The sequence below is a fragment of the Lynx canadensis genome, chromosome D4 (genome assembly GCF_007474595.2).
Source record: "Lynx canadensis isolate LIC74 chromosome D4, mLynCan4.pri.v2, whole genome shotgun sequence".
NCBI classification, from domain to species: domain Eukaryota; kingdom Metazoa; phylum Chordata; class Mammalia; order Carnivora; family Felidae; genus Lynx; species Lynx canadensis.
The window spans coordinates 16849479-16993657 of NC_044315.2; the positions used below are offsets into that span (position 1 = coordinate 16849479).

General features: G+C 42.5%; 2 protein-coding genes, 1 long non-coding RNA gene and 1 other non-coding gene across 5 annotated transcripts in view; 2 read left to right on the forward strand and 2 right to left on the reverse strand.

The window, feature by feature from the left end:
- Positions 1-24307: 24307 nt before the first annotated feature.
- Positions 24308-49511, reverse strand: NMRK1 (nicotinamide riboside kinase 1). 2 transcript variants are annotated; one of them, XM_030294273.2, is made up of 9 exons: positions 49317-49511; positions 46004-46067; positions 40594-40684; positions 40258-40306; positions 34399-34546; positions 34229-34300; positions 33034-33140; positions 30653-30736; positions 24308-25281 (listed from the first exon to the last, which is right to left on the reverse strand). In XM_030294273.2, the coding sequence occupies exons 2-9, from the start codon at positions 46030-46032 to the stop codon at positions 25262-25264; spliced, it is 600 nt and encodes a 199-aa protein (XP_030150133.1). In that variant the 5' UTR covers positions 46033-46067; positions 49317-49511; the 3' UTR covers positions 24308-25261. The 2 variants fall into 2 exon arrangements, with proteins under 2 accessions (XP_030150133.1, XP_030150132.1); XM_030294272.1 differs by having other exon boundaries at positions 33034-33167; positions 49317-49510.
- On the reverse strand, positions 27231-27344 carry LOC115500205. Its single transcript, XR_003964450.1, has one exon. It is a non-coding gene; the product is annotated as a small nucleolar RNA SNORA12 (small nucleolar RNA).
- Positions 49512-49753: 242 nt separating the features above from the next.
- OSTF1 (osteoclast stimulating factor 1) lies at positions 49754-107796 on the forward strand. Its single transcript, XM_030294271.2, has 10 exons — positions 49754-50065; positions 75306-75352; positions 85147-85197; positions 88346-88409; positions 91495-91548; positions 93806-93913; positions 94856-94905; positions 98551-98629; positions 101195-101293; positions 107201-107796. The coding sequence occupies exons 1-10, from the start codon at positions 50032-50034 to the stop codon at positions 107257-107259; spliced, it is 645 nt and encodes a 214-aa protein (XP_030150131.1). The 5' UTR covers positions 49754-50031; the 3' UTR covers positions 107260-107796.
- An 18964-nt stretch (positions 107797-126760) lies between these two features.
- The window catches only part of LOC115499728, a 20359-nt gene continuing 2940 nt past the window's right edge, over positions 126761-144179 (forward strand). The window contains exons 1-2 of the long non-coding RNA XR_003964258.1: positions 126761-127125; positions 136684-136687. This is a non-coding gene — a long non-coding RNA (uncharacterized LOC115499728). The remainder of the gene's footprint in view (positions 127126-136683; positions 136688-144179) is intronic.

The window sequence follows — 144179 nt, forward strand, 5'->3', positions numbered from 1 at the left end:
TTGGACCCAAGCTCAGTCCAGTACCCGCGCTCTGGAAGACCCCCAAAGTGCCCATGAGCCATAATGCCTCAGCGCTGGTGCCAGTAGCCTCCAACGGTGGTCCTTAACAATGCCAGCCTTAACTTCTTTCTCTTCTTCCTCTCTATACATTTTTTGCCTCATTGCTTCTGAGCTCATAGTTAAAACAGGTGCCCCCCCACATTCACACTTAATACTATTCTTAGAAAATAACTTATTTTATTCAATTTTATCTGTCACTCAGCATGTCAGTCTTACAAAAAAGTGCTAAAGGGGAAAGAGTGCTTTTTTCAGAAGAGTTAAATATGCCCAGAGACCACAAATTCAGTAAAAACATATAATGATATTGAAAAGGAAGTGGCTTCATATTTTCAGAATTTAATAATTTAAAAGCAATGCTTTAAAAAGTCCTGTGGTTAGTCTATATTAATGTTACATTTTTATACAAGATTTTTATAAAAGGTTAAAGTATTTATTGAATAGTAATGCAGTAATATATGCTCCAAAATTCAAAAGGAAAATACAAAGAGTTACAAATGTGAAGCTTCTTTACCTTTCTAGCCAGTCTTATCCCCTACCCAGACACAATATATCAATTTCTTGCCCATTCTTCCACTTCTATCCAGTGCATATTTTTCTTAGAAACTGGTATTTGGAAGTTATATATATATTCTCATATTATTAACTGTTAACCAATACTGTTTTCATATATAATTGCACATACAAATATGCAAATTACCTATGTAATAATTTTGATGCACTGATATAGGTCTCAATGACCTAACTGATATCGGCCAGAATGCTATGGATAATGATAATCAGCAACATACTTTTCATCATCCTGGGAAGGATAATAAACATTTTCAAATTAATCTATGTAGAGGTTTGCTTGGTTCTGTCTCATTATTCGGTGAGAATCTTAGGGTCTATGTCATTAAGGCGCTCCACCTTAATCTCACTTGTGATTTCACAGATAAGGAAACTCGATATTAAATAATCCATGGGGCACAGTACCTTACTGGCACTACACCCACCCACCCACCCAACTCTTGCGCCTGCATTTTATCAGTATTTGGTTATGACCCTGACTGTACTTTTAGAATATTATGTAACATTTAACATTTTTCAATTTTTTTTTCACATCACCTCATTTGTTCACAACTCTGTGAAGGAGGTGTTATTATTGTCTTCCTTCAACAAAAGAAGAAAGACTCAGAGAATTTAATTGTCTTGCCAAGGAGTACATAAATAGCAGAACTGACATTCATCTATTCATTCAGTCTTCTCAACAAATGTGTTGATTGCCTCCTATGTTTCCTGCACTGAGCTAAAGGCAGCTAGAAGCTGGGCTTTTTAGTCTCACTTTGCCGGTTGGTAACTGTGTTGGTAACTTGAAAAGTTACTTGAGACCTTGATTACATTATTTCTAAAATGAGCATAGTACCCTTCTTACAGGGTCATCTGAGGAATAAATGAGATAAAGAATGAGAAATGCCTGGTATTTCTGCTCTGTAAATGTTAATTTCCTCTCTTCCTTTCAGATGTATCTAGGATACATTTTTGGCCTTGTTTCAAAGCACTTTTAGGACTTCCTTGACCTAACTTCTTTACAACGAGTACCTCCTATAGAAATCTTCGTAAACCATGGGGCCATTTGGGCAGAAATATTTTCATCAGATCATTCTTTCTTCGGTTATTCTGAAGAACTATTAGTTAAGCAGTTAAAGCTCACACACTCATATGTTCATACATTGCTAATGTGAATGGAAAATAGAAAAGCCACTGTGGGAAAGAGTATAGCACTTTCTTACAAAACTGAACCTGTGCGTACTATACTATCCAGTCATTGCACTCTTGGACATTTATCCCAGAGAAATGAAAAAATGTGTTCACACAAAAACCTAATCTAAAAGCTCATGGTAGAAGCCAAAATTTAGTAACAACCCAAACGAGTGTTAGTAGATGAATGGTTAAACAAAGTGGAGCACATCCATACCATGAGATCCTTACTCAGCAATGAGAAAAGGAATCATCTAGTTATACACTCGGTAACTCAGATGAGGGGTGCCTGGCTGGCTCAGTCAGTGGAGCATGCAACTCTTGATCTTGGGATTGTGAGTTCGAGCCCCACAATGGATGCAGAGATTATTTTAAAAACAAATGACTTAAAAATATAACTTAGGTGAATCTCAAAAGAATTATGGTGAGTGGGAAGAAAATCACAAAGGGTTACACATACTGTATGATTCCATTTATATATTTTGTCTTGAAATGACAAAACTATAGAGCTAGAAAACAGATTCGTGGCTGCCACAGGTCGGAGGTGGTAGGAGTAAAAGGGGTGTCTGTTGTGATCAAAGGGAGTACAAAAGAATCTTGTGATAGAACTGTTCCGTATCTTGACTGTGGTAGAGGTCACACAAATCTATGCTTTGTTAAAATTGCATAGAAATTAATATATATGCCATATATACATAAATGGATACGTACCAAACTGGTGAAATTGAATAAGGTCAATTGGTTGTATCAATGTCAACTTCCAGACTGTGATATTGTGCTATGGTTATGCAAGATAATGCCATTGGGTCGAGAGTATACGAAATCTTTCTGAATTATTTCTTGCAACTGCATACGAATCTACAATAATCTCAAAACAAAAGGTCTTCAGAATCACACATAAACCTGTGACTTCTACTTAATTCTAGATACATTTTTACACATAAGCCCAGAAGAAGCTTCTAAGTAAATTAAATAAGTTTCTCATTTTAAAAACTTGAATTATGGAAATTTTCAAAGTTAAATAAAAGTAGAGGCAATAACATAAGCAATCTACTATATTATTACAATCCTTCACCCAATGTCACCAATTCTCAAAAGTTTGTAACCTTGTTTTACCTAACTTCCTCTTGCTGTTTTACAAGGGTGTTCCCAGACATTATATTGTTTTTCCCCCATGCAAACTTCAGTGTGCATGTCTGAGAGGAACTTTGAAAAGATAACCATCACGTCATTATTGTGTCTATCGACAAAAATTCATAATCAATCTTATTAACTTCTAATACCCAGTTCTTATTCAAATTTCCCTAATCGCCTCAAAGATGTCTTTTTGTAGTTAGTTGTTACAACTCAGAACATCATGACTCTTGTATCTCTTCTACTCCTCAAGACCCTGCTTCTTTCCCTCTTCCTTTCTTGTTATCATAGCATTTTTTTGCTCTGTTTTGTTCTGTTTTTGTTTTGTTTTTGTTTTTTTAGAAAGCTGGATCATTGGACCTGCAGAATATCCCATATTCTGGATTTAGTCTGATTGTTTTCTCATGGCATCATTTCTTGCTTCTTTTACTCAATACTATGTTTCAAAGTTTTATCCACGTTGTGTGTAGAGCTATAGTTTGTTCGTTTTCACACCATAAGGTATTCCTTGGGTGAACACAGCACAATTGATTTTTTATTAGAAGACATCTTACTTTTTTTCACGTACACCCCAGCTCCTTTATCCATTTTTTTCTTCAGAGCACTTAGCACTACCTGACATTGCAGTCCTGTAATGGTTAATTTTATGTGTCAACTTGACTGAGTTGAGAGATGCCCAGATAGCTGTTAAAACACGATTTCTGGGTGTGGCTGTCAGCGTGTCTCCAAAAAGAGATTACCATATGAGTCAGTAGACTGAGTAAAGAGCATTCTCATCAGTGCAGGTGGGCACCATTCAATCCTCTGGGGGCCTGAGTAGAACAAAAAAAGCAGAGGAAGGGTGAATTTGCTTGGGCTGAAACAATCAGCTTCCTCTGCTCTTGGACAGCAGAGCTTTGGGTTCTCAAGCTTTCAGATTCAGACCTGGACTTACACCTTCAGCCCCCTATTCTCAGGCCTCAGACTCAAGTTGCCTATTTTCAATTTTCTTCTCAATAGTGACATAAGGGGCTTTCCTTCATCACTAAGATTCAGTTGGACACCACTCAACCCAAGTCAGATTTCTCAGCTGCAGACAACAGAATCCATTCTAGCTACTTTAAGCAGAAAATAATTTATTGAAATGCTGGCACACAAAATTTTTAGGAAGCCCTGGGAATTGAGCTTGATCTGCTACACGGAAATAATGTGGCTCAATGCCTGTTTTTCCAAAGGAAAGTGTTTTATTGGACACCAATTCCACCCATGCCCACCATTCATCACTTATAATGTTAAGGACCAGATAATAAAACCTGGGCTATAACTACCCTGAAAACACCAAATGCTTCTGTCATAAGATCACGATTTCCCATATGTGGCCATCATTTTATCACGCTCGCTTCTGCCTTCCAAGTGAGAACCTTAGTTACAAAGAAGTGTGAGGAACCTCTTACAAAGAGGTTAGAAAGGAAATTCGCTTCCTAACCTCTAAAGTAGAGGAAGGCATTCAGGAAAGTGGAAGGAGGGGATATTCAGAGAGCTAATCTATGTCACTGCCAGGATGACTATTTGTGTGTCACTAATGAGCACCGTAGTCAACACTGGTTGACTGGGTCCAGGTGACAAGGAACAGAACAGTACAGAGCAACAACACCGGATCTGGCTTAGGAGGTCTAGGCTAGGATGTTGACATTGATACAAGTAGGCATATGACCTTAGGGAAGTCAACTAATCTCCCTGGACTATGTTCTCATCTATAAAATGAAACCGCTGGACAACTGTTCTTAAAAGATCTTTGTAGCTCTAACATTCTATGATTCAAAAATCATTTTAGAGGCAAAATTCTTCGATTTCAAGCCGTCTTCTTAAAAAAATGCTGTTGGTCAGTGAGTTTTATATCTGCAGTTTTCTATGTTTAGTTTTTGGTTTTTTGGTTTTTTTCCCCTGCTCTCAGTTTGCCTATTATTTTTTTAAATACCTTGGTATCCAGGGATGCCCGGGTGGCTCAGTCAATTTAGTGTCCAACGCTTGATTTTGGCTCAGGTCATGATCTTGAGGTTTGTGAGATCGAGCCTTGCTTCAGCATCGAGGCTGACAGCAAGGAGCCTGCTTAGGATTCTCTCTCTCCCTCTTTCTCTGCCTCTCCTCCGCCTGCTCTCTCTCTCTCTCTGAAAAATACATAAATAAACTTTATAAATACATACATACATACACACATATGTATGTACCTTGGTATCCAGGATGAGATTCCTGCATACCATTTCCAAAGCTGATCTCTCACTCAGGTATAGAATGGATAAAAACGATGAATTGAAAGAAGGAAACTCCACGTTTTATTGCTTTGGGTAGAATGGTTAACAAAAGCATCCCTTAGTTTTCTTAGTGTGCCGACGAAGTTACTCCCTCATTATTCTCAAGTTGGTTTCATAATGATTAAATGTTAGAAATCTGCGGGCCTGTTCATCTACAGATTATACTTATACAATGAGAAGACATCTCATTGGAAGTTCACATTTACATATTATGTTGATTTGCCTTTTAATTGGCTGCTTTACCCACTTTGAAGTAAAACTTCTTTGAGGGTGGGAGGCATATTCATTTTGTTCGTGCCCATATCCCCAACATCCAGCCCTGTGTCTCGCACGTACAGATTTTCTAAAACCATTTTGTGAAATAAATAAGTGAATCCATAAGTGCCAGGCACTGTACAAAACACTGTAGATATATAATTGCATATAATTTAATACAATAGTATTGTCATCTTTTTTTTTTTGTTAACAGATAAGAACACTAAGAAGACTTTCAGTGACCCTGTCAAAGTCATACAGCTATTAAATGGGAAAGCCCTGAAGTGGAAGCAAGTCTACAAAACCCAGAAAAAAACTATTAACCACTGAATCTACTGCCTATTGAAGTTGGTCTTGTTTACCCTTAAATAAGATTCATGAAGTCCTTTTACTTTGGGAAAACTTATTAACTTGCAAATAATTGTTATTCACAGAGACTTAACATTCCAGGTGGACAAGAAGGGCTAGAGATTTTGCTAACCAAAACTGAGAGAATAGATTGCCCAAATAATAGGTCTGCAGAGACAAACTACTTCTTAGGCTTTATGTGAAATATCTTGATTTTCTGTCAACACAGACCCCAACTGCTATTGACCTAAGGATCTCACAGAAAAGGGAAAAGGCCACTTGGGACTTCCTTGGCTCACTAACAGAGTTCCTATATGATCATCATCATCGTTCTAGGATTTATGATTTTATTCTTGGAATTCCTCTACTAATTCTGCTCTTTATGAGTCTAGTGTTTGTCTTAGAACTAGCTTGTTTTGCCTTTGTATTCTTTGTTGGCAGTAGCTGGATCTAGATGAAGGAGACCATCATTTGGTCTTAAAATAACAAGCACGCTCTCCCCTATTAAAATAGAGATATGACTCCTAGAAATGGTTTCCGTGTACTTTTTGTGACTCTTTATACTCTTTTTTCTTTTAATTTTTTTTAATGTTTATTTATTTTTGAGAGACAGAGCATGAGTGGGGCAGGGGCAGAGAGACAGGGAGACACAGAGTCTGAAGCAGGCTCCAGGCTCTGAGCTGTCAGCACAGAACCCGATGCGGGGCTCAAACTCACGAACGGTGAGATCATGACCCGAGCCGAAGTCGGCCGCTTAACCAATGGAGCCACCCAGGTGCCCCAATTCTTTACAGTCTTAATCACAGTGGGAGCCAAGAGCCACTTGCAATCTTTGTATGCACATTGTTTTAATGTTCTCAATAGTTATTCTCCATTTGGGATGAAAACTCTATTACTATTACTAATTTTTTAAAATAAAAAATGAAATAAAATGGATTTTTGTGTAAATTATAAGTGGAAGTTGGTTTACAAAATATATCATAGATTATCTACTGCTAGGAATCACTGTTTCTTTACAGGAACACTAAAATAGTCCTTACAAAGTTACCTTCACATCCTATAAGTTCTAAATCTTTTTTTGTTGTTGTCATTGTTGAACATTTCAGATTAAAGAGATAACTTTGAACTGACATTATTCCAAGCCTTCCCATTCTGAAATCCAGGGCAAGTTACCCTATAAGCATACTTTTCCATGATTAGGGTACCAGGCAAGCAAATGTACCCCCTGCAAAAAAAATTGGAAGGAATTATATAACTATTACCTCTTAAAAAAAAAAAAAAAAGCATCCTAGGGGGCAAAAAGCATCTAAGCAGTAATCATAGGAAAAAAATCAGAATTTGTTTGGGCTTCCTTACTTTACAGATTCCTTTTTTGCTGTTGGTTGACATCACCCACAGTGACGAGGATAGGCATACCAACCAGATTTTCAGGGCAAAAGGTCTATATGGTCATCTGAAAGCATTGAAAGAACCATGGATTTGTGCTTTGTCTGGGGATCTCACACAGGGAAAAAAAAGACACTTTCTGCAGAGCTCGTCCATCTTCCACCATTTGTCCTTTAACTTAAAGAAGACATAATATTGGCTATTCTATTTGAATGATCAGAATCACCATTACACCCCGCCATGACTCCTGGCTTTCCCTTTAAAAGTCCTATCAGGGCGTCTGGGTGGCTCAGTTGGTTGAGTGACCAACTTCAGCTCACGTCATGATCTCCAGTTCGTGAATTCAAGCCCTGCATCGGGCTCTGTGCTGACAGCTCAGAGCCTGGAGCCTGCATAGGATTCTGTGTCTTCCTCTCTCTCTGTCCCTCCCCCATTCACACTCTGTCTCTCTCTCTCTGTCTCTCAAAAATAAATAAACATCAGAAAAAAAGTCTCTCAAAAATAAATAAAAGTTAAACATTAAAAAAAAAAAAAGTCTTATCAGTTATTGAGAGATCTCCGCATTGTCGAACCTTGAATGAGCTGTATCCGTGGTCTCATCAACATCTCCTGGGCATTTCTAAGAAATGCAGTATCTCACCTACTGAACCTGAATCTGAATCTGCATTTAAAGGAGGTCCCCAGGTGATTCATAGGCACATTAAAATTTGAAAAGCACTACTTTAGAAGCAACACAGAACACACATCCATGAATCCTTTCACTGATTGAAAGCTCATATGTATCATTCTGAGAGCCTATGTCAAAAAGAACAGAACGGCCAACTGACACAAGCTTCAGTAATAAGGACATTTACTATCTTAAGCAACACGAAGCCCCAAGGTAGGCAGCTTTAGGTTGAGTCATCCATATCACCCACCCAGGCCCCCCCAGCCTTCGGCTCTTCTATTTTCAGTGTGTGAGTGTAGTCCCTCAAAATCGCAGATGGTTGCTACAGTCCAAGCATCACATCCAAATCCAACAAATCTAGCAAAGAAGAAAGTCCACTTCCTCCTATATGTGTTCCTTTTATTCAGTAGGTACACCTTTCCCGGAAGCCTCTCAGCCAACTTCCCCTTTCTGCAACACGGGGCCCACATCTAAAATAATGGAAGGCAGAGTATATACGACTACCTTGACAGTCTTAGATTCATTAATATCCTCTTCATAATCCTGAAACACATACCTGATCCAAAAACCAGGCCTCTTATCTCTTGTCAAGAAGAAAAGTGAAGAAGGGTGGGGTAGATATGAGGTGGGAGGGTGAGCTTGCAGGGACGGTAACTGATAATAACTTTACCTTCATGTGTAAACAGAAAAAAAGAATAAAGTAGGGATGACAGAAATCCTCTTTAAGGAATGAATCCCCTCTGACTTAATATATACCCAGGCTGTAAGCATAACTATGTGCATCTAATTAATGTTTGGCTTCAGTTTACTTTATTGCACTCTATGCTCCATGCCAAATGAAGCCCTGATATGTGTTTTACTGGCTAGTAAACAGGCTTACAAAAAAATTATTTGGGGCAGAGCTTGGTCTAGGTAAAAGATCTGATTTCAGACTTCTCTCCTGTGTATCAGATACAGGAGAGATTTCATACGATTGCTTTTCAAGAAATAATTTTCTTTTTTGGAAGCAAATGGATAATGTTCCTCTTCTGATTCAAATCCCTTACTGGTGTTTTGCTGCTCTTCGATAAAGTCTAAGTTACACAGCATAACGTTACACCCTTCCCAGTGGGCAGTAGGCCACCTTTCCTGTCATGTCCCAGCTGGGACCTCCCATCCCTCACCTTATCACTCCCAAAAGGCACTCCTGCTTTTACAACTTCAGAGTTCTCCTTCCTCTGTGTCTGTGTTTCTCACACTGCTTTGTAAGTAGTTGTTAAAAAATATTTGGTTCCCCAGCAGGTTGTGAGCTCATTTAAGGCCCAGACTGTTCCTATTTGTAGCACCGTGTAGGTAATCCATAAGCACTCCACGAGCACATATAGAGCAAAGGTTGGCCAACTTCTACAGAGAACCAGATAGTAAATATTTTTGACTTTGCAGGCCATGGGGTCTATCACAACTACTCAGCTCTGCTGTTATAGCATGCACACAACCACACAGTACCTAAAGGGATGGGTGTTGCTGTGTTCTAATAAAACTTTATTAAAAGAAAAAAACAGGTGACTAGCTGGATTTAGCAAGTGGAACATAATTTGCTGACCCTGTTATAGATGAATAAATGTTAATAAACATTTGTGTTGCCATAATGACTTTTTCCTTTTTTTCCACACCATTTGAAGGCTCTTGGTGGCCTCAAACATCTCTCTGTCCTTCTTTAGTGCTGTATCTACTAGATGACAGTTTCCAAGCGTCTGGACCTGTTGGCCCTTTCCCTGGTCCCATTATAAAGAGCGGAAATAGGGGAGACAGAGTACAACCAAGAGCCGTAAGTAGGATATTTCTCAGACACCAGGCATCTGAGAGGTGACCCTACATTTTATAGATTTAGCCACCCAGGAACCCCTGGGGTGGGAGGTGGGCAGGATTGAATCAAACTTTTAGTATCAGTTAGCTGAAATTCTGGATTTAAAGTGTAAAACGTGAGGGTGCCTGGGTGGCTCAGTCAGTTAAGCAGCTGACTCTTGGTTTTGGCTCAGGTCATGATCTCACAGTTCATGAGTTCGAGCCCTGTGTCAGGCTCTGCACTGGCAGTGCGGAGACTGCTTGGGATTCTTTTTCTCCCTTTCTCTGCCCCTCCCCCACTCGTGCAGTCTCTGTGTCTCTCAAAATAAATAAATAAAATTTAAAATAAAACGTAAAACATGAAGCTGGAATCATGACAAGTGCCAGAATTTCACTATCTTCCTAAAATCTCTAGGAAAATCGGGTTTTTGGTGGGAGGTAGTGTTTCTTACCCACTCTTGATGTTTCTTTCCACGAAAAGGGAATTTACTCAAGCAATACCATCTTGACATTCTCTACTCCACTCACTCCGCCTGGGGGGAGGTGAGATGTCTTATCTGATTGATACATTTGGGAAGAATATACTGGGCATGCTTGACTCATCTCTCAACCTTATTTTTCCCCCCTTCTTGGAAGTAAATGTGCTTGCGGTGAGCACAATTTCTTGTCTGTTGCTCATACTAAAAAGTCCTTCCCAGCTGGGAAACTTGTCCTGGTTCAATGCTGCCTATGACAACATGAGTACGTCTAATTCCAGATGGAGTTAGAAGACCTCACATTCAGACACATTCTCAAATGTAGGCTTCCTCGGTAACAGAGGGGATATTTTGTCCACCATCTGCTTCTCCTTTGTCTTATTGTTCAGTTTGTTCTGAACCCAGGTGGGAAAGAGGACGGCATGTTAACTGTATGTTCTTATTTTCGCTATTTGTGATACTCTGCCACCAGAGCCTCACTCACTGGGGATAGACTGCCCTCCCCGCACCCCCCGACCCAGACTAGCTAATTCCTGAGATAGCAAATAACTCCCCAGAACCTTTCCTATGTAAACTGACCAATCCAGAACCTACGTCCCCCCAACCACCTCCTTTACCAAACTCTCACACACTACACCAATATTCCCCTGTTCTAATCAATCCAGACTCAGGAACCAGACAATTTGGGACAGCCCCTACACCCTAGAGCCTCCTGAAATTATTCAAACTGGCCCATCCTAAACCTGCTCACTCTGCCTTGCCTGGCCTTTCCTGTGGAAACCATAATAAAGACTTTCCCCTTGTTCCTTCTATCTGCGGAACAGCCCTGTGCTTCCCCACGTGGTCCTGTGGGCTGTGGTGTGCCCTCTCCTCTTGCAGACTGTGAGTAAAGAACTATCTTTTCAATGGCAGTCGTCTCCTGATTTATTGGTTTCACCATACCTGAATAAAAATAACACCTACATTGGGGCACCTGGGTGGCTCAGTTGGTTAAGCATCTGACTTCAGCTCAGGTCATGATCTCATAGCTCGTGGGTTCAAGCCCTGTGTTGGCTCTGTGCTGACAGCTCAGAACCTGGAGCCTGCTTCAGATTCTGTGTCTCCCTCTCTCTCTGCCCCTCCCCCCCATACTCTGCCTCTCTCTCTCAAAAGTAAATAAAACATTAAAAAAATTTTTTTTAAATAAATTCTACATTCTAAACAAGTAGTTGTCATTGGGCCCCTCCAAAGGCCTGAACTGAACAGATAGCCTCAGAAGGTGATGCAAAGTGCGACTTTATACCACTGTCACTGACTCATTTCCCCTTCTTTCCTTCCATACTTGTTTTTAATCAGGAAGGTGGGAACAGAATTATCCAACAGAGCAGGGCTCTGATTAGCAACAATTTGCCCACTTTTTCATTTACTCTTGAGATTCTGACCATTGATTGACTTCTTAAAGAAAAGTAACCTAACCAAGACTTTATGAGTCAATCTGCATCTTACATGTGAAAAACTCTTAAGTGTCATGGACACAAGAGGAATGTAATTAATGGTCCAAGCTTTCAAGAAGCGTATGGTACAGCAGGGAAGCAACACCAGCAAATATTGAACAACTGAGGTGATCTAGTGTTAACGCAGTACAGATGAAGTAAGGGAATTAAGGAAAGGGAATTAAGGAAAGGGAAGAATAGTTCAAAAGTAGTATGAGAGCTACATCTCAAAGGATAAATTTAACTTGAAGAGGTAAAGAGGATGGAATACTCTTTGCAAACTAATTCAAGAAGGTTTAAGCCAAAGGGAAAAAAGGGTTTATTATTTCTTATTACTGAAAAGATCAGGCATAGGTAGATCTAGAAGCTCAAATTATATCCTCAGGAATCTATCATTTGTTGTTTCTTGGCTTTGCCAAGCACTACTCCTTTTTAAAGTTTCCGACAAAAGATATGGGCAGGGGTCTCAATGGACAGCTTGGGTCATCTGTTCTATACCGAATCAACTTCTATGACCAAGGGATTGTAGTTTTCTGATCAGTCGGTGTCACATGTCCACCCCAGAGCTGGTTGTGGTGTCAGCTACATCCAAAACTATGGACTTGATGGGTTTGATGGTTCCCAAAGGAAATTCTGGGTGATGTTCCCAAAAAGGAAGATCACTTCTGGATGGGAATGTATAAAAATCGTTGGTGTGGCAGGGGAATAACAGCATGAGCAAGGTGGAGAGGAAGACAAAGACCAGTCTTACTATAATAACCCATATAAAGAAACAGAGGGAAATAAATTTCAATAATTCAGGTGGTATAAAATTATTAGAAACTTTCAAAGTCTGACAGAGGAGTTTGGATGAATCACTTAGCAACAGAGATTCATTTTAGGTTATGAAGCATAGAGTGATGTGATGAAAGCAGTATTATAGAAGGATTAATCAATCTGGCAAGAGCCAGGGGATAAAATGCTGTCAAGAAGACCAGATGAGATTGTTCGAATAATCCTGAAATGATGTGATAAAGAGTTATGCTAGATGGTCATAGTGAAGGAAAGAGATGCAGGTAAATCCAGATCATAATTTCAAAGGAAAAAAAAAGGTGGGGCTGAACATAGGGGATGAATAAAGAGAAGAGTCAAAAGGGAGGACAATGTTTGTAGCTAGTGTTATAAAAACATCACTAATAGAAATTTATAAGGAGAGAGGATTTCTCCTTCTCCCAGTGTCCCTGCCACACAAGCCTGCTCTCATATCCTGTGATTTCTATCAGCAGGCTAGATAAAAACTGCTAGAGATTCTAAGTTCCGGAAGATCATGGTGCCCCACCTCCATCATCATATGCAATTCCACGTAAAAACAATAAATGATAAAATAAGCACAAGTTCAGGGGTGCCTGGGTGGCTCAGTCAGTTGAGCGTCTGACTTTGGCTCAGGTCATGATCACAAGGTTTGTGAGTTCAAGCCTCCCATACGGGTCTCTGCTGTCAGTGCAGGGTCCGCTTCGGATCCTCTGTCCCCCTCTCTTTCTGCCCCTGTCCTGCTTGCCCTCTCTCTCTCTCAAAAATGAATATCAAAATAATAATAATAATAATAAAAGCACAGGAAATCCAACAGCATGATTTGTCACAGGATGCTGCTGTGATGTTTGTTTACAAGCACAAATATCATTTTACGATTTTTCCTCATTAGAACTTGACTTGCTGAGGCCCCAATTCATGTTTAGTTATATAAGCCAGCACTGTTTCTTAGTGTCCTTACTCTTCACCTCAGGTTGAAAACACACATTCTTAGGGGCGCCTGGCTGGCTCAGTCGGTTAAGCATCCGACTCTCGATTTTGGCTCAGGTTGTGATCTCATGGTTGTGGGATCGAGCCCCACATCAGGCTCTGGGCTGAGTGTGGAGCCTGCTTGGGATTCTCTCTCTCCCGCTCACTCTCTGCTCCTCCCCCTCTTGCATGCGTGCGCACGCTCTGTCTCTCTCTGAAGAGATAAATGAAAATAAACATTAAAAAAAAAAAGAAAACGCATATTCTTAGACTACATGTTCTTTGGATTCTTTTTCAAAGGCAACTTTTATAGTGGTGCTCTAATACAGTTGAAATTCTTCTTTTTCCCCAAAGGAAATGAAAACAGGATATTGAAAATATCTACACTCTTATGTTCATTGCAGCAAGAAACATAAGAAAACAACCTAAATGTTCTTCAATGGATGAATGGATAAAATTTTATATATATGTGTATATATATATATATATATATATATGTATTTATATGTAAAATAATATATATATAATTGTATTTATATATAAAATAATATATATATAAAGTCCTGTAAATACACATGAATACATATGTGAATTCTGAAATTCTTATTTATAATTTCTGACCATGTTATTTTATTTTATCTTACTTCGTTTGAGAGAGTGAGTGAGTGTGAGTGAGGGATGGGCAGAGAGAGAGGGAGACAGAGAATCCCAAACAGGCTCCGCGCTGTCAGTGCAGAACCCGTCGTGGGGCTCGATCTCAGGAACCACGAGATCATGACCTGAGCTGAAACCAAGACTCCCACACTCAACCGACTGAGCCACCCAGGTGCCCCAATAATTTCCAACTGTTCAAAAATAAAAGCATATCTATCTCATCTTAGGCTATTTGATAGAGGCAGCAATTATACATAGACACGAGGAAAAGAAGAGGGAGGCGGAAAGATGAAACGTGCCTCAGGTAGAGTCCTCTCATGGACGGGAAGCCGACTGACAGCAGCACTCAGGCAATGGGAGCCATCTTTCCTCTCCAGGTTCCTTTTCCTGCTCACTAGATCAGAGGCTGGATTCTCCTTCATGGAGGAAAACTGGAGAGATTCAGTGATTCAGTTAACAGAATACAGAGAATGTGAGAACTCCCACAGGAGCGAAGTCTAGAATGGAAAAAGAAAGCCGAGTACAAGTTCACAACTTCAAAACAGTATACTGAGTACGGGATTAACGGGGCCCTACAATTGGAGTTATACTTGAATGCCTCATCACTGACCTTCTGCTACTGCAAATTTTAGATTTTTTTTCCTTATGCCTTTAAATAACAGCTAATACTTAATGAGCATATATCCTGTGCCAGAATACTGCGCTAAATATAAAGCGCTTGCATGGGTTAAAAATTTAATATTCACAGCAATGTTATAAAGTAAGTTTAACATTATCTCTCTGTTCCACAGACAAGGAGATCAAGCCTCAAGATGGACAATAATAATTTGCTGGAGGTCACACAGCTAGATGTGATTCTGCTCTATATCATGGACACCAAAGCTCTGGTTTTCGTTACCACATTATGCTCTTTTCCAAATAAACAGAGAAACTCTTCAATTCCTTTCAGCCAGGTGACAATGTTCCAACCGGAAGACCAGGAATTTTATTGAAGAAGAAGGAGCAGATGGAAACTGGGAGGCATTCTCTGCCACATTCAGTAAAACAGCACAGCCAGTCTTTCCTAGTACTGGAGCAAACCACTGTTTCTTCAGCTGAGCACCAGATGAAGTAACTGGCTTGCATTTAGGGACTGCATATTCTTTTTTTCTTTAAAAAAATTTTTTTTAAGTTCATTTATTTTGAGAGAGAGAGAGAGTAGACCATGCAAGCAGAGAAGAGGTAGAGAGAGGGAGAGAGAAAATCCCAAGCAGGCTCTGCACCCACAGCACAGAGCCGAATGCCAGGCTCCAACTCATGAACTGTGAGATCATGACTTGAACCGAAAGAGTTCAAGAGTCAGATGCTTAACTGAGCCAGCCAGACGCCCCTAGGGATTGCATTTTCTAAAGAGTCAAATGACATTTAGCCCTGTGGGATGCTCCAACTATAGGTGTCTTTGGAGGGCTCGCGAGAGATCTTATAAATTCACATCTCATCCCATGGTACCAGCCTGATGTGCACTGATATCACCTCCATCCCAATCTCTCCTTCATTAAGCCTATATAGTTGATTGGAATTTGATGCAATGGCACTCCCCCCCCAACCCCCCATCCTTTTAGTCTATCTTTTGAAATAATTTTAGACTCCAGAAAGGTTTCAGGAGTAGTAGAGACATTTCAAATACTTTTCACTCAGCTTTCTCTAATTTCTACATCTTGCGAAATGGTCAAAACTAAGAAGCTGACATGACCGCATTAACGACAAAATTTATTTGCACTTCACCAGTTTTTCTACTAATGTCTTTTTATCGTTCCAGAAACCAGTCCAGGATCTGGCATTGCATTTAGTCATCGGGTCTCCTTTGTCTTCACCAGTGTGTGACAGCTCCTTAGTCTTTTTCTGTCATAACCTTGACGCTGTGGAAGAATACTAACCATTTGTTTCATAGAATGCCCCTGAGCCGCGTTTATCTAGTGTTTTCTCACAATTAGAGTGGGGCTCTGTATCTCTGGCAAGAATACCACAGAAGTGATGTGCGCTTCCCCGTGTATCATATTAGGGATTACGTGAGACCATGGAGTGTTTTTAATCAAAAGGGTGCCATGATATAATTTACAATTTGGAATGATAACTCTGGCAGATGGGTGCAGAACGTGTTGGAGTGGAGGAAGCTTGTGCTCAAGGCCCTGGTTAAGAGACTGGGGATGAAGGTAATCTGAGCAAAGGCTGTGGCTCTTAGGGGTGGGGATCAAAGTCTGAATATGGGATTCCTGAAGAGAAGCTAACAGGATGTGGGGGCTATTTCCATTCGTGAAGTGAGGAGAGGAACCGAGGATAATTACTAGGATATTAGGATAACAGGTAGATGGTTGACTGTGATCAGTTGGTGGCCAAGGTCATTGCAATTCAGATTTCTGAAGATAAAAAAAAAAAAAAGTAATACTTTGCCAGTCTGTGGCTCCTCTAAGAGGATGTTTGAGTGTCTGTGAAAAAAGACACAGAAATAAGGAGATGCTCAGCCATGCATTTACTCTTGTTTTCAACTTTCAGGTTTGGAAATTCAGCATCTTGGGTGCGTATGTTTGAGTGAGTCAGAGTGTCAGCCTTTCATCATGACCCTCATTTTCTCTGTGTCAAACAGAATTTTCATATGTACTTGACAAATATTTGTGGAATGAAGGAGTCAGTGCTTTTGAGTCAGGGGCAAAGGAGGATTTGCAACAGAGTGTGATGGGAGCCACTGCAAATTGTCCCATGGCCAAGGAGTGTTTCATATGAACCGGTTTTGGTCTTCAGTCAGAGCAATGAAGCCAAGAGGAAAATTGAAGAGGAAAGCAGTGAAGATGAATCTTTCTTGCTCATTTCTATGTTAGAGATAGAGAGGAGAAGAAAACCAGATTTTCCTAATGGTGGGGATGCCCATCCGAACTTCCAATGGCCTAAAAGCGAGGGCTCTTACAGTGCATCACGGAGGGAAGAATGCAGTTTAGCTGACGCAAAGGCAGTGGGTTATAATTACACATTAAATATTTATATTTCCCAATAAAACAGAGGTTTTTAACTGCACATCAAATTCATCTACCAGAGCTTTAAAACCTACAGACGCCCGGGACTCATCCCAAGTGATTCGGATGTATTATTCAAAATGTCTTTGGTGGAAAGTGGCAGAAATGCATCGCAAATCGGCCTCAGCCAACAATTTGGAGTAGGTCGTGGGCTGCATAACGAATTGCCCAATTACCCAAAATGCAGCAGCTTAAATCGCAGTTACCTTGCTCGGTTACCGTGGATCTGGATTTTAGGAGTGGCTTCGCTGGTGGTTCTGCCTCAGAATCTCTGCTGAAGTTGGAATCAAGCTGTCGGTTGGGCTTCGGTCACCTAAAGGCTTGACCGGTGTTGGAAGACCCATTTCCGAGGTGGCTCAGTTACGTGGCAGGCAAGCTGGCGCTGGCACTTGGCAGGTGGCCCTATTTTGCCACCTGGGCGTTTGCACAGGGCCGCTCGAATGTTCTCAGAACACGTTGGGTGGTTTTCCCCCAGATCAAGAAATCTGAGAGAGCAAGGCAGAAACAGCTGGATGCAATTTTATGGCTGGGATCAGGGTTCGTTTGAGCAGGAGGAGGAGGATGGTATTTATCTACTGTTGCAAAAGCTGAGGACCCTTGTATAGAGCTGTGGGGCCTAGAGCAAACATACCATATGTTCCATTCGTTCTTTATAGGGCACAATGATTAAAATTAGAATCAGATGAAGGCTTGAAGAGGCAAGAATAATAATTTTTAAAAACCCAAGGGTTATGTGTGACTTGCCTCTAGCCTTGGTTTTCATCTGTCATAATAATCTTTAACACGTTAACATTTGCAGAGCCCTTTAGATTCCATCAGATGGTTTTCTAACATTTTATTTATCTCAAGAACGATCTCGTAGGATGGAGTCAAGAGGGCCGGGACTAATAGAGACAAGAAGACGGAGAAGACGTCTTCTCAAGAAGACGGAGCTAATAACAGTGAACACCCACCAGCTGCCAGGCATTTGACTGGATGCTTCATATTCATTAACCCATTTAGCCAGATACCACGAGGTGGGGATGAACAACTTCAATTGTGAGGAGGCTCGCCTCCTTGGGTTCAGAGAAGTTAAAGGGCACGGCCAGGCTCGAGCATCAGAGCTGGAAGGAGAACCTGGGTATTACCACCCATCGTCCCACGTGCTTTCTGGGCTTTTCGGGCTTCTTCACTCTTCAGCATGACTGACCACCGCTGCCACTTTCTCCATGTGCCACATCCTTGAATTAATCCTCATTGTTGGCCACATGGGACTCCCCAAAAGACAGACAGCCCCGTAACTGCGGGCCCACACTCACTATACCCTGAGAATGACAACAGCTTTTTGTTTTGTTTTGCTTTGGTGAGCACTTCATTATAGGCCTACTGGAAAGAAAAAGAAAAAAAAAAAGGACAGAAGAAAATATATTGGGTTGGAAAAGAAATCAAGTTCACAATTTATACTGGAATAAATCCAATTCTCTGTGAATATATCCCTTTGTTTGATTTTTATTAAAAACCTGGCCCCAGTGCAGACTACGTCAGTGGCCTCAAGTAACAACTCGGCATCTCCTTTTCCTTTGTTGTCAAGTGGGGTAATACTTCTTAAGGTTGGTCTAAGTTTCACGAATGTGTAAGGATAGTTGGCATGAAAGGTGGGAAGCATTTTGTGTTCCTACATGTGTTTGGGAGATATAAATGATTTTCATTTTCAGGCTGTAAACATCATCTCTATTGCTAGTGACCTCAAACTTTCTAAATGCTCTTACAGTTTACAAATATGCCCCAATGCGAACTGAGTCAAGGTTTCCAACTGCAGGTACATATTACTTCTCCGTGTTGTTTGCGGTTTACTAGAAGCAATAATAATAATAATAATAATACCTGTGATTTTCCAATATAGATGTCAACTCTTCCATCAAATAACTTTGCTATTTCTGGAGATTAGCTAGGCAAATGTGTCCTCAATCCAGTATTGTCAGGGTGACCCCAGGAAAGAGCTCCTTTTCTGAACCCTGTAACACCTCTGCTTCCTTAAGAATCACATCAAAAGAGAGGACTGGAGAGCCTCCTATTTTACATGCCCCACACATCCTGGCATCCAGAACACTAAGCCAGTCATATCTTCAGTGAAGTCTTACTCCTTCACCCCCTCATTCCACCCTATCAATCAGAAAGTCAGTCATTCCTGATGTGGTAGAGTGTAGCGGTTAAGAGCATGAACTTGGAAATCAAATCTGAATCTGGCTCTGGCACACTACCTGTGTGGCAATGCGCAGTTACTCAATCTCTTTGTGCCTCAATTTCTTCATATGAAAAATACCATCTTCTAATAGGGGTCTAATGGGTATTAAATGAGAAAAATAGGTAGGGCGCTTAGAATAATGCCTGGTTAAATGGCCAGCACCCCACAGGTGATAGCTATGTTTATTATTTCATGTATTTTTCCTAAAGCTGGGTTACCTCCTAAGAACTTTAAGAGGCAAATACCTGCTTAATCAGGGAGCCCAATAAACATCTACATACTGCCTACTGTGATTACTATTATTGGACCAGACAGAGAAGTCATGAAGATCAGCATAGACCTAAACTAAATAGCTTCAAGTGCTGTTGTCATCAATCCCTGATGCCCTTGTGCCTTCTTCTACCACATCCTGCATTTGTAGAACAGGAAGAGGGACAAAAAGTGAACACTAGGATGAGCAGGTCCCACCAGGGTGCCTTCTGGATGTGTCTTTTTCCCAGAGAGAGAGATAGCAGCAACCCACTTATGGAGAGAAGTTCAAGGAGTGTGTTGAACATGGTGTTTTGCACTGGGTAGTGCAAAAGGAGAAGATCCCAGGCATTCTCCCGCCAGCCGACTATTGTGTTGACTTCTGTGATATAATAAGCATAAAACGTTTCAGAGTTAGAAGGCTACTCTGATTGGCTCTTGGATTTTAAACTATGAAGCCCTTTCATAGTGGGTAGCCAAGAGCAGTGGCAGTGTGATTGCAAACTAAGTGTAATGACAATAGTAAGCCAGGTCACAAAGTTCCAGGACTGGCCTTACAGTACAGTATAGTATGGTGGTTAAGAGCTCACCACTGGGGTTCCAAACCTGGTTCCAACAAGTGTTAGCTGTGTACTTTTGGTAGTTATTTTACCTCTCAAAACTTCATATTTATGTGGCCACTAATGAGAGCCAAACCTTGTTGGAGAAGGCACTGCCATGGCTCATGAAAGGCAGGAAGGCAGGATGGTGCCACACTGGCAAAACTTGTTAGAAATCCATCCTTCGGGTTTGGGGACCAGCAGTCTGTGTTTTCACAAGCCCTCCAAGTGATTCTGGTACGTGCTAAGGCTGGAAAACCACTGCTGTCACAGTAAGTTGTGGGAGCTTGTTGTGCAGGCTTGGAAAGAAGAGTCAATCGGGATTTCTTTATCTGAGTTTTAGTTTCAGTTAAAAAAGAATGTTTATTTATTTTGAGAGAGAGCGAGAATAAGCATGGGGGAGGGGCAGAGAGAGAGAGGGAGAGAGACAATCCCAAGCTAGCCCCATGCTATCAGCACAGAGCCCAACTTGGGGCTTGAACTCACAAGCTGTGCGATCATGACCTGAGCTGAAGTCGGACGCTCAACCGACTGGGCCACCCAGGCGCCCCAACCCTAGTCTCAATTTTTGATTTTGAAGATGATGTATCTTTTTGGGGATCTGGGAGCCAGCAGGGGGCATGTTATCGTGTCTCCACTTCTGCACTGACGGCACGAATGATGACACTGAGGGACGCGAACATATCAGATACTCTCACTTTGGTGAGAAAGTCTGTCTTTGATGTTCTCTTATCTGCAGGCCATGCTCCCTTGATTAGGGCCCTGAACCTGCTTTTGCGATTTCCATCTATTTCTGTATCTGCAAAGAAGGGGTGTGATGCCTGTTCTGCTTCTTCCACAGCCTTGCTTTTCCCTCACTCTCCACCTTGGATGGAGCGTCGGAAGAACAGCTAGAGCCACAGCCTAAGGTCAGCACAGCCGGACGGCGGCATGGAGCACGCGTTGGCTGCCCGCCGCTCGTGAGCTGGCTTGCCTCCTTGCCTGGCCTCCACCAACCCAGAACAGAAAGCTTCATGTGTCCCTGACTCGGCCCTCGTCTTCCCGGCCTCCTCATCTTGCTCTCTTCAAAGCAGAGAGGGCAGATGATGTAGTCCGGCGGATGATTTTTCTGTCCTTCTTTGTGTTAACATTAAAAATGTGTGCGCGCGTGCATATTTGAGCGGCGTGCGGCTTGTGGCCTGGCCCCGGTCCCGCCGCCAGCTAGCTGCATGGGGTTGCGCAGGTGAGCAGCTCTGGTTTTAATTTCCATACCGAAATACGGAATGCTGGGCCAGCTGCTGCTGCTCCAGCATTTTAGGATTCGATGTACTACCACAAGCATATCCCTAAACGGTAACTTGGGTTTGAATCTCGCCCTCTACTGTGACTGTGTGCATAGGAGGTCCCTTTTTAATTTCCTCCTGAGATCAAGAACGATGAAACCTTCCTCTAAGTTCACCTAAAGGACTGAGGTTACTCACGCACAGAAGAGTGAAGACTTCAGCAGGTTCGCTCCTTTCAGTATAGAAGAGCGAGTGCCTTCTGCAATAGATACAAAGTCCCACGGGGCGCCTGGGTGGCGCAGTCGGTTAAGCGTCCGACTTCAGCCAGGTCGCGATCGCGATCTCGCGGTCCGTGAGTTCGAGCCCCGTGTCGGGCTCTGGGCTGAGGATGGCCCGGAGCCCGGAGCCTGCTTCCGATTCTGTGTCTCCCTCTCTCTCTGCCCCTCCCCCGTTCATGCTCTGTCTCTCTCTGGCCCAAAAATAAATAAACGTTGAAAAAAAAAAAATTAAAAAAAAAACAAAACAAAGTCCCATTCACTGCACGGGTAAGAGGAGCTGTAGCCAGAAAGGAGGCACTCGTAGCCTTCGTTTCCAATTCCTGATTTACTCCTCACTGAGAGTAGTAAGCAAAAAGACATTTATCTCCTCTCAAAGTGCTTTGAATACTTCCATTTTTAATTTTTTTTAACGTTTATTTATTTTTGAGAGAGAGCAAGAGCAAGCAGGGGACGGGTAGAGAGAGAGAGGGGACAGAGGATCTGAAGCAGGCTCCATGCTGAGAGCGGAGAGCCTTGAACTCACCCGAGGCTTGAACTCACAAACCGTGAGATCATGACTTGAACCGAAGTCGGACGCTTAACCGACTGAGCCACCCAGGCACCCTGAATATTTCCATTTTTAATGTCTGTCAAGGTTTTTCTTTTCCCCTTTAAGATAAAGCTTCTCTCTGACCTACTTCCCCAAGCTGAAATGGGGAGAAAAGTCCCCATTGATTTTCAGCGTGTAATAATTTTCAATCAGCAGGGACATCCCTCTGTGCTGGGGGAAGGGGTGAAGAGGGTATTTCACAAATTCTCGGAAATGATGTTTGAAAAATTGTGTCTACATTTTTATTCTAGAAAAAAATTCCCATTGTTTTGATAACAGGAATTTGGAATTACAGCCATCGGTGGGTTGGGCGTCTGACTCTGGCTCAGCTCACGATCTTGCAGTTTGTGAGTTCGAGCCCCGCGTCGGGCTGGCTACTGTCAGCACAGAGCCTGCTTTGGATCCCCTCTCTCTCCCTCTCTGCCCCTCCCCTGCTCATGCTTTCTCAAAAATAAGAAACATTAAAAAGAAAAAGAAAAAGAAAAAAAAGATTGTGGCAGGCACTTTCGATTTCTCACCTGTTCCCTCCTCCTTCCTTGCTGAAAGAGGCTTGATTTTGTTCCCGTGGCAGCATTCCCAGACAATGAGTCATAATTGGTTCAAATGTGACATGACACCCTCTATCTAGCCTCCCTTTGCAGTGAGAAGTGGCCACGTGAGCCAGTTCCGGCTCCAGGGACATACGAAGTCTGCAGGGGACACTGTTGGGTGACTCTGGAAGGCACGCGGCTACCTGCGTGTGCCTCCCGACACCACCTTCCTTCTTGGTTGCTGACACTATGTTGGGAGTTTCCAATGCTTCCCTGTGACCTCCTGGTGATAGGTCCACAAGTCCAGGGTGGAAAACCCTGGCTTTTTTTCTCCTGACATTTTTGAGTCGCTGCAAAAGCGAGGTGCCATATAAAATATGACACCCATTAGATATGAATTTCAGAAAAACAACAGTCTTACATATATAGTGTTTGGGATTTATTTATGCTAAAGTTATTGATAAAGAGCTACAGTTTACCTGAAATTCAAATTTACCTGTGCGTCCTCTAATTTTGTTGTTTTTTCCCCCTAAATCTGACAACTCGATGTGCAAACCCTAGACTGCCTGCCTTAAACTTCCTTCTTTTGTAAAAAATAAATAAATAAATAAATAAATAAATAAATAAAATAAATCCCAATGAGTGTAAGTTACTACTCCTCGAATAAGATACTGGTTGCATGTGAATCCATTCCTGATGTAACAGGAAGTTATAAAAAGTACCCGGTATTTTTTGTGTGTTCACCATGAGCCAGACACTGTGCTGGTGAGCAGGGGCGTGTCTGTAACTAAGTCACAGAGGTCAGACCTGCCTTCATGGAGCTTCCATGTAGCTGGGGAGATAGCCACTAAATGAGTGACTGTGTAGGGGGCAGGACAGTTACAATTGGGATGAGTGCTGTGACGGCCAGGTAGGGCAGCTTTGAGAGCATCTGTGGAGGGAAGGATGAGAGAAGTCCTCCATGAAGCAGGATGTCTGCCTCTGTGGAGGGACAGGTCGGTTGGAGGGAAAGGTTGTGGCACTTGCTCCGAGTGTCGGGAACAGCCTGGGTGCCCGCCATGAGGCAGGAAGGGCCCTGGTAAGTTTGAGGACAGGAGGTCTCAGCACCGAACAGCAATGGACTGAATGATGGGCAATGAGAATAGAGAGGCAGGCACACTGAAGCTAGTTCAGGGAATGCCCTGGGGGCCGTGTGAAGGATTTTGAACATGATCCTTATTCTACGCTACACCCGTGCTAAGTACTGTTGATATTCCCCTTTTACAAAGAGGAAATGAAGACTTTGAATAGTGTGATCCAAGTCATTTAGCTATTAGGTGGAAGAACTGCCATTTGAGCTCAGGGTTTGTTTTTTTTTTTGTTCTTTTTTGTTGTTTTGTGTAGTACGTGTGACCAAAAAAACCCCTTCCCTAATTGCCACTGAGGACAAGCTAGTCAGAAATATAGAAATAATGAGAGCTGATCAAATGAGTTCCAGTTAAAGTTAATGTAACAATACATTTCTATTTGTAAAGACTGAGAGGATTGTGAGCAATCTGTTTGTTAAAAAACAAGAGGTTGATCAGTATAATACATGATTTAAATTCCAGTATTTAAAGAGACCTCAAAACATTATAGAATTCAGATCTCCTGTCTCTTCCTTTCAATCAAAGGTACTACTTATCATCTAAGTAACTGTAACTGATTTCTGGGACTTCAAACCACTGGTTTGACAAAACCCAAAATAAAACAGAAAATATACCATTTGTAACAAAGTAGCAACACAAGAGACACAACGACCCAGTGGTTTTACACATATGCAAGAACAGGAAAAGCAGCCACAGCGACAGAACCCACACAAAAAAGACATTGCAGCAAATTGTTGATTCGCTCAATGTGACTGCTACTCCTGGTAAAGGCTTCATTTGCAGGAAATAGAATCGATACTGGATGGTAATGAAGATTATAAAAAAATTAAAAATAGAAAAATATCAGCATGCTTTAGGTAAATCCTTTGTGATCCTTGTATGTGTGTGTATCTCTATACACACATTGCACACATATATCCCTACACACACACAGACACACACAAACATAATGGATTACATCTCTACTGGATTGTGATGTAAACCTTATTTCGTACTTGGTCCTATTTGGAAAAGTTTGACGATCATTGGTCTAGAGGAACTGACTCCTTAGTGAGCTAATGCTGTATCTCTGCACTCCTTGGAGCGAGAACAACTCATCAAGGTACATTCCTGTCCAGTGGCACGGATCCCTATTTACTGTTCCTCACGTGGCGGAAATCATATGTGGTAACACAAACGAACGAACTACAGCTGTCATCATACCAAAGTACATATTGTATCTTCGTGCAGGTTCTTAAACAGAGGCCTTCGAGTTTCCTAATCCATCCCCCGAAGGGTTCAGTGCACTCCATCTTTACGTTGTCACGTGCAAACCTTGGGAACAAATACAAGCAGAAGAGAAATGAGTAGAGAATTCCAATTTCCATTGTATTAAATTTTTACACTATCAACAGTAAATCTTAACGTTAACGTCACAGGGATTCTGGGACCAGAAATGCTGGTTTTCCACAAAGAACTAAATAGAGGCCAAGTCTCATTCTTTATTCCTTGATTAAATTTAAGCCTATCTGAAGATATCAGATACCCAATATCATTTGCAATTGGTATAATAATCATTGGCTTAAAAGAATGAAATAGTTTGAAAATTAGAAGAATATCACAAAGGGTGGCTGGCTGTACTAGAATTATTGTTTTGGAATGTTATCCTTGATTTGGGAAAAGTGTATTGGTACCTTTAATCTTTCTTCATAAACCAAGGAAGCGTATGTGAGCCTGACTTTGGGACTTTGGCTTGAAGCTCAATGATAAACCTGTTGTATTTGTGCTACATAGTTTGTGTTGGAAAAACACACATTTTTTGGTGTAGTCATCTCTGAAGTATGTAAATATAAAAATGATTATAGTCTTTGACCAAGCAAGTGCTACTTCCAAAAAAATTTTAATTTTTTTTAATGTTTATTTTTGAGAGAGAGACAGAGACAGAGCATGAACGGGGGAGAGGCAGAGAGAGAGGGAGACACAGAATCCGAAGTAGGCTCCGGGCTCCGAGCTGCCAGCACAGAGCCTGACACAAGACTTGAACTCCCGAACCATGAGAACATGACCTGAGCTGAAGTCGGACGCTTAACTGACTGACTGAGCCACCCAGGTGCCCCTGAAAAATTTTAATATAATTCAAGAAGAAGAAAACAAGTGATATAGGCAGATATTTTTATAGCACATTATTTGCTAATGTGAAAAACTTACGATGGCACTAAATGTCCAGCAATTGTGAAATGGGTCATTAATCCTATGATAATGTGGACTACTGTATTAGATAATTATACTACTATTACCTTTAATTGGACATTTTAAATTCAATGTATAAAAATACCAAAAAGAAAATACACACATTTTATCAAAATTTTATTTTGCAATTTCCTATTCCTTAGATTTGAAATGTAACATAGGACATCTTTCTTCTCCACTGAGATGTCAAAGCCAAGTCTTATAATGCACTTTTTTTTTTTTTTTTTAGAGAGGGAGAAAGAGCATGTGAGCAGGGGGAGGGGCAGAGGGGGGGCAGAGGGGAGGGAGAGAGAGAGAAAGGGGGAGAAAGAGAGAGAGAGAAAGAGAGAGAGGGAGGGAGAGAAGTTTAAGCAGACTCTATGCCCAGCACGGAGCCTGACTCAGGGCTTGATCTCACAACCCTGAGGTCATGACCTGAGCCAAAATCAAGAGTCAGACACGTAACTGAGCCACCCAAGTACCCCCTTATAATTCACTTTAAAAAAAAGTTTTTTAAGTTTATTTTGAGAGAAAGAGAGAATCAGTGAGCAGGGGAGGGGCAGAGAGAGAGAGAGGGAGAGAGAGAATCCCAGGCAGGCTCTACGCTGTCAGCACAGAGCCCGACACTGGGCTTGAACTCACCAACTGTGAGATCATGATTTGAGCCGAAACCAAGAGTTGGGCCCTTACCTGACTGAGCCACCCCCGTGCCCCTATAACTCACTTTTAATGAGCAAAATAGAACTCAGCCTTGACTCCTTTCACTAGGAGAGCTGTTTAGTTTTGCTCAGTTTCATTTTATAATAAGCTCTATAAAGCTCCTTAAATAGTAAATACTAATGTAAAAACAAAAAACCATGGCAAGTAACCATGTAACCATGTAAAGAGACTGATGGGAACAGCAAAAATATTGACTGTGTCCTCATTAAAATGGTAACACTGCTGATTGGTAGGAATTTAAGTGATTTTTTTTTTTAACATAAAAACTTTTAAAAAATAATTAATATGCTTTTATAATGAGATGTAAATACACACTTTTCCCCTTTTTCCTTCCCGCATGTGGGAGCCGCTCTTCCGCCAACCTTTTCTAGCTCCTACCCAGTACCTGTGGCAGAGTCGGGCTCCTTTGAAAACGTAACAAGTGTGCCAGAAAGAAAACCATCGCCATGAAAATAAACATTCTCAAAAGGACTCTGGACGTTCCGATGGCTAGCCTGCCTTGTCATTGTGAGAATGGGTAACGACTGCATTTTGCCTCAAACACTGAATTTAAATAAGGATTAAATTAGAACTTTATGTTTCTTACTCTCCTGGGTCATTTGCTTCATTAATAATTAAATTCAATCTCTGTTTCCCTCTCGTTATTATTACTTTACCACAATTATGATTTTATGTGCTTAGAGTGGAAATTGAGTTCAGCAGGTTTAGGAGATGTTACGCGAGGCCTGCAGAGTAGTGCTTAGAAACACGGGCAAGGCCTCCCTGCCAGCTCAGCCCCTGACTGTGGGTTAAACCAGGCCACACTGAGGATCCCTCCAGGAGGCTCTGCCAGGGCACTGCGGTTTAAGAACTGGGAAGGGGGGGGCTACTATAAATAATACCAGAACTAAGGCAACTGGAAAAAAAAAACAAAACAAAACATAGGTCTTAAGAGGTAGGAAAAGCTCATCTACTTTGGACTTTATAGCTTTTTTAACATTCTTTATTTTTTCTCCTACTTAACTTTACCCAATATCTAGGACACAAACGAGATAGCCTTAAAAGGCGAAGTTGAATACTCCTTACAAACCTCTAGGACGTAAGCAAGGGAAAAGGTGGGTGCCACACACGTGGACATGTACTTTCTTGTGGGCTTTCAGTGTCCATCAAAACATACCTGTTGTTCTTGGGCCCTGGGACGGATGGCACACGCTGGCGTGTGGTGTGGAACTAGGTGAGGTTTGCCTGAGCTATTTGCTTAAGGCTCCTTTCATCTTTATCAGGAGATGGGCGACAAGGCAACGCCACAGAGTCCGACTTAGTCACTAAGACATGGAGGTGAGGGGCGCCTGGGTGGCTCAGCTGGTTGGGTGTCTGACTTCAGCTCAGGTCATGATGTCACGGTTCGTGGGTTTGAGCCCCGCACCGGACTCTGTGCTGACAGCTCAGAGCCTGGAGCCTGTTTCGGATTCTTTGTCTCCCTCTCTCTCTGCCCCTCCCCTGCTCATGCTCTTTCTCTCAAAGATGAATAAACGTTTACAAAAAGAAAAAAAAAAGAAAAAAAAAAACAGAAATGGACTTGAGCACTGGCCATTATTAAGAGGATGGAAAGGTATAGGTGTCCAGCAGCTAAAACACCCTGAAGTATCTCACTAGGGCCAGAAAGGGAGCTGATAACCCTCAGAAAGAGGCCCTGGCTCAGGGGCTATGATTTATGAAGGCTGAACGCCCCCTTCACCCTACACCTCCTTATAGCCGTTCATGTCAGTGCTGAGTTCCCGGCCTTTCATCCAAGTAACAGATGGCAGAGGTAGTCCGGTATATCTGCCACGGACTGTAAGTTCCACTAGAAGAAACCTTAAAATGCTACTGAAATTTCTCCAAATGGGCTCCTGCCTCCGTGAAGGGCTGAGCCTGAAACCAGGAGTGTGGAGGACCAGTGGGCTGGCTGGCTGGGCTCAGTCCCCTTGTAAGACAGGGATTTACTGAGAACAAAGGAAATCTAATTCTTTTTTTTTTTTTTTAATTTTTTTCAACGTTTTTTATTTATTTTTGGGACAGAGAGAGACAGAGCATGAATGGGGGAGGGGCAGAGAGAGAGGGAGACACAGAATCGGAAACAGGCTCCAGGCTCCGATCCATCAGCCCAGAGCCTGACGCGGGGCTCGAACTCATGGACCGCGAGATTGTGACCTGGCTGAAGTTGGACGCTTAACCGACTGCGCCACCCAGGCGCCCCAGGAAATCTAATTCTTATTAGAGATGATGACATCTGGACTAGGGTAGTTAAATGCACGTAATATTCTCCACTGCAGGAGTGACTCATACCCACCTCTCTTGAATGAGCATTTTGCATATATTCACCATGAAAACCCTGTTAGTTCAAACAGTTCGAATATAACAGCAGGTAGGTCTAGAGTTTTGTTCTCCCTGCATGCTTTTTCATCCTTCTGGTTTCTACCGCCTGCTCTGCTTTCCCTTTGGGGAATTTCTCCCCCTAAACAAAAGGCCTTAAGAGAGGCATTCAATTACAAGATGTGCGCATGTTCCAGTCCTAGCCAATCAGAGTATGCCATCTCCCTGGCCAAAGTGATTGGGTTAGCACAAGGCATGTGACCCAAACAGGACCAATCAAAATCTTCCCTGGGAATTTTTAGCTCGGCTAAAATGTAAAAGTGCTTTTTTTTTTCATCTTTTTTTTTTTTTGTCTTTTCATATTGTTTTTTTTTTTAATATATGAAATTTATTGTCAAATTGGTTTCCATACAACACCCAGTGCTCATTCCAAAAGGTGCCCTCCTCAGTAGCCATCACCCACCCTTCCCACCCTCCCACACCCCATCAGCCCTCAGTTTGTTCTCAGTTTTTACGAGTCTCTTATGCTTTGGCTCTCTCCCACTCTAACCTCTTTTTTTTTTTTTTTTCCTTCCCCTCCCCCTAAAAGTGCTTTTAAAAAAAACATTTAAAATAAAGAATTTTAAACATATGCTAAAGCAGTGAGAATCACATATAAACCCCTTGGAACCCAAAACCCAGCTTCAACATTTATCAACTCATGGGAAATCTTGGGAAAGGATTAATGGTCTTTTTCTACTGTTGAGCCTAAGAGGCTGTTCAGCCTAGGAGTATGGTGCTGCCACAGCCATCGTATCTGTCAGTAGAGAGAGTCTGACTTCAAAAGAAACCCAAACAGAACGTGGAATTGTGGCAGAGTCTTGAAGATGACATTTGAACCAGCTTGATCCAGCTGAGCCTGAAGCCACCGCTACCCCTGTACTTTCTTTGTGCTTAAACTAGATAAAGGAAAAGTTTCTGGTACTTGCAAAATGTGTCATCTTATATGAACACCTTAAGGAAACATTCAATAAATATTTTTTAACATCTTGTGTTTAGTTTTGAAGTATTTGGGAAAATAAATTCATGGGAAATCTTCTAGAAGAATAAAGGAGAAGGGGAATTCTTGACATATTAAAATGAGATCACCAGCATTTTAACTTCACTCTGCTCAAAGGATAATTTCAGTCCCATTGAAATAACATCCATCTACTAAACAATTTAAACGACATAACATAAACATATTTTCACCCTTAAATAAAAAAAAACCTTATAAACAAAATAATCAAGTCCCCAAACCCATTCAGAGTCTCTGATTCTGAATTATCTTCAAAGCAATGAATGAATGGATATAATCACTCCTACGTTCGCATTCTGGTAAGCCATTCTTGGGTATAAAATGAACTATTTTCCTGGCTGTTCCTTCACCATCCATAATACTTACCCTTTTGCTTTGCTAGTTCTTGTATTAGATCTTCATACACTTCTTTAAAGAGGTCCTCTGCAGATTTTGTTCCATCTAGGTAAACTGGGAAGGAGAAAGGAGGGTGGACCGGTTAGTACAGGATTCTTACTCTGGCACTTGACAATCTCTTAGGAATACGAATAGGTTTGGGGTGTCTGGATGGCTCAGTCCATTAAGTGTCTGATGCTTGGGTTCAGCTCAGGTCATGAGCTCATGGTTTCATGAGTTTGAGCCTGCACCTGGCTCTGCACTGAGTGTGTGGGGCCTGCTTGGGATTCTCTTTCTCTCTCTCTCTCTCTCTGTCTCTCTCTCTTTCTTTCTGCCCTTCCCCCACTCACACTGTCACTCTCTCAAAATAAATAAATAAACTTAAAAAAAAAAAGAATACGAATAGGTTTAAACAAAGAATGCAGGGCCATAATGTAAAAAGAAATTAATAGTCATTAAAGAGAGAAATAGATTACAGTCAGGAACAATAAGTTAAAAAAATTTGGTTTCAGCAATGCATACTAGCAGATGTGAAAGTTATTTTTTGAAAAAGCAAGAGTTACGTGGTACTGTGCATGTGGCACTTTAGGAGCACTGCAGAGGTGTCTCCCCAAAAGAATCATTTAAGGGGGTGGTTCTCCAACCTACGTATGCATCAGGCTTGCCTATGAAGCTTCTTGAATCATGCAGGGGTCTGGGCTGTGCCACGTATGTACTGACTCAGAATTCTCCAGGCCCAGGAGATATTTTTACCCAAACTGGCATAGTTAATTTTGAAGAAAAAGTAGAAGCTATGTAGTTAAAGGAAGGAAAGAACTCTTTAATCAGAAAACTGGAGGTAAGGGGCGCCTGGGTGGCTCAGTTGGTTAGGCGTCCGACTTTGGCTCAGGTCATGATCTCACAGTTCACGAGTTCGAGCTTGGGCTCGGTGCTGACAGCTCAGAGCCTGGAGCCTGCTTCAGATTCTGTGCCTCCCTTTCTCTCTGTCCCTTCCCCACTCACACTGTCTCTTTCTCTCAAAGATAGATAAACATTAACAAAAATAATTAAAAAAAAAAAAAAGAAAACTGGAGGTAAGAGATAAACTTGTCTGTTAAGAAAAGGATGCACAGTTTGGAAGGGCTAGAAGCTGGGAGGTCGGAACACTGTAGGGATGAGATTTTAGAGCAAGGCTGTCTGTGCCTTAGTCTTTAGGGGCCCTGAAGTATGTTTGGATTTTATACCAGAAAGCTGGAGACTCTGACGGTATTTCAGCAAAGGGGGTGGGGGGCATGGTTAGAGTGGCATTTGAGATGGAGAGGGAGAGTGCCGCTCTGTATCTATTTCGTCACCCTGTTCTACTGAGCACACGCGTCCAACATCACACCCTCTGCATCCACCCTCACATAGCCAGGGGAATCGCACTAAAACAAGAATTTGATATCAACTATGTCCTTTTTTAAAATTGTTTTTTCAGTTTACTCATTTTGAGAGAGAGAGCGAGTGCATGAGCAGGGGAGGGGCAGAGAGAGGAGAGAGAAAATCCGAAGCAGGCTCCGTGCTGTCAGCGCAGAGCCCCATGCGGGGCTTGAACCCACAAACCGTGAGATCGTGACCTGAGCTGAAGTCAAGAACAAGACACTGAGTCACCCAGGTGCCCCTACCATGTCTTTGTTTAAAACCTCTCTGTACAAGCCTTCCCACTTCTCCCAGGATAATGCCCCAAGTCCTTAACTGGCCTGGTAGAGTTTAGATCTTCCCTGTGTCTCCAGTATCACCTCTCTCTGTTTTCTCTACCAAAAATACACCAACCTTCTCTCAGGTGCTACTCGCTCCTTTGTGTCCCTGGTCTTTTCGGGTACTCTGGAGTGATCTTCTGTCTACCGACCTATCTCCCTTTTGTCCATTTAAACCCTTTAGAGTGTGGTTTAAGAGGATTCTTCAAGGAAGCCTTCCCTGATTGCTGGGCCTTGGGCTGTCCCCCTGGAACTTGGTGGCACAGCACTTGGCATAGCTAGAGAGGACATGCTCGTGCAGCCAGGATCTTTAACGGCTGTTTCCTGGACAGAATGTTGGCTCTTACAAGTGGGGGCAGGTTTTGTCTTACTTCCCTTGACATCAGCAGGACACTGCCTTACACACAGAAGACATTCACTCAATATGAGTTTCATGAATGACCACCTAGAAGCTGACAGGCTTTGATGAGAGTTGAAGACCGAGAAACAGAAACCAGTAGCACCTACTGTGGAAGCAGAGGAGCCCAGAGTGTTGTGGCTTAGAAGGATCCTTTATTATGTAATCCACGAGGAAAAAACCTCCTAACGTCCTTGCTCTTGTGGACTTAAAGGCAAAGACAAGTAAATGCCCTCTGTAGAGGGAGAAAAGGCACTTACCAATCTCCCACGTGATCTTCGCCATTTCTCGTCTGTGCTTTAGATACATGGGCCACACGTGGCCATCAAAGTACCCTGGGGTGTCTGGAGGCTCGTAGACTCTCGTACTATCAAAACACACAGGAAACTTTATACTGATGGAAACACACAATTGATAAACTAACAGTGGGCAGGATAATGGGAAAATCACTGAGACTTAATCTAAACAGGATTAAGAGCATACATACATTTTAGACTCAGTGCTACTTACAAAGACAATAAAATGGATTTACTTTCCGGGTTCCAAAAACATTATTTTTGTAATTCGCTACCATTCATAATTATTTGCCTACGCTTCAGTGCTTTATAAAAAAATCAAGAGCAAATATCAACATAAATAATGACAGAGGAACTGATATGTTGGATTAAGCTTTCAACTAACTGGTGTCCTTTGTGGCTATAGCAGAACAATGGTTCACAAATTTAAAATAATAATCAACATGGGACTGGCTCACTTGAAGATTTAGGACAGAGAAGTCAAATGGTTTGTCGAAAGGCCTTTTCTTGGAACAGTAATTTGCAGGGTGCCTGGGTAGCTCAGTCAGTTAAACGCCCGACTCTTGATTTCAGTTCAGGTCATGATCCCATGGTTGTGGGACTGAGCCCCACATGGGATTCTGCACTGACAGCTCGGAGCCTGCTTGGGATTCTCTCTCTCTCTCTCTCTCTCTCTCTCTCTCTCTCTCTCTCTGTCTCCTCTTCCCCTGCTCACGCCCTCTCTAAATAAATAAATAAATAAATAAATAAATGTATGTTAGAAAAATAATTTGCATTAGTCCAGGTGGATGAGCATTTATGTAACAAGGTTTTGCTCTTTATGTAGAAGAGATGAGGCCTTATTGACATACACACTGCTCAATAATGTTCTTTCCTTGTTTTTCCTACAATTTTGTCTTTTAAAAAATTAAAAAAATGTTTTTGCTTAAAAAATTTTATTTTTTGTTGAAGTACAGTTGACACACACTAGTTTCAGGTGTGCAACACAGGGATTCAACGTGCCTATATGTGCCTCCATGGTCACCATGAGTTAGCTGCCATCTGTCACCATACAAGCTGTTATAAATACGACCAACTCTATTCCCTATGCTGTACTTTTCATCCCCATGCATATTTTGTCCTTGGAATTCCAATCCACAAAGGTGATATCAAAACTCACCTCCTCCTCCTCTTACATTCTTCATACGGAATGGTCAGAAAGTAGCTTCTGTTCCATAGTGTGTCGAGGGGCCTAAAATAACAGCATATTTAGTTCGCAAGGTTTCCCTCCCCCCCCCCCCCCCCCCCCCACCATTCACTAAAGGTCAGTATAAGGTTGAGGATGCTTACTTATAATTAAAGAGAAGGAAGCCTTCGACGATCAATATGGGAATTTCCTCGGCACTTCCAGAGTCTGTTGATGCCAGGGACTGTCCTTGGCTTTCCATCCAGCAGGAAATGGTGGACATCATTTTTTCCATATTGAGCGCTTCAAGCACTTCAAGTAAATGTACAAAAATACATGAAATGAATACACAAAAGTTTTATGATGTGGCTTTGTATGATGAGTATGTCTAGGGCTCTATAAATACATAAAATAATACTATTTCATTTACCTTTCAAAATAGCTAATAAATATTTTAGATAAATTTAAACTCAATTTAATATTTATTTTTGAGAGAGAGAGAGAGAGAGAGCGAGTGCAAGCAGGGGAGGGGCAGAGGGAGAGGGAGACACAGAATCTGAAGCAGACTCCAGGCTCTGAGCTGTCAGTACACAGCCTGATGCGAGGCTCGAACCATTGAACCTGGAGATCATGACCTGAGCCAAAGTCAGACGCTCAATCGACTGAGACACCCTGGTACCCCGAAACATTTTTAATATGTGAAATTTCAAATATATACAAAAGTAGAGTAGGATGAATTCCCATGGCCCCATTACCAGCTTTGACAATCATAAACTCATGGCTAATCTTGCTTTATTTATAATGCCTGTCCCCCCCGTGACTACATAAAAGTTTAATATTTTTGATAACAAAATATCTATAAATTAGCTTGAAAAATAAATGATATGCTGGAGAAAATACCTGCAATGTATTTCACAACATCTTTAATATACAAAGCATTCTCATAGGCAATTAAGAGAAAAATCATTAAAAATTTTATAAAGGACATGAATATGTCCTTTTCAAACTCTAAACTGCGCATACTTTTTGAGCTTACAATTATAATTCTGCAAAAGTATTCTACAACACTGATTCTCAAAGTATAGTACGTAGACCAACACCATTGGTATCACCTGGGAATTTACCAGAATTGTAATTTCTGAGCCCTACTCTGGAACTACTGAATTGAGCCATCTGGACTTAGGTTTTTTAGTGGAAGGTTTTAAAATTATCGATTAATTTATTTAATAGGCATAGGACTCTTAGGATTTTCTGTTATTAGTCTTGGTAACTTGCATTTTCCTAGGAAATTGTCAATTTCATTAAAGTTTTCTAATTTAGTTGCACAAAACGTCCATAATATGCTCTTATCTTTTTAATGCCTGTAGGCTCTGTAGTGATACTACCTTTGTTGTTTTTGATATTTGTAATTTGTGCCTTCTCTTTTCTTCTTGATCCGTCTTGTCTAATCTGCTTAGGGATCAGATTCTTGAATTTGTAGGTTTATGTCTTATGCCAAATTTATGATGTTTTACCTACTTCTTTAGCACCACACTCTTTCTCCTTTCCTTCTGAGACTCCAATGATATGAATGTTAGAGCTTTTGTTATTGTCCCATATTTCTGTTAATTTCTTTTCAGTCCATTTTCTCTCTGTTGTTCAGATAAGAGTAATTTCTACTGTTCTGTCCTTAAATTCAGATTCTTTCCCCTGTCATATTTATTCTGTTCTTGAGCCCATTTGGTGACTTTTAAAATTTCAGTTTACTGTATGTTGTCAATTTAAAAATTCCTATTTGATTTTTACCTCTTCTATTTCTTTACTGAGGCTTTCACATTTCTCACTTGATTCAAGAATGTTCACAATTGCTAGCTGAAGCCTTTTTATGAATGCTGCTTTAAAATCCTTGTTAGATAATTCCAGCATCTGGGTAATCATGGAGTGGTTGTTGATTTCTTTTCTCATTCAAGTTGAGAGTTGCCTGGTTTTTGATGTAACGAATGAATTTCAGTCTCGTCCTGGAAGGTTAGGGTATTATGTTGTGAGGCTCTGGATCCTATTTGATCTTTTTTTTTTTTAATAGGTAGTTACCCTGTTTAGGTGTGGTATGCAGGTTTAGGTGGGGATGGGTGGTCATCCCCCTGCTAAACCTCACCAACATGGAGTGGGGGCAGCCACGAGGGGAGATGCGGGTGTAGCTTCATTGTTGCTTGGTGAGGACAGACGTTCAGCTCTCAACTGCATCCTCCTGACAGTAGCTGACGCTCCTCGGGTGGGGACTGTGGAGTCTCAAGTAACACCACCTCACACCGCGTCATCCTGTCTCTGCTGTAGGTGGCTGTGGGAATCCAGCTCTCTGGCTCCAGTGATAGGACCCCGGTGGGGTCCTTGCCTTGCTGGTGCCGGATGGGTCCAGAAGTCTTGCTCACTAGTCCCTGCTGACACCGTGAGGGGATGACGGTTTTTCCCTCTGTGTTTAGCTACAATAGGGTGGATATTATCAAAATGATATTCGATTTGAGTAGGCCATCCTTTTCCTGGTCCTTTGAGTAGAGGGAACAGGTTTCTTGGGGCTTTTTTTGTCTGCACCTATTGATGATTCCATGTTTCACACCCTTCCAGTACCCCTTCCTGGATATATGACAAGCAAAAAGAAAACCCACAGAATCACAGTCTTGCCCTTCCTCAAGTCCTGAAGGCCCTAGGCGTTTGGCTCCCTTCTTTTCATCTTCGAGTCTTCCTTTGTTTGTCATGTTCCATCAAGGATTTTCAATTATAAGGGGGAGGAAGAGCAAGGAATGGGGCCAATCCAACTTAGCTGCAACCAGAAATACCATTAGTTTTAATATATCTTCATTACTGTTCAGTTAAAAGGATCTTCTGATTTTCACTGCGATTTATTCTTTGGCCCACGGGATACACAGAAGTGCTTTGCTTCAGATGAAATGTGATGACGTCTGGAATTTACTTCAAAAAATATAGAAGGAGAAGGTAAGGGTACAGATGAAATATAAATTGGTCAAGAGTGCATCATTTAGAAGTTGAATCCATGAGAGTTCATTATACTTTTCTGCCAACTTTTGCATGTTTAAATTTTTCCAGAAAGAAAGGATACTGATTAATTTCTAAACGCTTGGGAGTTTTCTGCTTACTCTTTTGTTACTGATTTCTAATTCAGTTCTCTGTGATTAGAAGATACCTCTATATTACTTCAAGTTACTGAAATGTACTAGGAATTGCTCCATGCCCTTGCATATGCTCTCTATTTTAATTAATGTGTCCTGTATTCTTAAGAAAATCAAAATGTGTATTTTGCTGTGATTGGCTACATGTTCCATATATGCTAGTTCAGTTAAGTTTGTTAATTGTGTGCTTCAAATCCGTTATACCCTTATAATTTTTGTCTGCTTTTCCCACTAGTTACTGAAGAAGTTGTATTAAAAATCTCCCACAACTGGGGTACATGGGTAGCTCAGTTGGTTAAGTGTCCGACTTTGGCTCAGGTCATGATCTCACGGTTGGTGGGTTCAAGCCCTGTACCAGGCTCTGCGCTGACAGCCCAGAGCCTGGAGCCTGCTTCAGATTCTGTGTCTCCCTTTCTCTCTCTGCCCCTCCCCCACTCATACACACACACTCTCTCTCTCTCAAAATTAAATAAACTTTAAAAAAAAATTTTAAAAATCCCACAATAATTATAGATTTATGTATTTCCCCATTTAGTTTCGTCAGTTTTTGCTTAACATATTTTGAAGTTATGTTATGAGGTGCATACAAATTTTGGATTGTTTATCTTCCTGTTGAATTAACTTATTTATCTCTTTGTTTTTAGTAATATATTAGTAACAGTATCTCTAGTGACACTCTTTGTGTTTACTTTGTCTGATATTAGTAGTTATACCAGATTTCTTTCAGTAGGCATTATTATTCACATGGCATTATCTTTTTCTAGCCTTGTCTACTTTTCTTTGTCTTAATATTTAAATATATCTCTTGTAAGGAGCTTTTTTTATTTTTCTTTCAATCCAGCTTGACAATCTTTGTTGTATTTTAGTTCAATTAATTTAATGTAGCTACCAATATATTTGGCTTAAATCTATCATCTTACTCTCATTTTCTACTTTTCCATATCTTTTGACTTCTTTTAAGTTCTCTGTTTTTTACCTCTTCTGACTTATTTTGTATGTATCAACTACATTTTAATGATTCCATCTATTTATAAACTTGCTAGCTTTGTGTCTTTAAATTAACCTTTTGGTGGTTATCATAAAGATTTCAACATTACCTTGACTTACTTTAAATTTGTGTACTTGCCTAAAAATTTCAGATTTTCCTTAAGATAGACTCCTGGAAGTGGGACACTTGACACACGGCATGAATATATTAAGGACTTTGGGACATGCGTTCAGTCTCCCTTCCAGAAAGCTTATGTCAGTTGATATTTCCATTTATGAAAGTTTTTGTTTTATTAAGCCTGTGCCATCATTAGATAATTATTTCTTTACAAATCTGTTCACTTTGGGGCACCTGGGTGGCTCAGTCAGTTAAGGATCTGACTCTTGGTTTTGGCTCAGGTCATGATCTCAGGGTTTGTGATATTGAGCCCCACGATGGGCTCCATGTTGAGAGCATGGAGCCTGCTTGGGATTCTCTTTCCCCCTCCCTCTCTGCCCCTGTCCTGCTCATGTGCACGTGTGTGGACACGGGCTCTTCTCTCTTAAAATAAACACTGAAAAAAAAATCTCCTTGCAAGATAAGTGGGAAAAAATCATTTACAACTCTTTGGCTACTTCTGAGGTTGACTTTTTATTGTATATTTATTAATCGAATAACCTTTTGCTTTTGTAAAAAGCTTATTTATATCCTTGGACATTTTTCAATTAGAATATTAGTGTTTTTCTTATCAGTTTATAAGAACTCATTTGCATTAGAAATAATTCTTTGTCTGTTGTTGAAAATGGTTTTTCCTTGTTTAACTCTTACTTTTTAATAATCTTCCTTACAAACCTTCGGGGGGGGGGGGGAGGAAATGAAAAAAAATATCCTGGCTACAGTTCAAGACACAAGAACAGGCAGCGAGTCAAGGATTTTGCTTCCCTTAAAACTATCATGTGTCTGTAAGAACTGATTACACAACATTTTTCCTCTAAGGTTGTCAAAGTTAAAAATAAAGAACACAGTTTATGGGTCTTTAAGAGAGCTGTTTCTGCTGCCAGTTTGCATAAACACTCAGTGATCATCTTGTTAGTTATCAAAGTTGATAAGACCATTAAATATAGTTTATTAGCATGACATTCTCTAGAGGAAAATAAATATTTTCTGACTTTATAATCCTTTGGCTTCAAAACAGTATTAGATTGGGCAAGGGAGCGAGGTGAATCCATCTAAAAAATATTCACTAACCCTTATGAGCAGTGGAAAGAAGAAACCAGCTGTCCGGTGCACCTTGGTCGCTGGGAGGGAAGCCCACAGGATGAGCTTGGACTTTGTTCCAGGCAAGACTGCAGGGAGGGGGTGAGAGTAGAGCTATGTGTGCCCCCCCAGCAGGGATGAATATAGTACCAGCAAACATACCTTGTTCTAGCTTTAGAAAAAAAAAAATCTGTTCCAATGTTTTCAGTTTTAAATATAAAACTGGGGAAAAAGGGTTTCATTTATTTATTTATTATTAAAAAAATTGTTTTTAATGTTTATTTTTGAGAGACAGAGATAGAGCATGAGTCAGGCAGGGGCAGAGAGAGAGAGGGAGACACAGAATCCGAAGCAGGCTCCAGGGTCCGAGTTGTCAGCACAGAGCCCGATGTGGGGCTTGAACTCACGAACCACGAGACCATGACCTGAGCCGAAGTCAGACACCTCACCGACTGAGCCACCCAGGCGCCCTGGGTTTCATTTATTTAAATAGTTGGACATAAATCAAAAACCTTTACAAAAGCGCGTGTAGAGTATAGCAGTGTGTTTGAGCACGTTTCGAGACTGTCTTCACAGACAGAGGTTTGAAACAGAAAATGAACATTTGTGCATGTTTCACAAACTCATCTACTTACCGTCATACTGCAGAAATCCATTTGCGTCTATCTCTATCTCAGACTCTGGCTGAAAAAATAACGAAGCACCCATCAAAACTGTGCGGTGCAGAAATAATACAATTATAGAATGAAGAGGCGATAAACTTTTAGTAAACGCTTTGCATGAGGAGGATAAATAAAATCAGAGCCGCAACAATAAGTAATGCCATCTAGTGGATCAGTGACATTACTGCATGGAACCTGCCTTCACTACAAAAGCTGTATCGTTCAGCAAAGGCTTTTTGGACATAATTTAATCAACCGGCTACTAGGATTTTGTTGTGTTAAATGAATTACGTGAGAAGTTTTAGATACCTTAAAGAAATCATCCTGAGATACGATACTGCAGTTTGGGAGGTGTTTCTGCAAATTCTTAGCCAGCGTTGTCTTCCCGCCATTTGTCACACTGAACAAAAAAAAAAGGAAAAGAAAAAAAAAATCAAAAATACCAAGAAGGAAGATGCATTTAATATAAACCATTTTAAAGTGATCTTAAAAAAAAAAGGATATTTAAAACAATATGTATGGGATGCCTGGCTGGCTCAGTCGTAAGAGCATGTGACTCTTGACCCTGGGGTCATGAGTTCGAGACCCACACTGGGTGTAGAGATTACTTAATAAATAATTTAAAAAATAAATAAGGTAAAATAAAACAACATGCAATGTCTAAAAGAAATTATTGGGGCACCTGGGTGACTCAGTTGGTTGGGCATCGGACTTCAGCTGAGGACATGATCTCATGGTCTAGGAGTTCAAGCCCCACATCGGGCTTTGTGCTGACAGCTCAGAGCCTGGAGCCTGCTTTGGATTCTGTGTCTCCCTCTCTCTCTGCCCTTCCCCTGCTCACACTCTGTCTCTCTCTCTCTCAAAAATAAATAAACATAAATGAGAAATTATTTCTTTCATAGATATGTTGGCAAAACCATAGCCCTAAGTAGATCTACCATAATAAATGATAAGAAATATACTGGAAAGGATGGAGGAGAAAGGAAACTAAGTACTGGGCAAGTGAACTGGGTAATACTAAGGCTTAAAAATATAGCTACTATGTGGGAAGCAAAAGAATGTTCTGTGTGTACTGAAACATTCACAGGGTTCATATGCAAAACCACAGAATATGAGCAGCACTTTTGGTTCAAGTGTATAAAATTGCAGGCGAGTCATTGTGATTTTGTTTCCATGTATCGTAGAGAAAAATGGAGGATGGGCTTATTACAAGCACTTAGCACACATCCACAGCTCTGCTGTACTGCCTCCTTTCTCAACCTCTCTCCGCTTTGGGGAGAGGTGGGAGAACCCATCGAAGCGTATCACATGCAGTCATCAAGGCTGGACTGTGACATCAAGGAGAATGGGGACCCTGACTAACTGCTCCGTGTGTCTACTTTTCCAGCATCTAATGCCACACACAGCGCTTCTCTAGTCATTTGGTCAGAGCTTTTCTCAACCTGGGGCTGACGTTTCTGAGGGTCTGTGGACAGACTCATAGACTTTGTGAACTTGAATGGGAAAGAGATTACATCTTTATTCTTACTATATTCTAACAGAACTTTAGCTTCCCCTTTAATTATGAATATAAGTAACAAACATCAGTAGTCTTTACAGTACCTGTGACTTTGTCACCAATAGAAATTATAGATATTTTCATATTATGGTACAGTTGGGGCAGATATCTTGAAGCATCATCGACACTCATCATTATTTCAAATTTATGGCAGTTTTCAGACCTACCGCTGGATACTGTTATCTAATAAGTTAGTAAAGAAATGTATATATCACAATGCTACAATTTGTTTTGAAAATATTTTTATAACTGTATTTCAATATAACTGGTTTTTCCTCTGTATTCCTATGTTTTACTTTGTGCATTTAAAACCATTCCTCTAGGGGCGCCTGGGTGGCTTAGTTGGTTGAGTGTCTGACTCTGGATAAGGGCTCAGGTCATGATCCTAGAGTCGTGAGATTGAGTCCTGCACGGGCTCCGCGCTGAGTGTAAAGCCTGCTTAAGACTCTCTCCCTCTCCCCCCTCCCCTCCTGATACTCTGTCTCTTCTAAAAACAAAACAACAAAAAACAACAACAAACAAAACGTAACGTTACTTGAGGCAGCTCTTTCTGCTCACAGGTCTTGTCCCCATGCTACAATAAAACCACTTGGTTTCTCGGAAAACAAACAACAAAATATTATATTAAGTCAAGGCTTCATCATACGACCAAATGTCCACACTACAAAAGACTCTCTTTTGTTGTTTAAATGTTCATTTGTTTTTGAGAGAGAGTGTGTGTGTGTGTGCACGCTCAAGTGAGGAAGGGGCAGAGAGAGAGAGGGGGACAGAGGATCCAAAGCAGGTTCTGTGCCGTCAGCGGGACTGAACTCATGAGCCCTGAGATCATGACCTGAGCCAAAGTAGGACACTTCACCAACTGAGCCACCCAGGTGCCCTGATGGTACGAAAAACTCTTAACTGCACATTTATTTGCGAGAACCTGTGCTTAATCCCAGTTGAAAGAGTACAATATATTTAAAATCTAGAAGAGAAACTAACATTAATTCACCAAAATTGTTTATTGGATTTATTCAATATCACCTATATAACATACCTACAAAGTACAAGAAATAGGATTCAAGTTTTTCCAATTAACCTTAGAATACATAATTGGGTAGGATATGGGTGATCTTGAAAAGATGGGAAAGTGGGGCGGGGTGTTACTTTTTGCCTTGAGAAAATACTGGTACAATTTTTTTTTCCCTTTTAACAAAAAAGGCCATAACCCATGTTGAGTTTATATAGTCCAGATTCTGAACTTTGGTTTAAAATAGACAGTAAACAGGGATAACTTTATTATAGTATAAGCAACCTGGTTTGAAAATGTGTCGTGTTCTAGACTTATCCCTTTCAGATGATACAGTCAAACCGACAGTAATTAGATCCCTTCTCATTGAGTTAGCTGGAGACAATGAAGAACAGGTACTCCGGTTTTGTAGACTTGGAGGAGACAGACCGGGCAGAAGGCAGTCCAGGTGAGACAGATGCGAAAGGGAATTTAACAAGAATTTAACAAGTCGGAATTGAACAAGCTCAAGTCTAAGACCTACACTTGGAATCCTGCTCGGGTGACAGCTTAAGACTAACTCTTCCCTTTCAGCATGCTCAGAACCACCAGGCGCCAAGCTCACAACCACCTCACGTGCATTCCAACCTCAGGGCAAGAGTGTCCCAACAGGTGCATGCTTTATCCTAGAATATGGGGAAGGAAAATGACTACCTACTCGGAGCCACTTCCGTCTTTGTTCATAACACCCAAATAAACGCACAAGTCCTGGTCCATTTGTTTTTTCGTTACATAGCCAAGAGACAAGAGGGTTAAGTATATTTGGAATATGACAGAGCGCTAAGGAGGAGTTAAAAAGGCTATCTGTAGGTACTTAAACAAGAGGAAATCCATTCTGTAGCAGGTATATATTAATATTTCCATTTTAAAGTTGAGGAACCTAAGGATTGAAAAACCGTATACTCATAAAGCTTGCCCAAGATAACAGCTAGCAAGTAATAGCATACAACGTCTAACTCCAAGGCCCATGGAGTTATATATATATTTTTAATTTTATTTTTTAAAATTTACATCCAAATTAGCATATACTGCAACAATGACTTCAGGAGTAGATTCCTTAGTGCCCCTTACCCATTTAGCCCATTCCCCCTCCCACAACCCCTCCAGTAACTCTCAGTTTGTTCTCCACATTTATGAGTCTCTTGTTTTGTCCCCCTCCCTGTTTTTATATTATTTTTGTTTCCCTTCCCTTATGTTCATCTGTCTCTTAAAGTCCTCATATGAGTAAAGTCATACGCTATTTGTCTTTCTCTGACTAATTTCACTTAGCATAATACCCTCTAGTTCTATCCACGTAGTTGTCTATGTACGAATGGATAAAGAAGATGTGGTATATATACACAATGGAGTATTACTCGGCAATCAAAAAGAATGAAATCTTGCCATTTGCAACTACATGGATGCAACCGGAGGGTATTACGCTAAGTGAAATTAGTCAGTTGGAGTTATATTTTTTAACATCACATTTTTTAACATGAAAATCTGATAAAGATTATATACCCCTTCCCCGGAAAAGTGAATATCATCACACATGCATTACATTTTCAGGATCTTGACTGACTCTTGAACCCTTTGGAATCCCCACTATTCCTGGACGTCTTAACGTAATGATTATTTCATAGGGTAGCAAGTGGTACGTATACAAGAAAGATCCAACACTGAGTCTAGAGGAAGGAAGAAAGGTAGGAGCAGAGGTCACTGCAGCCGAGTCTGGCAGGTGCTTCGCAGAAGCAGCACTAAAATGAAATCTTGGCACTTGCTGAGGAAGAGAGAGTAAAGAGGAGGCTTTCTTAGGGAGGTGTGGGCAGCACCCAGTGCACGTGGCAAGAAAGCCCGAGGCAGATATTGAGAAGAAGGGAATACGTAGAATGCAAGTTGGACTTGCACCCCTGCTTCCGAGGCCTGGTGTGGACTGACCCCGCTCTCAACTCCAGGGCAGGGCCCCGCTGGCCTAAGCTCATCAAGGCAGGTCCATCCCTTTGGCCACAGTGACTGTGTGCACGGGGTAAAGCTAGTGCCATCAAAGGGAAAACCATGACTTACAGGGAGAAAGGCAGGCTAAGAAGAACAAAGTCTCAGGACCTACTGGTCCTTGTGACCAAAACATGGAGCCAAGTCTAGGACGAATCCAAGTGGAGGAAGACACAAAGAGAGGGAAAGAAACAAGTCTTTGGGGATACCACAGAGCTCCTGTATCAAACCTCTCCTACAGCCTACCTGTGCCTGAAGCTAATGCATTTCTTTTATTATGTATGGAATGGTCTTCATGCACCAGGATACTCAGATAACATTCTGGGTGACTGATAACCACTGACTATTGTTCACTAAGCGAGAGAATAATTAAAACTTTTTTGCAAGACGATTCAACTGGCAGAGAGGTATGGAAAAAAGGTTAAGGGGGAGAGGGACTGGAATTTGGGAATGAGGGTCTGAATTAGGATGATGGCAGTGAGCGCAGCAGGGAAGGCATGGACAAGAGAAGCCATGCAGAAAAAAACCGGAACTCTGGTTCTGGTTAGACAGGAGCCAGACAAGGCAGAGTTCTGCCACTGGATTCATCCCCTTTGACTTCTGATTACTTACCACAGTAATGTAAAACAATAACACAGTGATCTCCCCCAAATCACAAACTTCTAATTTTAATAGTCTCAAGTATTTCATTAATTGGACCATGCACAATGTGAATGTACCCAGAAGAAAGATGAACATAAAACAGTAGCAAAACAAATAATGTCCCTTGGTGTCTTATTTGCATGCACACCTCTGGTACCAGAGAGACTGGGCGACCATATAATTTAGGACACTTTTGAGAGGGAGAGGGGCACACAGCTAATAATTATGCCAGGGCAATGAGGACATAGGATAAAAAAGCATCTGATGTTAACTCCAGAAAAGAAATGGTAAAACAGGCAGATTTTGATTACTGAGGGTCCTGTTTCTCTGTTTGTAAGAGACTCTCTCATCTCCTGCCGCCATTTATAAAACAGCCAGTGGCCTGTTCCTTTCTTCAGGATTCAGGAATCCTGACTCCTCCTTCCCCACCACGTCTACAGGAAAACACCCTTTGGACATCCTGAGTACGTCCACCGGCTGTTTGTAGCAAAATTACTCACCCACTGATTCCCACGACAAATGTTTTCATAATTAGCTTTGAAAATCACGTCTTCGTAAAATTTCCTAAAAATTAAAAAAAAAAAAATTGAACGTGTATCACTTGGATATCTAAAGAAATAAGAATCCTAAATTAGGAGAGCCAGCTGAGGGGGAAGGATGACCATGACCTCTGGGGAACCCCACCCTGGATTATCCACATTCAGGAGAAGAGCTTCACCTCGTACCAGCTTCTCTGTCGCACTCACAACAGCTAGCGTGTGCTCCAGGCTTATAGGCCAGAGTCTCAGAGACCACACACGACAGAGGTTCATAACTCTGAAACTCAGTTTTAAGATTCAATCACCTGGAGATGACCCGTTTATTTCCCCAGTGGCAGGGAACCCACAGAGCTGGGAGGAGACGTCACTGCTGGCCAGAGGCAAAAGAAAGTGAATTCCCTTTAAGGGTACTATTTCCTCACTCAAAAATCAAAGTCCAGGGCCAGGGTAGACACACTTTTTCAGAAAAGGGCCAGGTAGTAAATATTTGAGCCTTTGGGAGGCAAGAGGCAAACTCAAAGTTATTACGTAGGTACTTCTACAACAAGAGAGAAAACAAGTTTGCATAACGGTTTTTTTTGACGGAAGTCAAAACGTAATAATGGAGTACAGTTTTGTTGATGTAATACACATCTACTAACGAGAAGAATGGAATTCCTTTCTTACTGGGATAACATCTCTCTCGCTGGATTTCAAAGTTAGCATTCCTAATCAGAAAACTGACTGCAAATGTTCAAGCCTAGGGCCAGGTTTTAGCCACAGGCCATTGTTTGTTGACCCTGCGTCTAGTGGGTGGAGGGCAGTTTCACACAAGGCCCCCTAAGGTTCAGTAAAGCAATCCTATGGATATTCTAATGGAGTGTTTTCACCTCTTTACGTGAAAAGGAGGCGCAGCTGCAGGGAATCTCACAATAGTGCTTCCTGAGGGTTGCCTGAACTAATGCTGCTCTTTATTCTGGACTGGCCTGGTGGGGTGATCAGGGAGCTAATCTGGGCCACTGGGGTGAGTGGCCACGGAGCTGGAGACCCCCAGCAGCCCTCCCAATTCCCATCCCTGATCTGTGTCCAAGCGACTTATTTTCTTTCTTCTTTCCAAGCTGCTAAAAAGCACTTTATTACCAAGAGCAAAGAAAGGATGCCCATATGTGCTGGCTTAATTGTGAGGCTCTCATGTATAATAGATGTCATTTTTATTGATGTATTATTAATGGCTGTGAACACTGAGTGGCAAGGGCTTCTGGTCCCCCTGCTTCATGCCACAGCTGTGCATACACATGAGGATATTGGATCAATTACACAGCATGCAAAGAACAAGTGTGGCTGTGGCACTGGAGAGACGCTTGAGGGGATTATCTGGGTGGCAACGAGCAATTCAGAAATAAGGAGTGAGAGTCAAGAACGTACCTGTAAAATTGCTTGGGCTCAGGAGGGAATTCCCACAGTCAAATGCAAGTTTTTATCGAAACAGGAGCCCTTAATTCTATGGTAGTCAGCAGTCTCAGCCTGCCCAAGACTGTTTGGGTAAATGTCGGCTACAATTTAGTAGCACCGATCACGTGACCATGTGCTGAGAGGGGTGGGGAACTGGGAGAAGCCAAAGCAAGACAGGTGCTGGGGTGAGGGTGGGCCCAGCAATACCAGAAGTCATTTATTTCAGAAACCGCACTGGATGCACAGGGCAGCACCAAGGTGAACTCCGAGTGCAGGGCTGGAACCGTCCACCTCCACACTTTGTGTTATTACACTGTCTGCTGCCCACTTTGAGAACTATTTTAAAATCACACTTAAAAGCCAGCAATCAAGACTTGCCCCACTCCAAATATATGTAGTAGCAGACCCCATAAGGCGAAAACCAGCTTGATCAACTACAAACTAAATCACGGGCTGTCCCTGGAGAGACAACCCCTATTTGATCTGGGGCATCTGATTCCCTGGACTCATGTATTTTATTTTCTCAGCACAAAGTTTTCCTCAACAGCACAGTCATTTACATGGGGGGGGGGGGGAAGAAACTAAAATAGCCCAGAGCAAACCCAAAATGAGTATTTTAATTTCTTCTGATACCTTTTTTACCCTAAGTAAGATAGGATGCTGAATCTTTTTTTCACTACTTGTATGTGCTTATTCCGTGTATTCCACTACTAACCGAGGTACATTTTGGCCTCTAAACCGCAAAACCGTCAGAAGCGGTATGTGCAGAAATCAGCAGATTATAAGGAAGAGAGCAACTCTCGAATACACGTAACGAAATGTACCTCTCAGGGCATCTAAAGAACAGTCGGATATTTTGAAACCGGTGACATGTTTCAGGACTTCTCACTTAGTTGTTTTGTTCAGCAGATATTTTGATTATCTTCTCCCACACAACAGGGAAGTCTTTTCCTACTATTGTTTAAACTTTGCTCCCTTTTAGTAAACAGAATTTCCGAATACTCAGCCCAGGCCCCTCTCCCTTGGAATCACTTTTATCTTTCACTAACCCCCATCAGAAACTTTCAAGCTTCCCTTTACATAGACCCTCCTGTAAAGTTTTTTCTTTTAGGTTTTTTTTTTCCTTCCCTTAAAGATACAACTGATTTTATTACATAGACTGTGCTGTTTTGAACTGAATGCACACTTGTATTTCTTGTATGCTCTGGCCCTTGCCTCCCACTGGAGATTCAATCTGCTAGGTGAGGGGTCGGCGAACTTCTGTGAAGTGCAGACAGTCAATGTTTTCGGCTTTGGGGACAGCAGTTCAGCTCTGCTGTGGCGAAGAGAAAGCGGTCACAGGCAATATATAAGCCAAATGAGCGTGGCTGTGTTCTAGCAAAACTTTATGGACACCGAAATGTGAATTTCTTATAACTTTCACGTGCCACAAAAATCTTTTGATTTCTTTTCATACTTTTTAAAATGGTAAAAATCATTCTCAGTTAGCAGGCCGTACAATAATAGGTGGCAGGCGGGTCGTGGTGAGTCCACCACAATACTCGTGGAATAAAAGGCTGTCTCCTCTCGTGGGGATCAAAAGCTGGCCCTGTCCCTGGTGACTTCACAACCCTATCACCTCTTGGTTGTCTCTTACTAAGGATTATTATGGGCCGTTAAAGCACCACGCCACCACGGACACATCCTCCTCGGCAGGCCATCTAGCAGCCCGTTTGGGGTGTTGAGAGTTCCAACAGGGCTCGAAAGACGCAACCAGGTTCGGGGTCCAGCACTGCCACACATCGGGAAGACCCTCAGGCCTCGGCGACGCTGCGCAGCGCGGCCGGGTCGCGCAGATACTCACCGGCGCCAGTTCGAGTCTTCCCAAGCAAAGCTGCACAGGCGCTGGCCGAATGCGCGCCTGTCGCTGACCCGCCGCAACCCCCAAAGCTCGCTAGCGGAGAGGCCCAATGCCCCTCCTTCCGCGCTCCTGCCCGGTAGGAGGCGGCCCAGGTAGCAGCCGCCAACCGAGGGCTCCGTCCCACTCTGGCCGGACGCGGCGCCGGCTCCAGCCCCAGCGGGGCGGGGCGGGGCGGGGCGGGGCGGGACTCCGGCGACCCGGGCCACGCGCGCGCGTGCGCCCCCGCAAGGTCCGGCCCTTTCTCATCGGGGGCGCGCGCAGCCGGGCCAGCCCCGGCGCGAGCCTGCGGCGCCCTCCCTCGGCTCCGGCTCGTTCCGCCGCCGCGCGCGCCGCCGCGCGCGCCGCCCGCGCTCCCGCCGCGCCGGAGCTGCCAGCCCAGGAGCCAATTAGCGCTCGGAGGCCAGACGGCGGCCACTTCCTCGTCGCCCGGCCGCGCGCTCGGGAGGCTCGGGCGGCCGCGGGGCGGGGCGGGGCACGGCGCCGAGCGGCTCTGACTGCGTTCGCTAGTCCGACGGCCAAGGGTGGGCGCAGGTCCCTGAAGGCGCACCGCCGCACAGCAGACAAAAAGAAACTTTGGGGCCCCCGGAGTGCCGGCTGGCGGGGCGTTCGGTTGGCTTTTCGTGCTTGGTCTCGAGGCTCCGCCGCTCCAGGAAGCGCGATGTCGAAGCCGCCACCCAAACCGGTCAAACCAGGTAAGGGAGCTGCTGGCGGGGTCCCCTGGCCGCCTTGGTGCCCTGCGCTTCCTCTGCCACTTGGCAGGGCAGACCACGCACGTACCCGGCCTGGAGCCTCGCTCTCGGGAGCCGACCCACCGGGATGGGTCGCTTTGTTGCGTTCGCAGAGGGGAGGGAAGCATTTTGGACAGCAAGAGGATTTCCAGGATTAAAAATTTTTTTTTTCTTTTAGAGAGGAGTCGCCCCCGATTTTGCGACATTATCATTCGCTGCAACTTTCTAGTGGGTGTGATGGCTACTTCCCATTGAAGCTTCACTGGAAGACAGGGATCTTGCCCCTCTTAAAGAAATACATATATGTATCTATGCCTTGCAATGGTCTTTTAGCCACTTCCTCTTTTTTTTCAGTGTGTGTCACTGTCAAGTTAGAGTTCTTGACCGGCCAGAGAGAACGGGAAGTGCTCTGCTTGCAGGGTGGGGTGGGTGAGCGAGTGTCCTTTGGGACTTTTGAGAGGAGCCGCTTTTGAAACTGACCTCGGGATCTTGGGGAAAGCATTTAGAAAACTCTGTACTCTAGCTCGTGGCGAGGAGAATCTAGGCTGCGGCAGAGTAATCTCGGCTGTTGCAATTCGGAAGTGTCACTTTATCGTGCTGTGCAAGTCCTCTGCCTCCTCTCCCCCAATGAATTTGCGGGGTTTAAGCTGGAGAGGGTGAGATTACTAAATTCCTCCAAGCAGTGTTCTTGGCCTACAGTCCCTGTTCATTTTTGATTCTATTCTTAGAATATTTTCTGTGATATGGAGAAAGGAGAATGTGAAAGGGGCTGACGTATTTCAATTCAGTACTGTAACAAACTCGTGCATTCACTTGGTGAGTAATTACGGGAAACGTAGGAGATGGAAGATAAATGGCCCTGATACACTCTCGGGTTGTTTCTTCCAGTCTCCTGTAACTTCAGTATAGCAGGAGCTGAAATGTGTCCTTTCACATGAAATTTAGAAGTAAACTTGGTTGCAAGTACTACACCTTTCATGATTATCTAGTTTTCCTTCTTTACCATCATACTGTGGCAGTTTCAAGTCATTTTATTTGAAGATTATGTACAAACTCATATCTGTGACAGTCATTCACCCAGGACTTAAATTTTTTGGTGGGCTGGGTGTGAAGGAAGTTGCTGGGACTTTGGCTTTGCTGTGAGCAAAGATGGGGCGGGGCTAGTGCTGGGTTCTGTGTTTCTTCATTAGTGGAATCTGATGAGGAGTTTGCATTTTAAGAGCACGTGTAGGAGGCAGCAGCTTTCTAAAATCAGATGTAAATCAGGACCTCAAGTATCCAACAAAGCCTTGTTGTTCTTCTTTGATCGCCAAACAAAGTACTTTATTTTAAAGAATGTCCTGAGAAGTCCATGAGCTTTTTCATTTCTCTAGACCTTCAAGTGATGTCTGTGCTGCAGCTGGAAAAGCATTGACTGCGATGTGCAAGGGTGTGCACGAGTAGTCAGGCATACTCAGGTCTGATGGAAGGATCGCACTGTTACCGTTGGGGATACACTCCCACAAACTGTTTTGTTGTTGGACATTGCTGCATTCTCCTTCTCTTCAGCAAATCAGAAAGCAAATGTTTGAAAGAGCTTTGACTCCACACTGATTTTTAAATGAGATCCGAACTCAAGGTGACCACTGAAATCAGTTTGTGAGTTTACTCATTTATAGTGAGACATTCTACTTTCAATCAGGGTTGAGACATCGCATGGCCTGGCTTAATGGAAAACAAAACCGTCCCATTAGAGTAGTGGCACGCACGTACTGAGTGCCAGGCACTGATCTAATCACTTTACATGTATTAACTCATTTACTTCTCACAACAACCCTGTTGGGTCAGTGCCATTATTGTTCCCATTGCACAGGCGAGGAAATTAAGGCAAGGCACAGAGAGGTTAAGTAACTTGCCCAAGGTCAGTAGCCGGTAGAGCGGAGCAGGCTGGATTAGCACTGAGGTCCCTCTGGTTTCAGAATCTGCGTTTCTTACTCATAATGCTGTTCTGCCTTAACATCACTGTGCACCACTCACATGCATGGTCTTGTGTATGTTAGAGCTGGTGGGTGGGAGTGGAAAGGAAAGTGCCTCCGGTCCTCAGTCAGATTTTCGGATCACAGATGGCACATAAAGGTCACCCCCTGGCCAACAGCAGTGAGGAGAGTGGTGTTGAGCTCTACGCTCTTGTCCTGCAGGCAAGATGCATGGGTGAAAAATGTCTGGAGCAGCTTGAAATTAGGGGTGGGGGGGTGCATTTAATTTTTGGCTTCTTGATTTGTTTATACCCTGCCTCATCCCAGATGTTAAGAAGGCAAGAAAGGGCCATGTAGGAGGAGGGAAGAAGAATAAGAGGAAACCAGAGGAAAGGTTAGCTTACAGACATGCATGTCCCAAGGTCCTCCCGGGTTTCTAAAGATGGCTATAGACTTGGCTCTCAGCTTCCGGCATAAAGATAAAACATCAATTATAAGATTCCTACTCATCATAAAATTAAAATGTATTACTTGCTCTGAGGAGAGTTACTTTAATGACCCTGAGATCTGAGATAAACTTCCCATGGGTTCTTTCAAAGTGTTGGAGTGAACCGGACATCTCTGTAAGATGGTCTCTATCACGGTAGTAGTCTCTGTAGCTTCCTGCACAGCAAGACCCCAGCAAAACAGCATGGTTCAAGTCCACACGCAGTGCCAAAAGGAGGGGAGCTAGGTGAGGGAGCACATAGGCCTTCATGGAAGATTTTAGTAGCAAGAGACATTAAGCTATAATGTCAGTAATATACCTATTGGGATGATTGGCATATGTCCCATAAGGGGACCATTTTCTTTTGTACCTTCCTGGGGTTACACCAGAGTGTGGGTTTGCAGCCACATCCAAAATTCATTTGCTAAACATTTCTTAATATATGCAGCTAATCTTGTAGGCCTCGTGCTAGATATTGGGGTTCCAAGGAACGATAAAATAAGGTCTCACCCATGGAGGTGTCGAGCCTGATGGGGCAAATTTATGTATCTTAGACAATATCTTAGATTAACCTATATCTATAATTGGATGGCTGATCTTACCCATTTTGTTAAGAAAAATCTTGGTATTAAAAATAAAAGTAATATGTTTTTTCTACGTCTTTTTTTCTCCAAGCCTCAAAATATATATTTTTATTGTAGAAAATTTAGGAAATACATATAGAAAAACAATATATAAACATAGAAATACCATCCCTGCCTATCTAGTGATAATCACTGTTCTCAGGATTCTCCAAATCTATTTTATTCAAAAAAGAAAGCACAGTTATCCTCAGAAGGGTGTCTCAGTTTCAATTTTAAGTGGTTTGCTGTTGATTGGCTGATTTCCTACAGTCAGTAAATTATCATTTACACTCTGCTTGAAAATCAGTTGTCAGGGCACCTGGGTGGCCCAGTCGATTAAGTGTCCGTCTTAGGCTCAGGTCATGATCTCACGGTTTGTGAGTTCCAGCCCCACATTGGGCTCTGTGCCGACAGCTCAGAGCCTGGAACCTGCTTCAGATTCTGTGTCTCCCTTGCTCTCTGCCCCTCCCCCACTTGTACTCTATCCCTCTGTCTCTCTCTCTCTCAAAAATTAATAAACATTAAAAAAAAGAAAAATCAATTGTCACATTTTGACTCTTCCTTTCTTACTGATTTCTTTTTATAGGGTCACTTTTGGCCACTCAAGGTCTGTCATTGAAACTCTCCCCTCTAATTATCAGATGGGCCACCATCTAATATGGTTTTTAGTCATGACTTAATAGTCTTTAGCTTATTCTCTATGGGACCCCCCTCCTTCTTTGGGACCAATGTAGCCTCTCAGTTTTATAAATACAGCACTTTTTGTTCTTTTCAGCCGCCCTCCCAAGCCTTGCTGATCAATTAGGGTGAAGCCACCTGGCTTCTCAGAGTGTAGAGGACAGCTTGTATTTTCACAAAGACCTTTTTTTAAAAAAGACTTTATTCTGAGACTTCTGTAAAGATGGGCCAAAGGATATTGAATGAGATTTGAACTAGAATCGTCTCTTTCTAAGCCGGTTTGATAACCCTCCACTGTAGTTGGAAGCCTGATGTCTGACCTTGACCAGTTCTTTTAAATGGCTTATTGATCTTGGTGGTGGAAATAAAACAGCGTAAATATTTTATGTGTCTTATGAAAATAAATTCGTGGGACTTTGAAAAAGCAAATGTCAGTATTTGGGGTTCTTTTGTATTTACAATAAAAACATAAACTTCAAAGATGTCACACATATGCTGCTTATGTAACACTGTTGAGAGGAAAAAGGTCTTCATCTAAAATGATCGGAACTTTTGTGTATTTTTTTCCCCTCTGAATAAATTAATTCATCAACGGTGAGATGGGGTTGGCTAGAAATGTGCACTTGGATAGTTTCCTTCATAAACTTGATGCTGCATTTATGCCTGGTGGCAGAATAAAGTTTGGAAAACATTCTGAAACTTCCAGAATGATGATTATGATGATGATAATAATAGCTAACATTTATTTGGCCCTAAGTATCCGGTACTATGCAAAGCATTTTATGTGTTCTATCTCATTTAATTATTCTAACTTCCCTATGAGGTGGGTCCTAATATCCCCATTGTATGGGTGAAGTAGGACTTAATGAAGTCAACTGAGCCACTTAAAGGTCTCAGATCTAGGAAGTGGTGTTTTGGTTTGACCTGAGAATGGCACAGCGGCCTTAAGTGCAAGCTATATCTTTTGGACAGAGAAATCTATGAGGATCTATTAGATTGGCTTTTTGTTTTTGTTTTTTAATTTGTTTTCACATTTATTTATTTTTGAGAGACAGAGCAAAGCAAAGCGTGTGTAGGGGAGGGGCAGAGAGAGGGAGACACAGAATCTGAAACCCACTGAGCCACCCAGGCGCCCCAAGGACTGGCTTTTGTTTCAGGCAGCCACCTTTATTGACTTAGGCAGTTGTGTTATTTGCATTTGTGTTGTATAACTCCCCTCTTTCAATGCTTCTGTATTAGACTCTGAGATACTTTTTGAGAGTAGAATAACCTTTTATTTCCTTGTAACTTTGCAGCAGCTAAACTTTTTATTCATGGCAAATACATAAAAAGTCTAGATACATCATAAAGTCCTTGTCCGGAAGAAGGTGGAGTGGGCTGTGGTTGGGAACATCTTCTTGCTACACTATAAAGCAGCAAAGGCTGGAGGCAGTATCCATCGGTACTATTTCTGGAAACAGTGGCGCCCTCTCCATCTTGTGTTCCAGCATTCACACCGCTTGACTCCAGTGTCACCAGTGCAGTGAGCTTTTCTGACACACCTGTGTAGGGGAGGAAAAAAAAAATCTTCCCTCTACCTTCTTATGTTCTGTGTCCTGCAAATTAAGCTAATACAAAATCGGATTAACAGGAAGAAAAGGCATACAAGTTTATTTGACGTTTTCAGTTTTACCTGTACGGGGGCTATACACAAAAGAGGTGAAAATCCAAAGAAGGGGTTGATTTGAAAGCTTATGTGCCATTTTGGAAGCATGATACATCGTGGAGAAATGACTAGACAAAGGAAAGAGGGGTTTTGGTTTCTAGGGGCAGTAAATTATGGAAAGGTAAATATATAAGGAAGTAATCGAAGATAAGGATTATTTTAGTAAGGTTTGTTTGTGTAGACACAACTACCCGTCATCTCCACCTCTGATAATAAAAGTTTTCTTTTTTGTATGGGGGGAGAACTCCTTCATGAAGGAAATTTATGCCCTGCTTTTAGGCAGATGGGGAGAAGGAAGAGAGGCTTCAGAGGCAGAGACGCTGTGTCTATTTTTTCTCAATTACCTTCAGCTCAAAATACTTCTTATACCAAAGTGGCCTCCTTTGGAGTGGCATATTCTGACGCCCTTCACCTCATACTTCATGTCCGGTGAAAACCATTGCCAAAGTTGTACTCCGTTGTTTAATGCTCAGGGGAAGACAAAACACATGAGAGACCTAGAGAGAGAAGGAGAGAGGGAGAGGGACGGAGAAACGTCTTTCAGTGGGCTAATGTGAGCCGTCACGTCAAGATTTTGTATCAGTTTGTCAATCATACTTCAGTAAAGCTGGGGAAAAAGAGACGATCAAAAATATTGAAAGAGTTTGGGGAAAAACTTATAGATAACAGTATACAGAGAGCTCCCTGGTTCTTTTGAATGATCACGTGATATTCCACTGTATCTATTTACCCAGACCCACGTTAGATGGTTGCACAGTAGATTAAAATGCACTTTTAGATTGTTTCCACATTTACATAGTTACAACAGCCTGGCTGCTTACTTGGTGTGAGTTGATCTGCAAGAGAAAGTCCTGGGGGTCTGATTGTTGAATCAGAGCGTATGTGCATCGTCATCTTCATAGACATTTCCGAAATGCTCTCCAAAAAGGTTTTACCAGTTTACCTTCCTACCAAAAATGTGTGCACATGCCTTAAACAGAAAAATTTCAGTGCACAGGATAGGAGACAGGAATCAAAGGGCTGGGAAGTCCAAAGCAGAGAATTTTGAGGACTCTTGGGGTGTGTCACCTAAGGGGGGAAATTTAAGCAGAGTCTTAAATGCTGAGTAAGAGTTTGCTAGGCAGAAAAAGCGGGAAATGTCACTTGACTCGGGCACAATGAGATAACTTGGTATGTCCTCCAATCTCGGTTTGCCTGACTGCTTGGAGCTGAGCTCCCCTCTCTCAGAGAAGCCAGGGGACTTGGTCTGCACACATGGAGCCGTGAACTGGAGAAATTTGTTCCGAATTAAAGAGAAAGCCGTCGGCCTGGAGTAACAGATTGTGGAAAACAGTACTGCTCCCTGCAGAAAGTGAGACTGTCCGAGTGTCAGCCCTGTGCGCGCGTATCTGCTTGTCTGTTTGTCAGGATGTTAACAATGGCTGTGGGTGTTTGGGGTGCAGCCAAATGTTAAAGAGGGTCACAGCTTAAAGTCACTTAAGTCGCTGGTGGGACTGTGGTGGCCACTTCCTCTTAATGAATTCTTGCTAGTCACTTCCCACTTTATGCTTGGGCATCTGTAGAATTTTTAGAAAATCACAAGGCAAATTCCTCACCCTACTCTTGGCGTAGGACTTGGGGGAGAGTTTTGTATTTGTGGATTTGATTCACATGGGATTTAAAAACTCATTAGCATCCCTTAGAACTTGATGGACTACTTTGGTTTAATATTCTTGGGACCAAAGAATGCACTGAACGTGGTCCTTTCCTAGTCTGGGGCGCTGGATTTCCAGGGAGCCTGAGGCAATTTGAATTCAAGTTAAGGAAGACTCTAGAGACCCAACTCAGTTTATTCTCCTGCTGGAGGGTCTGTCTCAGGCCCCCTTACAAGGCTCTGAAGGCAGCCTTGAAGTCTCTGTGCCATCCTTTGACCCGGGGATTTTGCTTGGTTCTGATAAAGTCATGGGTTCTATTAAGGGATTCCCTCAGCTAACAGGAGACATTTGAATCGACTCACTTGCATGAGACAAAGAAATGACTTCCACCTGGAGAGTATTCTGGAGTGGCTGGGTCTTCCAGAAACCTCCTAATCCGACCCATGCCTTGGGGGGACCCACCTCCGAGTCCTAGCTCCCCAAGCATGGGTGGGGGCGGCCAGCCCAGGCGAAGCGCCTGGCCTTTTGTCACATCTGGCGGGCATCTCAGACCACAGAGTATCTTAGATTCCCTTGCTTGACAAAACCAGACTCTTGTGTGTCTAAAATGTCGCTTACCCAGGTTTACAGGATTTTGTGGCTGCTTTTTGGGCCTGTTGTTTTGATGAGTCAGCACAAGCTTGTCGACTGTGGCCCTGGGAGGACCTAAACAGAAGGTATTCTTGCTGGTTTTTTAGGCAGGAAACTGGCTGTGAAACACTCATTGCAACAGAAACCTGTCCCTCCAAAGTTCATTTTCTTTATTTTTGTTTTTTAAAGTTTGTTTTGAGGGGCGCCTGGGTGGCTCAGTCGGTTGAGCGGCCGACTTCAGCTCAGGTCATGATCTCACGGTCCGTGAGTTTGAGCCCCGTGTCGGGCTCTGTGCTGACAGCTCAGAGCCTGGAGCCTGTTTCAGATTCTGTGTCTCCCTCTCTCTGACCCTCCCCCGTTCATGCTCTGTCTCTCTCTGTCTCAAAAATAAATAAACGTTAAAAAAAAAAATTAAAAAAAAATAAAGTTTGTTTTGAGAGAGAGAGAGAGAGAAAGAGGGAGAGAGGAGGGGAGGGGCAGAGGGAGAGGGAGAGGGAGAGAGAGAATCCCAAGCAGGCTCTGCACCATCAGCGTGGAGCCCATCGCAGGGCTCGAACTCGCCAACTGTGAGATCGTGACCTGAGCCAAAATCAAGAGTAGGATGCTTAACTGACTGAGCCACCTAGGTGCCCCCAAAGTTCATTTTCTTAATACTGTGTCAAACTTGACATTGTTCTCAGCCTTATTCTTCTGTTAGGGAATAAGTCATTCCCTTTTATTCCTCTGCACTCAGGTTCTAAATATGAGTCACGCGAGCAGCTGCCGACCAGAACCTGGGCCTATGAACTGCTGAACCGTGAAGTAGGAGTCACTGCTTAGGGGTGACTGTCCACTTCCTCTTTCAGGGAGCCTGTCACATCGACAGGCTTACTTCTAGTACTTGCTTAATGCCTTCCTCCTCTCGGGCCAATTCTGTACCTAAGTATTGGGGCTCTAAAGGGTGCCTAGGACTTGACGCTGGCTTGGTAAGGAGCTCTGTTCTCCACAATGGGCTCAGGCCCACTTTCTGATTTTTGGTTGGTACCAGGTCTCTTGGTGTCTTGACATCTGGTCTAGCGCTTTTTTGTTTTCTGGCACAGGAAATCTGCTTCCTAGTTTGCCCTGAGTCCTTGTCATTGGCCTGCTTTTTCCCTGCTTAGGATACCTGCTCCATATCACGTGGACCTCTGGCTAACACACCTGTGTCTTTCCAACGTACTATGACCCTAAGATTAGTGTGGGTCCGTGTCTACTCTTGAATGGATTTCCCCTTGGTCTGCCTTCATTTTCCAGAACTAACCTTTGGCAGACCTGAATGTCACAGCCAACTAGCTGTTGGTTAAGCTCTCATTATTGTACCTCAAGGAGTCAGGGCCACATGTCCAGAGAGCCTTCCAAGAGTATCTCGCTGAAGACTGAAGTTTTCCTCTGAAGTCACCTGGAACTTGGTTCCTTCTACTTTTTAATTCCCCAGGGTTCTGGAAACAAAGTCACTGATTCACATCTGATGAACAAATTGATCTGCAGTGTTAAACAAATCACTGATTTATCAACATCCCCTTCCCAAAGGTATTTACGTTAAAGAATAAGATAAGCTAAACACAAGATTCCCGAAAAGAATTACCTTTTTTAAATGAGCCACTCTAATGGTAGGACTTCAGGCATGAAGACAGGCTCATAGGGTGATATAAGACCAAGCTGTGATTTGGAGGAGGCGGAGGCAAAATACAGTAATGGGTGCCTGGGTGGCTCAGTGGTTAAGTGTCCCACTCGTGGTTTCTGTTCTGGTCGTGATCTCCTGGTTCGTGGGACTGAGCCCTGCATCAGGCTCTGTGCTGACAGCGTGGAGCCTGCTTGGGATTCTCTGTCTCTGTCTCTCTTCCCCTCCCCCAGTTATGTACCCCCCCCCCTGCAAATAAATAAATAAACATTAAAAAAAAGAATATAGTAATGGAAAATGGACATTAGTTTGGAAATAAAGTTCTGGCCCCCATTCTTTTATTGACTTGCTGGGTCGCCTTGAGGAGTGAGACCACACCCATTCTGGTCCTAGGTTTCTTCATTTGCTTCTAAGTGTTCATTGCCTGAGACTAACTTTTCAAATTATCCCGCAGGTTTCTACATCATTTCATTCTGTGCTTCTTCTGGAGCCATGGGACATTTTCACTGGTCCTCTACCCACTGCGTTGCTGCTTCCAATGCTCAGGGCCAGACGATTGCCCACAGATGGAAGCATTAAATACTTGAAGGACTTTTTCCTAAGTCCAGATTTCCATGACAGAGAGAGGGGAAAGGATGGGAAGAGGGTTTGGGTGGAGACATAATATATTCTTAATTAGACCTGATCTGATTTCACTTAGACTCTAGCTACATAGGACAGTGGAGTTTGTTTTTGTTACTGTTTTGTTTTTTTTTTTCCTCAGTTGCCTACAGGCATACAGCATCAGGGTGGCCCTGCAGAAATGTGTCCAATGACATTCCAGTGGCAAAAAAAAAAAAAAAAAAAAAAAAAAAAAAATTGTCATTCCTGAATGGCTCTTGGGACTTTTATGTTTGAAAAATGTATAAAGTCAATTATAACTCAGTGACATCAACTCTGTAGATTTGAGATTTAAGAATATACTGCTATTTTTTTGAAATTAAGTCTCTGTGCAAAATATTGTTCTCCCATCTTGTTTTTTCCTGTCTGTTTTGGAGGTGACAATTTTAAGCCGTGAATTCAAGTTCAGACCTTGCTTTGTAGCAGTTCTCAAATTTCATTCCAGGAAGGAGGGTTTTCAGTGCTTCTCTTCAGAAGAGAGACACTTGTTCCACCAAGAGAGTGGTTCTCAGTCCACCTGTCACTTTGTAAGTTACGTAGGGCTCACACAGAAACCAGAAGCTGGGGTGCCTGGGTGGCTCAGTTGGTTAAGCGTCCGGCTTCAGCTCAGGTCATGATCTCATGGCTCGTGAGTTCAAGCCCCACGTCAGGCTCTGTGCCGACAGTTCAGAGCTTGGAGCCTGCTTTGGATCTGTGCCTCCCTCTCTCTCTCACTCTGTCTCGCACTCTCTCTCAAAAATAAAATAAAAACATAAAAAAATATTAAAAAAAACCCAGAAGCCACCTTGTTTGTTTGTTTTAATTTTTTTTTTTAACGTTTATTATTGAGAGACAGACACAGAGCATGAACAGGGGAGGGATAGAGAGAGGGGGAGACACAGAATCTGAAGTAGGCTCCAGGCTCTGAGCTGTCAGCACAGAGCCCGATGTGGGGCTCGAACTCACAGATGGCGAGATCACGACCTGAGCCAAAGTCGGTCGCCCAACCAACTGAGCCACCCAGGCACCCCTTGTTTGTTTGTTTTTAAAGAAAATAATATTTATATACTCCTAGGGATATAATGATAAATTTAAGAACATAACATTGTACATTGTACATTGTATTCTGATCAGAATAAATGTTATTGCTCTAATTTTAGAACTAAAAAAAATTGTTTGTAGTTAGAAGTTGAGTATTAAGTCTCTACTAAATGTCTTAAGACCATAGGTAAAGAAACTGGAGTTTGTTAGACCAGATGATGAGAGAAGGCAGGTTACTTCTGTAGCTGGACAGTGGGTACTGAAGGAGAGGGAACTCCTAGTAATTATTATGAAAGCCTGCAATTTACACAACCCACTGCATGTCGGTGGGAAGCCACCATCCAAGAGAGCACAGAACTTTCCCTCTTCTGTCCCTGTGAACTGGGGTTGTTTTCACTGTCATCCCATCCACATTGTAAACAGCAAGTGTTTCTTCAGGCCCAAGGATTTAGGAGGGGCTGTATTCCTAGACATTTTAGGGCAAATTCCAATGTTTCCATCCCCTGCCTTCCCTCAGCCGATGACCCCGTGTTCATAAAATGATAAATGATCGTCTGGGCATCCATGAATGAAAAGGAGTTAACAACACATACACACACACACACACACACACACACACACACACACACAAATCCATGAGCACTTTGCAGCCTCAGGAATGGGTGTGAAAGGTACCCTGGGCCTTGGAGTGGCTGAGGTTTTAGCCACCGAATGTAAGTACAAGACCCTCAGGAGTGTGCTGTCATAGCTCATGCCCAGGCCTTGAGTAGAAGGGAGATTTTCATCAGAACGATCCTGTAATTACCCTATTTTAATTACAGCCCCAGAAAACCACAGCTTTTCACTTGTCTGGCCTTACCACTCTCTAGGGGAAATCCAACCCCATTCTCCTTCCTCCTACGAGCATCTGATCTGGTGTGGGAAAATACCTGAGCATTTCTTTGGGTTAACATTCTCCCTTTTCTGGGAGCCACTTGGATTCCTGGGGTCTTTCCAGGCCTCCAGAGCTCTGTCTCAACCCTCCTTTTCGTAAACCGTCTAGACTTAAGGGACTAGGCAAGTTGGGAGAAGGAACTGATCGCCTGGGGCATCCTCCCTGCCTGGGCTGAACCTTCAGTGAGCTGCCAAGGTGTGGCCCTGGAATGGCCACAAGGTGTTAGGGCCACCAGGCCCCGCGAGGCTTACCACTTTCAGGATAGGAACCAGACCCTCAGGAAAAGGTAGTAAACCTTGTGAAGGAGCACCGTTGTCTGTCTTGACAGAGGATGCAACTAGGGAGTAATTTCCAGTTTAAAGGTTGTTGTATTAGTAAGTAGATGATCTTGGAAGAAATGAGTGTCTTAGACATCTTGTTGATTTCCTACAGATGGCCTCTCTGAACCCACTCTCCTGTCTTGGGTTCTGTTGTAATTTTGAATATGGGCTTTGGCAGAGTCTCGTGTCTGTGCTGCAGAAGAAAATTTGAGTCCTTTTGTTTTCTGAATGGAGAGGAGCTCAGTTTCAGGGGTACTGCCAGTCATTGCCCTCTCATTAGTTTCTCCTGCTGTGTTTGATAATGTTTCCCATTCATCCAGAGTTTGTATTGTTATATGAGAGTTCTGGTGTTAGTGAGAAGTAGTAAAATGCCCTCAGCTACAGATCTGGCCCCTGTGTGGCCATCAGGTAAGCTTCAAGTGAACACCTTGCTTAAGTTCGGTCTATGTCTCTAGAAATTTTCTTTTTTTGTTCTTAGATACAGTGTGTATCTTTGTCTTTATATTAGGTTTTAAAGGGGCCTTTTAAGTAAAGGAGACATTTTTATCATCATGTTGTCTTGCTAGCATGGATTTTTTTTTAATGTTTACTTTTGAGACAGAGAGAGGGACAGAGAACAGGACCGGGGGAGGGGCAGAGAGAGAAGGAGACACAGAATCCCAAGCAGGCTTCAGGCTCTGAGCTGTCAGCACAGAGCCTGACATGGGGCTTGAACCCACAAACCGTGAGATCATGACCTGAGCCAAAGTTGGACTCTCAACCAACTGAGCCACCAAGGCGCCCCGAGTCTTTTTTTTTTTATAATATTTTTGGGGAAAGCACAAGTGGGGAGGGGCAGAGAGAGGGAGACAGAGAATCTGAAGCAGGTTCCATGCTGACAGGCTGACAGCAGTGAGCCTGACATGGGGCTCGAACCCACAAACCGTGAGATCATGACCTGAGCCGAAGTTGGACTCTCAACCAACTGAGCCACCCAGGCGCCCCACTAGCATGGGTCTTTATAGAGGGCTAAGACCAAGGCCTTTTTTGTTGTTCTGGCAACTTTTTATCTCCTGAGTACAATTGTAATTTTCCAATGAATTGGGCATTCATGAAGTCTGAATTTTAAGCTTGTCCACTTATTATTTGCTCAAAATGAAAAAAAAATTTTTTCTTGAAATAAAAATAATTTCTAAGGCCATTTTTAATATTTTATAATCTCAGAGCGCTTCATTATTGCCAAGATTACCAGATATCTAAATCTGAATGAATTTCCATTTGGCCCCTGGACACTGGTTGCACACATTCATATGTTAAAGGCTCCGGCCTGGTGTATTTTCAGACTGAGTGGTGACCCAGTGGTAGGTCACAAAGCCTGTGTAGTGTGCGATGACTAGCATCTTGATAAGAAGGAAGGAAAGAGAATAGAGCAAGAATAGAAGATACCAGAGAGAATCAGTCAAAGTAAGGATAAGTTGTTTTGTTTTTTTTTTGGAAGCTGTGTTTTAGGGGTGAGTGTGTGTGTGTGTGTGTGTGTGTGTGTGTGTGTGTGTGTTTCCTGAGTCCCGCTGTGCAACATATTTCTTAATGTGGGTCTCGGAGACATTTGAGACATCTCTGCCCAGTCTGTGCTTATGTCTCCAGGCAGCAAGTATCTCTCCTGCCGGGCTCAGGCCCACGGATTTCCATGACTTTCCTCCTCCCCTCTACCTGGCCTCCAGGCCTCTGTCTGCATACAGGCTCCGAATTCTGGGTCTGCCCTGCTCCTCTTTCATTGGCAACTCCTCTTATCTTTCCAGAGGCAAAGTGCATGCCACCTCTTGTACAGGCTGCACTGACCTACAGGTCTCCCACCGTCAGTGTGACTTACGTGTCACCCTCGGCATCGTGGTTGCTTATCTCCTCACTGACTCAGTGTGTGGTGTGTGTGTGTGTGTGTGTGTGTGTGTGTGTGTGTGTGGTGAGATCAAGGAGACAAAGAGGACTCAATATTAAAAAATACTCTGTTGGGGCACCTGGGTGGCTTAGTCCGTTAGCATCTGACTCTTGATTTCAGCTGAGGTCATGATCTCATGGTTCGTGAGTCCGACCCCCATGTTGGGATCTGTGCTGACAGCGGGGAGCCTGCTTGGGATGCTCTCTGTCCCTTTCTGCCCCTCCCCACTCTCTCTCCCTCTCTCAAAAATAAATAAACTAATAAAAAAAAAGAGACCACCTCTGCTGACAGAGTACAGATAACATGAGTTGTGCTTCAATAGGGCATTGGAAGAAACCATGTTTTCCTGATTGTATGTGGGATTCTCATTCTTTGTGGACAATTTAGAAAATAAAGGAAGAAAATAAACCTGGCTCATAGTGGCACCACCCAGAGTAACTGTTAGCATTTTGATGTTGTTTTTTTCTACTGTTTCTTCCATGCATAGATTGTGTAGGTAATATTACCATCAAACCAGCACTTTTTGTATAAGCCTATTCCCCAAAAGCTGATGTTTAAAGGTCGCGATAAACCTTTTTATTGTTTTTACTGTTGAATCTCTATTCCCACGTGGGTACATTTACATGTTCATGCGTTTCTGTCTCTTTTATAATCCTATATTCATAGCTGTTGTGAGCTCAGTGTTTATGTTCCCCCAGAACTCATACCCCCTGTGTGGTGGTATTTGGAGATGGGCCTTGGGGAAGCATTTAGGGTTAGAGTCAGTCATGAGGATGGGGCCCACATGGTGGGATTAGTGGTTTTCTAAGAAGGGAGAATCTCTCTGTATATACTTCTGCAAACTAAGGCCGTGTGGACACACGGTGGGAAGGCAGCCATGTGCATGTGAGGAAGAGGGTTCTCACCAGAAACCAGATTGGCTCGTATCTTCATCCGAGACTGCCCAGCCTCCAGAGCTGTGAGAAATTAACGTCTGTGTAAACCACCCAGATTGTCGCATTTTATTATGGCACCTTGCATAGATTAAAGACAGTAGCTATAGGTTTCAAAAACGACAACTTAAAACTTACATTTAATTCTTTAATAGCCCTTCAGAGATGTAATATTACGTATTATACTTTATTTGCTTAACAAAAATGTGAAGATTTCTCTGCTGGGGTGTGATAAATGTTAAATTCTCTTATGTATGGGAGCAAGATAAGGGTAAATGGCCTCACGGCCTTGCCAATGACGATAAAGACACAAGGAATGACCCCTCACATCAGCTAAAAATTTGTAATAAATGATAATAGCTAAACTTGTGGGTGCATAAAATGCCTTAGGAACTTCATTAAGTCCTTTACGTAAATTGACTTGTTCATTCTCACTTAATCCCAGCCTGCTGGCATCATCCAGAGTCCTGAGGCCAGAAGCCCTGGGTTTAAACCCCATGTCTGCCCCTTTCTAGTTGTGTAGATTTGGAGTAGTTACCTGTCTAACCTCAGTTACCCCAGCTATTGGTAGGCTACATACATAAAGTATTTATTTCCCAGGATTTTTTTAAAGTTTTTTTTTTTAAATGTTTATTTATTTTTGAGAGAATGCAAGCAGGAGAGGGGCAGAGAGAGGGGGGCTGAGGATCCGAAGTGGGCTCTGCGCTGACAGCAGTAAGCCCCATGCAGGGCTCCAACTCATGAACGGCGAGGTCATAACCTGAACCGAAGTTAGTTACTTAACTGACTGAGCCACCCACCCAGGTGCACCCCCGCATTTTTTTTAAGTTTGTTTATTTGAGAGAGCGAGAGGGAGCGAGCGAGCGAGAGAGAGAGAGAGAGAGAGAAGGCCCAAGTGAGGGAGGGGCAGAGAGAAAATCCCAAGCAGGCTCCACGCTGTCAGCACAAAGCCCAACACAGAGCTTGAACTCATGAACCATGAGATCGTGACCTAAGCCGAAATCGTGTTGGATGCCCAACTGACTGAGCCACCCAGGCGCCCCCTGCCCAGGGTTATTTTGAAGATTAAATGGGTTGTGGCAGATCAGCACTTTGCATGGTACTTGGTTCGTGGTAAGTGTCCCATAAACATGGGTTTAGATGGGGAATTCCGTTTGGGATGAAAGATTTTAGTGTTAGAGAATCTTCTGTCTCAATCTTGGATGTATAGACAACCAGTCATTTCACATAGGATGAGGCTGAAACCCACACTGCTTGTGGAGTCTGTGAGAGACTGATTTGGACCCTTCCTGCTGGGGCTAATGCTCCTGTGGTCTGACTCGTTACTAACAGGAATAGGGGCCAGAGGATAGGGGTAGGCAGACTTTCTTCCATAAAGATCCACATAGTAAATATTTTAGGCTTTGTGGGCCACAGATGGTTCCTGTTGCAACTGCTCAACTCTGCCATCATAGCGTGAAAGCAGCCATAGAACAGAATGTATATATGGGTTCTGTTCCAATAAAACCTTACTTACGGACACTGCAATTTAAATTTCAGATAATTTTCATGTGTCTTGTAATATTATTATTCCTTCGATCCTCCTGCTCCCCAACCATTAAAAATGTAAAACCTTATGGGGCACCCGGGTGGTTCAGTCGGTTAAGTGTCCGACTTCAGCTCAGGTTATGATCTCATGGTTTGTGAGTTCAAGCCCTGCATTGGTCTCTGTGCTGACAGCTCAGAGTCTGGTGTCTGCTTTGGATTCTGTGTTTCCCTCTGTCTGCCTCCTCCCCCATTTGTGTGCTCGCTCTCTCTCTCTCTCTCTCAAAAATAAACATTAAAAAAAATTTTTTTTAAAAGTAAAATCATTCTTAGTTCCTGGGTCATGCAATAACTGTTGTTGCTGTCATGGGTCGGCCCTTGGATTCATCTTGCCTTTTGCAGAAAGTAGTATGACCAGTGTCGCCTTTTTAAGTTAAATTCCAAGGTCTGAAATAAAGATTTCTCTTAAGTTCCCTGTGGGGTCCTCAAAGTGACTTTGGAAGCGGTTTGTCTGGGAGTGAAGGGTCTTTGGGGGCCATTGCTTCCTCTCTAATTTTTAGCCAGTCAAGACATAGTTGGCAACAAGCGTGTCCTTTGAAATTTTGAACCCTGTTCTTTGGGACTTTTATGCTATACCGCGGAGAAGAAAGAAAAATAACCAGTAGCTATGGCTCCTGAAGATGTAAAAGTAACCAAGTTTGCTGAAAGGCCCTGAAGAGTATAAGGAAAAGAAAAAATGGATAAGAAAGGCACACTGTTAATAAACAGAACCCTCTTGTCAGAAAACACACTGGCTACTGTTTTTAACGAGTCTGGCATTCCTGCAGCTGAAATCAAGACACGTTTCAAATTCTTCAGTGGCTTTTTTTTTTTTTCCTGGATTGGTTGATGTGGTGTTGGTGTGAGGAGAGATGAAAATATTATGTTCATATTTTTTTATTAGTATATCCTTTAAAGGTACATATGCAAATAGAATTCATTGGAGTTGACTTAATGAATCTGAGAATGGAAGTGCGAGGAAAGAAACATCCTTTATGGTGGAAACTCTTAAACGTTGTGCTCGCACGATGATTTTCTCTGCAAGGATCATAGCCTCTGTGTTTTATCTTCAAGAGCAGTGGGCTTTTGTGGAATGACATGCCTAGAAATCATTACCAAGAAGCCTATTCTGAACTAACCACCTCATTTATGGGCGTTGGAATCCACAAAGCCCAGGGGAGCCTGTGTTGGCCCAACAGAGCACAGCTGTTTCCTCTTACCCTGCAGGCGAAATGATGGCCTTGACTCTTGGATACTATCATGTACACTCCCTCTGTTTTGTTTTTGAGCAGAAAACATCCTGTTTCATCCTGCATGTTTAATGGAATAATTTAAATATGTGTAGTAGAAATACTATTAATACTTTTATTTGCCCTGAGAGTATTCGAAGGCGGTGACAATTTTTTCATACCCACAGAGTATAAGTTAAGAAGTGATATTCCCTGCATTCTCTTAGACAAATGTGAGAACTCTGTGTATATGGTAAATTCTTATTTTTTCATGATGTTCCCCTATTCAAATAATTCTCTTCCTTCTCTTTCTTTTCAAAAGCTCCAGTGTCGGTTCTAACTCTCTGGGGCATATTGGAGAATATTAGTTTTTACATGCGAGCTGAATTTTGAAAATAGGGGAAATATTTTTCATTCTTTAGAGAGTCCTGTACAGATCCCTCATTTGATCAGATAGTGTGGTCACTTTTAAACTTTTTTTTGACTTTGATCTTCAGTAGGATACGTATTTTATCCAATGATCTGATAACGTACAAAAGTACACACACATACACACTAGACCACAGGGATACACAGGAATTCACCTTAAATTTTTTCCTAAAACTGCCATTCAGCCTCAGCCGACTGGCCAGAAGGCGGGGTGCCTGACTTTGGTGTTGTTTCTGGCACACTTGCACTTGTACATGAACAAGGATTGTACATTGCATAGGTAGCCCTCCTGTCCAACCAGGGTGGGGGCACCAGTGACGCAAACAAGGCAGACCTTTGGGACTTATTATCATAACATTTGCTTTGAAAAATAGGTAAACGCTCTGTATGTAACTCTTGCAGTGTCCCCTTTTATGCTTTGTGTATGGAAACTCAGTCAACTGAAAGTATAAACATCTATATTTTTTTATTGGAGAATAAAATATTGCAAAATATTGTCAGGCTGTGAATTTTATGTGCCCAAAACCAGTGATACAAATATTAAAAAATGATAGGTATAGATTGAGAAGGAGTGTTGAGAGAGGACGGTTGCTAATAATCTTGGGGAAACTGCTGTCTCCTCTGGGGGATAGGCTTCAGTGAAATCGCACCATCAGGCATTAAGCAAGTCTTGAAGTCCAGGAGATGAGGGGTCTTCACCTAAGTCTTGACCTCGCTCGGTTTCCATTAGGGAGGAAGGAAAGCTTCCTAACTTGCTGGCAGAATCACCGCAGGCAGCGGCCGTCTTGGCACCAAAATGTCTTGCTTTTTTACACAGACCTGATTTTCAGAGCATCCATTTAATTTTGCAGAAATTAATTCTGCAAATTCTCATTAGTCTGCTGTGGATCGTGCTGAGGAATTACGGTTCCTGCCCTTTTATATCAAATGTTCAAAATGGATCTACCATTTTTTGACAATAAAACTGTAAACATAATACATTTTTTGAATAGAACTTCAGATTTATACTTGCTTTCCAATAGTCCCTTCCGTAAAGCAGCATTTGGCTTTGGCAAGTATTTGGTTTTAACATTTGGCCACTTGGCATTATGCCAAAAGGTGTGTTTGGTAAATTTCTGAACGAAACATCACTTTCTCCATCCATCTGTCCAGTCCCAACGAAATAAACACACAAAACCATAATTATTTGTGCCATGCACACTGTACTCTGGTCATTTCTGTTTTAATATTTTTAAAAGCCACGAAATTAGTTTCATGGTGTGCAGTTAAAAAAAATGTTGAGACTCACTGTACTCTGGGGATGGATAGTAACACCGTCTGGGAGGGGTCGTTTTTGTAGACAGCATTTTAGCCCCACAAAAGATGAGAGGAGGGGTTTTCCAATTTTCTTTCCCAGAAATGTCATGTAAGATCTCAAAGGTATGTTAAGGCTTACAAAAACTGAATGAATGCTACTGCCAAATAATTTTCTCCAGCAGTTGTACCTGTTTACACGCCCACTGATACTGTCTGAGAATTCCAGTTGTTCTGTATCCTTCTTAACACTTAGCACTGCCAGCGTTTTTAGTGTTAACTACCGCAGTGGGTATGTAATCGTTATCATAGCCATTTAATTTTTTTTTTATTTAAAAACATTTTTTTTAACGTTTATTTATTTTTGAGACAGAGAGAGACAGAGCATGAACGGGGGAGGGTCAGAGAGAGGGAGACACAGAATCTGAAACAGGCTCCAGGCTCTGGGCTGTCAGCACAGAGCCTGACGCGGGGCTTGAACTCACGGACCTCGAGATCATGACCTGAGCCGAAGTCGGCAGCTTAACCGACTGAGCCACCCAGGCGCCCCTAAAAACATTTTTTAAATGTTTATTTTTGAGAGAGACAGAGAGCAAGCGGGGGGAGAGGCAGAGAAAGGGAGACACAGAATGTGAAGCAGGCTCCAGGCTCTGAGCTGTCAGCACAGAGCCCGACGTGGGGCTCGAACCCATGGACCGTGAGATCATGACCTGAGCTGAAGTCGGACGCTTAACTGTCTGAGCCACCCAGGTGCTCCTATCATAACCGTTTTAAATGAAGTCCATCTAAAAGGTCTTAGGCCTTCCAACATTTTTTTTTCAGTTTATTTTAATTTTTGAGAGAGAGAGAGAAAGTGTGTGTGTGAGTGAGCAGGGGAGGGCAGAGAGAAAGAGGATCGCAAGCAGGCTCCACACTGTCGATGCAGAGCCCAACGCAGGGCTCCATCCCATGAACTGTGGGGTCATGATCCGAGCAGAAATCAAGAGTCGGATGTCTAAATGACTGAGCCACCCAGCGCCCCTGGCCTTGTGATGGTTTTAAGCAGAATGTAAATGAAATGGATCCTCTGTTTCAGATAACCAAGTTCTGATATGTTGAATAGTCGGTCCTTTTGCTGTGAGTGATCCTTTTTTTAATGCTGTCTTTGTGGCTCACTCTAGAAGCTTCTCTTCCACTCCTTCACCAACAGAGAAGAAACTGGAATAGAAACTGTGTGTTTGAGTTTGTGCACCCCACGTCCATCGAAGAGCTCTTTCAGGGCCACAGAGGTGCACCCATCCGCATTCTGTTGGCAGACTTCAGACACAGAAAAGTCTCTTACCCGTTGCCTGTACGTGACCCCTCCCAGATCCCCTTTCCCTCTATCTGCCTCCACTGCTGTGGACAAGGATTCGTTCGCTGTAGTCTGGGTTTCAGCCCTCACTCCAGAGGCAAACAGTGTTCCGGCTGATGACTGGTGGACTGAGCCCGTCTCTGTAGGAGCAGGGTGGGGTTGCAGAGAAAAAGGAAGGGTGTGCCTGGCAAGGTGAGGGGCCGGCAAAGTGAAAAGCCAGCAGGGCCCAGCTGCTGCCTGCAAACATGGGCATCTGCTTATCTTGCTTGCATCGGGAGGCCAGCCCTACTGAAATCCTAAATACCATTCACATGCTAGTTCATGTGAGATCCACTGAAAGGATCTTACAAAAGATCGGGCCTCTTTCCAGTCTTAATTCAGGGTGAATTCCAGGTAATTCATACAGTCTTCCTGGTTCCACTTTCTCTCTTTGTTTTGTGTAACCAGCCTTCCGATCGAGGTTGGGGGTGCTGCCTGGAGAAGGCATCTGATTTTGCCTCCCTGCCAATCCAAGAACACCACGATTTTATGTTTGTGAATCTGCCTTCTTTAAATATATTTGGAATTCGGATGCCTGGTTAGCTCAGTCAGTTAAGTGTCTGACTTTGGCTCAGGTCATGATCTCGTAGTTCACGAGTTTGAGCCCCATGTCAGGCACCGTGCTGACAGCTTAGAGCTTGGAGCCTACTTTGGATTCTGTGTCTCCCTCTCTCCTGTGCCTCCCTCACTCATCTTTGGTCTCTCTCTCAAAAATAAATAAAAACTTAAATTAAAATGAATAAATAAAATTGGATTTGATCAGTGCCTATCTTGATAATTTATTAAGATGTTTATTACTATTTTTTTAGGTGTCAGTGAGGGCAGTGCTATAGAAACACAGAATACCCTGAGTCCTTTAATATTCTGTGTGAACCTGTACACCTATAGAACAGTTGAATTAAATATGTAAAAATGCTCAGTGAATTAAATATCATTAATTAGTATTCTCTTGAGAGACTAACCAGGGTTGGTAGACTGTAACCATGAAAGTCATTTTTTTTTTTTTTTAATCTGTATGCAATTCTTTCATATCCTCTGGCTGGTATTTTTGTTTTGTTTTGTTTTTTTGTTTTTTTGCTTTTTTGCATTGTTTCTTTTCTGTTTGACTCAGGTTTGAGAATTGAATAAATTAAGGCCCAGAACTTTTATAATATATGGATTAAAAGGGAGCCCCACGAGGCTAACATCCCAACATTAATCAATAAACAGGATCATGTAGGTGAAAGTGTTTTGTACAGCTTCACACAGAGAGAATGTTCCCTTGTATAACCACGTAAAAGACTGGCTTGATGTTCAATGTTTAATATAAATCAAAATGCAAATAAATCTCCCACTTCCTTTTAGTTGGGAACATTTTAAGTAAGACAATCACAAAAGATAACAAAACTCAGTGGCTTAGGCACACTCCCAAGAATTTATTTTTTTTCAGGTTCTTTAGTTGGTGTTGAATTTTACGTAAGCTCATTAAGTTCACATTGGATCTGGTTTCCCCGGTTAGCCATAGCTCATCTCGTTGCTGCCATTCCCTCCAAGGATGAGAATGTTCTGTCATTATTGATTTTGGTCACCAGTGGACTGCTTCCTTGTATAACTTCTCTTTGGAAAGTTTGAAGTCATCAAGATAACCGCTCTCCCCTCTCAGAGAACCAGTAGAGTCCACAGGTATTTCTCCTGGCAGCTCTTCCTTCCGTTCCGTGTTTCCTTTCTCAGGGCTGCGGGGGTGTGTGAAAAACTCCAGAAGAAAACACGTTTCGTATTTGCTTCTGCCTATCAGCCTCCCCTTAGACGAGCAGAGAAGGAGGGGCATTAGAATTCAGACTGCAAAAAATAGTGTTTCCTTGCAAACATGCTGAGTGACAGGGGATGTGAGCAGGGGATCTTCTGTATTAGGGCATTTAAGAGAAACGATGATAGCCAGCCCCACCTCCCCAGGCTCCCACCGCCTGCCGTGAAAGTGTCTTTACTGTTCTTGTTGATTATAAAAGTCATACATGCTAAGTGTCATGAATATAAACCGTATACATAAAGGAGAAGGTGAAGGTTCCCCATAGCTGGTGCTACCATTCAAGGGGTGTACGTGTGCGTGTGTATATTGTCAACACGAACGGAATAGTATTCGGTATACTGTTCTGTAACCTGCTTTTTGTCACTGAATATTTTGCAGGGTCTCTGCTGTGTCAGTGTCTGCAGATCTGTCTGCAGTATTCTTAGGATGAATCAGAGTCGATTTACGTAATCCCTTCTTAATGGACATTACGGTCATTTCCCAATTTTTTTGATATTCTAACCCTCTATTGTTCCCCATGCCATATGTGGCAATTTAACTTAATTAAAATTACATAATGTTTAAATATCAGTTCTCAGTCACGTTAGCCACATTTCAAGTGCTCTGTCGCCATATGTGACTAGCACAGAAGTAGAACTTACCCATCCTTGCGTGAAGTTCTGTTGGACAGTGCTGTTGGCTGGCTTTCTGATTTTTTTTTCAGTGCATGTTTCCATTCTTTTATTCATCCATTCAACAAATAATTACTGAGTGCCTCCTATGTGCCAGGCAGGCACTGTGCTAGGTACTTGGATATCTTGCTCATAAAACATAAACACCCGTCCTCATAATGCTTAACATTCTATTCAGCAAAAGGTTTTCAGTACTTATTCCCAATAAATATATGTGTATTCCCAGTTGCGTATGTATCCTATTAAGTTGTTATATTATAAAACGTAATATATGGAACAAATTAAAATAGGAATGAAAAAGAATAAGACAAAAATGTAAATAACTTCCAAAATAGTCCTCTTGTGTTGCATCTTGGAGACCACTTTTTTGAATGGTGCTCTTGTAGGAAGCAGCCATGTTTAAAGGTTCTTGTAGTAGCGGGGCACCTGGGTGACTCAGTCGGTTAAGCACCTGACTTGGGCTCATTTTATGATCTCGCGGTTCGTGAGTTCCAGCCCCGCATTGGGCTCTGTGCTGACAGCTCAGAGCCTAGAGCCTGCTTCAGATTCTGTGTCTCCCTCTGTCTCTGCCCCTCCCCTGCTTGCCCTCTCTTTCTCTCTCTCTTTAAAAATAAATAAATAATTAAAATTTTTTAAAAATATGAATAAATAAATGTTCTGTAGTGCTGATATGGAGTTGTTATCACATTTTAAATAGGTAGTCCTTCTATTTTGATATTCCTTCTAAATCTATTTATTTCATAAAAGATCTCTTTTTTTTTTTCTATCTGTAGACTTCTTCCTACTGTTTGAATTTGTTCTCTTACGTATTCATTTAGTAATTATTTATGAAGTTCATACTGTATGCTAGGTGGTGCCGGGAAATTGAACAGGTCCAAGTTCCTGCTCCCAAATGACACAGGCCAGCAAATCACTTATTCTAACATAAGGTGTTATGGAAACACAGGGAAGGGGCATATTAATAGGGATCTTGTTTGGGAGAGTGGAGGACAGCTTTCATGAATATGATCTCCTCTTTGCTGAGTTATTGCACTCTGTTTTGGGACTTAACGGAATCTTATTTTTATCCAACCGATACTATTTTTCTCCATGTTTTTTTCTTTTCTTTTTGAAAATATAAAGTTCTAAATAATTGATTTAATAATACTAAACCACCATTGATTGTCACATTAAATATCTCTTTATGTTAAATGCTTACCTTAAACTTAGATCCTAGGGCTAGAAGGGCTCTATGTAGGACAGAAGTGAAGTCCAAATAATTGTGTAGTTCCTATTTTTTGAGAAGGAGAGGCGAAATCATCCCCAGAGGTGTGTGTTTATTCATGCCTTTATTTAACAAATATTTACAAAATACCTTCTATGCTGAAAAAAAGCACTTAATTTCAAAATAAATTTCTCACATGGGCTTTTAATTAGGGTATTCTGAAGAATATAATGGATAATGCTATTTAGAGTAAACTTAAGGGGTGCCTGGGTGGCTCAGTCGGTTGAGCGTCTGACTTTGGCTCAGGTCATGATCTCGTGGTTTGTGGGTTCGAGCCCCGTGTTGGATTCTGTGCTGACAGCTCAGAGCCCGAAGCCTGCTTCGGATTCTGTGTCTCCCTCTCTTTCTGACCCTCCCCCATTCATGCTCTGTCTCTCTCAAAAAGAAATAAACATTAAAAAAAAAATTAGAGTAAACTTAAAATGAAAGAATTGATCATGTGTTTATCTGTTCCCTCTCTTTTAGGGCAAGTTAAAGTGTTCAGAGCTCTTTATACATTTGAACCCAGAACTGTAAGTATTGAGTTTTTAACTTTAAAACTGGCATAAAAACCTAAGGTGATTTCATTTAGACACTTCCTCTGGCCTTTTCTTTGATAGCTGTAAAAGATTCATAGGAGTGGATGTTCATTGACTTCCCTGTGGTCCAGAGGTGTGAAAGCTGAGTCCCTGAATTGATCTGAATGTCTTCCCCACCTTGAGTTTGTGTCGTCCATCCTGTGTGGCTTGTTCCTGCATGGTGACGCCACCTGCTTTAAAAATCACCAAGTGGGGGGCGCCTGGGTGGCTCAGTCGGTTAAGCGGCCGACTTCGGCTCAGGTCATGATCTCGCGGTCCGTGAGTTCGAGCCCCGCGTCAGGCTCTGTGCTGACAGCTCGGAGCCCGGAGCCTGTTTCAGATTCTGTGTCTCCCTCTCTCTGACCCTCCCCCGTTCATGCTCTGTCTCTCTCTGTCTCAAAAATAAATAAACGTTAAAAAAAAAAATTAAAAAAAAAAAAAAATCACCAAGTGGCCTGCATATAAAGTACATGACCTTATCTTAGTCATCCTTCCTGTGACTCTCACCCTGGCCTTCTTTGTTCTTTCTGTTGACCCACTCCCTCAGGCCACATCATAATGGCACCTTTTACCAACCATCAGGAGCAATTTTTTTTTTCTTTCCAAGATTTTATTTAAATTCAAGTTAACATACAGTGTAGTATTGGTTTCAGGAGTAGAATTGTGATTCATGACTTACATACAACACGCACAATTGCCCTCCTTAATGCCCATCGCCCATTTAGCCCACCCCGCCCCCATCCCCTCCAGCAACCCTCAGTTTGTTCTGTCTAGAGCAATTTTCTGTGTTTCTGCTGTGTACACTCTCCATTGTTATAGTTTCTGGTGTCCATCCATCAATCCACCCATCCATCTGTGATTTAGTGAGCACTTACTATGTGTCGGACCCTGGCCCAGGCCTTGGAGATAGTGCCCCATCAACAGAAAGGGTGGTCTCATGGAGCTGCCATCCACAGTGTGGGGAGACAGATAACAAATGAACATGACTGTGAGGGCCTGGTAAGTGCTATGAAGAAAAATAAGGAGCATATAGGGCCAAAAGGTTAGTGGACAAAAAAGAGCATTATTTTCAGCAGGGTGTTCGGAGATGGCCTTTCTGTAAAGATGACGATTGAGTAGAGACCTGAGGAAAGTGAGAGAGCCAAGGGAACAGCAAGGAGCGTCTTTGGCAGGTTCTAGAAACAGCAGGGACGGCAGCAACTTAGAAAGTCATGTATAAAGAAGAGGGAGTTAGGAGATGGGTTCACAGAGGCTGGGCGGAGAGAGAGGGCAGGCAGATCATGTAGGGCCTCATAAGGCTCATTGGGATTTTGCCCTGGGTAAGATGGAGTTTTGTTTTGTTTTATGTTTATTTATTTTTTAGAGAGAGAGAGAGACAGAGTGCGAGCAGGGGAGGAGCAGAGAGAGAAGGAGACAGAATCTAAAGCAGACTCCAGGCTCTGAGCTGTCAGCATAGAGCCTGACGCGGGGCTCAAACTCATGAACCACAAGATCATGACCTGAGCTGAAGTCAGATGCTTAACTGACTGAGCCACCCAGGCGCCCCCCTTTTTGTAATTAAAACAATTTTTTTAAGTTTATTTATTCATTTTGAGAGAGACTGAGAGAGCATGTGGGGGAGGGACAGAGAGGGAGAGAGAGAGAGAGAATCCCGAGTAGGTTCCAAACTGTCAGCACGGAGCCTGATGTGGGGATCGAACTCATGAACCTTGAGATCATGACCTGAGCTGAAACCAAGAGTTGCACACTTCCCTGACTGAGGCCTCCAGGCCCTGGAACATGGGAGGGTTTTGAGTCCAGGACCAATTAGCTAAGTTTTAGAAGAATCACTCTCCCTGAGGTGTGGGGAACCATCCCGGAGAGCAAGAGTAGGGAGCAGGGTGTCCAGACAGGAGGCAGAGGAGAGAGACACCCAGCAAGGACACTGCTCTCTTGACTTTGTGGCCTTACTACAGATGTGAGCCTTCCTGCCAGAGGCAGTCAGCTTGCTGCCGGCTTTGTCTGGGCTTGTCCTGGACCCTGTCGTCCCGAGTCGGACGCCTCAGAAGGTAGCACAGAACAAGTGTCAGTGAGCGTTGGTTCACGGCCGTCAGGCTGAGGCCCGCCTTCAGATTCCAAATCTGTCGTGTACTCATGACGAATTGCCTTAGCCTGTGGCCATCTGTTTCCTCGTTTGAAAATGGGAATAACAGTAGCCATCCTGCAGAGTTTTGCTGTGAGCATGGATTGAGATGAGTATTTCAAGCCTAGCACGTGGGGAGCACCAGTAAATGGCAGCAGGGAATTCAGCCGATACGGAGTGTGCTCGTGTTCCAATGACCTTGAATCAACACGACGTTCCTGGAACAAGAGAGGGGTTGGGGGGCGGGTAGAGGTAGATCTCTGGTTTTCATTCCTCTCACCGGGAAGCCCCAGTGGCATCTCTTCCGTGTCGGTGAGGGTGGGGAAGGAACGAGAAGGGCGTTAGCTTGCCGGGGCTGCCGTAACTGAGTGCTGCAGACTACTTAGCTGAACCGACAGAAATTTTTCTTAGAATTTTGGAGGCAAGAGGTCACACTGAGGTGTTGACAGAGTCGGCTTCTTCTGAAGCGTCTCTCTGTGACTGGTAGATGGTCACGTTCTCCCAGTGTCCACACGTGGTCTTCCCCCGTGCTTGTCTGTTTTCCAGTCTGCTCTTCTCCCCCCACCCCCCCATCTGTTCTTCTTAAAAGGACACCAGTCAGATTATAGGTTACGGCTCACTCTAATGACCTAATTTTAATTTGATTACCTGTTTAAATAACCTGTCTCAGGGCGCCTGGGTGGCTTAGTTGGTTAAGCGTCCGACTTACAGTTCCTGAGTTCAAGTCCCGCGTCAGGCTGTGTGCTTTCAGCTCAGAGCCTGGAGCCTGCTTCGGATTCTGTGTCTCCCTGTTTCTTTCTCTGTCCCTCCCCGGCTTGTGGTCTCTCTCAAAACAAATAAATAAACATTAAAAAAAAAAAAAAGACTCTGTCTCCACGTACACTCACATCTCAGGTATTGAGGGTTAGGACTTGAACGTACGAATTTTGGAGGGAGGGCGAGGGACAGAAAAAGGTGAGGAAGTATGAGGCCCAGAAGTTGTTGTCTTTGTGTTTGTCCCCAGCACACAGGAAGGAGTCCCATTGTCCTAATCAGTTGTTTCCTAGGTTGCAAGACCCCTGAGGTTGATAAGAGTTGGTGTGGGAGGGGGCGTTGCTCATCAGCTGCCCTCCTGGACCAGTCAATGAATCGATGATTCGAGGCAGTCTCCCTCACTCCAGGAAGGGACCTGCGTGTACTCAGTTTGAGACTGGGACGGGACTCCTGATCATACCCTCTTCCCTCCCAGTGTCCTGTTGGTCGTCACCTTTGTCCTTTCTCACTGACCTCCCGCTCCTTTGGTTCTCTTGTGCCTTGTCTTGCTTCTGGCACATGAACTCCAGCCTCCCCATTCCATCTGCATTCTTCAGAGCTAAAATGTGGCTTTGATCCCATCACCTGCTTCAACTCGATTTGACGTAGGAGAGAGTCCCTGTGGGCCAGCCCCTTTCCAGCCCCCCAGTCCTCTCTCTGCTCCTTCCCTTTCTTGGACCATTCCAGTCTGGATGTCATGTACTGTAGAACCCATCTCTAGACTCATGGTATTGCCTCTCTCTAGGCTCTAATAACATGACCATACTTCCTTTTCCATGAAGACTCTCTGATTAACCCAGCTAAGAGTGGGGTGCCTCTCCCCACTCTGAACTTACGCACTTGGCATTTCAGTCCTGCTCACCAGCACGTGTCTAGGAGGGCAGCAGAACACAAGGCTGTTCAGAGCTGGCCGTAAGTTTTAGGACCCACGCCGCCTCTTTAGCATCTATATGGCCTGGGAAAGTCAGAAATTCCCTAACATCTGTGCCTCAGTGTGCTCCTCTGTGAAGTGAAAATAATAGTAATCTCATAGGGTTTTAGTGAAACTTACATGAGATTAGGTGTGATTAACTGTGTGAAGCTGCTGTTACTCTAAGGAGGAGTAGTGGTCGCTGTATTCATAGACATTTAGCAAATAGTTTCGATTGGTCGACATATTATTTTAATTCACATCCAACTCTGCTCCAGGATGGAATCTCGCTACTGTTTTTCAAAAATCTTAGTTATTATTGGGGCGCCTGGTGGCTCAGTTGGTTAAGCATCCGACTCTTGACTTCAGCTCAGGTCATGATCTTACGGTTCATGAGTTCGAGCTCCGTGTCGGGCTCTGTACTGACACCGCGAAAGCTGCTTGGGATTCTCTCCCTCTCTGCCCCTCCACTGCTTGTGCACGCTCTCTCTCTCTCTCTCTCTCTCTCAAAAATAAACTTAAAAAAAATCTTAGTGTTGAATATGCAGAAGAAAATGGATATGTAATTCATTAGGTTTCTTGAATAGTCCGTATTTAAAGTGTTATTTTTTTTTAATATCCCTGGTCCCAGGGACCCTCAGCTGTGGGGCAGTGCTGCTAATTCATCCAGGATGTACTGGGTGGGCAGTAATGAGTACCCTACCCAACGCCTGCTGCCCCCACACTCTGTCCCTTTCCACCTCCCCTCGGTCCAGATGTTAAAGGGGAGGTAGGTGTCTGGCCAGGCAAGTAGCCTCTAGCTCCCGAGCGTTGTCCCGACTGCCGAAGTGCCTGTGCTCTGCTGGTTATTCAGTATTTGCAATCTCATCCCAGAGCTAGTTTAGTTTCACATTTCTTTTCCTGAATAAGAATTTCTGTTGGACGAAGAGGGAATTTCAGTTGCGTCTCTCTCTCCCATATCACTCAGTAGCCATCTCCTCTGGAGGGACAGCTGTCCCCTGCTACATCCTGAACCGACCTGGCCTCCTCAGTGTCACGGGGGGCCAGGCAGGATGGAAGGGTTGAGCTGGACTCTGCAGGACACTTGCCGACAAGCGCCGCATCCCAGGGAGGCCTGGGGCCAGCTTGTCACCCCTCTTCTGTCCTCGGGCCATACAGAGACAGCACTATTCTCGGTGATCCACAGAACAGGTAGAACACTGGGCATTTTGTCACTCCTGGTTCTTCCTACCACCCCATTTCCCTTCTGTCAGGCTTGGAGGCAGGGTAGTCCTGGCACCACCCATGCCTGTTTGGTTCTTAATTCTTGCCTAATCCTCAGTCCAGTAAAGTCTCACACAGAGACCTGGCTGGACTGGACAGACCAGTGTCTAGATGTGCTGATAGAGAACAGCATTTTCTGGGTGCTGGCTGTGTACTGATTTCTCAAGGGAAACCAGCAGGACCCCGCGCCGTCATGTCGTGTTTTCTGGGCTTCGCTAGGGCTTCTTAGCACTCTGTGTAGATGCAGGCGCCCCAGAATGGGATTCCAGAAGCTGAAATCGGAGCCAACCCTGCCACTCCCTTAACTGTGTGAGTTGTGGCCAGCTCTTCCGCAGCCCTCTGAGCCTGGTTATGAAATGGAGATTATGCCAGTGTTCCAGCCCTGCCCTCGTGGGTTGCTGTGATGGGTAAGGGAGGCGGAGCGTGCTTTGCAAGTGTCAGGTGCTGGTGTTGGGTTTGTGCTTCGTTATGTGGGGGGGGGGGGGGGGAAGGGGGGGAGGGGGGACCGTGGCCACCACCTTTTCACCTGGTCATGACCCCGTGATGAGCAGGAATGGCCCTGCACGAACTCTCGTGTGAGAGAGGAAGCACAGGTGCTGGTGAAGAGCAGACTCCGGAGTCTGACCGTCATGGGTCAAGTCCGGCATCTGCCATGTACCTGCTCTGTGGCCTTGGACAAGTTTCTCATCTACAGCGTGCTGATGAGAGGAACACCCGCCTCCCGGCGTTGCTGCTGGGGATTAAATTGGTTGATATTTTTAAGTGTCCAGACTAGGGCCTGGCACATGATAGTACTACACAGTGTTAAATGAGAACATCCGTGGAGGATTTGTTTTTTAAAGATCTTTTTATTAATTCTTGGGGTTTCAGGTTGGCAAATCTGAAAAGCTTCAAAACTACATTATCGTCTCTTTAACAGTGTCCACAGAACACATATTTTCATAAACCCACAAGATTAATGCCTCAGGAATCCTACGTTACCAAGAATATATGGAAGAGGAATGAGAACGTATATTACCAAATTTGTACTCATTGCTCTAACATTCCAGGGCCAACTGTTCCCTTGTTCTGATACCTTGTGGTTCTTCAAGGAGAGAGGAAAAGAGGAATGTGGTTGGAAACCAAGGAACAAACTGGAAAGAAAGTGCTTACTTGATTGTGTCACTGTGTTCCCATTTCTGTTCCGTGAATATGATGCCAGCAATTTAAAAGCAGACCCTCATCAAACCATTTACGTTAAGGACCCTGTAAGCACTTTCCTTTAGGAAAGTGTGAATATCGTAGGTACAATCCAGTTTTAAGATCAAGTTTACTGCCATCGACAGTCTGAAGAATTTGGTAGACCGCTTCCTTTGCTAGGTTAGGAAAAACTGCCCCTGGTTTCTTTGGAAGAAGATATTTTATGGGAAGTAGCATTATCCGTCTGGAAGCTATCGATTAAAAAGAGAATAAACTGTCCACTGTCCTTTCTCAGGAAGCAAAAATGGTGAGCCCTTTTTTTCCCCCCCCCCCCCCCCCCCCCCGACTGAAATCGACGGTCTGTTGCTCAGTTGAAAAACAAGCCTCACCTACTGGATGGCTTGTGGCAGGCACCACTGTTGAACAGCAGCCATTATTTTACAAACCGAAGCAGCGCTGAGAAGTCTCGAAATGACTGCACTTACTGACATTTTCCAAATGGTGCGTTCTTACCAAACGGCAAAGGACAAGAATTACTTCAAAGACATTAAGAGTTTTAACTGCTCTTGGCTTTATTGCCCTTAAGTTTATCTTTATTTTATTGTTTTAAGTTGCTTTTTTAAAAATTGTGGTAAAAATTCGCAGAACAAAACCAGCTATTTTATTTTATTTTATTTTATTTATTTTTTTTTTCCAACGTTTATTTATTTTTGGGACAGAGAGAGACAGAGCATGAACGGGGGAGGGGCAGAGAGAGAGGGAGACACAGAATCAGAAACAGGCTCCAGGCTCTGAGCCATCAGCCCAGAGCCTGACGCGGGGCTCGAACTCACGGACCGCGAGATCGTGACCTGGCTGAAGTCGGACGCTTAACCGACTGCGCCACCCAGGCGCCCCTAAAACCAGCTATTTTAAAGTGGGCAATTCAGTGGCATTTAGTACATTCACAACGTTGTACAGCCACCACCTTAGTTCCAAAACATTTTCATCTTCCCAAAAGAAAAGCCTCAGCCCATTAAGCACTTACTTTCCATTGTTCTGGGCTTTATTCCTTTTTTTCTTTTTCTTTTTTTTTTTTAAGAAGGACCGATCACAGGGATTTTTGTGTGTGTGCTTTTTTTTTTTACGCTCTTTGTTCAGCACTTTTTTCAAAATACGCCTTTTTCGGGGCGCCTGGGTGGCGCAGTCGGTTAAGCGTCCGACTTCAGCCAGGCCACGATCTCGCGGTCCGTGAGTTCGAGCCCCGCGTCGGGCTCTGGGCTGATGGCTCAGAGCCTGGAGCCTATTTCCGATTCTGTGTCTCCCTCTCTCTCTGCCCCTCCCCCGTTCATGCTCTGTCTCTCTCTGTCCCAAAAATAAATAAACGTTGAAAAAAAAAAAAAAATTTAAAAAAAAACAAAATACGCCTTTTTCTTTGAAGGGTGAATGGATTTATCAAATATGGAAATTTAGGCAAACTTGACTTTTGTGATTTTAGAAGGAGACTAGCATCGTAGGTAGAGATGATCTTTAACTTTGATGAAATCGCCCTTATTAGACATAAGTGGGCAAGGTTAGATCTTGGAGAGTTACCGGGTGAAAATGGCTCAGAATGGCTCTAAGACCAGAGAGCTAGCTCTTCAAGCCATTGAAGTCTTTTGAAATTTCAGGAAACTCAGAGTCCCTCCAGAAAAAATACTAAGTTTTCACATATGTTCTGTTTTCCTTACTGCCTTCCATTCAACTTCAGTCTCTCCTCCTAACACTTGTTGTCATCTCAAGGAGGTACACTCCAGTGGTGTTAAAATTGCCAGCAGAGGCCAACCTTACTATTACGGGGATGGCCGCTGTGTGTAGCTAGGGTGCTTGGTGAGGAGTGCGTCCCCTTTCCAGCCTCTCTGGGAGTGATCCAGTTGGTGGCAGGGAAATAACTAAAAGAAATAGTTTGTTGCCCTAATTACTTGCTATATTCATCGCATATTGGTAGTTTATTGCTCACAGATCACCAGAACATTATAGAGAACGATGAGAGAAGATCTTAGAAGGCTTTACTTTTTTTGCCCTAAATGCCTGTTTGAAATAATACTAAACTCTATGTCATCAAGTCTAATAGGTTCTACTAATTTTACAGAGCTCATGCTGTGTCTAAGTCTAGACTCGGTCAATCAGTTGTAAATGTAGCTCTCAGGAAGCACCTTTTAAAGGAACTCAGCCATTTTTTTTTTAGTATCATTGATTGTCATTTGGTACTTTTTGTATTTGAATGCATTTAAGTGTCTAAGTTGCTCAAAGCATGATATAGCTGCTATAGTCTTCATTTATATTCAGGAGGAAATAGTTATAATGATAATATAGATCAGCTTTGAAACTAAATAAATGATAGCTCTGAGTCGCATTTACCGCCCCAGTGCTACTGAGACAGGAGATAAAGACATGGAAAAATGAACGGATGAAATAATTTGCTTCACCAACATAACTTTCGTTTGTATGGAACGGTAGTGATAATCAGAGATATCAAAGCCCTTTTCAAAAATAGTTTTCCAGCCAAAATTATGAAAGTAATACATGCTCATGATAGAAGATTTGGAAAAACTTTTTATGCATATTTCATGCCTACTTGTGATCTTCTCCTGTATGAAATTTTGTGCTCCACATTTTTCACTCAACATGACAATGTAAATATTTCCCAGTATCTGAAAATTGATCCTAATAGGCACTGTCCTGTAGAGTCATAAAGTCATGCTGGTAAGTGCCATGTACTGATAGAAAAAAAGGTGCTTAATTAGAGCAGCTGGCTTTAATTCAGAGATTTGCAGGCCATTTGGCTGGTACAAGCCAGAGCACTTATTGCCCGTATAATCCACGAACCCCTGAGAGCTGCCTGTGGTCTGGACTGGCTGAGTTCCTGCTTCCTTTATTCCACCTCTTCAACCTTATTAATGGTTGAATTATGTATCAACTATTCTTATATATAAAATGTTCATTCTCTCTGAACATGAAGAGATAGGGTAATGGTTTTTGTCAAAATAAGCAGGTAGCAGATGTTGATCTGAAAGTGTTTAAGGATTGAAGCCTAATCATTTAGATGAGAGCCAAGCCTCTGGTTTTCATGGTTTTAAGTTCTAGACATGTATCCTTTTATGAAAAAATACATATCACCTTTTAGAACATTTACAAGGATGAAGTTTTATTAATATTCTATTTTGATACAAAAATGCCTTGCTTTCATTGTGGAAGAATATAAAAGATGTGTGCATAGGGAGGAATTCTTATATGTTATATATGGAATTCTTGGAAGTTCCTCCCAGGAAAAATTCAGTTTTCTACACGTTTTAGTTTGTCAGTAGAGTATTGTTATGTGGTCTGTGTGCAGACTTAAGTATATAAAAGCCACATTGTCTACAAGGCACATTAAGATTGGAAATTCATACAATTGTTACCATAATCATTGGATTCTAATTCATGAAAAATCACATGAAGTTACACTCTATTTTTTTCTTTCAGCCAGATGAATTGTACTTCGAGGAGGGTGATATTATCTACATTACTGACATGGTAAGTCTAGCTAATATTTTGTAATACCACATATCAACTAAAGATGCATAAGACTATTTTGTGTAGCTGTAATGTACATTATTTAAAGCTGTGTCTGTACAGAAACATATACGCCTGAGTTTGTTCATTTTAGTACAATCTGTAATAATAGCATAAAATTGGAAGTAGCCTTTATGTCCACCACTTGGAAAATGGTTGAAAAAACTTTGGTATATCCCCAGACAGAGTATTATGCAGCTATAAAAAATAATGAGGACTATCTCTAAATGCTATTATGGAGTACTTTAAGTGGAAAAAGACAAAGTAAAAAGATATGGATAGTATGCCTTATTTATCTAAGAGAGGTTATATGTATAACTATTTTCTTCCACTTAAAACAAAAAAATCAAAGGAGAAATCATAAAGTAAAAATTTTAAAATAGTTTCTTCTATGGCAGGGAAGGAAAAAAAGGGTAGAGGGAACATAGATGGAACCTATAGACTTTTAAGAAATCTCCTTGTTTTGGAGATCTGACTTTGGAGTGATGTACACTTTTGCATAGTTATAAAATTAAATTAAATGGTGAAAAGCAAACCCTGAAATTTAAAAGCAGAGTGAATCAAATGAAGTTAATGATACGCAGGTAAATGGCATAACCACACAGAAAGAAGCTGTCCCAAGTCACCTTAAACCTCAGCAGTTCGACTGAACATCCCCAGTCAGATCCCCGGGAAGGACAAAAAGGACTGGCAAGAAAAAACAGTTGTAAACTGTTTTCAGTCATGATCTTGTTGCAGAAGCGGTGGCATTGCTATTCTGAGATCACTGCACGTACATTGTGGTTTAGAGCAAATGAGTCGTTAGGTCTGTGATACTGAAAATTGGGATTTTTCAGCCTGCAACAAAAGATACACACATGAAAGATCAACGAGGTTAAGTAAAAATCCTGTAGCTCTGCATTTGTATTGCAAGCATGTTGTATTTTATCTAAAATAAAATAAAAAATATGTCCTGCTCTGTCCTTTGAAAAGGCCTAGGAAAAAAAAAAAAAAAAAGACCAACCCAATAATAATGTGTTATTTGCATTCAAAGGAAAAGGAACAAGGCTCTTTTGCGAAATAGCTATTACCAGGTTGGGGGCAGCAGAGGTACAAGATAATCCCAGAACTCTGCGTTTTTGGAAGCCAGGAAGCCTCCAAAGACAGAACTTTCTAGTTCCTAGAAAGACAGGAACTAAGTTGAAGAGGGTGTCACTAGTCAAAGGTGGGACAATTTGAGCAGTCAACCAGGGCAACAGTCCCCAAGAATTGAAACGCATTTGTGATGTTTAAATTCACAAGCTCCTAATGATACTTCAAAAATCCCATCATCATAATTCTTCACCCCGAGGGGATGCTAGGGAACCAACTTTGTCTTCTGACAACTTCAGTTAAGGAAAATAATTAGCATTGATCTGCCTTTTCTCTGTGAACTTTGTCTCTGCATAACCTGAAAGTTGATGAGGGAAATTTTTTCTTTAAAGAGAGATTCTAATTGTTTATTTTTTTTAATCTTATTTTATTTTTTAACATCTATTCATTTTTGAGAGACAGAGAGAGAGAGCATGAGCATGGGAAGGGCAGAGAGAGAGGGAGACACAGAATCTGAAACAGTCTCCAGGCTCTGAGCTGTCAGCACAGAGCCTGATGCGGGGCTCGAGCCCAGGAACCATGAGATTGTGACCTGAGCCGAAGTCAGGCACTTAACTGACTGAGCCACCCAGGCACCCTGATATCCTAACTGTTCAAATGAAAAAGGCATGATAGAATGTCACGGTTTTGCAACCCCTAGGAAATAATGAATCCAGCTAATGTATACCAGCAGCTAACTAACATTACAAAAAGAGAGACCACCAGACATTATTTGTCTCCTGGTGGAAGACATCAATACTACCTATGAGATAGTCTTGCCCAAAAAACTGAATCTAAATCTAATTAAACCTTTAGAACTAATGACCGATTTCTAGGCAATATGGGGAACAGAAGAACACATTTTTGATAACACAGGGATGCGATAGGTAAAATCTAGACTGTTTGAAACTCAGCAGAACAAATAAACTGGTTTCTGACTTCTTCAACAAGTGTATTATGAAGAAGTGAAAAAAAAAATGGAGGGGGGGCACCTGGGTGGCTCAGTCGGTTAAGCCTCCGACTTCAGCTCAGGTCGTGATCTCATGGCCCGTGAGCTCAAGCCCCACATCAGGTTCTGTGCTGACAGCTCAGAGCCTGGAGCCTGCTTCAGATCCTGCTCCCTCTTTCTCTGCTCCTCCTCTGCTCATGCTCTCTGTCTTTCAAAAATAAATAAACATTAAAAAAAATTTTTTTTTAAATTTGTTTTAAAACTTGGAGGAGACTAAAAGAAAAGAGGCGAATCAATCAGTCGTATTGTATGGCCCTTATTTGGATTCCCAATTGTGAAAAACTGGATTCCAAACTGGAAAATTTGGACCTTGATCTAGATATTTGATGGTAGTAAGAAATTATTGAAATAAATTTTAAGCTGTGGTAATGTCTTTGGAAAAAAATCCTTATCTTTGAGGAATATGTACTGAAATATGTACAGATGATATAATGTCTACAGTTTGCTTCAAAATAATCTGAAGGAGAGGGAAGTTGTGGTGGAAATATATGGAATGATATTGGCCACGAGGAAATAATTTATGCAGTTGGGAGATGAGTGTATGTAAGCGTATTATACTGTTCTTTTTACTTTTTATAGGTGTGAGTTTTTCCAAAATAAAGTTTCCCAAAAAAGAAAGGTGAAATAAAGTGATCTTTAGAAAAAAAAAAATGATGAAGCTTGGAGAAACTAGACTCGGGACAAAAAAATTCTACGGCCAGTTTAAACTAAATGTAATTGTGTTCTTCTCTTCCATATACTCTCTGATTTGTGTGACTGTTGAGGCTCTGCGATGAAGTGTTTGTTGCAGGCTTATGTGTGTATATTTGTACTTTGATGATAAGGGGAACGGACATCCATAAGTAGGGGTGAGGAAGCTTGGTCAGTGTGACGAGGACTGATGGACATTTTGTAGAGCAGGTGCACTCTGTGAGCCAAACAGTTTTAAAAGTGATTGACTGTAAACTGGATTTGGTGCCACTTAATTGAATCTTAATCTTCTTTCACTAGAGTGATACCAATTGGTGGAAAGGCACCTCCAAAGGCAAGACTGGACTGATCCCAAGCAACTATGGTAAGCAGGGCTGTGGTGCTTTTGCTTTGGGTATGCTCTTTGCGCGTTCAGTTCTCTAGAGGGTTCCTGGGGCTTTCTGCTTGCTGCTGTGGCTGCAAAATCGGTGGAGTCATCGCCAACGAAGGACGTTTTCTACTCCGTGAGCCTCTTGTCAATTAAACGGTAAGGCACACTGCAGGTACTTGAACGTGATTCTTTGGCTTAAGAAAATGCATTGTAGCACTCTTGATAGAACCCAAGGTTTCCAAAGAAAGAAACGCTTGTGGCTCTCCCTTATTCAACTCTTAGAAAATTTTTTTCTTTCTTTCTTTTTGCTTATTTATTTATTGAGATTTCTTTATTTCTTTAATTTATGTATTTATTGCTGTTAAACTACATCTCACAGATTTGTTTCTTAGCCTAGCCTTTTCTTTTGGGATGAAGTGACCCTGCCTTGTTAATTCACGTGTGGGGCAGTTATGTTCATTATCAGGTATCAAGGCAGTTGGAGGGTCTTGAGTAGTGAGATGTGGCCCCTGCCACGAAGCTAATGACGTTTTGGGGTGATGGGGGGGTTTGTGGGGTCCGGAACCGATGGCCAAGAAAGAATTCTTGAAGACGTCTTTGGTGCAAAAATGGTGATTTTATTAAAGCGTGGGGACAGGTCCCATGGGCAGGAAGAGGTGTGCTAGGGTTGTGACGGGTAACTCCTTATATACCAGGTTGGGACGGGGTCAGGGATAGAGTAAGTCTCTAAGGAATTCTGGAAGCAACGTTTCTAGGACCTTGAGGGACTAGCTGTTGCTAGGGAAACACCATTTATCACTGTTTAATAAAACCTCAGACATGAGTCCCTTCAGGTGCCTATTGGGGGCCATAAACTTGGAGCATGATTGCCAGCATATATCCTCGGGCAGTTGAGATAAAGGAAGTAGACTTACAGGATCCTCGAGGTTGGGACAATGTTAAGCTGAGGTTCTCTTTTGCTCCTAGCAAAGTGTCATCATCAAGGCAGCTGAGCTCCTAGAGGGAGGTCACTCTCGGTCTCAAGGACTTGTCAGTAAGGGAATTTACTTAGTTTCCCATGTTACCATGGCAAGCACTTAAACCCCTTTCCTTTGTTCTTGGGTAGCTGGGAGTGTCCAAGGAACATCACACAATCTCAGCTGGGGTGGGGGTGGGGGTTGCTAGCTTGTGCTTTGCCCCTTAGCCTGCCTCATGCCCCGTCATCAAAGCCACTTCTAGTTGGGAGAGGGACAAACAGACAAAAGTACTTATGTAGAAAACAGCAAAGTAAAGTAAAAAGAGCACAGGATTGGCAAACAGGATTTTAATCCTTTTTCTTCCACTTCTTAATAACAAGGGGCTTTGATGAAGGCACTTAACTGCTGTCCCTGGAACTGTATAATGAGAGGTTTGATTTAAATCACTTCCCAAGATTCCTTTTGACTTCAGCATTCGATGAGTCCCTAGACCAGTGGGGCTGGCATCAGGCACCAGTTCCAAGCACTGGCAGAAGACTTTGAAAATTTCAAGGAAGGCACCGCAACGCCAGGGGAGCCAGGAGGGGAGGAGGGGAAGGGGAGGGGAAGTGAGAGCTGAGGTCTGGGGCCAACACAGGGACCCCACTTGCCCTGGTCTAAAGGGGATACCTGAGTGGCTCAGTTAGTTAAGCGTCCGACTTTGCTCAGGTCATGATCTTGCAGTTCATGAGTTCAAGCCCTGTGTCAGGCTCAGTGCTGACGGCTTGGAGCCTGGAGCCTGCTTTGGATTCTGTGTCTCCTCCTCTCTCTGCCCTTCCCATGCTCATGCTCTGTCTCTCTCTGTTTCTCAATAATAAATAAACGTTAAAAAAAAAAAAAATTTAAAGGTGATACCGTTCTGGGTTAAAAAAGACTTGTGAGGCGTCTGGGTGGCTCAGTCGGTGAAGCGTCCGACTTCAGCTCAGGTCATGATCTTGTGGTTTGTGGGTTCGAGCCCCGCGTTGGGCTGTGTGCTGACAGCTCAGAGCCTGGAGCCTGCTTTGGATTCTGTGTCTCCCTCCCTCTCTGCGCATCCCCAACTCATGCTCTGTCTCTCAAAAATGAATGTTAAAAAAAAAAAAAAAGAAGCAGTTCTACATTCTTCTAACCTTTGAAATCCCCAGTTTCCCTCCACCATGCACTCCACTTCAGCCAGGCATAGACACTGAGCATGTAGTTCTTCTGTTGCTTTGGATCCCCAGTGGCCAAGGGAGTGTCCAGGTACATAGAGCTCTTTAGGGTGGGAGGGGGTGGGTCTGAAGTCTGTTTTGAACCACAGTCTTCAGGTGATCATACTCCTGCTTCCAGGACAACTGAGAACACACCTTCCTTAGAGGCAGGTAGGTGTGCCGATTGCCCTCTGTAAATAAAGGAGGCAAACTGTTTCCCCCTCCCGCGTGCCCCCCACATGCGCACACACGAGGGAAACAATTATTTTCAGCCGTCTTCAAGTAGGGTGTTTTTACAGAATGTAAAATTGAACATCAGATGTTTTCTTTTGCCTGTTTGTGACTGCGTTTATTGCATCCTTGAGTATACTGGTATGCAGGCCACGGATCTGTTTGTTTTTGCTTCCAGTTAATTGCCGCGTTTGTTTTTGTTTATACTTCCTCTCAATTGCTGTGGTGTTGCCTTACTGCTTAGCTTTGCTTTCATTTCACAGATAATTCAGCTTCTTTTAAAGAGGGAAACATGGTTTGCTTTTCTGCTACTTTTTCTTTTTTTTTTTTTTTAATTTTTTTTTTTAACATTTATTTATTTTTGAGACAGAGAGAGACAGAACATGAATGGGGGGAGGGCCAGAGAGAGAGGGAGACACAGAATCTGAAGCAGGCTCCAGGCTCTGAGCTGTCGGCACAGAGCCTGATGCGGGTCTCGAACTCACGGACCGTGAGATCGTGACCTGAGCGAAGTCGGACACTCAACCGACTGAGCCACCCAGGCGCCCCTCTGCTACTTTTTCAATCCACATTGGAAGGGATGCTGTGTGGTGAGGGCCGTGGCTGGGGACTTCCAGGGGGCTTCCGTGAGTCATTTGGGCAGTGTGCTCACTGTTGGGTTTGCACTTTTTCTTTTTGATCTAGTGGCCGAGCAGGCAGAATCCATTGACAATCCATTGCACGAAGCTGCAAAAAGAGGTAGGTGTGATTGTTTTTCATTGGGATATGCAGTGCTGTGTACAGTAAAACACACAGATCTTAATTACATGGTTTGATGACTTTTTTTTAAATGTTGATTTATTTCTGAGAGAGAGAGAGAGAGAGAGAGCAAGCTCAAGTGGGGAACGGGCAGAGAGAGGGGGACAGAGGATCTGAAACAGGCTCTACACTGAGAGCAGAGAGCCCAATGTGAGGCTTGAATTCACAGCCTATGAGATGATGATCTGAGCCGAAGTTGGAGGGTTAACCTAACCGACTGAGCCACCAGGGTGCCCCAGTTTGACAAACGTGCACACCCATGTAACCAACACCCGGATCAAGAGCTAGAACATTTCTGTCATCCCAGAAAGTTCCAGTTAACCCCTGCCTCCCTCAGAGGCAGTCTCTGTTCCACTATCACCCTAGAGAGAGAAGTGACTTTATTTTTTTTTTTTTTTTTTTTTTTTTTTTTAGTTTTCTTAAGTAATCTCTACATCCCAATGTGGGGCTCCAACTCACAACCCCGAGATCAAGAGTCACGTGCTCTACCAACTGAGCCAGCCCGGTGCCCCTGCGATTTTAATTTTTAATTTTTAATTAAAAATGTCAGCCACCAAACACTTCTGAGTACTTTACGTACCCTGCGCTCAGTGGTAAGCTGAAAGGCATGGTCTGTGACTCCCAGAGCTCAGAGTCCGGCAGGAGAGAGATGTGTGTAACAGATCATTATAAGATGGTGTCAGAAGCACAGCAGTGGAAGTTATGTTTAAGTTAAACAGGCTGTAGAGGCCAGCATGAGTCACTGGAGGGCAGTGGGGTGGAGGCTTCCTGGGGATAAAGCATTTAGGAGGGTATTGGTATAGGGCAAGTGTGTGGGGTAAGGATGGAGTTGGGGAGGGACAGAGCAACAGGGGTGGGCCTCGTTTGGGGGGCTCTATCTTGTTTTCTTTAAATTTTTTTAATGTTCATATTTGAGAAGGAGAGAGAGAGCACATGAGCTGGGGAGGTGCAGAGAGAGAGAGAGAGAGAGAGAGAGCGAGAGGATGAAGGGGGAGGGGCAGAGAGCGAGGGAGACACAGAATCTGAAGCAGGGTCTAGGCTCTGAGCTGTCAGCACAGAGCCTGATGTGGGGCTTCAGCTTATAAACTGTGAGATCATGACCTGAGCCGAAATCGAGTTGGATGCTTAACTGACTGAGCCACCCAGGAGCCCCTAAATAACTGGAATTTAAATAAAAACTTGAAGGGAAAAAGAAAGAAAGAGAGAGAGAGAGAAAGAAAAGAAAAGAAAAGAAAAGAAAAGAAAAGAAAAGAAAAGAAAGAGAAAGAAAGGGAATTATTTGTAAGTTAGATATTTAGGACATTAGCCAAAGGATTTTAAATTAATAGTTATATTTTAACATATGAGAGCAGCAACTTTGAGTAGGTTATTTAGCATTTGTTTTCTTGTTTTCTTATAAGAACTGATTTTAAGATGCATATCATATGAATATGAGTATTATCTACTTGTTCTTAGGTTTGACTGGTTTTTTCCCCCAAGTTCCAGGATTTCACGAAGCAAAAAATTACATGTAGGTAGCTTTTACAGAGTAAGACTACCATAAGTAGACTCACGTAGGCAACTCCTCCCATTAACCTACCATTAAAAATTGTTGTTGTACAATCTGTCAAGCTTATTCGTTATTTCATCAGTTTCATACACACTGTTTAGTGTATGTGTACCAACCCGTGTATACCATAAATTGAATGTTTGTGTCTCCTGAAAATTCACATGTCGAAACTCAACCCCAATGTGGCAGTATTTGGAGGTAGGGACTTCGGCAGGTGGTTAGGTTATGAGGGCTCTGCCCTCATGAAGGGAACTGGTAGAGACCCCAGAAGAGCTCTCTCACTCTGCTCTTTCTGTTGAAGGGGTGGAAAGACAGCGTCTATGAACCAGGAAGTAGGCTCTTACCAGACACTGAATCTGCTGGCGCCTTGATTCTGGACTTCCCAGAACCGTGACAAATAATTCGTGTCCCTTAAGCCATTCCTACTCTACCTCCCCTCACCCCCCCCCCCTGCAAATTGTTGTTAAGGCTTTTCATTAATAAGTTGGGAGTGAAAATGTACCATAATGAATGCGTTACTGAGGAGGTATTAATTTCAGATTTGTTGACTAAATACATTCTAGGTGGAAATGTATGGAGGATGAAATGGATTTCAAAGCAAAACAAAACCCTCTTTCTTGTGCTTTTATAAACGTAAAACTTTTTCAGGCAACTTGAGCTGGTTAAGAGAGTGTTTGGACAACCGAGTCGGTGTGAATGGCTTAGACAAAGCTGGAAGCACTGCCTTGTACTGGGCCTGCCACGGGGGCCACAAAGGTACTATGTTCTGTTCATTACCGTCGATGTCCATGCTGCTGAAAATGTGCTTCAGGTAGGGGAGCGGGGTTTACAGAAATGAAACAAAAATTATGCTTTTCACATCCTGTAGAAGATCGGCCAAAACCTTGCTCCGGGAGGTCTGGAAAACAGTAGGTAGGATGCTCACTGCATGGACCTCTCTCACTTGAAAGAGTGGGAACTTCCTTTCCTCTCTTGAGCTTGGAGAGGTTACAGGAAAACCATAGTAATGTCAACACAAACCCCACTATCTAATCTGACAGAAGAAAGGGGCAGAAGTGACTACTCTGCCTACTGCTCTAGCTTAGCTTTTCCCAAGACATGTTTTCATGGTTTACATGAATGTTTAATGCATGCTGTTAGATTCAGGGGAAAGACAGCATTTGTGTCAGTTAGTGGTTGAGTGGACAGCCTTCACAGTTGCAACCAGTAATACAACAAATGGAATTTCTAGATCTGTTTCAGCCTGACCCCAAATCTGCCACATCCACTCTCTTTCCCCTCCTCCCTACAACACACACACAAAATAAACACGACAGCAATGAGAAACAGCACCCAACAAACTAAACGGCATAGCCAGAGGACAGTTTGTGGCTCTTCCCCAAAAGAAGCCGATCTCATTTTAGCTAACAAACGCAGATTCGTTAAGTGACTATAAAGTATCATGGTGAATGTAGAGATATTTCTATAATAGTTGCCATGTGAAAAAACGCAAAAGCCAAGTTATTGGAACACAATTTTTCCTTAGATAATTCTACTTTTTAGGTTCTTAATTCTTGTATTTACGTAAATTTTAACAAATTTGTTGCAAGGATTTTTTTGAAGATTCTTCTAAAGAATCAATCCTCTTTTTAAAATGATTATGCCTAGTCTTGTGAGCCTTTTCCTTTGCACTCTTGAAAAATACCTTTTCTATTTCAGATATAGTGGAGATGCTGTTTACTCAACCAAACATTGAACTGAACCAACAGGTAAGATCGCTTATGCGGAAGTTGGTGGTCACTTAACACACCTGCCTTGTTCTCGTGGTGTGACTTATGGGCATGGAAAGTCCTATCTTTGTGCCTTGAACTGACCTTTTCCCATTTATTATCTTTCATACAATTTTTAATCCAAGTAGTAAAAGTGCATCATTAAAAATGTACCGTTGTACCGAAGTCCAAATTGTACAAAGCCCAAAACACCTACCATGTTCCTTCTCATATGTCACTCTCAACGTTTAGCTCTTAACTCTTGCCTTCATGTTACTAAGGAAGATGCTTATGGGGCTGTCCCCTAAGTCATCATCTTCATAAATGTTTCAGTGTCCCATCTGAAGGTTGAAGCTTATCAGCTGCCCAAACTCTGATCTGCCAGTGCCCACCCTTTGCTCCTCTGGTCTGCCCCACGTATCATATCATAGTTTTTGGTTATATTACTCTATGATGCTTGCAAGTATTATGGCTATTTAAATATTTAAATACTGCTCGCTGCTTGTATAACTTTTGTTTCTGTATTTCTTGACTTTTATTTTGCTGAGAATATTTTTTTTTTGGCGGTTTATTTATCTTGAGACAGAGAGAAAGCATGAGTGGGGGAGGGGCAGAGAGAGAGAGGAGAGAGTGAGACTCCCAAGTAGGCTCTACACTGTCCGTGCAGAGCCCAGTGCAGGGATCAAACTCAGGTGGCATGAAATCATGACCTAAGTCGGACACTTAACCGATTGAGCCACCCAGGAGCCCCTCACTGGTTTTTGGTTTTTGTATCTCATTAAGATTCCCACACTGTTTAATGTTCTCTTGATATACTTTCTTTTTTCTCCCTGGAATGGTACTTCCCGAAGCCCTCATCCTCGATCTCTGCTCTGAGCGTCTCTTTACTGTCACCTTTCTCCCGGGGTGTGTCTTCACTTTTCTGGATCCCGTGTTTTCCTCCTTTTGTTGAAGAACATCCTTGAAGATTCCTAAGAAAGGGGACCTAGGGATTGATTATTTGGCTGACAGAATTCTAGGTTGAGAATGATTTTCCTCAGAATTTCGCAGGCAAGGCTCTATGGTATTCCGGTTTTTAGGATTGCTCTTGAGAAGTTTGATGCCATTTTGATTCCCATTCTTTTGTGTGTGATCTGCTTTTTTGTTGCTTAGAATCATTACCCTGTCCTTGATGTTCTAAAATTTCTTAATGTGCTTCAGCGTGTTTCTTCCCAGTAAAGGTGGTGGACTCTCTCAGCCTGAAAGGGTCTACTGTTTCTTTTCTAGTTTTTATTGACCATGTCTTTATTCTTTGGTTCTGGAATGCCCACCAGTAGTTAGGTTGGACCTCTGGTTGAGTCTCCAGTTATTTTAGTTTTTCTCAGAGATTTTTTACCTTTTTTTTTAAGTTTATGTGTTTATTTTGAGAGAGAGAGAGAAAGAGAGAGAAACTGAGAAAGAGTATGCAGGGGAGGGGCAGAGAGAGAGGGAGAGATTGAGAATCCCAAGAAGGCTCTGTGCTGTCCGCGCGGAGCCCTACTCGGGGCTCGAACTCACCAACCATGAGATCACGACTGGAGCAGAAATCAAGACTTAACCAACTGAGCCACCCAGGCACTCCAAGATTTTCTTAGCTTTATGTTTTATTTTGGTTACCTTTTTAATTCCTCAGTGTCCTAGGTTTTCTATTGCTGTGTGACAAAGCTTAGCCGCTTAAAACAACACGCATTTACCTTATACGTTCTGTAAGCCAGAATTCTGGGCATGGCAGAGCTGGGCTCTCTGCTCAGGGTCTCACGGGCCAGAGTCACGGTATTGGCCAGAAGCAGGTTCTCATCTGGAGCTCAGATCTCATTCCAGGTTCGTTCAGGTTGCCGGTGGGATTGAGTTTCTTGCACCTGCAGTGCTCTGGACCTCAGCTTTCAGAGATCACCCCTCTCCGTTGACATTTCACAACATGGCTGTTTGCTTTCCTCCTTAAGGTCACTAGGAGATTGTGTTTCTGAAGCTATACCTTTGAGAAAGGGCCCGTCTGATTTGGTCATGCCCACTCAGTATTATCTCTCTTTTGATGAACTCAATGTCAACTGATTAGAAACTGCATTATGGGAGTGATATCCTATTATATTCATTAGTCTCATACATACTTGAGGGGGAGGAATTTTACAGGGGGTGGATCCCCAGGGGGCGGGGATCTTGGGCAGCATCTTAGAATCTTGTCTACTTATAAGCTCTTTTACTCTCATGATTGCTTTCTTTTTTAAATGTTTCTTCTTTTTACTTGTTTTTGGCGGATGGGGTGACAGAGGATCTGAAGCAGGCTCTGTACTGACAGCAGAGAGCCTGACGCGGGGCTCACATTCATGAATGGCCAAGTCATAACTTGAGCCGAAGTCAGACGCTTTACTGACTGAGCCACCCAGGTGCCCTGCTGATTATTGCTTTTAAATAGCTTCTTTTCTTGTTGCATGATGCTGCATATCATGTTGTATCTTGCCTATATTAATTACAGCTTTTTAAAACCTTTCCTGCCATTCACTGTACTGTGTCTTTTCCCTCTGAGATCCATTCGTTTTGTTTTCATCTTCTCTCAAATATGAGAGGCTTTCCTCAAATACCTAGTATCTTTGTGTCTCCAGTCATGTTTAAGGGTGACTGGAAGTTCTGCATGTGCATGGGGCTTACTGGCTGTGGGCTTCTCTGTAGGGTGAGGTGGAAAGGTCCTGGCTGTTGTGCTGGGTTATCCCCAGATGTCAGCGTGAGTATGTATGCTCTCCCCCTCCACATGTGGGGCTATTCACCTCTACCGGAGGATTGTCCTCCAGCTCCCCGCCTGCAGGTGCTAGGCTGTATACACTGGGGCAGCAGGGTAGGTAAAGGCAGCTGGGAGAGGAGTCTTACCGCTCAGTTTGTAGGTGTCTCAGCTCACCCACCACTTTTAGTTCCTGGCCTTATTGCCACCTTCCCTTGTACCCGAGTCCCCTGAGCTTGGAAACTACCTGGTTCATTTTTCGACAGGGTCATCCTGCCATCCGCACTGGGTCACCTGGCAGCAAGGAGAGAGGAAGGTGATCTAATTACTGTTGTTGTTTTTTTTTAATGTTTATTTATTCTGAGAGAGAGAGAGTGTGCGTGCGTGAGCTGGGGAAGAGCTGAGAGAGATGGAAGAGAGAGAACCCCAAGCAGGCTCCCCACTGTCAGCACCGAGCCTGACAGGGGGCTCGATCGCACGAACCAGGAGATCATGACCTGAGCCAAAATCAAGAGTCAGACGCTTAACCGACTGACTCACCCAGGCGCCCCTGATTATTTCTATAAACACTTTCACCCAGTACTCTTGTGTCCGGTCCCGTGCCTCACGCTCGTTCCAGCGTCTCCGGGCATCGCCAGGGCCTGATTTCTTGCGAGGTTTGCAGGGGCAGGTCTGCTTGCTCCCTCCTGGTGTTTCCCTCTGCTCTGCCACGTCCGTTTCTCCTCTTTCATCCATCCCCTCCCCCCAAATGACTTTTCTCTCATCCCTTGAGTCTCCTTTCTCTCTTGGGAACTTTATATGACTTTATGACTTGTTCTCACTTTGAGTTTGCTTGGAGTAAACCTGAATTCGTGCATGTTTTCAACCCACCGTCTCTTTTTAAAATGCTGCTTTCTCTTTTTAAATCACCATAGAACAAGTTGGGAGACACAGCTTTGCACGCTGCTGCCTGGAAAGGTTATGCAGATATTGTCCACTTGCTTCTGGAAAAAGGTAAAGCATGTGCCCCATCTGTCTGGCCTTTGCTCACCCTGGAAAAACAGGCTGTGTTCAATTACATTATTTGAAATAGTAGGAAGAATCATAGGCTCCGTATTTTGAAACTGGGATTTTAACCTCTACTCTGTCTGTATCACAGAGTTGTTACAATAAGACGAAGTTACAGTAGTGATTCGTGTTAAATTTTTCGTTTTATGTTAAAAGCTTGGTAAGCTTTAAAATTACATATATTACTTTCCGTAGGAGTTTATTGTATATTTCTGTGGGATTAAAGGGTCCTTGGAGAAAGGCGTGTGTATGTGCACCCGTGCAGAGAAGATGCTATCTCAGAAAGCTGTAGGGGAAAGGTGCCGAGGCCCCTGTTCACAAGGAAAGTCCTGACAGATAAAGAATGCTGTGGCTGTAATGTCCTGCTTTGATCTGAGCAGGTGCTACAAGTACGGGGAAGATGAAGATACCTCGATTCCCTATTTTTATACAAGTCAGAGGGGACAGTGAAATTATGAACTGACCACCCATCCATCCATCCATCCATCCGTCCCATAAATATTAATCCTTACAGAGGGCCAGGCATATCTCCCCGTCCTGCATCCTGGTCCAGAAGCTATAATATAAGATGCTTGAATCCCAAGGTGTCTTATGGATGCACGTTCATTAGGGATCCTCACAGCAATGTTGTGGGATATAGAGAGGACATGTTATTGATTTAAAGGACATTGGTGATGTACATCTCAGGTACAAAAGATCAGACAGCATGAGGTGCCCCCTAAGGGTTATGCTGAGAACTGGACTGTCTGTGCTGGCTGCCACTAAACCACACAGGCCCCTGAGCCCATGAAATGAGCATGGTCTGGACCAAGATGTACTGTAAGTGTAACAGGCACATCAAATTTCAAAGACTTCGGGGAAAAAAAAAAAAAGACGTAAAGTATCACAATAACTTTTATATCAGTTATATGATAAAGGGGTAACATTTTGGATCTACTGTGTTAAATAAGATATGTCATTAAAACGATTTCCACCTTTTGAAAATGTGGCCACTAGAAAATTTAAAATGACACATGTGGCTCAGATCGTATTTCTCTTGGGTAGCACTCGTTGAGAGGGACCCAGGAAATGGTCGTTTCTTCTCTTGCCTTGCTGGCTCCGAACATTTCCTGTCCTGAAAGAAATCATGTATATGGGTTCTAAAGTGCAATTTAACGTAAGATATGATCAGTCACAGAGCTCTTAACCCTCCGGAATTTTTCCCCGTGGCCCAATGAGCGAATGAGGTTTCTATAGACCCTTAGCTGTGGGCAGATCTAAGTCTCATGAGAGAGATTTTTAGACACGGTCGCCATATTCCTAATTAAACAAACCATGCTTTCTTGACTCAGTATTTTTGTCCCTTTGAGTTTCATTACACTTATTTTTTTGTTTCCTGAAGAGGATGAGATTACAAGCAAAATGGCTCTCTCCTGTACTGTGGCAGAAAGTATAAATTGGTAAAGCCTTCTTGGACAGCGATCGGACAGTAGCTAGCAGAATTAAAAATATACATAGCCTTATATCCCAGCATCACTTCTGGGAAGCCAGACTTCAGAAAGCTGGTGTTCAAGGAGATTTACAGCAATATTGTTTGTGGTAAAGGAACAGCCTAAGTGTCCCTCGATAGGGGAAGAGGAGAGTTATTAAATAAATATTGGAATGCCCACAAAATTGAATACTTACAAATGTTTACATGGATTGAGCTATGTGTACTACTGAGGAATGAGTACCATTATATATTGCTAAGTAAAAAAAATCAAGTTACAGGCTGTTACGTGTGGTGTGATTTTACGTATATATGCATAGATGTCTGTGAGTGCATTCCTGCACCTGAGGGAGGTGAGAACTGATACCCTCTTGCTGGGAATGGTTTCCCCCAGACAAACTGGAAGACGGGGCAGGGAGGGGTTAGTCAGGGGACGAAACGGGACGTATGCTTTTGTTCAGCACACTTCTGCATTTGTGAGGCTCTGGCAACGAAAATATACCCACGAATTCTGATGTAATTTTTATCACCACGAAGACCCGGACAAAACGCAAGCAGAAGATGTGCTGTGGGAACAACGGATTTCCTCTAGGTTTTATGGTGTTACTCTTCTGCTAATTTGCACAAGAGTATACTTGGCAGATATGAAATCCTAATCCCGGCAGGCACCACCCACACGGGCTTCTCTCAAGAAGCAAAGGGTATGTTAAACTAATCTCCAAAAACTCGTGCCAAGACACATTGGAGTCCAACTGACTCAGGAGGTACCTCAGGGAAGTGAAAAGTCACATGCAGCAGTCTGAGGATTTGAAAGGAAAGGCTCTATTTTAATTGTGCCTAATTGTCTGGGACGCAGCAGCAAGCGCCCTGATTTCAAGACGCCAAACGTGCTTTGACTGTTTTGAAAAAGCTTACTTCAGGGCCAGAATGGTTCTCTAGTCAGTTTGGCCAAAAGTGATTCGTCTTGGTGGGAAGAAGGGTCTGTAGTCCGCTACTACAGATTCTTCAAAAACACCTGACTTGCTTTTCTTGTGTTGGGGAAGGTGCAAGAACAGACTTGAGAAACAACGAGAAGAAGCTGGCCCTGGACATGGCCACCAACGCGGCCTGTGCGTCTCTCCTGAAAAAGAAACAGGGAGCAGGTATTTGCCTCCGATCCTTCTTTCTCCTCTGACGCCATCATGACTAAGATTTACCATCTTAGAATTGGGGAAACGTTTTCTTGGTAAACTCTTCATGTGGTTCTGAAGTCAGATTTTATATCCTGGGTGTCATAGGGAACGTGCAACATTGAAGAATGCCTTCATGCAAGCAAATCGAAGAGACTTTGGCCTTTTAGTATTTTTTGTGTGTTTCCTTTGTTCCTTGCAATCAGGTCGTAATCACTTGCTTTCCAGTAGAGCCCTTATCAGAGAACCATGGTTCCGGATATGGTTTTACAAGTGGTTGTCTCTAAATATTTATTTTTAATTAAGCACTGAAGAGCTCCATGATTATATTTTATCTCTGTTTTAAACGAGAGTATCAGTAAACTACGATCAGAATTATTCTGGTCTTGATAACCAATTTGATGTTTGTTTACAGACCGTGGGGTGGTTTTTAAAGGTAAAGTTTAGGTATACATTCTTCGAGGTAAAAATATCTATTGGCGTGGGAGATGGGGTTGGAAAAAAAAAAGAAAGGTCCTTGTGGTTATTTTGAAAAGGTGTTAAAGAAAAGGTGTGAAACACGCTTGCATTGTTCATGATTACTATTCAGAGACTGGCTGTTTATTGGACTTCTCTGTACATAATGTACTGAATGCTTCCCCCTGAAAGAAATGCTGCGGGCCGGTGTGCCTTACCCCTCCTTCTCATTTTCCTCTCCTGTCTCTCCCTTTCGTCCACCAGCAGCCTCCCGGCCCCTGAGGAACCCCGAGGGAGAAAAAAGAAAAATACAAGATGTTTTGGCTGGAGGGGACATTCAATCTTTTTTTTCCCCCCCCTCACTTCTCAAGCCTTCCTCTACCTTTATCTCGTGTTTGGCACTTTCATACCACTTTGGAGTATAAGCCAATGATCGATACATCTTGTCCACCGTTTTCTAGAATGGAACTAGTATAATGGAGAACTCGCTTTTCATGTCTTTAGTGAGCATTGGTACTCATCATTCCAACCCTTTTTAGTATTGCTTTTTAGAGTCTAAAGTTTAGCCTGGTCCATGTTGGTGGAGAGTCACCAAAACAACTTCTGAGACATTTCTAGTGTAGAGGCTGAGTACATTTTTGTTTCTACTTTAATCTGAGGACGTTGTCACCCTCCGAGCTTGTGGAGTGAGGTACTGATTTGTTTTCCTATATGAATCACATTCCCATTCGTTTTGGAACCCTTGGAAAGCTTCTCTCTTCCTTAAGTCCCCTTTGTTTTATGAGAAGAGGTGGTGTTACCTTGTCCCATATCCCTGTTCCCGCGGAAGTAACAAAATACAGTCAGACCTCTGGTTTCCTGCTTTAGTTAATCAAAAATAGCAAACAGTCCTCCTTTCTTCATGACTTGCCAAGGGAGCTTCCCAGAATGATCCTCCTTGCCCATCACCAAATTCCCGTCATAGCCCTCCTCACGAGTCTGCTGTTCCTTTTGTTCTTTACCCCAGGTATGTCTTTGTTTCAGTTTCTCACTTCTTTTAACTTCAGTTCAGATGTAGTGTAAACCACTAAGCGGCTTGGGTTTCTTAATTATGTCAGCCGTGAACGCTCACTGGCAGAGCTGGTGTTTCTTTAAAGTAACTACTCATGCATAGATGGATGGAGGGTCTGCTAAGTGAGTGGGAAAGTAGGTACCAGCTGCGTGGTGCTCCTCAGCTACATTTTGATTGAGAAGTGTATATGCAGCCATGTAGGAGAGATGCTTTTACTTGGCACGGACCTCTTCCTTCCTGCTGCCTTGGTTGGGTCAGGAAGCAGGACTATGGCCCAACTTCCTTTTTCTGCCACTGACTTCCTGTTGTTCTGTGGGTACCTTCAGAATGTCCTGAGCGAGGAGTACGGTTTCTTAGGAGCTGAAGGTTATCAGAGCCCCATGTACACTATGAGCTTGATCATGATAGGCAAGGAGAATGCCACACTTGCTCAGACCCCGGAGAGCTGTACCCAGAAGCCTCCATCTGGGCACCCAGAGCTGGGAAGGCACATCTGCTCTTTTTCCCTCACCCTTCTGCAGTCTTTGTAGAACAGGGCTGGGAGGTAGGTCTCCTCTGCTCTGTTCACACTAAGTGTCTTTGGTCTACTTTCCTAAATGTGTAATGATTAGATAATGGACTCATCACTGAGGTAATCTTAGGGCTTGACACAGAGGCAAGAAATGAATTTTCATATTTCAGTTTTCACGTTACCTTTTTCTTTTCTTTTTTCTCGCTTCATTACCTCAATCGCCCAGTGAAAAGTCTGAATTTGTATTGTGATCTTAGTTGGAGTAAGAGTTGAATATTGGGCCATATAGCTAATTGCCAGCACGAACTCTACACTGGGAAAAGTATATTCTGATGTTGTTTTCCAGTTTTAAAAGCACATCTTGGAATTTTTTTTTTTTTTAAGAGAGAGAGTGCACTAGCAGGGGAGAGGGGCAGAGGGAGAGAGAGCGAGAGAGACAGAAATTCTCAGGCAGCCTCCACACTCAGTATGAAGCTGACATGGGGCTCGATCCCACAACCCTGGGATCATGACCTGAGCCGAAATCAAGAGTCAGATGCTCAATTGACTGGGCCACCCAGGCACCCCTTATCTTGGATTTTTTTTTTTTTAATTTTTTTTTTCAACGTTTATTTATTTTTGGGACAGAGAGAGACAGAGCATGAACGGGGGAGGGGCAGAGAGAGGGAGACACAGAATCGGAAACAGGCTCCAGGCTCTGAGCCATCAGCCCAGAGCCCGACACGGGGCTTGAACTCACGGACCGCGAGATCGTGACCTGGCTGAAGTCGGACGATTAACCGACTGTGCCACCCAGGCGCCCCATATCTTGGATTTTTTTAATGAGAAAAAACAAGTCACATTTTGTAGTTACCGTGAAGGGTAACTTTGGGACATGTGTGTAGGGCCGAGGTTCAGCCCCACCTTGAGGAGTCAACACTTTAAATTCTTTTTCCAGTTTTTACAAATTGGGGTATAATTTATATTAAGTAAAGTATATAAATCCTAAGTTTACATCTTGATTTTTTTTTAAACTGTGCTTACACCTATTTGCCACAACCCGGATTAAGGTAGAGAACATTTTCCATACCCTGAAAACCCCTCCACGTCCTCCCTTCTCTCACCATAGCCTAGTTTTGCCTGTGCTTGAACTTGATATAAATGGAATCAAACAGTATGTACTTTCTTGTGTCTAACTTCTTTTCACTTAATGCTGTGCCTGTGAGATTTATCCAGGTTACTGTGTCTGTCTTTCCACCCTTTGTGGTTTGTTTGACTGTCTGTCTTAAGTGCTAGTACTTGGTTTGGAATGTGCAAATTCAGGTCAGTGACATTGAGGAGAGATGGAAGTCAGCTAGGGGGAACGGGGAGGCATGGTTAGGAGTTACATTACCATGATGGTCACGGCCCAAGATGGGCTATGAAGAGACGGAGCTCCTCAGCACTTGGCCATGTGAGAAGATTCCAGAGAAACTGTGCCTGGGAGCCATCCATAAAAGGAAGGAAGGAGAAGGAATTTATTTTCCTGGCTCGTTCCTGTCTCTTGATTTCCATTCAGGAAGAGTTTGCAGTGTGGCGAGCCTTCTTCTCTTGCTAACAGGAGAAACGAGGTTGAAATAAAGCGCCGAGGTAACCATTGGAGGCCCAAGACTACCTCAGTGGGCAACACGTAAGATTGTAGGAGCAAAGCAGAGTAGGAAAGAGCCTTGCTATGGTCTTTTTGTCTGTGGCTTAAGAAGGCAAAAAGTTTACAGCCAGTCCTGAAGTTGTACGTGTACGTGGGATAGAACAAAGTATATTCCTCCCAGGTCTCCAGAACTTCTCATAAGGAGGATTGAGATGAATGCAGACAAGCTGGAGATTTCTAGTAGTTTGGAAGCTGGTGTGAAATTATTCAAGGCTGCCTCTGTTCTGTTTATATCCACTTCTTTGAATCCGAATCTTTCCTTCTCGTATAAGTTTCTACCTCCCTTGTACCAACTCTCCCTTGTCCCTTTCTTTTTTCTCTATAATTATTTTCTTAAATTTGTAAAGATAATGACTGAGCAAAGCTACATTATCACTAGCAGACCTAAAATTAATAATTCCTTCATATCTTCAAGTATCTTGTCACTTTCCAGATTCACCATTTTTTCCCATACATGTTTGTTTCTGCTTTGTTGACTTACTTATCTGTTTCTTTATTTACAGTTTAAGTCAGGGTCTAAATAAGGTCAGGTTCTGATTGGTAGATACATCTCCTAAATCATTGTTTCCTTTCTTTCTCCTCTCCCCCTCTTCGTTTAGCCTGGCTATTTATTTATTAAAGAAGCAGAGTCAGTTTTCCTGAATTTCTCAGTCTAGGCATTGCATAAATGCATTCTCAGGGTGTTTGACAGGTTCCTCTTTCCTCTGTAATCTTGTCACTTGGTGTTAGATCTAAAGGTTCCTCTGTATTTTTGTCATTTGGTGTTAGATCTAGAGGTTTGATTAGATTCTACATTTTATGTGTCTGTGAAAGGGTAGATGGAAGAATGCTTCATGAAGAAAGCTGTGTTCTTTCATCAGAGGCACGTATTATCTGTCTGTCACTCATCCTGTGATGTTAGCATTCATTGATGATCGTTGTCTAGATCCATTAGTTCACTAACAGTTGTGAAATGGCCATATTCTAGTTCTGTCACTCCTGTCTCAGTTATCAGCTGGAACATTCTATAAAAAAAATTGCCCTTCATCCATGGTTTGATGACTCCAAGGAATAGTTTGTGTAGTAGGAGAAGAATAAAGGCTTGATTTTCATCCTTTATTTAGGAGTTTTCAAAATAATGTGCTGGTTCCTTCTCATTCTCCAAAGAGGACTAGTGGCTTCTCTGTGATGTGCGTTGAAATATTTGCTGTGTTTCAATCCATTATATTTAGTATCCCTATTGATAGCTCCTCTTTGGCTAGTGGAGGCCTCTTCGGGTTGGATCGTGAACCTTTGACGCTCTCTTTGACAGCATCCTTGTTTTACGGTATGACAATAGGTACACTTTCTGCCCCAGACTTGGAATCAGTCATTTCTCCAATGAGCACGGGAAGATAGTATTTAGAGACCATGATAACATACACTTGTTGAGCTCTGACGGTGGTTAGGCTCGCGTTTCAGTTTGCCCCCTGAAATTATACCCCGTGTAACCTGTTGCTTATAGACATTTAAATAGACAACCGAATAGGTGACCATTTAAAGATGAGATGTCTTCGTTTTGACCCCTGCTCAAGCTTGATGTCACGTATGGTAGGGTTCGGCTCTTTCTGTTTCAAATTTCTGGGTTTTTTTTTAATTTCATTCTTTTACCTCTGAGCATACTTTATTTATCCGTGCTTTTTTAAAATTATTATATTTTTTTTATTTATCCATGCTTTTAGAGATGAAACCGAAGCTTCTGTGTTTTCATTCTGCTTCTTTTCCTTTTTTCCCCCCTCATTAGTTACCTTTCTACCCAGTGATCTTGCCTTCAAGTAAGGCTGCAGGCTGTCGACTGACCAAAGCCACATGTGGCACTTGTCATTGGGAGAGGGGGTTGGACGAGTGGAGGGGCATCCGGTGTGTTCTGTGCCGGTCACGGCACATGTGGCTGGTTGCATTTTGTGCAAGGTAGATTAATGGTACCTGCGGCCTACGGGCTTTACTTTTCTGCGTGTCCAAGGAACGAGCGGACAGCTGCGTTTGTCAGCCTCTGGGACAGCAGACACTGAACAGTCAGGCAGGAAAGCAAAAGTTGAAAAAGATCCTCAGGGGTGGTACAGTCCCCGGGCCTGAGGAAAGATTACGATCCCTTGAGGTATCAGGAGCTTTGAAAGTGCAAACCAAATGTGAGCAATCTGTAATTTGCCCGTTTTGCCTTCCCGCCATTCCTTTTAGATGCTGTTCGAACATTAAGCAATGCTGAGGAGTATCTTGATGACGAAGACTCAGATTAATTCCCTTCTGGAGCTTTGAGATCTAAAACTTGTGTTCCTTTTGCCATTCCAAAACCCTCGTCTTTGCCAGAAGAGTGTTGGTAACCGGTTTTTGGTTTTTGGTTTTTTTTGGTTTGGGTTTTTTTGTTTTTGTTTTTGTTTTTTGAAGTCTATATGAACATGGAAGTCTTGCACTGTGTTTGAGTAGAACATGTAAATGGGTAGGTTCTCACCTTCAGTTTGCCAATAAGTGACTGGATATTTTGCTGTATAAAGTACATTTTTGTTCACCAGAGTAGAAGAAGAAGAGATTATTTCTATTTATCAAGCTAAAGGAATTTTAAGAATTTTTTTCTTTAAAAAAAAAGATCAGTTCTTTTTTGTTTTTTTTTTGTTTTGTTTTGTTTTGTTTTTTTAGTTAAAGTTCTTTACCTCAAGGATTAAAATATTTTGAGTGGGTTTTTCAAGGGGAAAAATGCTTGTTATAGTAATGAACCAAAAGACTTAACAGAAAATCGTCAGCTATTCTGACAAAAATAAACATTTGAAGAGACTGGATTCCTTTTGTCTGTTTTTTGTGGTATCACTCTTTGCCGGTAAATAAAGCTTTTTATGTTTATATTTAGGTGAAGGCTGATTTTATCTTTTAAGTTGTATTTTATATTTATTAGCACAAAGGAATCACAATAGCCAAATTTCTTTTCAGCTCTGTATATTGGCTTTGATTAGAGTCCATAATCATTGAGAAGATATATTTATAATGAAATACATAATGTTAGTCATCGTTAGACTTTTAGTTTATCTCTGAGGTTACACGTAGTATGAAGAAATTCAGCAACTCATTACAGTCTGCTGAAGGTCTGAAAATGAAAAAAATTGATTTCCTTATCATACAAGACGCCATGGTTTTCTGTAATGGAGTAGCCAGGAGCCATGAAATTTTTTTTACTTTGATAGCATTTGTTTTCCCAGAGCATGGCTCGAGCTCATAAAAACTCAGCTTCTTTTGCTAAAACATCAATTTATATTGTAGGGAGCCCTCTGTACTACTGAAAGACACTTGATTTGAGATTCTAATTTTGTATCAAGGTGGCGATGACATTAAGAATGACATGTCCGTTGGCATTTGCCTAGGTTCCAGGCCCCGGGTCCAGAAGTGTATTTTGCAAGAAGACTTTGATGCTAATTTCAAAAAACACATTGGTGAAGAGAAGGAAATGTTTGAAAAAGGAAGTGGGTTAGCTCAGGAAATGAATAACTGCTACTGTGAGAGTTTTCTATCTGTGACTGTTTGGTTTTTTTCTCTCTGTGGGTGCCTTGAGGAAGAGTATCCTGAGAAGCCTGTTTGAGGTCTTTCTAATACCCCAACCAAATTTCAATAGAAAGAAATCTGTATAAGTAGTGAAAGCACAAAATCTGAAAATTAATGAAAAAGGTATTTTATCCTCAAAATAAATGTTTACTAAATTTGAGTTAAGCAGTTGTATTTCTTCATAAGCATAAACTTGAAGATATGAAATCCTTGTTGAAATTACATCTGTTCCCCCAGAACCTTTAGGGGTTCATTCTTTAAAATGGGGCTTGTCCGGCGGTGGGGGGGGGGCACTTGGCTGGCTCAGTCGGTGGAGTGTGCAACTCTTGATCTCAGGGTTGTGAGTTCGAGCCCCATGTTGAGTGTAGAGATTGCTTACAAATAAAATCTTTGAAATGAAATGATTAAAATAAAATACAGGGTTCGTGCCTTAAAAAGTTTTTGGAAATCTCTCATTTTTTGTTCTTGTGTACTTTGGGCCTGGAGTAATTAGGATAGATGCCAGTTAAACACTTTTAATTTTTTAACATGGGCAGAGGTAATACAGATTGCATGAATATAGATAATTTTGGGGGAACTGCTCTGTGCTTGATGTAGGCATACTATTTATGTATTGAAGGGAAAGAATAGTGAGTAGCTTCACTGTCATTGCTTTTAACATTATTGACCTTATAAAGATTTTAGAAAGTTGGCCTACCAGAGTTTTGTGGGGGTGCGGGTCGGACTTAGGTATATGCGATGAGTTTCTGGTGAAACAAAGAAGGACAATGCAGTTAGCTGTAGTTGAGACTTCATAAGAAAACATACTTTTCCTTCTTGTTTATTCAGCCTAGCCGATCTGAGCTTTTTCAGAGACTGTTTAATGCTGAACTCAGCAACAAAACTCAGTTCTAAGAACTTGTCACCACTCTGATGCTGTGCAGAGAAGAGCTTTGATTATGTTCTGGAAATGACTTTGGAGGTTTTGCTGTAACATGAGCTTTTTGACAGTCCCTGTGGCCTGAACTCCTCCCCAGCCTGTTGCACGCGTTAGATAGAGAATGTCTTCCAGCCCTTGGGTCCGTGAAGCGTATCAGCTTTAGGCCCAGTAGCCTCACGCAGAGAACGGTTTTTATCAATTTCCCATTTTAGTTTCCTTTCTGGGACTGGTCTGTGGCAAATTATCTGTTGTTGAGCTGCCATGCATTACATTTGTCAATTTCCGTATTTCTCTGGTGAGCCCTCCCCATTGTCTTATTTTTTTTTCAATAGAGTGTCCGTGTTGTCACCCAAAAGGGAATAAATGTTAAGCAAAGCAGGAGTGATCTTATTTTTTCTTAATCTTAAAAACCCAATTGGAAACAATGCTGAAAATGAAATCTCAGGTAATTTTAGGTAGAAGAAAATAAAATTTGCCCATATGAGCTTTCTTCGTAAGTGTTCTTTATTGTGTGGAATTTCTGGTTTACTGCTGTTTCTTCTTATCCTGAACCCTGTACTTCTCATTTTTGTGAATGATGATTTCTTTTCTGATAAGCTACATGGAGCCTAACATTTACATCAGCCTTTCCCTGTTGGCTTTGATTTTGTGCTCGTTCTCCTGAATTTTGTGCTGTATATACGTCTGTAACAGTAATACATAGATAGCCATACATTGTCCAGCCAAACTTCAAAGTGCCTGATTACTGAAAGTTGGGGTTTTGGTGGGAGAAGTATTGCAAAAGATTCTATTCTCCCTATTTGAGCTGAAAACACAACTTTGGTGAGGTTTTCTGAAGTGAAGGAAAAAAATCGCAGGCCACAAATTCATGGTTGCTTTCTCCTCATTTCTTAATAACAAGCCTTTACATCTGCCCGTCCCTTAAAATGACATAAGATTAAATAAAACTACCATTTATTAAATGCCTACCCTGCCGGTTTCTGTGCCAGGCAGTTTCGTAGACGTGATGTCATTTGATCTTTGCAGCAACCCCGGGCGGTGAACATTAATGCCCCTGTCTTTACAGAAAAGCTGAGGTTTGAAGAAGCTAAGTAACTAGCTCAAGGTCACACTGCTTGAAGGTGGAAGTGCAGGTCTGGCTGACTCCTGAGCTAATGCACCTGCAGCCTATTGCATCTGGCAGATGATGCCATTCATAGTTGGCCAGAAAAATAATGCAGAAACAGACCAGTCCCTTGATGTTACATCAAGCCCTGGATGTCACATCTAATGAATTCAGCATATCTGCTAATTTACCTAAATGTGTTATTTAAACCAACCCTAAGTGCTTTTTTAAAAAAATGTTTATTTTTGAGGGGCGACTGAGTGGCTCAGTCGGTTGAGTGTCCGACTTCAGCTCAGGTCATGATTTCACAGTCCGTGAGTTCAAGCCCCACGTCGGGCTCTGTGCTGACAGCTCAGAGCCTGGAGCCTGCTTCGGATTCTGTGTCTCCCTCTCTCTCTGCCCCTCCCCTGCTCATGCTCTGTCTCTGTCTCAAAAATAAATAAAAACATTAAAAAATTTTTTTTAAAATACAAAAAATAAATTAAAAAATGTTTACTTTTGAGAGGGAGCAAGAGGAGGGGAGGGGCAGAGTGAGAGGGAGACACAGAATCCGAAGCAGGCTCCAGGCTCTGTCTGACCTGTCAGCACAGAGCCCGATGCAGGGCTCAAACTCAGGAACCATGAGATCATGACCTAAATCAAAGTCGGATGCTCAACCAACTGACCCACCCAGGCGCCCCAACTATCTTTATGATTTTTTGACTACTCATATAGTACCTTATACAATTGGAATCATACAGTACTTGTCTTTTTTATGATTGGCTTATTTGTAGAAATGTCTTTTTTTTTTCTAGTTTATTTTGAGAGAGAGAGAGAGAGAGAGAGAGAGAGCAGGGGAATGGCAGAGAGAGAGGGAGAGAGCTGTCAGCACAGAGCCTGACATGGGGCTCCATCCTACAAACCGTGAGATCAGGACCTGAGCTGAAACCAAGAGACAGACGCTCAACCGACTGAGCCACCCAGGCGCTCCCCACTTTTTTTTTAATAAGAGATTTTCCCTTTGCTCCCCTCAGAAAACTTTTGGCAATACTTTTTAATTCCCAGTACCCTGAAGAAGTATTTAATGAACAAGTTTCCAAATTTTCCTATCTATGCACACACTATAAAGAAATGCCAAAGAAGGAAAGCCTCAATTAGCAGGTAATCACCTTGCTCTCAGCTTGCACTGCTCACTTCGATGTTTCCCCCAGTCGGTCCGAGAGCTCCTCGCATATTTCCTTGTAACCATAAAAGAAACGTGTGCCTGGGAAGGGTCAGAGGATGTTTTCTTACCCAAGTCTGGGAGCTCGCCGTGGACATGCGGGTCACCTCCCACTTTCCAGGCAGTTCTGCTCTTGCCTTGTGCCAGCGGCCATCTGCTTGGGGCTCCCGTGAGACCCATCCTTCTCCCTACACTTGTACTATCGCCAACGGGGGGCTGGAGTGATGTCAGGTTCCTGGCGGTGGCTGAAAACGAAAACCCAAGAAATCCAAAGCATGAGTTCGAAAGCCCGAGAGGCAGTAGGAAGGAAAGTGGAAGAAGAGACAAGGAGGAAAGAGGGCGCACAGCAAAGGAGAAAGGATGACCTTGCAGTTCTGATATGAAATCTCAAGAACGCTTCAAGAAGTGGCTAAGAGTACAGACTTCGAGGTGGACTCTCTGGATTCAAGTTTGGCTCTGCCGCTCCTTGCTGAGGGACCTTGGACAGATTACCTAAAACATTCATGTTCATTAGCTGCAACTGGGTTAAGTGAAAGTACCTGTGTCTGAAGTTAGGATTAAACTAGGTGATCGTGTAACGACTGGAGGTAGTGCCTGGCAGAGTGATTGCTTAATAAATGTTGGCTACTCCCATAAACGTGAAGGAAGAAGTTTTCATTAAATAAATGTGTGTGTGTGTGTGAAGGATGGATCACACGTGTTTTTCAAAGACATGGCCATCGTGGGATTTCCTAAAATACTTTAACAATGAGTACAGGACAGTGATGTTTCCTTCCTGTCGTTTATGTATGCTTTCATCTGGTAGAGCATTTTTCAATATGAATTTACTTACTGAGAGTTGTAATGAAGAGGTATATAACTCAAAAAGACCTGGATATTATTATTGTTATTATTATTATTAATTCACAGGTCAAGTGGGAAGAATGTCTGCCACCATTTTGGTTTGACGTGTTTTGTTGGGCTCGGGAGTCCAATATTTGGTATGTGATGACTTCCAATTGGAAGGGTATTTGGTATTACCATCTTGCTCTTACACATCTTCAAAATAGAAACAATCCGTCTTTTCAAACGGATAAACTTTGCAACTTCATATGGTTCCCCTATAAAGTCTAAGCCATGAGAATTTGATCTCCCAGTGTCAATGACACGAGGGTCTAAGACATTAGAAGTTAAGTATCATATAATCCTTACTAACTTTGAGCAAGAAGGCTATAGAGGAAGAACTGAATTGGGTATTTCATTTCCCATTCCATAAGGGGACTTGGGGCTACATGAAAATGTCTTCTTATAAATGAGGACGAAGTCTAAGATGCAGAGGTGAGGCCTGTTGGGGCACAGGTTGGTGTTAAGAATTAGCCAAAGTTCACTCATCGACTGACTAGAAATTGCTTCAGAGAAATCCACAGCTCTGAAGAGCCCTTAGGTAGAGAAGATGCACCACGTGGCCTGCAGCCCTTGCCCTGTCATTTCTGAGCCCTGTGACATTGGCTGGGCTCTTTGTCCCCTTGAGGCACCAGTGATGAGGATCAAGTGACATTGGCTTGTGTGAATTTGAAGTGGCATTGCTGGATCAATTTTTTAGAGGACCTCCATCAAGGACCTTTTCTGAGACCTCAGGTTACAGTATAACCCTTTCGAGCATGTGCAGCAGGACACATGAAGAACCCCCCACCCTTAATCTCAGAACTGGGCTTCAGATAGCGAACCTCAGGATGGAAGAATACTTGGGGCTCTTCTCCTTTGTACCAGCTGAGTATATGAGTGTGAGATGTGGTACAGCGGGAGGTTTTCACTGTATCTTTACATCGGTGTTCATCAGTGCTGTGGGCTTTGCTCTTCTATGAGTCATCAGCTTTTCATTAGTTGTGGGTTTTTTTAAAGATGTTTTTAAAAATGTTTTTTAATTTATTTTGAGAGAGGGGGAGTGAGCTTGTGTGAGCAGGGGCGGGGCAAAGAGAGAGAGAGAGAACCCCATGCCGCTCTCCATGCCGTCGGTGCAGAGCCTGACGTGGGGCTCAATCCCACCAACTGTGAGATCATGATCTGAGCTGAAATCAAGAGTTGGACACTTAGCCGGCTGAGCCACCCAGGCGCCCCAGCTTTTCATTAGTGTTTAACCTTTGGGTCATCACTTACGGGCACTGTATTAATTTGTGAATGCCTTGCTTCTCTCTCTTAAAATTGGAAATTGTGCCTTATCTCTCCCTTGTTCCATTTTTCAGTATTAGTGACTGTTATGTGAATTCATTAATTACTCCTGCTGCTACTACTTGTAATTATTAAGCATTTATTCCCCACTAGGAGATTTCAGCAAGAGCACTGTAACTGCTAATGTAAGACTTGTTCTTTTTTTTTTTTTTAAGTTTATTTATTTGTGTTGGGGGGAGAGAGGAAGAGAGAGAGAGAGAGAGAGAGAGAGAGAGAATCCCAAGTGCTCTGTGCTGTCAGCCCAGAGCCCAACACAGGGCTCAAACTCACAAACCATGAGATCATGACCTGAGCTGAAACCAAGAGTTGGACGCTTAACCGACTGAGCCACCCAGGGACCCCTATAAGACTTGTTCTTAATTTTGTCCTTGAACAGTGCTTCGGTATTATTTATTCAGTCAAATGTCTGGCCCCTCTCCCTCTTTTTAAATAGATGGAGCCTGGTGTCCAGAAGTGACTTCCTATTGGAAACACAGCAAGGTCATGACATAACTGATCACTGATGAGGAATCAAATAGAGGGGATTTGAGATCTTTGCCATGAGTATTTTCTTTCTAGATCCTGTGGCTTTGTGAGAGATTGTTTTCCCACAGTACACATGCTTTACTTTAGTGGATTTTCCAGGTCCTCTGTATTCAGCCATCTCTCTCTTGCCCCCTTTTTTTCTTCAATTACATTTGAACCACACACACAGGAAATGGGAAGGGTCTGGTCAAATCAACTCATTTTGTTGTTTACTTTATCTCCTGATAAAAGGTTAATATGGGGAGAAATTGAAATGCGAGCCAAAATAAAATTTGAAATGACTGAGTTTATTATCCCTGTTTTGTGGCTGGCCTCTATGAGCTGTCCTAGACACAAAGGAGTCGAAATTCTTATGTCCTAATTTTTATGGTGTCTGAGTCATTACAATAACAAGACGACTTGTGCTGTGGAGTATGTTCAGTCGTAGGCTATCAGTGTTCCTGTGCTTTCTCTCTGTTTCGTCCATCAGCAAGGAATATCGCCGGACGTTTAGCAAATATTTATTAACATTTGTATGTTGAAAGTGCTTTCTCTTTAATTGAAGAAAAATCACGAAATTTGTTGACTGGTTTTACTTAGTACGAGCCTAGCAGCCTTGTCATTTAGATTCACTGATGAGTCCTAAGAATGAAAACATGGTAAATAGGTGATGTGTCAGTAAGCCCTTGTGGCTGCGGTGTTTTCCTTTGAACCAAGAGCCCTGTAAACCTGGTAATGACTTCAGAGAATAAGAATAGAAGGCTGGTTTCATTTCTTTTCTCACTGATGTGCCTTGCTTGTTTTAATGGTTTGCATATATTTTTTATTGCAGTGTTAATGATGATTTCACATAGATTCATACCAATAGGAAAAATCTCACTGTGTTCAAATTAGTTGACAGGCCTCCTCTGTTGCATACGTTTGTGGTTTAAGACTGAGACTATAGCAATATACATTTAGTACTACCAAATTTCCTTTTTACTACAAGCCATACAGCAAACTTTATTCTCCGTATGTCATTTTTATTTCTCTTTCAACATAATTTCTTTACTGTGAGGAAAACCACTGATTCTCACTTTTAAAGATTTCTTCAGTCATATGTTATTTTCTTATTCTCTATTTTTGTAAAATCTATAATTTTTTCCTCATCTCCATAGCTAATAAGGAGTTCTTAATTGCAATTTCAGAGGTTGTCTATTATTTGATCTTTCAAAAATTGGATTACATCATGCTGTTGCTTGAAATACCTTTAAGGTTTTTGTTTGTTTTATTTATTTTTGAGAGAGAAAGTGAGAGAGAGAGAGAGAGATGAGTGGAGGAGGGGCAAAGGCAGAGGGGGACAAAGGATCTGAAGACGGCTCTGCGCTAACAGCAGTCAGCCCGATGTGGGTCTTGAGCTCACGGACTGTGAGACATGGCCTGAGCTGAAGTCAGTCACTTAACTGACTCAGCCATCTAGGTGCCCCAGATGTTTTCTTTTTGAAGCCTGTTCAGGCTTGATTTAACATACGGTAGGGGTTGGCTTCTTTTGTTTTTCTTTTTTTAAATATTTATTTTTTGAGAGAGAAAGAGACAGAGCGTGAGTGGGGGAGGGGCAGAGAGGGGGGAGACACAGAATTGGAAGCAGGCTCCAGGCTCCGAGCTGTCAGCACAGAGCCTGATGCAGGGATTGAACTCACAAATGGTGACATCATGACCTGAGCTAAAGTTAAATGCTCAACCGACTGAGCCACCCAGGAGCCCCAGTTTTGAGAGTTTTTTTTTGAGATAGAGTACCTATGAGCGGGGAGAGGGGCTGAGGGAGAAGGAGAGAGAGAACCACAAGCAGGTTCCATGCTTAACACAGAGCCCAATGCAGGGCTTGATCCCACAAACCGTGAGATCATGACCTGAGCTGAAATCAAGAGCTGGGGGGTGCCTGGGTGGCTCAGTGGGTTAAGCCTCTGACTTTGGCTTAGGTCACGATCTCACGGTTCACAAGTTCAAGCCCTGCATTGGGCTTTTTGCTGTCAGTGCTGAGCCTGCTTCAGATCCTCTGTCCCCCTCTCAACCTGCCCCTCCCTCCTTCACTCGCACACAAGCACACACACTCTCTCTCTCAAAAATAAATAAACATTAAAGAAAAAAAGACCCAGAGGAAAAAAGAAAAAACGAAAAGAAATCAGGGGTCAGACACTTAACCAACTGAGCCATCCAGGCACCCCTACTGTGAAAAGTGAGAAGATTCATTTTCAGAAATACCAAATAAAAGCTGTGCTGTCTGTTTAAAAGGTTTACAACCTCTTGGAAATATGTATGAAACCCACCCCCCCGACACACACACAAAATGGACCCCCAAACCCTTAGACATTTCACTTCCTGGTTCTTCTTCCCCTCTCCATTTCACAGGCTTATTTTCACAGGCTTTGCAATGAGTGTGTGCCAAAGAACTGAAGTCTCTGTGTCACCTCAAGGAATGTACTTTTTGCCTTACGTGGACGTAGACGACTTCTGGGCAAGACTGTAACCTCTGTGGTGCTCAGCCAATGAGGAATCAGGGGAGGGACTTGCACACTAGGAGATAAATTGTCTGCTGTGACCACCCCGAGTGTTCTTGTCCATCAGACACCCGCTCTTGCAAGAACATTGGCTAAAGCCTTGCTTCACTGTGCTCCCAGTCCCCGTGTCCCTCCTTTGATTGGGTCAGTGGGCTTATTTCTTACATCTACCTTTAAGTTTTTTTTTATTTTTTAAATTTTTTTTAATGTTTATTTTTGAGAGAGAGAGAGAGAGAGAGAGAGAGAGAGAGAGAGAGAGACAGAGTGCAAGTAGGGGAGGCGCAGAGAGAGAGAGAGGGAGACACAGAACCTGAAGCAGGTTCCAGGCCCTGAGCTGTCAGCACAGAGTTCGACGTGGGTCTTGAACTCACATACCATGAGATCATGACCTGAGCCCAAGTCTTAACTGATCGAGCCATCCAGGCGCCCCTAAGTTTTTAGTTAAAGTTAGAATGGCCTGGGGCACCTGCTGGCTCAGTCAGTTAAGCATCTGACTTTGGCTCAGGTCATGATCTTGCCGTTCGTGAGTTCGAGCCCCACATCTGGCTCTGCGTTGACAGCTCAGGGCCTGGGGCCTTCTTCGGATTCTGTGTCTCCCTCTCTCTCTACCCCTCCTCCGCTCATGCTCTGTCTCTCTCTCAAAAATAAATAAACATTGAAAAAAAATTTTTTAAAAGTCAGAATGGCTTATTCTCAAATAATATTTAATTGCCCTGCATGTATTTTTAAGGAAAGAAAAATTGGTTTTAGTTATAAATATTGCTAAAGCAAATTAATATTTAAATGGCGTTGTTGGACAAGAATTAAAACAATCAACAAATTTACATTTCCTTAGAACGTTGCCTCCAGATCTGCACTTGATTTTCTTCCCAGTTCCTGCAACCCTTTCATCCATTTTGCAACCCAGTCTTATTAATGCATCCTAACTCCGAAGTCATGTCTCTCAAACCTGTGCTTTCCCCTCCATTTTCACTACGGCTTCCTGGATCCCTAAGGAGGGAGCTCGTGTCCCTGTCTTGGGGGGCTCTATCTGTGCAGAGGTTGCATAGATCTATGCGGAGATAGCATTACAATTAGGAAGAGCCACGGTAGTAGCAAGGAAGATGAACATATGCCCCATATTTGTATGTGAGGCAAAAACAAAAAACAAAAAACAACCCTTAAGTGTTGGTAATAAAATGAAGAAGCGGACCAAGCGTGGTCTCCGTGGCACCCACCAAAGGCCTTGCTGGGCCTGATAGCCAGCACCCCAGCCAAGGCTCTCCCCAGATTCCTTATCTCTTAACTAGGCACACTTTCTGTCCCTAGGCACTTCTGTCCCATTCCTCCCTGCACACTATTGACGTAATGCATCTAAATGATCATCTGCCTTCTCTTGCCCTTGAAAGTGTGATCCAGTACAATCTCTGCTCTGAAGCATTTTCTGTTAAGCTGGAAATGATCTCTTTCTCCTTTCATTTTCTAACATTTGGGGTTTTTTTCCATTTTATTTATTTTAAAATACTTTTTAAGTTTTTATTTATTTTGAGAGACACAGAGACAGTGTGTGGGCGGGAGGGGCAGAGAGAGAGAATCTCAAGCAGGCTCCACGCTCAGTGCAGAGCCCCACGTGGGGCTCAATCCCACAACGCTGCGATTGTGACCTGAGCCGAGATCAAGAGTCAGATGCTTACCTGACTGAGCCACCCAGGTGCCCCTTCTCTGTAAAGTTCTACGGCTTTTAACACATGTATAAAGTTTATAACCACCACCGCAATCAGGATACAGAGTAGCCCTTTAGGATCACGCCCTCCCCTTTCCCATCCCCTGTCAATTACTGATCTGTTCCTCGTCCCTCTACTTTTGTCTTTTCCGGAATGTCCTATGAATGGAGTCATAAACTGTGTAATCTTTGAGACCACCCTCTTTCACTCTGGGTAATGCCCTTGCGATTAACCAGGTTTGGTTGCTAACATTGCATTCTGTGAACATAGCACAAATTTGTTGCTGAACGTTTGGGTTGTTTCCAGTTTGGGGCAATTATGAAAAGCTATAAACATTTACGTAGAGGTTTCGTAATTCCTTTTTTAATCAAAAAAAGGTGTTTTTTTGTTTTTTGTTTTTTGTTTTTAACGGAGAGCAAATCAGGTTTCCCTTCATTTCCCTTTTTGCTAGGGGATGTGGTGGCAGGAATGGTGCAGGTGCCTGGATTCTAATCTCCCACCTCTGTGCCGGTGTTTTCTTGCGCCTGTGATTTCCCTGCTTGTCTTTCAAATGCATGTGGTTTTCTTTTTTTTTTGTTTGACCCCCTTCCCTGGGAATTGCTGTAGAAGCCTTCATTTCCTCGGCGACACACCTAAGGCGCGGGTGGGCAGGATCTCTGCTGCAGCCTAGCTGATAACCGAGCTGCAATTCTAAATCCGTGCGTGATGTTCTGCAATTGAACAGTGGGCTGAACAAGGGCCACTGCTTGGCTGGCACTGGAAGGGGGACGCCCTCGGGCATGAGGCGCGGCTGGGGGCAGGAGCCACGGAGCGGACCCCGCCCTCTCTGGCCACCTCTGCACAGCCCAGCTAAGCCGATAGAGATCCGGTCAAAGGGGTCCCCCTTCACCAGGCAGCTGTTTGTTTAGCACCTGGAAGACAATGTCGCCCCATGATCGATGGGGCCGATCTGGCCTGCCGCTCTGCTATCTTGACTCAGCAGCACTGAGCATCCCTGTTGCTGCGACATTTCCATCGGCCAGCCTCCTGGCTGCCGGCTTCCTTCTGGCCCCCACCGCCCCCACCCCCCACCCCCCCCCACAACCCCCAGGCCTCCAGACCCAGCGCCATCCACCTCCTAAGTGCTTTTCAAAACTGGTGAATAAATGGTCAGTACTTTTCAACCGCTTGGTCTTATGGACTGCCATAGGTAAGCAAAATTTGTGACAGGCCTCATGAGAGGCTAAAAAACCCCACAACCTTTTTCTCTACTGTCCACATATCGGACACCGATGTGTGGAATTTACACATGGAATAACTCTCCTGGTCTCTGGACACCAACTGGGTGTGTCTATGTCAATTCAGTTCTGACACTATGTCAAGTCAGTTCGACACTGACTCAGTGCCGAGCCCACAGATTAAAGTCTCGGTCCTTCGAGACTGTCCCCCACCCCCTTCAGATGCCTGTCACAAGCCCAGGTTGTCACCTGTGCTTCTGACTGGCTGGTCATAAATCGGATGTGCCCATGAACCCCTTCTCAAGACTGGTAAGGTGTTGGAATGGCTCACAGAACTCAGGAGTTAACAGTTTACTAGTTTCACCGCCACATGGAAGACATGCATAGGGCAAGGTATGGGGTAAGGGTGAGTGCACCACCCTCCCAGCACCTTTTGGGTTGGTATTCAACGCAGAAATTCTCCAAACCACTTTGGTTAGGGTTTTTACAAAGGCCTCATTACATAGGCATGATTGATTAACTCATTGGCACTAGGCTATTAACTCAACCTCCAGTCTCTGGCGGCTCCCTGTAGGTAGGGGGTGGGGCTTAAAGTTCCAACTCTCTAATCACATGGTTGGTTCTTCTGTTGACCAGCCTCCATCCTGAGGCTCTCCAGGAGCCCGAGCCATTAGTCGTACACAAAAAGACACTTCTCACTTAAGAGATCCCAAGGGTTGGGGCGCCTGGGTGGCTCAGTCATTAAGCATCTGACTTCCCATCCGGTCATGATTTCACAGTTCATGCGTTTGAGCCCCACATCAGGCCCTCTGCTGTCAGTGCAGACTGCGTGTCTCAGTCTCTCTCTCTCTCAAAAATAAACATTAAAAAAAAAAAGATTCCAAGGATTTTAGGAACTATGTGCCAGAGGAACACTATATGTATGTTTCTTATTGTGTACTGTATGTTCTATATGTACCTAAAGATTATATATACAGACTATATATTTTTATACATGATGAGTAATTCTAAAATAAACCTATAACATTCATATTTCAGGGGAAGCTAGGATTAGGTGTGTCACAGAATTGTAATCAATATTATTTGGATTCTGAAATCAAATGATTGCTTCCCAGAGGCTTGACACATATCAAGGAAATACATGAATTTGCATAAAGCAGTGTGCTTCTTTTGTGATTTATATAGAATTTATTATTTTTGAAATGCTTGCAAGAGGTCCAAAATGTCAGTTTACATCACTGATGGAGTCATTCCCAACGATTCAGAAATAAAAAAACACTTTAAACATAGATTTCTTAAGAACTTGTCGGTGTAAAAAAAAAAAAAAAAGAACTTGTCACCGTAGACATTCTTGGAAATTTCAAATACAGCAGGACATAGAACGGTAAAAACAGTGCAAAATATCTGACTTCCCCTTTTACTAACAAAAGACAGTATGTGTTACAAAGTCTAGTAGAGAGAAAGATCCATTCGCTTTGAGGGAGAACTGAAAGTGAGTCACAGATTAGCTACAAACTTGCTGAGTCACTTCAGGCGAGTCACTTAACCTCTCTGAGCATCTGTTTCCTCATCTCTGAAATAAGGACACTTTTGATTACTGCTCAGGACGGTTGTGCAGATTTCAAGAGATAACATGCAGAAAATGCTTGTCATAATATTCATGTAGTAAATGTGAAGTCCCCGCTTTCTTCTCTGAACTGTAACCTCTTTATCTTTAAAACTTGATTTTCAACTTTCTACTATAGGTCAAACCAGAGTATAAAAGAGGATGTAGGACATCATATTTAATTTGTTGATAGAGAGATTGGTGTGCCCAGAAGATGTACCTATTCACATGGGGGGAAAAAAAGTCTAGAGCTGGAAAAATTTTACAAATTATCTGGTCTTAGTCCCACATTTTAATGACTAGGAAGTTTTTTCTCTGTGAAGTTACTTGGCTGGGTATGGGGAGAAAGGTTAGTCACAAACAGTGAACAGAGATCCAGGCTTCCAAATTAAGGAATATAACTTCGTGATTAATAAAGAATAATGGCATTAAATATTTTACCTTGAACTCAAAGATTCCTAGCTGCTGTACAGAATTTTCAATCTGAAGTTCACTTTTTTTTTTAAGATTTAATTTTTTAGAGCATTTTTAGGTTCACGGCAAAATTCAGAGGAAGGTTCAGAGATTTCTTACATAGTACCCCATCCTCCCTCATCATCAACCACCAGATCTGTACATGATCTCCCACCAGCCTGTACCTTTGTTACAGCTGATGAGCCTATATTGATAAATCGCAATCACCCAAAGTCCCTAGTTCACACCAGGGTTCACTCGTGGTGGGGTACGTTCTCTGGGTTTGGACAAATGTATAATGCCATGTATCCCTCATTATAGGATCATACAGAGTATTTCCTTTGCCTTAAAAACGTTCTTTCCTCTGCCTGTTCATTTCTTCTCCTCATCCCCTACAACCTCTGCCTTTTCCAGAATGTCATATAGTTGGAATCATACACTATGCAGCCTTTTAAGATTGACTTCTTTCACTTAATAATATATGTTCCATTTCCTCGTATCTTTTCTGGGCTTAATAGCTCATTACTTTTTAGCGGTGAGTAGTGTTCAATCGTCTGGATGTACCACAGCTTATTTATCCGTTCACCTACTGAAGGATATCTTGGTTACGCAGAGACAGAGTGCAAGCAGGGAAGGGACAGGGAGAGAGAGAGAGAGAGAGAATCCAAAACAGGCTCCGGGCTTGGAGCTGTCAGCACAGAGCCCAGCGTGGGGCTCCAACTCATGAACTGCGAGATCACGACCTGAGCTGAAGTCAGATGCTCAACCGACTGAGCCACTCGGGCGCCCCAAACTTTGGCCCGTTTTGAAATACAGTTGTTTGTTTTCCTAATGAGTTTTAGGAGTTTTTTGTATATTGTGGGTAATGTGCATTTATCAGATGTGATTTTTGCAAATATTTTCTCCCAGTCCGTGGTTCTCTTGTTCTCTTTACATTGTCTTTCACAGAGCAGAAGTTTTTTAATTTTTATGAAGCTCGGGTTAGGGTTTAGTTCTTTCATGGGTTGGGTCTTTGGTGTTGTATCTAAAAAGGCATCATCATACCCAAGGCCATCTGGGTTTTCTCCTATGTTGTCTTACGGGAATTTTATAGTTTTGCATTTTACATTTAGGTCTATGATCCCTGTTGAGTTAATTTTATGAAGGTTGTAAGGTCTGTCCCTGGAGGCCACTTGTAAAATTAATTCTTATGTATGTTCCTAAAACACAGAGAAGATGGTGAAAGCCGTAGGTCTCTAATCCATGTGTCAGAAGGTCAGGAGGAAATTTACAACAGGCTTTGAGCAGCTAATATTGCTCGGAGTCAGTTGAATAAAGGGCCTTATTATTTTTCTAAAAGGCCTAAATGTGATTGCAGCAAACGTGTTTATTTTCCAAAGAAGGAAATATTGCGTTGAATTTCAGAGACTGTGGGTCAATGAGCTTACCAGCAATTATTACCAAGATAGTGAGTGAAGTATAAAATGAAAGTAGAAATGTAGGACATTCTCCTACATCACCACGACATAATCAAGGCACTCAGGAAATGGAACATTGTTATACTACTACTTGCCTGGTTGTTTTACTAATACCCTTGGTGGCATTCTTCTTAAATCCAGAATTTCTCTTTCCTTTTACACAAAGAGTCACATATTCGATCTTTGCTTTTTTTAAAATTTTTTTATTGTTCTTACTTAAAATTCTATCTTGACAGTAGCATTTTCTCTTTATTTAATTTTTTTTTTTAATGTTTGTTTTTGAGAGAGAGGGAGACAGACAGAGTGTGAGCTGGGGAGGGGCAGAGAGAAGAGGGAGACACAGAATCCCAAGCAGGCTCCAGGCTCTGAGCTGTCAGCACAGAGATCATGTGAGATCATGACCAGAGCCAAAGTTGGACGCTTCACCAATTGAGCCACCCAGGTGCCCAGCATTTTCTCTTTAAATTAAGATCCCCCCCCTTTTTATAACATGAAGTTTTATATTTTACATTTCTGGGGGGGGAAGGGGGAGGCTGTTTCGTTTTTGTTATTAGTGTTTAAAAATTTATCTTGGTAATTATTCTCTATGTGTACATAGAGCTTGATCTCACACTTTTTATTGTCAAATAGTATTTCAGTGTATGACCGCACCATAACCTATTTGTTCAGATTGCAATTGTTGGATACGTAAAATTACTTCCGATCTTTTATGACTACAAGCAGTGCAGTAGTAATGAGACGTTCAACGTGTGCCATTTTACCCGTGTCTGTCTCTAGGATGAATTCACAGAACTGCTGAATATGTACATGTATTCCCATAAATGTTGTCAAATTACCCTGATAGTTTGCTGTACATCAGCAATGTATGAGAATGCTTCTTTACCCAAAGCCTAATCAACAAAGGATTTAGCAAACATTTTGTGATTTTAAATTTTTTTTTTTTCTCAACGTTTTTATTTATTTTTGGGACAGAGAGAGACAGAGCATGAACGGGGGAGGGGCAGAGAGAGAGGGAGACACAGAATCGGAAACAGGCTCCAGGCTCCGAGCCATCAGCCCAGAGCCTGACGCGGGGCTCGAACTCACGGACCGCGAGATCGTGACCTGGCTGAAGTCGGACGCTTAACCGACTGCGCCACCCAGGCGCCCCTGACATTTTGTGATTTTAGAGCATTAAATGGATAGGCTTTCTGGCTCGTGGAGATTTTTCTTTCAAGCTCATAGGAGTGCCTGAATTCCTCTATTTAGTTGTATCACCCTTAAATCATTCTGCATGGCACTGCCCATAATTGTATTACTACCTTGCTTAAAATCTTTCAGTGTCTTCTCCATAGGGTAAGATGAGGACTTCTCTGCATGGCTAAGTCTTGTTTTCGCTTGTCTCTTTAACCTCATCTCTTACCACCCCTCAGGGACCACCCACTCCATCCCAACTCTGTTTCAACCTTGCTCAACCACTAATAAATAGTTCTCCCCTAAAGCCTGATGTCTGTCTCACCAAAGCCTTCACAAAAGTTCCTCTTCTTGCTCCGAATACTTTGACCCTTTTGAGTCGTATTTCTTCCCTCATCCTGATCTGAGTTAGCGACTCCTTCTGTGCACCGTCTAGCTCCCCAAGTGTACATTCATCTCTGAATTTCTCAGAGTTGACATCGGGCTTGTCGGTCTCTTCCACGGGATTGTAAATTCCTCGAGGTCAGGGACCTCGTCTTGATGTTTGTTGACCAGATGAGTAGCACAGAGTCTGTACCAGAAAATGCTAGTTAAATAAATATAGTCCTCTACTAAAAGGCAAATATTCCCAGGATATATGTCTGTTCACATTCTCTTGTTAGTGTACATGTGTTTTTATTTACTTACATATGTGTTTCTTACTGTGGTAAAATATACAAAACGTAGAATTTACCATTAACCGTTTGTTCACGTACAACTCAGTGGTATTCGTTACACTCGCATTGTGGTGCGACCCTCATCACTGTTTCCAAAACAGTTTCATCACCTCAAACAGAAACTCTGTAACCATTAGACAATAATCCCCCTACGTCCATCTTCTCCTAGCCCCTGGTAACCATACCCTACTTTCTATCTCTATGAATTTGACTCATCTAGACATTTCATAGAAGAGAAATCACATGATATTTATCCTCTGTGTCTGACTGTTCGCTCAGCGTACTGTGTTCAGGATTCATCCATGTTGTAGCATGCATTGGAACTTCCTTCATTTTATGGATGAGTAATATTCCATTTGGTGGATGTATATACCATTTTTAATTTTTCCGCTCATCTTTGATGGAGGGACACCTGCGTTATTTCCACCTTTCGACTGTTGTGGATAGCGCTACGATGAACATTGCCATACAAGTATCTGAGTCCCTGTTTTAAATTCTTTTGGCTATTATACCTAAGAGTGGTGTTGCTGGATCGTATGGTAATTCTGTGTCTTGTAAGGAACCACCAAACAATTTTCCACGCTGACTGTGCTGTCTCACTTTCCCACCGGCAGCGCATAAGTGTTTCAGTTTCTCCACATCTTTGCCAACACTTCTCATTTTCCACTTTTTCTAGACATTCTAGTAGGTTCGAAGTGCTACCGCATTGTGGTTTTGATTTGCATTTTCCTGGAGACTGAGGATATTGAACATATTTTCATGCGCTTCTTGGCCATTTGTTTATCTTCTTTGGAGAAATGTCTATTTGAGCATTTGGCCCATTTTAAAATTGGGTTGTTTGTCTTTATAAAATTGAGTTCTAAGGGTTCTTTATACATTCTGGTTATTTAAACCTTACGTATATGTGATCAACAAATATTCTCTCCCATTCCACAGGTTGTCTTTTCACTTTATTTTTTTAATGTTTATTATTAAAAAAATTTTTTTAATGTTTATTTTTGAGAGAGAGAGAGAGACAGAGTGTGAGCAAGGGAGGGAGGGCAGAGAGAGAGAGAGAGGGAGACACAGAATCTGAAACAGGTTCCAGGCTCTGAGCTGTCAGGGCAGAGCCTGTTGTGGGGCTCAAACTCATGAACCGCGAGATCATGACCTGAGCCCAAGTTGGAGGCTTAACCGACTGAGCCACCCAGGTGCCCCATAATGTTTATTGATTTATTTCTGAGAGAGAGAGAGAGAAAGAGAAAGCATAAGTGGGGGAGGGGCAGAGAAAGAGAGTGAGACACAGAATCTGAAGCAGGCTCCAGGCTCCGAGCTGTCAGCATAGAGCCTGACTCAGGGCTTGAACCCACAAACCATGACATCATGACCTGAGCTAAAGTTGGACGCCTAACCGACTGAGCCACCCAGGCGCCCCTGTCTTTTCATTTTCTGCATAATGTCCTTTGATGCACCAAAGTTCTTAATATTGATGAAGTCAGATTTATCTATTTTTCTTTTGTTGCTTATGTCATGTCTAAAGCTCTATCACTACATCCAAGGTCATGAAGATTTACCCCTATGTTGTCTTTGAAGAATTTTATAGTTTCCCCTCTTCTGTTTAGCTCATCGATCCAGCTGAAGTTACCTTGTGTGTATGGTGTGATGTACTTCATTCTTCTGCATGTGGAAAACCAGTCATGCCAGCACCATCTGTTGAACAATCTCTTCCTCCCCAGTGAAAGAACTTGGCACCCTTGTCAGAAATGAGCTGGCCATGCAAACTTGAGTCTATCTCTTGTTTTTTTCTTAATATGAAATTTGTTGTCAAATTGGTTTGGGGAAAAACTGAGAGCTTTCCCCCCGAGATCAGGAACACGACAGGGATGTCCACTCTCACTGCTGTTGTTTAACATAGTGTTGGAAGTTCTAGCCTCAGCAATCAGACAACAAAAGGAAATCAAAGGCATGAAAATTGGCAAAGATGAAGTTAAGCTTTCACTTTTTGCAGATGACATGATACTATACGTGGAAAACCCGGTAGATTCCACCAAAAGTCTGCTAGAACTGATACATGAATTCAGCAAAGTCGCAGGATACAAAATTAATGTACAGAAATCAGTTGCATTTTTATACACTAATAATGAAGCAACAGAAAGACAAATAAAGAAACTGATCCCATTCACAATTGCACCAAGAAGCATAAAATACCTAGGAATAAACCTAACCGAAGATGTAAAAGATCTGTATGCTGAAAACTATAGAAAGCTTATGAAGGAAATTGAAGAAGATATAAAGAAATGGAAAAACATTCCATGCTCATGGATTGGAAGAATAAATATTGTTAAAATGTCAATACTACCCAAAGCTATCTACACATTCAATGCAATCCCTATCAAAACTGCACCAACATTCTTCTAGAAGCTAGAACAAGCAATCCTAAAATTTGTATGGAACCACAAGAGACCCCGAATAGCCAAAGTAATTTTGAAGAAGACCAAAGTGGGAGGCATCACAATCCCAGTCTTTAGCCTCTACTACAAAGCTATAATCATCAAGACAGCACGGTATTGGCACAAAAACAGACACAGAGACCAACGGAATAGAATAGAGACTCCAGAATTGGACCCACAAAAAGTATGGCCAACTCATCTTTGACAAAGCAGGAAAGAATATACAATGGAAAAAAGACAGTCTCTTTAACAAATGGTGCTGGGAGAACTGGACAGCAACATGCAGAAGAATGAAACTAGACCTCTTTCTTACACCATTCACAAAAATAAACTCAAAATGGATAAAGGACCTGGATGTGAGACAGGAAGCCATCAAAACCCTAGAGGAGAAAGCAGAAAAAAATCTCTGTGACCTCAGCCGCAGCAATTTCTATATTCTTTTTTAAAAAATTATTTATTTTGAGAGAGTGGAGGACGGGCAGGGAGAGAGGAAGAGAGAATCCCAAGCAGGCACATCGTCAGCACAGAGCCTGACTCAGGGCTTGAACCCGTGAACCCTGAGATCATGACCTGAGCCGAAATCAAAAGTCAGACACTTAACCAATTGAGCCACCCAGGGGCCCCGATTTTGTTTCTTTGAATGGGCTATACTTTTCTGTTTCTTTGTTTGTCTTTGTTGTTGTTGTGTTGCTGTTGTTGAAAACTAGACATTTGAATATTCTGAGGTGGTAACTTGGGAGTCAGATTCTCTTCCTTTTCTAGGATTTGCTATTTTATTCTTTAGTTGTTGAAGGCTATAGTGTTTAGTAACTTTTTAAAACTTTTGTGGTGAAGACTATTGCTCTCATTGTGTGACAACCCTGAAGTCTCTGTTCCTTAGCTAGTATTTTGACACATTTCCTTGAATGCTAGGAACTAGAAACAAAAAAACAAACAAACAAACAAACCAACAAAGAAAAGGAAGGAGACAGACAGAGAGAGAGAGAGAGAGAGAGAGACTGTTCTGGGGCCCTCCTTCTACACTTTTGCCAGGCTGGCTCCTAGCGTAGGGACCAGCCCAAGGTAAAGGCCTACAATCTTCTCAGGGTTTTTCTCTGCATGTGTCTCACCCTGGGCACACACGTGGCCTTCTAAATTCCAGGGTACATGGCCGCTTTTGAATGTCCAAAACTTTCCCTGACTTTTGCCTCAGGTGGCCTGTTGTCTTTTGAGACTGTACTCTCTTTGTCCCAGGTGTCTGAAAATCGTTAGGTTTGCTCACAGTGTTTTTGAGCCATGCACACTGGCTTGACTCCTGAGTTAGGCAAAACAGACAATTGATTGCCTTGCATCAGACCTTCAGGTAGTCCCCAGGCTGCTTAAAACAGATACACACAATTTGAACGTTTCTGCTTGTTTTTCAGTGTTTCTGTGACAAACAAAAGCTTGGAGATGCCAACTCTATTTTCCTGACACCACTTAATGAAATCAGGCTAACTGAAATTAGGCTGTATGTTCCTAGAGGGTCAGAGCTGTGATGAATCTCCCCCTGTCCCCCAGTTTTATTGAGATATAATTGGCACTAGAAAGAGGTCTAGTGTAAGTTTAAGGTGTACAGAATAATGACATGACTTACATATATTGTTTCATGATGACCACAATCAATTTGTTTAACATCTGTCATCTCACATAGACACACACACAAAAAGAAAACTAAAGAAAAAAAATGGGGTTTTTCCTTGTAGTGTGAACTCCCAGAACTTACTCACTTAACACCTTTTATATATGCCATATGGCAGGGTTACCAATAGTCATCATATTGTACATTACATTTCCACTTCTTATTTATCTTAGAACTGGAAGTTTGTGCCTTTGGACCCCCTCATCCAACCCCCCACCCCCACCCCCACCTCCCTGCTACAGGTACTTTTGTTGTTTCTGTTGTTTGCATTTGTGGTTAATTTGTAAAGTTCTCTCCTCGGTGGTTAGTGCAAAGTTGTGCGTGAAATTAGGTTCGATGCATGTTCACCGTGAATAGAGCTGTATCTGTCACTTGCTGAACACTCGAGCATTAAGTGGTTCATTCATTCACTCAACAATATTTGTTGACCTCCTCTTATATTTGAGGCAATGTCCTAGCTGAGTTAGCATTTTGAATCTGAGACACAAGGTCTCTTTTCTAAAGGACCTTACAACCTAAAAGGAGGGAAGATGAACCATATATCCTGAAGCAAAGCAAGAGGTTGGTTAGTGTTTGTGTTGGGGGGAGTTTCTTTTGGTGGTGGCTTCTTAAATGATGGAAGTCTGAGACTAGGCTCTGTGGAAGGATCTAGAGGTGATTCCTTTCCTCTCTCTCATTCCTACCTGGAGTCTTTGACCCTGGAGAAGGATATTTAGACATTCAAGGAAGTACTGAAGAGGGACCTTCTGTTAGTTCTCCAAATCCTTTGTTATTTCATGGGAGATTCTGAAATCTACTCTTGGGTCACACACAATGCTTAGCTTTGGCTTTGATGCTTCTGTAATTTGTCTCTGGCACTTCCCCTCCCACCCCACCCTCTAAATTGAGCATCTCCTAATCTCCTATTTAATGTTTCAAATGTGGATGGTTGTATCTTAATTTTTTTAAATTTATTTATTTTGAGAGAGACAGAGACAGCACAAGTGGGGGAAGTGCAGCTAGAGAGGGAGAGAGAGAATCCCAAGCAGGCTGTACGCTGTCTGCACAGAGCCCGACATGGGGCTCAAACCCATGAAGCCGTGAGATCATGACCCGACCGAAACCAAGAGTTGGGTGCTTAACCAACGGAGTCACCCAGATGACCCAGATGGTTGTATCTTAAAAAATACTCTCTGCATGCATAATGATTAATTGAATTTCTTCAAGATTTCGAGACAACAGTAGAGAAATTAAATTACATTTCTTTCTTTCTTTCTTTCTTTCTTTCTTTCTTTCTTTCTTTCTTTCTTTCTTTCTTTCAGAATAATCGGCTAGGGCACCACCTGCTTGTCAAGCCTTTTTTTCCCCAACAAAGATTTCAGGAAGTCTTATATGCTTAGAGATTTTTGTTTTTGATTGACTTGTCTTTCATATTCAGATTATTGTACAACAACGTACAAATAAAAGACACAATAAAAATCATTAAACAAAACTACAGAACTGCGTAATCATTAAACAAAACAACCACAAAAAACATAGCTTGCTGGTCTTCCCTCTTCCCTTAGCTGTGTTAATTTAAATCTTAACTTTAAAATGTTGACCCTGTGGGTTAATGTTATTATCTAAATGGAGTGTAAAAAGGCACACATTTGCACTGAGTGAGTAAGAGAATATTGTGAAGTTATTTAACAGGATGACAGAGACTCAGAAGGATTTTACTTTCGCACAAAGCACCATTAAGGTCAGTTAATAGCAGACAATCCTGTCCTTATATAATTTTGGATTCAGTACTATCCTTCAGGGAATTTTGAATTTGAATAAATGGTTGAATACGACCACAGAATAATGGTGTACTTTTGTATTTCATTTTGACTGGGTTGGCCTGGCTCAGATGCTGAATATTCAAGGATAGATAGCATGGCCAGTAGTATGCTCCATGAGAAAAGCCCACTCATTTGTTCATTCATTCAGTCACTCAACAAATATTTACAGAGTGCCTGGTGTATGCCAGGTGCTGGTGGTGAATAAAGCTGACATGGTTCTTCCCTTTAGTGAACCGAGGCCTAATTTAGGAGGCAAACAGTAAGCAAATAAACAAAATGAATTATGTTAGGTGGTATGCAGAAATGGGTGAGGTGCTCTGTTAGAGAAAAACAGGGCAACTACTTCAGTTGAAATGGTCATTTGAGAGAATGGAGTCAAAATGAGATAGGAGGAGAAGGAACTTCAGGCAGATGAGTGGGGATGTCGAAGCTTCCAGATCCAGGGAAAGGGATGTATCTTGAAGCTGGAGAGAGTGTGTTCTGGTTAAGATACAGAAAGTAGGGCTGGGGGTGCCTGGGTGGCTCAGTCGGTGAAGCATCCGACTTCGGCTCATCATGATCTCGCAGTTCATGGGTTCGAGCCCCCTGTCGGGCTCTGTGCTGACAGCTCCGAGTCTGGAGCCTGCTTCAGATTCTGTGCCTTCCTCTCTCTCTGTCCCTCCCCTGCTTGTGCCCTGTCTCTCTCTCTCTCTCTCTCTCTCAAAAATGAATAAACATAAAAAATAATAAAAAGAAAAAGGAAGAAAGACGGGCTGCGACACAGCAAAGGAGGAAGAGTCTTTGCCAGATCATCTAGGTCCGTGTGTTTCAGCTGATCCATAATGGGATAAATACAGAAGTTGAAAAAAAGCACTTAAGCCTTTTAAACAACTGATACAGTGGTTTTATATCTATTCAATCTAATTTAAAAAATTGAACTTGTATTCTGATGGTTTTTCGCCCATTTTATCTTTTCTAGTAATTCATTTTTATTATATCTTATAAAGAAGGTAACCATATCTTATAAAGAAAGGAATTGGAAATTAAAAAAAAAAAAAAGAAGAAGAAAAGAAAACTGGCCCTTTACCATGGATAGTTTGAGAAGTATGTTAGGACCTTATGAAGACTCCGGTAAAGAGAGAGATTTTCTTTTTGCTACAGAAGGAATTCATTGTAAAGTTCTAAACAGAAGAGTCGCATGAATTGTGACCACCATGGAGCTAGTTTGTCTAGCACACGTGCCAAAAAGTAGACTCCCGGGGTGCCTGGGTAGCTCAGTCAGTTGAGCGTCCCACTCTTGATTTTGGCTCAGGTCATGATTTCACGGTTCGTGGGTTTGAGCCCCGAGTCAGGCTCCATGCTAACAGCACAGAGCCTGCTTGGGATTTTCTCTCTCCCTCTCTCTCTGCCCCTCCCCCGCTAATGCTCTGTCTCTCTCTCCTCCTGACTTGCAAAATAATAAATAAATTAATAAATTTTTAAAATAAGTGGACTCCCTTGGCAGATGAGGGATGTATTCCTGAGGCATTTGATTGACTTATGAAAGGGAAAAGAACAATAGAAAAGAAGACTAATGAGAATGGAAACATTGCCTCTTAGAAGTAGTAAGGATTGAAACCCAAGCTCTTGTTACAGTTGCATAAAAATTCTGCAACCCTTTTTCTTCTTTGGGGGAAGAAAAATGGAAATACAGGCATAAAAAAAGCAAATGATTTTTCACAAGAGCTGCAGTGGTTTCCGTGTGGAGCATGGGTTGAGAATTACCAAGGGGACCATGGGAAGAACGGTTAGGAAGACCATTGCAATGTCCAGCGTAGTTTGCTTTAGAGGTCTAGAAGTGAAAAGGCAGAAAGTGGATGGGTCCTAGATATATTTTGTATGTGGACTCAACAGAACTTGTTGGTAAAGATTGGCTATGATGGAACGAGGAGAAGTAGGAGTTGTGGAGAATTCTTGCGTGTTGCACGGAATAACTGGTTATATGGTGATTCATCATTTACTAAGATAGGGAAGGCTCAGCAACAGATTTGAGGGTGGGACAATGGGTGCGCAAGGAGCCGTGTTGGTAGCGGCAGAATCAAATGCTGTGTTTTGTACATGTTGAAGTTAAGATGTGTGAAGTGCACAAGTAGAGATGTCAAGTAGGCAGTTGGATAGATATATGACGGTGCAGGCTCTGAGGAGAGGTTCTTGTTTCAAGACATCCATTTGGTGGTGTAAGTGTATAGGCGGAAGTGATGGTATTTAATGATATGGAAAGAGAGTGGTTGCCATTACTGGAGCTTGAAGGACCTTCAGCCTTTAGAGGTGATGGCAAGGGCCAGAAAAGGAAACTAACTTGAAAGGAGTCAGTAGAGGAGGAGACCAGAAAAGTACAGAGTTATTGAAACCAAAAGAGAAAAGTGTTTAAAGAAAGTGACAAGAATGGTTGATGGTGTGAAAAGCTGCTGAAAGACACAATAAAATTAGGACAGAGGGTGGTGACTGGCCTTGGCAACAGTGAGGTAATTGGTGACCTCGTGGTTACGATTCTTTTTGCCTGTAAGGATAAGACACTTTTCCTGTAAGAAGGATCTGTGCAGAGTTGGTGACCTTCTTTCTTGTGATAACCTCTCCCTTAGTTACCAAAGTTCTCTCCCAGACTCATGGCGCAAGCACTCCTATCCACATGCCAATACTGGCTCTTACCTTGTCCTGCCTCAGCCAACACAGAGTTTTGTAGGTATGCCATAAATGCTACTAAGCTCAAGGTTCCTACCACTCATTTCCTTGTTTTCTGCTTTAAAATATAGCTTGTGCATCAACTTTTCTATGCCCCCAAACCAATAGATGTCACATTTCTCTATGTCCAATTATTTGCATTTATTTGTATGGCACCTTTAAACTTTCACCTTGGTACAAACATGGAGGTTCTGTGGGATGGCTCTTTCACTAATTACTCCCCAGTAGCATGCGCTGCAATTTCTGGCCAGAGTTGCTTCTCTTCCAAATTCTGCTGGATGGGTCTGTTGAACCGTCAACCTTTCGCTCACCCGGGAAGGAATGGCCAATAGATTATGTACGAAGACGGTTCTTGCTTGGGGATTGTAGGCTTGTAGATTATAAAAGAAAAACAGGCACTGAAGTTGATCAGACTTTAAATTATATGATCGCATTGTTGGAGGATACTCGATATCAAACAAACAGCCTGTTAGTAACTGACGGTTGTAGGAATCTTGTCCGTAACGTCCCCACCAAATAGTTATCGGAGCCTGCTACCTGCCCTCCAGGGAGTGGAAGGTATGCCACTTTCGGAGGCATCGTGTTCCACTGGTTAACAATTCTAACAGAAAGAAGATGTTTGCTTTTATTAAACCAAGGTCTATAGCCCTATGACTTCCACATACCGACTCATGTTTTTTTTTTTTTTTTTTTTTAATTTTTTTTTTTCAACGTTTATTTATTTTTGGGACAGAGAGAGACAGAGCATGAATGGGGGAAGGGCAGAGAGAGAGGGAGACACAGAATCGGAAACAGGCTCCAGGCTCTGAGCCATCAGCCCAGAGCCCGACGCGGGGCTCGAACTCACGGACCACGAGATCGTGACCTGGCTGAAGTCGGACGCTTAACCGACTGCGCCACCCAGGCGCCCCCGGACTCATGTTTAAAAATTAAAAAAAAAAAAAAAAAACAACCCAAATATAAAGGTTTTCACTTCGGGATTAAGTTTGCTTTTTTTACATGACAGCCCTTCGGGTGTGTGGTAGGTTCAAGATGACCACAAATTTTTTACCATCCCACCCAGTGATAGGGAGGGGGGGTTTAATTCTTGTCCCCTCAAATCCATGCTGACTTTTGTGACATGCTTCACCAGTAGAATAAAATAGAAGTGATATTCTGGGACTTAAGATTACGTTACAAAATGGTTTCCAGCTTCTGTTCGGGCCTCTGGGAACATGAACTCGTGGAACCTAGTGGCCAGACTGGCAGAGACCAAGTAGCCCTATGGAGAGGCCCATTGGAGAGGAACCGAGATCTCAGGTCAATAGCGCTGGGTGGTCTTCCCACCTGGCCATCTTGGAAGTGGGTCCTCCAGCCTCAATGGAATCACCTCAGCTGATGCTTGTGGGTAGGGATGGACCAAATTCCTGACCCACAAAATAAAATTGCCGTTTTAAGCCACTCAGTCTGAGTTGTTTTTTTTATGTAGCACCAGATAACTAGACTTACATGTATTATTTAATTCTCACATTTACCCTTTGAAGGAAGTACTGTTCTTTATGCGATTTTACTGGTGATGAAATTGACCCAGAGGTGTTAAATAATTTGCCCAAGATCCTACAAGTCACAAGCCAGGGAGACAGGAATTGAATCAAGGACTGTCCGACTCTAGAGGCCCACTTTAAATTTTTGAGCTAAACTGTTCATGTAATTTCACCAGATCTCAGTTAACATGAGGAAGTAAATTTATGTTAATTGAGTGTGCGGAAGCTTTAGTTTTTCAGACACCAAGTTGCCTTTTTTAAAAAAAATATTAGGGGGGTGCCTGGGTGGCTCCGTCGGTTAAGCATCCGACTTCGGCTCAGGTCATGATCTCGCGGTCCGTGAGTTCGAGCCCCGCGTCGGGGTCTGTGCTGCCAGCTCAGAGCCTGGAGCCTGTTTCAGATTCTGTGTCTCCCTCTCTCTGACCCTCCCCCATTCATGCTCTGTCTCTCTCTGTCTCAAAAATAAATAAACATTAAAAAAAATTTAAAAATAAAAAAAATATTAGGATCTTAAACAGATACGGACTTCTGGAATCACCCAGAAAGTAAGCAGTCACTTTTTTGCTGATAAAGTGCTCACTTATCCATATGAATTCTATGGATTATATCTGAGATCACTGAGGTAAGCGCAAAGTCTGAGTTGTGAGAAATGAAACAGAAACCACAGCTTGCAAAACGATACCCAAAAGAGACTTGCAAAGGTAACTTGCAAAAGAGACCCAACTGTACCAAACCCATGACCTGCGGGACAAACCATTTAAGCGCTGGTCCCCTTAACACCAGCGCATTCAGACCCCTGTGTTCAAGTCATGAACTTGACTTAATAGTAACTGTATAAGGACTTGGATCTTTTAGAGATAAAAAACTGCTGATTGTTCCAGAAACTCATCTAGTTTACAAATTCTGACCCATCCCTGCCTAGACCTTGCTTATTATCTTCTGCCTTAAGCCACCTGGTGACAATCCCCTGTCCCCCAAAACCCTGTAAGTGTCCTTCCCTAACCTAGTTGGAGACAGGTCACGGTTCTCCAGGCACATGTTTCCCCTTGCTACAGGAAGCTAAGACACCCCCGCCCCCTTTTTTTTTGACCCCTGGTGTATTTTGGTGATCTTTGGTGAATGGACTTTAATCGCAGAAGAAAAGGTACAAGGAAGCCTAGTTTAGGTAACAGAAAATTAAAAATCAGACATTACACCCTAAGGAATGTATTCTTTACTAGGGCTGTGCTAATAGAGAACAGCAGACCTGGTGGCTTAAACAACAGAAATTTATCTCCTCACAGTTCTGGAGGCTGGAGGCCCAGGATCAAGTGGTCCACTCGCTTGATTTCTCCTTGGCTGCTGAACAGATCTCCTCTTAATGTCCCCTCACATGCTGTGCACGTACATCCAGGTGTCTCTTGTGAACAACGCATCAGAAGAATCATGGACAGGTTCCCTGAGCAAATTCTGTGTAATGTACCGTCCAGACTTCTTTTCCCCACTATGATACAAACGAGGGAAAATATTCCTGAGTACAACACACCCCGTAGTCAGTTCCTTTCACCCCGGGCTACCTCTAATTGCCCTATTCTTAGCCAAATGAAGCATATTGAATGCAAGTAAAGGGAGGTGACATTATTGTAGGGATACCAAGACGATTCTACCTTAAAAAACCAAATAATTTGCAAACTTCGGCTATTTGAAACCCAGCAATTTGTTGTCTGGGTGACCTCACATCTTCCAGACTTGGGAGGTTACTCTATCCTTCAAAAACTAGTAGAATTGCTCCAGCTCGAGTCCCAGTCCCCGTGTGTTATTGGAAATCCAGTGCTCTCCCCATTATCTCCAGAGATTTCTAGAAACTTATTCTTCTTCAGGTCACAGCCTGCTCTGATTTCCTGCTGCTTCCGAATACGCCTCGTTCCTTTCCAGTTATGAAGAGCTTACCTCTTCTTTCCAAAAGACCTCCTCTTTTTACGAATACCAACGTGGCTTTTAGAAAGCCCTACGCTAACCACAAGTTTGCATGCCTGACATGAATGCTCTACACACACACTACATTTTGTCAAAATTGCACTCTCTTCTGGTCTGGTGATGCCACCTTTTCCACTAGCCAACTCAACAGATTTATATTCCTGTTTCTATTTCTTTAATTATTTTAACGGGACTTGGGAAGGAGGGAAAGGGAAATGTGTATGCTTGGTTAGTTATCGTGAACTAACTGCTAGTTTTCAAAGGCAAAAAGATGTATGATGATTACATTATAAGTAAAGGCATTTCAAAGAGTTAAAAATTTTCATATGAAAATGTATGATTCATTACATCACACCCAGGGATTCTGATTTAAGTCTGAGTTATAAATTTCATTCATTTTCATACATTATGAAGTTTCTGGAATTATCCTTTCAGACAAGAAAAGTCTTGCTCCCTAGGAAGTCTGCACAGTTATGCTAGTGAACTTGAAATCGTTTTTATGGACTTTCTAGTGAAATAAATATTTCAGTCATATATTATTCTGGCATTGCTGAAATAACGTGGGGGAAAGTTGAACATCTGAAGAACAGGGTTTTCAGTTTATTTGTCTAGCTATTTCAGAGACATCTACAGCGTCTAACACATCTTAGATGCTCAATATAGATTTAATCAGTGAGCAAGAAAAAGGATTTTTTTTTTACTGTGAATTCCTACACTGGCCACTAGAGAGCACTAGATGCAATGATAAAAAATTAGAATTCCTAAAAATTATATACAACATTGAATTGTTATCTGTAGTATTTTTTAAAAGAATTTATTTATTTATTTTGAGAGAGAGAGAGAGAGAGAAAGAGCAGGTGGGGAAGGGACAGAGAGAGGGAGAGAGAGAGAGAGAGAGAGAGAGAGAGAGAGAGAGAGAGAGAGAGAGAGAATCGGAAGCCAGCTCCATACTGTCAGCTCAGGGCCTGGTGCTGGGCTCTATCTGACGAACTGTGAGATCATGACCTGAGCCGAAACCAAGAGTTAGATGCTTAATAGATTGAGCCACCCAGGTGACCCTGTTATATTTAGTATTAACTCTAAGATCAATTTTCATCACGCTTGACGTGCAATATGAGTTCTGAGATTTCATCTGAGAAAGGTAGCTTTATTTGAGGACTACCCTGAATTTTCTGCTAACATAGAAATGCCAACATAGCATAGAAATGCTAACATAGAAATAGAACTACCTTAGTTTGAATAAGACTGTAAGGAGAAGAGTCCCGGAATAATGGAAAGATTCTCCCTCAGGGAATGTGGAGAGAGAGAAAAAGTCTAAATAGTGGAAAGGGAATGGAAAAACATAACAATCAAAAGAACAAGACTACGAAGAGGAGGAAATCAAAAAAGTGTATCTTTTAATATTTCTTTATTTTTTTGAGAGAGCGAGAGCAAGCAGGGAAGGGGCAGACAGAGGGAGACAGAGGATCCAAAGCGGGCTCTGTGCTGACAGCAGACAGCCCAATACGGGGCTCAAACTCACGAACCGTGAGATCATGACCCGAGCCAAAGTTGGATGCTTAACTGACTGAGCCACCCAGGCACCCCCAAAAGTGTGTCTTTTCACGTGGCATTTCCCCATTCATGTGTCCTTAACCAATTTGTCCTATACCTGAGTGTTGTTATAGGTTGAATGGTGCCTACTCTTCCCTCTAAAGAGATGTCTCCAGAACCTGTGAATTTGAGTGGAAAGGATGCCTTTGAAGGTGTAATAACGTTAGGGTCTCCAGGTGGGCCCTAAAACCAATGACAAGTGTGTTTATGAGAAACAGGTGAATACGCACACAGAGGAGAAGACTTTGTGAAGAGGAGGGCAGAATCTGGAGCAAGGTGACCACGAGGAATGCCAGCAGCTGCCAGGAGCTGGAAGAGGCAAGGAACAGAAGGAGCCTTCAGAGGGAGTGCCGTCCTGCTTGCCCTTCCAGAACTGTGAGAAAATAAATGTTCTTCTTTTTTTTTAAAGCCACCTGGTTTCTGGTCATCTGCTGTGACAGCTAGGAAATTAATACAAGTGTGTATCACACTCACCTGGAGGGGTTGTTAAAGCTCAGATTGCTGGCCCCGGGCTCCCAGAGTATCTAATTCAGTAGTTCTGAGTTGGGGCTGAGATTTTTGCATTTCTAGCAAGTTCTCAGGGGATGTTGGTGCTACTGGTCTGGGAACAACACTTTGACAATCACTGTTCTAAACCTATGGCTTTCAACACTGGCTTTACATGACAGACTCACTTGGAATGTTGTTAAAATCCCCAGATATTCTGATTTTTAATTGTCTGTAGTGGGACCTAGGGAGCAGTTTTAAAAGCTCCCCAGGTGATTCTAATTTATAGCTGACAAAGAACTACTGTAGACCTGCCATTTACTTTAAAAAATTCTCCAAAGTAGCCTGTGATAGGAAAAGGGGCATTCCTATGAGACTGTAAAAGTGATGGCCTTGAATCATTAACCAAAAGTTAACAATGATTGGGATACCTGGGTGACTCGGTTAAGCATCCAACTCTTGATCTTGGCTCCGGTCATGATCTCACGGTTGGTGAAATCGAACCCCATGTCTGGCTCTGTGCTGACAGCGAGAAGCTTGCTTGGGATTCTCCCTCTCCCTCCTTCCCTCCCTCTCTCTATCTGCCACTCCCCCACTCATGCTCTCTCTCTGTGTGTCTCTCTCTCAAAATAAATAAATAAACCTTAAAAACATGCAAACTGGTGCAGCAACTCTTGAAAACAGTATGGGGGTTCCTCAAAAAATTAAAAATAGAACTACCTTATGACCCAGCAATTGCACTACTAGGTATTTATCCAAAGGATACAGGAGTGCTGTTTCGAGGGGCACATGCACCCCAATGTTTATAGCAGCACTATTGACAATAGCCAAAGTATGGAAAAAGCCCAAATGTCCAGCGACTGATGAATGGATAATGAAGATGTTGTATATATATACAATGGACTATTACTCAGCAATCAGAAAGAATGAAATCTGGCCATTTGTAACGACATGGATGAAACTAGAGTGTATTATGCTAAGTGAAATTAGAGAAAGACAAATATCATATGACTTCACTCGTAAGCGGTGTTTAAGATACAGAAGAGATGAACATAAGGGAAGGGAAGCAAAAATAATATAAAAACAGGGAGGGGGACAAAACAGAAGAGACTCTCAAATACAGAGAACAAACTGAGGGTTGCTGGAGGGGTGGTGGGTAGGTTGACGGGCTCAATGGGCAAGGGGCATTAAGGAGGATGCTTGTTGGGATGAGCACTGGGTGTTATATGCAGGGGATGAATCACTGGATTCTACTCCTGAAAACGTTATTGCACTATATGCTAACTAACTTGGATGTAAATTTCAAATACTAATAATAATAACAATAATAACAATAATTAAGAAAAAAGAAAAAAGAAGAAATCATTTAAAATGTTAACAATGATTATTACTTTATTTTTAAGAAAGTGGGAATGAGAATAATCATTTTAAAAATGACTTCCTAGGGGCGCCTGGGTGGCGCAGTCGGTTGAGCGTCCGACTTCAGCCAGGTCACGATCTCGCGGTCCGTGAGTTCGAGCCCCGCGTCGGGCTCTGGGCTGATGGCTCAGAGCCTGGAGCCTGTTTCCGATTCTGTGTCTCCCTCTCTCTCTGCCCCTCCCCCGTTCATGCTCTGTCTCTCTCTGTCCCAAAAAAAATAAATAAACATTGAAAAAAAAAATTAAAAAAAAAATGACTTTCTAAATTATAAAAAAGATCTTGGTATTACCGTTCAGTCTCAGAGGATCCAGATCAAAGAATGTGTCGCTATTTGTTGTTACCATCTGATACCGACTAATGTTTTGGTATAATTCTTCTCGGCAATAAACTCTGGGTAATATCTCTAACATGATACTGTGTATCACTCTGTGGTGTTAGAAATGCACATTTTGTAGAGTAGGATTTATGGCTTAAACACCCGACATATAAAAAATGACGTTGTTAGCAAGGCAGAATCAGCACATAGAAGAGTTAAAGCATAGAGTTTGCATAACAGACCTGGATTGGAATCCTAATGCCATCACTACTATGTGTACAACCTGTGGCAAGTTACAATTTAAATTATTTGCTTTGTTATATGTAAAATGGATCCTCATACTTAAATGCTATTCCTTAGTGTTTTAGCTTAAAATTTTTTTTTTAATTTTTATTTATTTTTGAGAGAGAGAGAGAAAGAGAGAGAGAGAGAGACAGAACACAAGCAGGGGAGGAACAGAGAGAGTGGGAAACACAGAATCCTAAGCAGGCTCCAGGTTCTGAGCTGTCAGCACAGAGCCCCATGCAGGGCTTGAACTGATGAACTGTGAGATCATGACCTGAGCAGAAGTTGGACACTTAACCGACTGAGCCACCCAGGTGCCCCATAGTGTTTTAGTTTTAAGTGTGTTCTATTGATTTGCTACTAGAGAAGTTGAGGTTTTGTCTCTCTTGTACTTCCTCAAAACCGGTGTCTCCACCAATCCCATCCAAGCTTCTGCTCCTATCCTAATATTACACATTTTTTTGAAATCAATAATCACAACGTATACTATTTTGATTATATAACTATTGTTCAGAGCATTATCATATAACATGTAATATAATTATTGTTTATTTCTTTTATAATTTTTTGTCCCACCTGGAGTTTATAATTGCTGTGGTTTTTTTCCGTATACTTCATTTTCTATGTGCCTACCATTACTTCTAACTCAAACATTCAACAGAATGGTAAATGTCTTTTCTGTATAGCCACACCCATCAGATAATCTATTAATTCCCCTCCCCCCTCCCCCCCCCCCCCCCCCCCACACACACACCTGGAAACAACTTTCTTGGAGCCTTTCATCCTATTGCTCCAATCTGGGCTTTTGGAGAACGACCATCTAGGAACTACTCTCTTCCAAATTCCCCTCACTGCTCTCCTATGTTTCACTCCTTGTTTCTTGGATCTTGTGACTTCTTGGCTTGCTTCCTCCTTTTGAAGGGATTTATATTCTAAAAGCTTTCTGGAAAACAATGCTTGGGACATATATTGTCTGGGGAGTACCTTGCATTCTAAACATGTCTTTGTTTTATCTTTTGTTTAATAATGTGGGAGAGGGAATAATTTTAAGTTGGAAATAATTATTTCCTCAGAAGTTTGATCAAATTTTCTATCTCCCTTCCCTCCCCTCCACCCTAATTTTTGCTCTTTAGGTGTCTGGTGACATTCTTGAATCATTGATGTGTTGTCTTTTTTTTTTTTTTTTCCTATTTAAACATTTAGGATCTTCTTCACCCTGCTGCCCCCATCCCCCCATACACTAAAATTTTATAACTACTTGCCTTGGTACTTTTAAGTACTCTGTGGGCCTTCCACACTATAGTTTTATTCTCTGTAGTTCTGAGAAATTTGATTGTATCTTTAATAGTTTTTTCTCCAGTAATTGTGGTTTGTTCTCTTTCCTTGGAATGTCTATTATTTAGATGACAAACTTCTCAATAGATACTCTAATTTTCTTGTCTTTTCTCTACTTCCTAAAAGTATTTTTGGGGAAAACTTAATGGGAGATTTGTTGATGTAATCTCCCCAGTGTTCTTTTGAACTTTTATTTGTAATTTGGGTTATGACAATTTTAATTTTCAAAAACGCTTCCTTTTTGGGAAAGTTCTCTTATTTTAAAAGTATCTTGTCCTGTCGTACGAATGTTATGCTTTCTCTTATGTTTTTGAAGGTTAAATTATTACTTAAAAAGTTGTTTTGGTTAATGTTCCCTGTATTTTCAGTGTTTCCTCTGAATTCCTTAATTCTATTTTGTTTTTCTGCTTCTGTTTTTCATTTTAAAAGTGTGCCAGTTATTTGTTTGTTGCCTCTAGGCTGAACACTTGCTCTTCCATACTTGGTTCTGAACTCTTGCTTCTAGGAGTCTGCAAACTACATTTCCCAGACTCCTTTGCCAACGGGCTCCCTCTTAGCTGCTGTCATTAGGAAGTGTTTTATTTTATTTATTTATTTTAATATGAAATTTATTGTCAAATTGGTTTCTGTACAACATCCAGTGCTCATCCCAGCAGGTACCCTCCTTAATGTCCATCACCCCCTTTCCCCTCCTTCCCACCCCCCATCAACCCTGAGTTTATGCTCAGTTTTTAAGAGTCTCTTACGGTTTGGCTCCCTCCCTCTCTAACCTTTTTTTTCCCCTTCCCCTCCCCATGGTCTTCTGTTAAGTTTCTCAGGAGCCACATAAGAGTGAAAACATATGGTATCTGTCTTTCTCTGTATGACTTTTTTCGCTTAGCATAACACTCTCCAGTTCCATCCACGTTGCTACAAAAGGCCACATTTTTATAAGAGTTCAGAAGTAGGTGGAAAAGACACACCTTCTGCCTCTGGCTTCCACTACAGCGACTCCTGGAGGCTGCTGGTGATTGCCGTAGGGGTTGTGGGGTTGTGGCAATTGCACACCAATGGTCCAGTAAGCAACAGTAGCACCTCTTTGGCATTTCCGCTTCTACTTTGAGGCTTCTGCTGTCCTAGGCTGCCATCTTGTAAGGAGAATAAATGGAAGTGAAATGTTCATTGATTTGCTGTTTATGAAGGTTACATCCAAACACATCTCTTTTTCAAGGAAACCAGCTCCAGAGAGAGTAGATGGAAAATCAGTTCACTTCACCAATTCCGGACTGTGTTGACAGAATTTATATAAGCTTTACTCTATCATTCTTGAATAAGATGATAAATTAC

Bases quoted from the DNA above. Each gene is read 5' to 3' on its own strand.
- NMRK1 (XM_030294272.1), bottom strand. From the start codon at position 46,032: ATGAAAACATTTGTCGTGGGAATCAGTGG. The intron at 40,307-40,593 runs GTATCTAAAACT...TTATTTTTTCAG, and splicing joins CTCAGGATGATTTCTTTAAG to CCAGAGTCTGAGATAGAGAT. The intron at 34,301-34,398 runs GTAAGCATCCTC...CTGTTATTTTAG, and splicing joins TTCCTTCTCTTTAATTATAA to GCCCCTCGACACACTATGGA.
- OSTF1 (XM_030294271.2), top strand. From the start codon at position 50,032: ATGTCGAAGCCGCCACCCAAACCGGTCAAACCAG. The intron at 75,353-85,146 runs GTAAGTATTGAG...TTTTTCTTTCAG, and splicing joins ATACATTTGAACCCAGAACT to CCAGATGAATTGTACTTCGA. The intron at 91,549-93,805 runs GTAGGTGTGATT...AAACTTTTTCAG, and splicing joins GCACGAAGCTGCAAAAAGAG to GCAACTTGAGCTGGTTAAGA.